Consider the following 144,179-nt stretch of genomic DNA (forward strand, 5'->3'; position numbering starts at 1 on the left):
TTGTGATGTCTTCCTGCCGCACCAGCAACACACTAAAATTGTATGAAGAGTCATGGAGATGATGTGGAAGGTACTCAACCCATTGATCACCTGAAGACGAAGGTACTCGAGTGCAGTATAGCCACGGAGCAGGCGCTCCATGTCACCGTTTGAGAGGTAGACGACGATGAGCTCGAGGTGCTTCAGTCATGGTATAATAAGGGTGGGCGTGTCATTAAGGGGGGGAATGGTAGTTCCTGAACTTGGCGACCCGCAGCGTGGGCACGAGGCGGAGTGCGGACATTAGCAGCGACCGCATATGCCCATCATCAAAAGTGAGCTCCTCGACCTGATCTAGGGCAAGGGATCGGAACCAGTCGTCAAGCTTGGCTCGGTCCTTGCCATTGGAACGGAACTCGCCCATTCTAAGGCCTCTAGTTGGGCCAAGGTGACTGCCGAGGATCTTGGAGAACGCATCCAAGCTTTTGCGATAGCCATGGAAGAACTCGTGGGTGTCGAAGAGGTCGAGAGGGCTGGACTTCCATAGGGGGTGCCACCGCCAGGAAAGGATGGTTGTCCGCGCCACATATTTGATTGGGAGGTGGGAGATGATGACTGTCAACATATCATCAGTGGAGGCTGCTGATGAAGTCTAGGCCTGCTGGAGTCGCTTGCGGTTCTAGCTCACCCCCGCCTCCGCTTGTTGGCAGCCCCGTTCTCCACCTTCGAAGTCTTCTTGTTAGCGGCGCTTTTTGATAGAAATGGGAGTACAGGGAATATTTAGTTAAAACATGGCAATAGAAAAGTGTATTGGTAACTAGAAGTTATTATGTAGGAATATAGTGAGAAAAGGGAATAAAAAATGGTTTCTTAAATACCACACAATTCATTTGACATTGCTGGGTAAGTCAACATGCTGATAGAAAGAAAACTTACTTTGAACAAAGTCTGGACGGATGATTTTGTTGGGGAAGTTAGCATATATCTCATGACCAGTCCCTTTTATGTGAAGTGCAATTTTAGTGCCAGCTTTCAGTACATAAAACTTAGAAATTTCTTTCCAAAAGCCAGTGCCCAAATAGGAGTCACCATGTCCATCAAGTCTTACAGTAGCAACAATTGTAAATCCTTGGTTTGTGTGCAATATGACATCCGTGCAGTCTTGATCTATGTAGAGGGTAAGATTGTGCACTACATAATCTGTTGCATAGCAAGGGATTCAGTGCAGAAAATGGTAGTATTATTAAAGAAAATATGGTAACATGCAAATATGGGCCCAAATTGAAAGAACTATACAGGAGTTGAAATCGAAGGACAAAAATCTATAATTCAACAAATAGGGTAAACATGATGTCATGGAAATATGAGAGTAATCGAAAGAACAATACATCAGTAATTTTCCTAATATAGAAAGAAGAGGGGGAACATCCCCTTTGACGTATATGGTGCATGTGGCACCTTTTATCCAAATGTAGCAATATTTAGAATATTTTCAGGAAAGTAGGCCATGCCAACTGATTTAGGGTGAGATGGAACATACCATGCGCATCCTCAAGTGATCTGGTACAGTGAGATGGACTCTCTGGCGGATGTCGCAAAGTCCTGATGTGTCGGCGCACTATACATTCTATGAATGAAAGAAAACCCTCAAATCAGCTCGAATAAAAATGTATTCATGGCGATTTCCACTGGGTGATTGAAGGAGGCAGATGATCTGGGATAACAATGAGATAATATCTCATGAAATTAGTTACCTTGTCGTCCATCAGAAAGAACCCTCAATATGGCAGATTCCACAACCGGGCGGAGTTGGGTCGACCGCGAGCAGCATCGAGAAATTCTACGGCGATATGCGGCGGCAAGCAGAAGTGGCAAAATGCAGTGGGCTTTGCCGGCAGCCTGGGGGCGGTGGCAGGCGTCAAGTTAAGTGTTTACTGTCGCGATAGGTGGTGCCATGGCATAGACGCGGAGGAGCTTGTGCAGGTGTGAATAGGGACTGGAGGGGGTGGTGGGAGGGGTGAGGGTTTTTGTGACGTGGGGATGGCGAGGGTTTTCTTTTTCTTTTTTGAATTGGGTGGCGAGGGTTTTCTGTCCCACAAAGAATTTTGGAGGCGACAGTTTGCTAGAGTGAACCATGTGTGATTGACGCAATAGGTAAAATGAAAGTCTGCACACGGTTCCAATATTGGGTAACATGTGTGATTGATGTACTACCTCCGTCCTTGTTAATTGGTCCCCCTTTTAATTTTTACCAAATTTTAACCAAATATTTAATTAAGAAATGTTTATGCATGTCACCAAAAATTATATCATTGAACACTATGCTCAAATACCCATACAACGATATAATTTTTGCTGACCTGCACTAACATTTTGTTAGTGAAACCTTTGGTCAAAACTTAACACAAATTACAAAGTGGACCAATAAACCAAGACGGAGGTAGATTCCATCAACTCAACTGGTTGCATCCATATCCCACAATTAGACATAAGTAAACATAGATTAAACATACTCAGAGATAGATAATAAGCGTACACGTACATAAGCATAGTTCAACCATAAGTATATAGTTCAACCGTCATTAAGAATACTCAAGCGTACATAGTTCGATCCATCCCACATCTCATCTCACATTTCGGCACGATCCTGAAGCTTCTCCAGGTACTCGGTGTATGCACCGTGCGCCACCCTGCGAGAATACTTCTACTTGAAGGAGCCAACGGCCCGTCCTCTTGCATGCGCTAAAACACTTAGATACGCGTCATGAAGCTTCTAGTTTCAAAATGGGCATCGATAGCCGTTGTTCCTGGTCCTAATACGCCTGTCATGCATTCCCGCATAAAGCTCCTCAGGATTTGCCTCTTGTACCTCCTCTGGCCATCTTGATCCTCGTTGTCCACATCGTCAAACAACACCTATACAAATAGAGACAAATTTGGCATCAAATCAATGATTACATGCCGTGAAGTAGGATTAGGAATTTATGGCTATTTATTTATACATATCCAGAGATTATGGTTTGATTTTTAAGCACAATCGTCTATGTACAGACCAATCCTAAAGAAAGTAATGGCACAAACATATGTAGGTCATTGAAAATCAATTCTCAAGTCCTGGCTAGCAATTATTAGCACGAACACTAACCCTAGTCGGATTACTAGCAGAAATCATTTGCACAGATGAAACAACTAATCACTTATCACTTGTACCATTCAACCAATCAACACAGAACACGGATCTAACAAAACTTTCTCAGATTTCATGGATTGGGAGAACATAAGCATATGATTTCAATTCCAAAAAGGGGGAGGCAGGAGTAACTAGAGAAACCTTATGATCTATTTGACACATAATGGTATAGATGACTAACCAGCTATCAGACATTGTCGGAGTCGTCGCCGGATTGGTCATCGGAGTCGTCGCCGGAGTGGTCATCGGAGTCGTCACCGGGGTCGTCACCAGAGTCGATGTGGAACTCCACCTACGGCTGTGGAAGCTCGACGCTGTCGACAACGTCAGGGTGCAGCGATAACTCGTCGGCGGTGACGACAACCTCTGTCTCCATCTCCACGCCGTGCTCTGGTGCTTTAGCAACCCCGACATTGCCACTCCCATCGATGGGGTGCTTCGGCGGTATCCTCATACACTGACAGCTTTGAGGACTGAGAGCGGCGTCGAGGATGCAAGCGGAGAGAGAGGATTGTGTGTGTATGGCGAGGATGGGGGGTGCGGCCGCTCGGGCGCACCATTAATATTGAGTAGTGGGATTTGTGGGAGAGAGGTGGGCAGCGGTCAAACCGATGGCTCTCCTCCTGGTGAGCCTGCACACCAAACTGTTGGCATGCCTACCAAAGTTTCACATAGTTACTTGCACGCCTCCCGATGACACTGCACAGCGAGCACGCCTTTGTAAATTCACACACCTGCACGCACGCCTCCCCGTCTGCCTGCGCGGCGGACTGCTCGCATGCATCCCGTCAACTCATGCCTGCTCCCACGGCACACGGGTCGTGCGGCGGCATGTATATTGTTTTTCTATTTGGATGATTAATTCTATCGGTTTATTGCTTAACGAAAGCATGTCACATATCCATTGTTGGTCTAACGCTCACGGTTCAAATAAATAATCCATTTGGGATATTAGTTCCCAATTATTAAAAATCTCCCATTTGTAATTAGATAAAGATTACATCAAAACTGGTCTCAAATTTGACAAAAGAAAGTACAATGCCACTTTGTATTGGTGTACATATGACACCACGATAAGCTTCATGAACTTCAAATAAGTTTTGCATGTACTTGAATTAAAAATCAATATTCTCAATGTTTGAAATTTGTTACACGGGGAGTAAACATGAACCTAGTGAGACACATGTGTTTTTGCAACCCATTTAGGTGCACTATCACATGTGCATGTAGCTCAAATTTGATTTTTGCACATTATACCCATAGAAAATCAATCAATTAATGTACTAAAGCGTCTTAATGATCTCTGTGATTGTTTCGAAATTAAAATGTCACTCCTTTGGTAACATATGTTCACCGCAGGATAATTAATTTAACATGCATCGTTGTTGCGGTGGATTTGCGGTGTGTGTGTGTGTGGGTGTGTGCGTCTGGGGGTGGCGGGTGGCTCGTAGTACACTACGAGTTGTCAGCCACCGTGTCGGTTGGCCATTTTGTTAGGAAGGCCGGTGCCACATCAGAGTCGTGAAATCCTTATTTAAAACATTATACAACCCTTTCATACATACATGTTTTGGCCACATGCAGTCAATGGTTGTCCTACACGACACTCGATACTCGCGTGTGACGCTTTCTATGGGCTCGCGAGGTTGTCATCCATCACTTTGACGAACAGTCGGTAGTGAGGTTAATTTGACTAGCAAGGTAGAATCTTTTTTGTTTGTGTTATGGTGGTATATAGTATGCGTCGAAGAGGTGGGAGGGGACTAGCATATATACTATATGTATGCGTCCGTGAACAAGTACACCTCACTCAGTGTTGGGACTTTTTGGTTTCCGAGGCACTTGCCACATCAAAATTGTGAAATTGGCTATTAAAACATCACACAACACCTCTTTGGACCACATGCATGCACGCGGTGGTTATCCTAGCTACGACACTCACGTGTGATGCTTCCATCTGTGGGCCCACGAGGTCATCGTCGATGCAAGCATGCATCACTTTGACCTACATCGGGAGAAGTTAATTAATTTCACCATATACGGCAGCAACATATAGTATGCGGTGAAGACGGGGGAAGGGGACCATCATATGTAGTACGCTTCATGAACATCGCTCTGTGTGGGTGCACGGTTTACGGTTTTTGAGGCATGTGGCACATCAAAGTTGTGCATTTTGGGTATTCAACATATATATGTTTGGCCCACATGCAAAGCGGTGGTGGTTGTCCTCTCGCACCCACTTAAGTGGTTATCAGCGATATGGATGCTTTCCATCTGTGGGCCCGCTTGGTCCATCACTACATTTTGCCTGACAACAAGAGAGGTTAATTTGACATAGGAGGGGATTATTGTTTTTTGCTTGTAATACGGTATATATATTGGTCATTCTCTGGGATGACATGCATGATACAGTTTGAGCACACACACATGCATGTGTATGCATGAATCCCTCCCATCGAGTCGAAGTGGCTAGTACAACGACACATCATGAACCGATCTCGCTCTGTGTGGGGAGCTAGTGTAAGATTTTTGATGCACGCACCACATCAATGTTGTGAAACGGTATTCAAACATGCATGCATGCATCACCTCCATACATATGCATGTAGTGCTTGCCTTCGAACGATACACTCCCTCGCGTGGTTATCGGCAACAAGCCTATATATTCATGGGCCCACGTGGATATCCATGATCACCTTAACCAACAACAAGATAGGTTACCATGGCGGATTCTTCATTTGGTTCGTGTTATCGTAGTATAGGTCATGGTGAGATTCATACCTTAAGTTTGAGCACAGATACTATGCACGCATGCATGCATGAATCCCCGTCACTGGCTTGAAGTGTGGTGTAACATACATATGCATCGTCAACCTAATTAACCCTCACTTGGTGTGGGGATTTCTAGTTCGAAATCACGGTGCCACATCAAAGTTGTTCCATTGTTCAAAAGCACACCTCTCCATACATATGTTCGGGCCACACGCATGCAGTGGTTATCTTCGGGGGCTAGCTACTTGCGAGATTATTGGTGAGCTAGCCCATCTCCAGGGTCGCATGGACGACCATCACTTTGACCAACAACAAGAGAGAGGTTGTACGACCAAGGTGGATTATTCTTGGTTCGTTTTACGATCCATCTTAGTGAGACATGCCTCTCTAACCCATCGACTAAAAGTGTGTGTGTGGGGGGGGGCTTCTACTTTGCACTTTGCTAGGTGAACCTCGGTTGGGGAGGGGCATGCATTCATAGCTTAGGATTCCTATCATGGCGACACGAGGGGGTCTGCTAGCTACTTCACACTTTGCTAGGTGAACCTCGGTTGGGGGGGCATGCATTCATAGCTTAGGATTCCCTTCGTGCCGACATGAGGGAGGGGGGTTGCTAGCTACTTTGCACTTTGCTAGGTGAACCTCGGTTGGGGGGCATGCATTCATAGCTTAGGATTCCCTTCGTGCCGACACAAGGGAGGGGTGCTGTAGCTACTTTACACTTTTCTAGGGTGAACCTCGGTTGGAGGGGGCATGCATTTATAACTTAGGATTCCCTTCATGCCGACATGAGGGGGGGCTGCTAGTTACTTCGCACTTTGCTAGGTGAACCTCGGTTGGGGGGGCATGCATGCATAGCTTAGGATTCCCTTCGTGCCGACACGAGGGAGGGAGGCTGCTAGCTACTTCGCACTTTGCTAGGGTGAACCTCGGTTGGGGGGGTCATGCATTCATATCTTAGGATTCCCTTCGTGCCCACACGAGGGAGGGGGGTTGCTAGCTACTTTGCAGTTTGCTAGGTGAACCTTGGTTGGTGGGCGATGCATTCATAGCTTAGGATTCCCTTTGTGTCGACACGAGGGAGGAGGGGGCTGCTAGCTATTTCTCACTTTGCTAGGTGAACCTCGGTTGGGGGGAGGGGTCATGCATTCATAGCTTAGGATTCCCTTCGTGCCGACACAAGGGGGGTGGGCAATACCGTGCACTTTGCGAGATAGGTGCCACATCGAAGTTGCATCTGGTATTTGAAAATCAAATCACTCTTTTGATACATAAATTTGGTCCACATGCAAGTGTGTTCGTGTTCTGACCCTCTCCCGCATCATTGTTTGCCAAATTTATGAACATTAGACAAGTGAGATGACGCAACAGACACGGTTCACTCAAACTAACCGTGTGCCACGACGGTGCCACTCTCATGCACACATCCGCACAGTACATTGGGCTCCACGAGGCTCCCCCTCTCAAAAATATCTTCCCGCCTTGAGGATTTTTCTGTTTCACAACACACGGTTGTTATCTCCAGACCGTGTGCGATGTTTCTTGTTCCCAATCCCGCCTGCATCCCTACAAAATATCTGCCCGCCTCGAGGGTTTTTCTATTTCATAACACACGGTTGTTATCTCAGGACTGTGTGTGATGCACGGTCATCAAAATTTTCAATAGCCCCAGCATTTCACTCCTGCGTTTGAATCCCACGTAGTAAACTTTTGAGTACCCGCGTCATTTCCTCCAACACGCCCGCCCCCTCCACACACACACACCAAAACCTCCTCGGGCACACACACACCCCCTCCCTCGCTTGAAACCCTAGCAAGGCCCCCCCACTGCTGCCGCTGCCGCAAGGCCTCCATTATCAACATCTGTCGGTTTCCCCGTGCAGCTTACCCACGGATCTCCATACCCAGGCCGCCCTAAGTTTCTTATATGATGCCTGCCAAATGCCCCATTTCCCATAGATCCCCATCCCCATCCCCCACTCCAAAGGATCGCAGCCTAAGCCCGGTTACGTTTCCCGTGGAGTGCGAGGAGCGACTGGCCCAAAAGAGGTGTATCGCGGTCTCTTCGCCCGACGTCGCCGAGGAAGCTGATGACCATTACTGGCGGCAGGCACTCAAGTAGCGGGCTAGAGTATGCGGGCATGTCTTGGCTACCGGCTACGACATCGAGGTCATCGACAGCGTCGGCCTGAGGTGGGCTATGTCGTAGGTTCAGTGGCCCACCCCCAACCCCTCGGGTTCAACCACTGTCGATCTCATCCATGGCCCCGCCGCTGATCTCCACTCGCTCGGTGTCAACAATTTGCCATCATACATCGCCATCGAGCCCCTTTTGTCATTACTGAAGGACACATTCTATGACGCTAGCTTGGGATCCACATCTTCCAAGTCATACCTCATCGACGGCAACCACAAGGATGGCACCCTTTCCGGCTCTTCCAAGGGGAAAGAGCCCATCTGCTCTTCCAAGGGGAAAGCACCCATCTGCGACATCAGAAAGGGCACCCTACTGTCATGCTCTTCCAAGGAGAAGGAGCCCATCTGCGACAACCTGGAGCGCATCCAGGGTCCGTGCTCTTCCCACAGGAACGAGCCCATCTATGACAAGTAAGGAAACCCATGATTTGTTTTGTCGTGCCTCTTCATAGGGGGAAACCCATGATTTGTTTTGTCGAGTCCCTTTTGTACTGTAGTGAGAATATGTCCAATTTTAATTGCTATATCTGGTTGTTTGCAGTATGCCTTGTTTATTTCAGTTGTTCACAATGTGATGCTCTATATGTTCAATCATTTACTGTCTAGTACATTTCATCAATCCAGTTTTAAACATACCGATAGGAATGCATATATTTGCTTGCTGTTAAGACCGTTATTGCTAGCATATACGTCTTTTAATGTTTTTGATTGTTCGGTTGTTTGTAGTTAGCATATGTCCAGTTTCAAATGTTGTATTTGGTTGTTCATAGTATGCCTTGTTTATTCCAGTTATTCACAACGTGATGTTCTATATGTGCAAGTATGAACTATGCAGTTCAATTTCATCAGTACTAGTTTCAACAATACCACTATGAATTACTACATTTGGTTGCTGCATCTTGTAGTTAATATGGCTTTCCATTTTTATTTAACAATAAATAGTGTACTTAGACTGGCACAGTACCAACTTGAATGACTATGTTTGCTTATTTTTAAATGTTAGGCCTGTTGTAGTTAACACACCTTTCCACTTGTTTTTGCTTTACTAGCGTGCTTAAACCCACACACTGAACCTATATTTTGGAGATTATTTTGTCTGCCATGGATAATTTTGGTTGATGTTTAGCCTGTTGTGCTTAACATGCTTCTCATGTACCTACATAGGACAATTTTGGGAACGACCATTGCTTTCCACTGAGGTTACTTTCATCCCATGGCTTATATCTGCTGACTGTTCAGGATATTGGTAGCTGGTACCATATAGGCCGAGGGCTGATAAGGGACTAATCGGTGAATCAGACTTTTAACTGAATATATCTGCAACCCATTTATCGTTAGGTTAACTAGGTCCATATTTAATATATCTGAGGCTACATAGCAACATGCACTGTACTTAATGTCTAAATATGCAATCCTAGTCTACATAGCAACAAGGAAGAGTGTTACATTAATGTTCTAATGATGTCTAGATATACATAGAAGAGCAGCAACAGCAGCAGCAACAACAACAACAACACAACCTTGTTTGGTTACTCAACTTAGCTGGAGGTTAGAGTTAGTTTCTAGCTCGTGACTAACCCTGAACTAACTCCATCCAAAGATTTGTTTGGATGGCAGGGTTAGATTGATAATAAATGCACTAGGAGAACTAGCTCCAATTAGCACCTCTTGGATTGTATAGCTTTTTTGGGCGGGTTATAGATGCAACTAGATCAAACTAGCCCTCATGTTTAGATATAATTTAGGGCTATTTGAGCCCGAGCTAGCTCAAACTAACTGTAACCCATGGATACAACAGCTGTTAATCAGCCGATAATTTGTAAGAATGCACTAAACTCCTTCTGGCCCATAATATAAGATGTTAATTCATCTAATATTTGAGTATATGGGATGTTATAAGATACTCCCTCTGTTTCTAAATATTTGTCTTTTTAGAGATTTCAAATGGACTACCACATATGGATGTATATAGACATATTTTAGAGTGTAGATTCACTCATTTTGCTCAGTATGTAGTCACTTGTTGAAATCGCTAGAAAGACAAATATTTAGGAAAAGAGGGAGTATTATAAAAGAGTGTCGTACTACATCATTGTGCAATTGTTGTTTAGCTTCTAATATTAACTTGGTGCTTTTAGGTACATATGTCATTGGTAATGATCCATGCTTCGACCCTTTCTGCGTATGGCACAAGGAGATATCGATGAACCAGCATCAAGTGAGGAAGCTGATAAAGATTGTTAGTAAAATGGGTCCAAAGATGGCAATTAAACTATTTGTTTACACTTTATCCAAGACAACAACGAGCTGCAACCTTCTTTTTACTGCCCATAATGAGTTCTATTAGATGACAATGTCTGAATCTTTTTCCAAAGTAGTTTACTGAAGATTACCTCTCAAACTACATGATTGGTGGGCATGCAAAGGTTAAAGTATTTCTACCAGAACACGATGATTATCTAGATGTTTTCATGAAGACCGTGAAGGATGGGCGGTCAGCCATCACAAGGGGTTGGACTAGAGTCGTGCGTGCCTTCTGCATGGAGGAGGGCACAATATGGGCATTTTGCTTCACCTTGTTCAACAACTAGAAAATATTTCGCCTCTTTATTTACCGTCTTTAATAGTACAAGTATACAACTGTGGTTCATCATTCTTTATTTGGTTCTTATGTAATTCTTGAACATATGTACCTATGAATCGAATAATGCACTGGTTGTTTGAACCTGATGGATATGAATAAAGCTGTAGCATACATTCAAATTCAAATTCAAATCTGGTACAATTTGAAATAGCATCAATTAAATTACTATGAAATTACACTCTCCAGGTTCTTCTGGTACACACAGTTGTTAAAACACAAACGTTTGCAATATACACCAGAATCCGAGATGGTTCACAGAGAGGAAACGTGTGCAAGAATGCACACAGTTGCCGTTTGCAAAGCATGTGCGATGTCAGACAATTTCACAAACGGTGCGGGCAAACTAAATGTTTGTGTTAGTTGCCTTATCGTACACGATTTGCAACCATGATCTTTTTTTGATGAAGTATGCATCGTAAATGTTGCACCATAGAATAGCATGTGCGATAGTTGTCGTGTACGATGATGTTACGACAGTCCAACGTTTCGTAATCATGTCCGACACTCGTACGACGATTAGCTAATCTTCTTAATAGTGAACCGTTTGTGATTGGCCACGCATCATACACGTTCTATAATAGTGAACCGTTTGTGATGGGCCATGCATCGTAAAGATAGCACCACAAAATACCGACTGTGATGGCAATGTGAGCAGAAACGAGTAGGAGTACTGTAGGGTCCCTATCTCCAATGGTTTCTAGTTCGTGTGGGAAGGAACCCCCTATCGCCATCACTCACTAGGCGACGGTTCCAAATGCCGTCACGGAAAGGGGTTAAAAACTGTTTTATAGCACCGACGCGTACCAGTGCTGGGCCGCACCGCGCTGTCGACAGAGCTACACCATGGACCGCAGGCAGGCAAGTCTAGGTAAGCTCGTTCCCAGGACGCCAACAATTTCATTCGAGATCATGTTTATAAAGGAGAGATCAATCTTAAGAATGTTCGAACCGATAAGCACTTGGCGGATATATTCACCAAACCGCTTGATGAGAAAGTATTTTGTCGTTTGAGAGGTTAATTGAACATTATTGATGCCTCAAACTTGGAGTAGAAGCTCCATTTGGATACATTATTGAGCCTTTTGACTAACCCTTGATATTTCTATTATAATGATGATCATATGTCTTGGATCCATACTTGTACCCTTGCATGTTATCTAACCCTTGTAGGGACTTGGATGAGCCCAAATCTGTGAGATTGCAAGTCACTCACATCTTGAGCAATCTTTACATCACCAAGTTTCTACTATATGGTTTTTGAATACAAGGAAGCATGAGTCCACTCAACATATCCTTTGACAATTTCTATATATCGAATTTCATTTGGTATTAAGTTTCATGATTGTCATTTTGGATACACAAGTGCTCCTACTTGCAACACTAACCAATGTAGGAAGATGAACTCAAACTAAGTGGTGCGCCCAACTCTTGATGAACTACATCAACCTTCAGCATCCAACACAAGTTTGACTACATGATCAAGATCAACACCACCACCCAAGGTATGTTATTCCATCTTAGAGAAGTTTTGATCCAAGTCATGAGTCAAAGCAACTCAACGAGATGAGAAAACATCAAAATGCTTAAACGAAAAATGGTAACCCCATTTTGAGCTTAAACGATGAGTATGACCTATGATCAAGTGTCACCACTTGACTACTCAGTCAATATAATCTAACATAGGTGACTTTGTTGCCGACCTCCTCTAGATGAAGTTCTCTAGTGTTTCTTTGTTTTCCTTCTTCGTGCTCTTCCATATGTTTCTTGCTTGTTTGTTCCCTTTTTTCAAAAAAAACTTCATCTAGATTTCTTTTCCTTTTGTATGTTTTTCTCTATATTTCCGCATCTCATTCATTGCAAATCCTTCAGTTAATTCCTTTCAAATCCTTGTGAGATTTCGATTGCCAAGTGAGCTGAGTTGACAAAAAATTTCCTCCACCTTGAACTCAGACTCACTGATTCATGCCTATTGATACGTTCATTTTGCATCATGTTTTTCTTACTATTATTTATAATGTTTTTATCCATAATGATGTTTTTTGGAGTAATTCTAATGCCTTTTCTCTCATAATTTGCAAGGAAAACACCAAGAGGGAGAATTCCGTCAGCTGGAAATCTGGACCTGTAAAAGCTACGTCAGGCCACCTATTCTGCGCAACTTCAAATGAGCTAAAACTTCATGGAGATTTTTATGGATTATTTAAGAAATACTGGAGCCAATAAACACCAGAGGGGGGCAACCAGGTAGGCACAACCCACCTAGGCATGCCAGGCCCCCCAGGCACGCCCTGGTGGGTTGTTGCCGCCTCGGCCCACCTTCGGTGCCCATCTTCTAGTATACAAGTCATTTTACCTAGAAAAAATAAGGGGGAGACTTTCGGGACGAAGCACCTCCGCCTCAAGGCGGAACTTGGGCAGGAGCACTTTTGCCCTTGGCCGGAGCGATTCCGCCGGGGGAACTTCCCTCCCGGAGGGGCAAACCATCGTCATAAACATCACCAACAACTATCCCATCTTGGGGAGGGCAATATCCATCAACATCACCATCATCTCTCAAACCCTAGTTCATCTCTTGTGATCAATCTTGTTACCGGAACTATAGATTGGTGCTTGTGGGTGACTAGTAGTGTTGATTATATCTTGTAGTTGATTACTATATGGTTTAGTTGGTGGAATATTATATGTTTAGATCCATTATGCTATTTAATACTCCTCTGATCATGAACATGTTTATCATTTGTGAGTAGTTACATTTGTTCTTGAGGTCACGGGAGAAATCATCTTGCAAGTAATCATGTGAACTTGATATGTATTCAATATTTTGATAGTATCTATGTTGTTATTCCCTTAGTGGTGTCATGTGAATGTTGACTACATGACATTTAACCATATTTGGGCCTAAGGGAATGCATTGTGTAGTAGCAATTATATGGTGGGTTGTGAGAGTGACAGAAGCTTAAACCCCAGTTTATGCGCTATTCAATAAGGGACCGATTGGATCCAAAAGTTTAATGCTATGGTTAGAATTTATTCTTAATACTTTTCTCGTAGTCGCAGAGGCTTGCGGGAGGGTTAATCATAACTAGGAGGATTGTTCAAGTAAGAACAACACCGAAGCACCGGTCCACCCACATATAAAATTATCAAAGTAGCGAACACAAATCAAACCAACATGATGAAAGTGACTAGATGAAATTCCCGTGTACTCTCAAGAACGATTTGCTTATCATAAGAAACCATTTTGGCCTGTCCTTTTGTTACTATTATGGTTACTTGCTTGTTACAAATTATCTTGCTATCAAACTACTCCGCTACTTACAATTTCAGCACTTGTAGACAATACCTTACCGAAAACTAATTATTAGTTCCTTCTGCTCCTTGTTGGGTTCGACACTCTTACTTATCGAAAAGAGCTACAATTGATCCCCTATACTTGTGGGCCATCAAGGATATTTTCTGGCACCGTTGCTGGGGAGTGAAGCGCCTTTGGGAAGTGGAATTTGGTAAGGAAACATTTATATAGTGTGCTGAAATTTATTGTCACTTGTTACCATGGAAAACAATCCTTTGAGGGTTTTGTTCGGGGTATCTTCACCTCGTCCGGAACCAAAATTAGCAACCCCTCAACCTACTGCACCTACTGAAAAATCGAATATGAAATCTCTTTGGGTATAATAGAACAACTGCTAGCTAATCCTTATGCAGGAGATGGAACCGAACATCCTGATATGCACTTGATATGCCTGGAACAAATTTGTGGATTGTTTAAGCTTGCAGGTTTACCCAGGGATGAAGTGATGAAAAAGTTTTTCCGTTTATTTTTAAGGGAAAAGCATTGGCATGATATAGGCTATGTGATGATATTGGATCATGGAATTGGAATCGTTTGAAATTGGAGTTCCACCAAAAAATTATCCTATCCATGTAGTTCATCGTGACCGGAATTATATATATAATTTTTTGCCTCGTGAAGGAGAAAGTATCGCTCTAGCTTGGGGGAGGCTTAAGTCAATGTTATATTCATGGCCCAATCATGAGCTCTGAAGAGAAATTATTATCCAGAATTTTTATGCTCGGTCAATGTTATATTCTCGTAACTATCAAACCATGTTTGATACTTCTTGTGTGGGTTCATTTATGAAGAAGACTATTGAATTCTGGTGGGATCTTTTGGCAAGAATTAAACGCAACTCTAAAGATTGGGAACTCGACGAAGGTAAAGATTCAGGTATTAAACTTAAGTATGATTGTGTTAAATCTTTTATGGATACCGACGTTGTTCAAAAGTTTAGCAATAAATATGGACTTGACTACTGTGATAGTAGCTTCCTTTTGTGAATCATTTGCTACTCATGTTGAACAAACTAAAGAGAAGTGGTTTAAATATCACCCACCTATTAAAGAAGAAATTAAAGAACCAATACCAGTTAAATAAGAAACTATACTTTATAATGTTGATCCAGTTGTTCCTTCTGCTTATATTGAGAAACCACCGTTCCCTGTTAGGATTGAGGAGCATGCTAAAGTTTAAACTGTGGTTAACAAAAGCTATATTAGAACACCTAAACCCGATGAACAAATTAAAGTTTAACCTAGTATTACTATGGTTAAAGATCTCCTGGAAGAAGATATTGATGGGCATGCTATTTAGTTCTATGAAGAAGCTGCTAGAACTGCTAAACCTAATAGAAAATATAAACATAGACCAGTTGTTGGCATGCTTGTTATTTAAGTTAAAATAGGAGATCACTGCTATCATGGTTTATGTGACATGGGTGCTAGTATGTGTGATATTACTTACACTTTATGTCAAGAAGTCATGAAAGACATAGCACCTGCTGAGATAGAAGACGTAGATGTTACTATGAAACTTGCTAATAGAGACACCATACCACCAATTGGGATTGTTAGAGATGTTGAAGTCCTATGTGGGAAAATAAAATACCCTAGTGATTTTCTTGTTCTTGGTTCCCCACAAGATGACTTTTGTCCCATTATGTTTGGTAGACCTTTCATGAATACATTTAATGCTAAGATAGATTGTAAGAAACAAACTATTGGTGTTAGCTTTGGTGATGAGTCTCATGAGTTTAACTTTTTCCATGTTTAGTAGAAATCATCATGAAAAAGAACTTCCTAGTAAGGATGAATTAATTGGTCTTGCTTCTATTGTTGTTCCACCTATTAATCCTTTAGAACAATATTTGCTAGACCGTGAAAATGATTTACATATGCATGAATGAAATGAAAAAGATAAGGTTTTCTTTGAACAATGTCCTCTGCTTAAACATAATCTACCTATTGAAACTCTAGGAGGTCCTTCTCCACCTAAAGGTGATCCTATGTTTGAATTAAAACAATTGCCAAACACTTTGAAATATGCTTATCTCGATGAAAAGAAGATATATCCTGATATTATTAGTGCTAAACTTTCAGAACATGATGAAAAAAGATTATTGGAAGTTCTAAGGAAGCACCGGGCTGCTATTGGATATACTCTTGATGATTTAAAGGGCATTAGTCCCACTCTATGTCAGCAAATAATTAATATGGAACCTGATGCTAAACCCGTTGTTGATCGCCAACGTCGGTTGAATCCAAAAATTAAGGAAGTGCCAAGAACGGAAATCTTAAAACTTCTAAAAGCAGGTATAATCTATCCTATAGCTGATAGTAGATGGGTAAGTCATGTTCATTGTGTCCCTAAGAAAGGAGGTATTACTGTTGTTCCTAATGATAAGAATGAACTTATTCCATAAAGAATTGTTATAGGCTATAGAATGGTAATTGATTACAGAAAATTGAACAAAGCAACTAGAAAAGATCATTACCCCTTCCCTTTTATTGATCAAATGCTTGAAAGATTATCTAAGCACACACACTTTTGCTTCCTAGATGGATACTTTGGCTTTTCACAAATTACTGTTTCTCAACCTGATCAAGAAAAGACTACTTTTACTTGTCCCTTTGGAACTTATGCTTATAAACATATGCCTTTTGGTTTATGTAATGCACCTGCTACCTTTCAAAGATGTATGACTGCTATATTCTCTGACTTTTGTGAAAAGATTGTTCAGGTTTTCATGGATGACTTTTTTATTTATGGGAAGTCTTTTGATGATTGTTTAAGCAATCTTGAGCGAGTTTTGCAGAGATGTGAACAAACAAATCTTGTCTTGAATTGGGAGAAGTGCCACTTTATGGTTAATGAAGGCATTGTCTTGGGTCATAAAATTTCTGAAAGCGGTATTGAAGTGGACCTAGCTAAGGTTGATGCAATTGAGAAAATGCCATGTCATAAGGACATCAAAGGTATTCGTAGTTTCCTAGGTCATGCTAGTTTCTATAGGAGATTTATCAAAGACTTCTCTAAAATTTCTAGGCCTCTTACTAACCTTTTGAAAAAGGATATTCCTTTTGTTTTTTATGATGATTGTTTAGAAGCCTTTGAAACCCTCAAGAAAGCCTTAATATCTGCACCTATTGTTCAACCACCTGATTGGAACTTGCCTTTTGAAATTATGTGTGATGCTAGTGATTATGTTGTTGGTGCTGTTCTAGGACAAAGAGTTCATAAGAAAAATAATGTTATTCATTATGCTAGTAAAACTCTAGAAAGCTCTCAAAGAAATTATGCTACTACTGAAAAAGAATTCTTAGCAGTGGTGTTTTCTTGTGATAAATTTAGATCTTATATTGATGATTCCAAAGTAACTGTTCACACAGACCATGATGCTATTAAATATCTTATGGAAAAGAAAGATGCTAAACCTAGACTAAATCGTTGGGTTCTCTTGTTACAAGAATTTGATTTACATATCATTGATAGAAAAGGAGCTGAGAACCCTGTAGCTGATAATTTGCCTAGGCTTGAAAATGTGCTTGATGACCCACTACCTATTGATGATAGTTTTCATGATGAGCAGTTAGCTTCAATAAATGTTTCTCCTAGTACTCCTTGGTATGCTGACTATGCTAATTATATTGTTGCTAAATATTTACCACCTAGCTTTACATACCAGCAAAAGAAAAAAATTCTTCTATGATTTAAGACATTACTTTTGGGATGACCCACATCTTTAGAAAGGAGTTGATGGTTATATTAGACATTGTGTACATGAGCATGAACTGGGAAAAATCCTACAGAAGTGCCACTCCGAGGCTTATGGAGGGCATCATGTTGGAGATAGAATTGCTCACAAGCTATTGCAATCTGGATTTTATTGGCCTACTGTCTTCGGGGATGCCTGTAAGTTTGTTTCTTCTTGTGATGAATGTCAAAGAATAGGCAATACCGGTAAGTGTCAAGAAATGCCTATGGATTATTCACTTGTTGTTGAACCATTTGATGTTTGGGGATTTGATTACATGGGACCTTTTCCTTCCTCTAATGGGTATACACATATTTTCGTCGCTTTTGATTATGTTACTAAATGGGTAGAAGCTATTCCAACTAGTAGTGTTGATCACAACACCTGTATTAAAATAATTAAGCAAGTTATTTTCCCAAGGTTTGGAGTCCCTAGATATTTAATGACTAATGGTTGTTCACACTTTATTCATGGTGCTTTCCGTAAGATGCTTGTTAAGTATGATGTTAACCATATAATTGCATCACCCTATCATCCTCACTCTAGTGGTCAAGTTGAACTTAGCAATAGAAAAATAAAATTAATTTTGCAAAAGACTGTTAATAGGTCTAGGAAGAATTGGTATAAGAAATTAGATGATGCACTTTGGGCTTATAGAACAACATATAAAAATCCTATGGGTATGTCTCCTTATAAAATGGTTTACGGAAAATCTTGTCATTTGCCTCTTGAGTTAGAAGATAAAGCATATTGGGCAGTTAAAGAACTCAACTATGATTTCAAACTTGCTGGTGAAAAGAGGTTATTTGATATAAGCTCCTCAGATGAATGGAGAACACAAGCTTACGAGAATGCAAAGTTATTCAAAGAAAAAGTTAAAAGATGGCATGACAAAATAATTCAAAAGTGTGAGTTTAAAGTTGGAGAATATGTTCTTTTGTACAACTCTCGTTTTAGATTTTTTGCAGGAAAGGTCCTCTCGAAATGAGAAGGCACATACATCATCGAGGAGGTTTACCGGTCAGGAGCCATCAAGATAAATAACTCCGAAGGTACTAACCTGAAGGTTGTCAATGGGAAACGAATAAAGCATTATATCTCAGGTACAGCTATCAATGTTGAAAGTAATATTATCCAAACTTTGACACCGGAAGAACACATAAAAGAGTCCTTCCGGAACACTCCAGAATCGTGAAAATAAAGAGGTATGTGAGAAGGTAAGTAAATGGACTCCGAAAAATCTATAAAAATATTTTTTATCAGTTTTGGAATATTTTAAAATTTTGGAAATAAAGAAACTTCCAGGAAGCGTCCCCTGGTAAGCACAAGAAAGTAGGGCGCGCCAGGCCTGGCGCGCCCAGGTGGGTTGTGCCCACCTGGGACACCTTCCGTACTCCATTTTTTACCATATACTTGTCCTCCAAGATAAAAAAATGTATATATACTTCCCAAACATGTTGATCACCGTATCGTGGAGAAATCCTCTGTTCTCTTTTTCCTTGTTGTTTTCTGTTAGATCACATCTACCATGGCCTCTTCAAGCTCCTCCAAGGACAAGTTCTTCAAGAACGTCATCAACCCATATTTGCGGGAGGTGGTGCAGTACCCTCAGGCCATCCAGATGCATTAGGGGGTGCTTCACCTCTGCGATGTGCCTTGTCCCAAGGGACGGGAACCATGGAGGCCAGACTTGTAGCTATGGAGCAAGACGTCTTCCGCTGCAAGGGTATGGTGGATTGTGGGCTCAACGCCAATCACCTCATGATCACGGACCTTTCCCGTGATCTCAAGGTGGATGGCAAGCCCATGAAGGACATCATCTTCACCCTCAACGAGCAAATCAGCTTTCTCCAAAGCCAGATCTATGATCTTCAAAACCAAGTCTTTGAATATGAGGCGAGGTTTGAAGGTATGAGTTTGGTTGCTGGTTGCAGGACTCATGAGACTCACTCCTCCTCTTATGATGGTGGGCCACTTCCGTGGAAATCCAAGGACAAGATCTCTCCCTCATCACCACCATCATCTTCTTCACCACCAAAATAAAATTGAGTATCGGGTATGGGCACTCCCCTTGGCTTCTTCCAAGCTTGGGGGAGGTGCCCCAGTATCGTATCATCCCACTATCCTTTTGCTTTTACTTATTTTAGTTCAATCCTTTAACTTTTAGATGAAATAAAAGTTTAGTTCGATCATTTCTTCTTTGAGAGTTTTCTTAGTGATCTATCCTTGTAATCGTGTGCAAGTTATATAATAAAGTTAGTTTGAGTTTTTGCTTTCTTTACTTTCATGTTGCAAATAAAGAAAAGAAATAAAGAAAGGAAAAGAGAAAGGAAATAAATGAAGAAAGGAAATAAATCAATAAGATTATATAATAATCATATGGTAGGTGATAGCACCACATAAGGAAAGGTATAAGTAGAAAATTTTATTAGAGATTGACAAACATAACATTAGTCAATGATGCAACTCATGAAAGAATTAATAAGGGAAGAGAAGATTCACATATAGATATACTATCCTTGAAATCATTTGTGATTGTGAGCCCTCATCAAAATACTATATGGCAAAATTGTTGACGTTGGACAAGGAAGACAACTTAATGGTTTATGTTTGTTTATATTCACATAGAAGTCATATTGTCTTAGATTGTCGGTGTACAAAAAGAGGGGTGCACTTTTGGTACTCCTATAACTGTGCACGGGCAGTCTGAGCCACAGGCACCACCACACTGAGCAAGGCAAGGGAGGTGAGCCAAGGTAAGGCCGAAGCTCAGGAGAAGCAGAACGACGCCAAGACCAAGACCACAAAGAGCAAAGGGGACGAAGCGGACCCCCCGGCAAGATCCTTGCCGGGAGGCGGTTTTGGCAAACCCGGCAAGACCCTTGCCCTGGCAGCTCGCCCCACACCTACGGAGTTAGTCACCCTTGAGTCCACTGCCACCATGGGGCAAGGATACGGGAGACATCCCCGTGGTGGCATGCAGATCTTTGTGAAGACATTCAAGATCAGATACACCCTTCAGAAGATGATGACCCTTGGCGGGATCCCAGCCAAGGAGGACCACAAGGCCCCCGGCAAGAGCCTTGCCGGGGATAACAGCAGGCGGCACGGCAAGACCCTTGCCAGGGCCCCGGCAAGGCCCTTGCCAAGAACACCCATTGGGCCACCATCATGCCCACGCCAGTCAAACCTCCACCACCGTTCGCATGCAGCTGCTGACCCAACCAGCTGGGCAGGCACCTGCGTGGCGGCATGCAGATCTGTGTGGAGACCCACCACTGCGCCACCTCAGCTGCCTGCCTGCCTACATGGCACCACGGGCACCGCTGGCCAGGGCGGGTGTCGATGCGAGAGGGAGCGGCGATGGACGAGACAGGGCTCTCCCCCGTCCCCGATAAAGCAAGGACACCTGGGCAAGACGGATTAAATGCGCCTTGTCATGTAATGCGAGGGATAACCTCGCATCACTACTCCCTTTCCACCTCCTGGTGCTACTGTGGCAACCCCTTTTCCTATAAAAGGAGGCCTGAGACAACTAGGAGGAGGATTCGGCTTTTTGGAGCTCCTCACGCCCCATAGCTAGCTCAAGAACATAGATATACAATCCACCAAAGCAGGAGTAGGGTTTTACGCATCCCCGCGGCCCGAACCTGGATAAACGAACCGTGTGCTATCTGTTTGATCCGCTCTTCTCACGACCCCGCGCCCCGCAACCGCAGTAGGGATTCTTGTGATCCCATAGGTGTCGTTCCCATCGACATCTTTGGCGCGCCAGGTAGGGGGCGCAATTGTGAGAATCGGCACTAGCAGTTAGGACGGAACTCCTTAATCTTGGTGACCCTTGAAGAAGAAATGAGGCCAGAAGATCGACGCTCGAGCGATCGCAAACAGAAGCTAAGTTGCACTGAACCCTTATTTGTGCTACCCTTCTTATTTGAGGTTATCCCCCCCCGGAGATATTTTCTTTGTATGAGAAACCTGCACGCCAGGGGGCTCTACCACGATCGGCAACGCCCCCGATTCTGACTTGAGTCAAGCTCGACAGTTAGAGAGGCCGCGTTCAGAACGGAAAGGTGGCTCGTCCGGCAGCATGCGTACCTGGCTGGCCATGGGGATCCGTCTCCAAAACGCCGCTAGGGGCTTCCGCGCCGGCAAGCCTTCCCGATCGACGTAGGGCACGCATACAAAGAGGAATCGTACAGGGAAATAACATGCATGAAAATTAAGAGTACTTCAAAGTTATATTACATCACATCATAGCTGCGGTTCTAAATAAAGATAAAATTTGTCTTCGTCGGGAACCCGCAGCGGCGAAGAAGAACAGGATGCCTAATCCCGGCGCTGGCCTTCCACCCACTTGATTTCGTCAATGCAGTCGGTGATGGGCTTGATGCACTCCTTGAGCATTGTGAGGTTAGCACCATCCGTCAAGCTCTTCATCGCGGCCACGAAATCAAGATCGGGATTCCAGTACGCCGTCTTGGTGAGGACCTTGGTCATGACCCTCCGACAGAGTCGCCGGGCCTCCTCGGCCAGCGTGGCCACCCTGTTGGAGTGAAGATACGCCAAGGCTCCGAGGAAGCCCTCGAAGAATAGGGTCAACCTCTCTCTCAAAGCATGTGGACATGTTTTTCGATTTCAGTTTTCGCCTGAGGACAAGCAAGGTCTAAGCTTGGGGGAGTTGATACGTCCATTATGTATCATGTTTTGTTAGTGTTATTTATTATGTTTTTATCCATAATAATGTTTTTTGGAGTAATTCTAATGCCTTTTCTCTCATAATTTGCAAGGAACACACCAAGAGGGAGAATTCAGGCAGCTGGAAATGTGGACCTCGAAAAGCTATGTCGGGCCACCTATTCTGCACAACTCCAAATGAGATGAAACTTCAAGAAGATTTTTTATGGATTATTTAATAAATACTGGAGCCAATAAACACTAGAGGGGGCCCACCAGGTGGGCAGAACCCACCTGGGCACGCCAGGCCCCCCAAGCGTGCTCTGGTAGGTTGTGGCCTCCTCGGCCCACCTCTTTGTGCCCATCTTCTGGTATATAAGTCATTTTGACCTAGAAAAAATAAGGGGGAGACTTTCGGGACAAAGCGCCGCCGCTTCGAGGCGGAACTTGGGCAGAAGCACTTTTGCCCTCCGGTGGAGTGATTCCGCCAGGGAAATTCCCTCCCGGAGGGGGAAATCATCGTCATCATCATCACCAACAACTATCCCATCTTGGGGAGGGCAATCTCCATCAACATCTTCAACAACACCATCTCCTCTCAAACCCGAGTCATCTCTTGCGATCAATCTTGTTACCGAAACTATAGATTGGTGCTTGTGGGTGACTAGTAGCTAGTGTTGATTACATCTTGTAGTTGATTACTATATGGTTTATTTGGTGGAAGATTATATGTTAAGATCCATTATGCTATTTAATACTCCTCTAGTCATGAACATGTTTATCATTTGTGAGTAGTTACTTTTGTTCTTGAGGTCACGAGAGAAATCATGTTGCAAGTAATCATGTGAACTTGATATGTGTTCGATATTTTGATAGTATGTATGTTGTTATTCCCTTAGTGGTGTCATGTGAACGTCAACTACATGACACTTCACCATATTTCAGCCTAAGGGAATGCATTGCAGAGTAGCAATTAGGTGGTGAGTTGCGAGAGTGACAGAAGCTTAAACCCCAGTTTATGCACTATTCCTTAAGGGACAGATTGGATACAAAAGTTTAATACTATCACCGGTACGCGTCGGTCCTAAACAAACCGTTTTTAACCACTTTCCGTGACGGCATTTGGAACCATCGCCAAGTGAGTGTGGGCGATAGGGGGCCCTTCCCACACAACCCAGAAACTATTGGGGATATGCCCTCCTGGCACACACGCTCGGCAAACTGAGGTCGTGTGCGACCGGCGAGCACTCAAGTACAGAAATACGTACAATAGTGCTAAAAAATACAATTATACAGGCGAAATCATTTCCGGTCATAAGTACATCCCACACAGTCAGTCACCAATAAACGTTTCCGTTCATATATACATCCCACACAGTCACTACAAGGAAAATGTTTGCGCAAGGTGGCGTAACTCAAACAGTCTTGAAGAGAATATCATGTGTGATTGTTCATTGATCCAACATGGTTTATTATTGATCCAACATGGTTTATTCCTAGAAACTATGTGCGTTGCCCGAGGTCATCGCCCATGGTGTTTTCTCATTAACCATTTGCAATAGGAAAACCCAATTAGCAAGCTAATTGGCCAATTAGTAGGCTAATTGCCCTATTATTAATAATCCATTTACTAATCTAATTGACAGTCATATTAAGCACATAATATATTCCATTTCCATATTAAGGAAGCAGGATTTCATAATTGAAATACATCGGAGTACAACATGATATAGCTTCAGCACTCAGCTACCCCATTACACAACTTCACCAGCAGCAAGTTTCACATGCAACATCTAGAACCTTTCAAAATTAGCATCATAGACGGTACATAGAGAGATGCATCTCCTCTGGAAAACTGTTGAAGTGGAAGGCGAATATTGAGCCTTCATTCATGTTGAAGGTCTTTGCAACTTTAGGCCAGTGCCTATGGATGATTGATCGTCCATCCTTCGATCTCTTCAGGAACACTTCAATATTGAATCGTGGGTGTTGTATGAAAACTTTCCTCGCGTCCTGACCATAGAGGTGGTTTGAGAGGTAATCATCAATGAACACTAAAAACAAGGATGTGCATAAATATCTTCTATATATTGGAAACAGGGCAAAGGAATAAAAACGGCAAGGTATAATAGTTAGTACCATCTTGTAAACCTCAATGCTTCCCATTGTTTCCCTGCAACACATATAAGGTAGTTAGTCATCAGGTTAAGTAAGGGTTCACATGCTATCAGTAAACTATGTTGATGAAAAATAAGCACATTGCAGACTCATCAGATTAATTCAAGCCACATGGAAAACCCATTTATCCAAACCAAGCATGATTAAGAACTAGCAAATATAGCACTTGTATATATTTCTCATGTATTAAGTGCAGCCAAATTCGATTTATTCCTGACATGGTATACAATAATAGAATGCAGCCACATCAATTGCACATCACATTGCAGAATTGAACCAAGCAGTTAACTAAACACCACAACAAATGAACCAAACGTTAACTGAGGACCACATTGCACAATATAACATACTCCTAATAGAAGATCAGACAGTTAACCAAACCAAGCATGCTTAACAACTTGGAAATATAGCACTTGTATTTGTTTCTCATGTATTTAGTACAGCCAAATTCGATTTATTCCTCACATGGTATACAATAATAGAATGCAGCCACATCAATTGAATATCGCATTGCAGAATTGAACCAAGCAGTTAACTAAAGACCACAACAAATGAACCAGATGTTAACTGAGCACCACATTTCACAATATAACATCCTCCTAATAGAAGATTAGACAGTTCACCAAACCAAGCATGCTTAAAAACTTGGAAATATTGCACCATGAAGAATTGAACATCACATTTGCAGAATTGAACCAAGCAGTTAACTGAACACCACATTGCATGACATATAGAACATATACACTATAGCAGAAGATTGCATGGTAGAAGTAGATAGCACAATTCACTAGAATTTATTAAGGAAGGGCACTAGCTAGCAAACTAATCATGGGTCCTTATAGTGAGCTAATAAGACAAGCTACTCCTCATTGACGGAGATATCGATGACGATTGGCTCCTTGGACATGGAAGAGGGTGAGGCCTCCGCATCGTGGGTGCCCTCGTTGTAGTGGTTAGTTGCTTGAGCCGCTCCGGGCACCAACTTGCTGGCTCTTGAGATGAGGTAAGCACGTGCACGCTGAGAGAACACCTCGTAGTCGTCATCAAAGGCACCGACGGTGGCCTCAAGAAAATGCCACGAACTGTCGTTTAAAGCAGCCAACCGCATCACGGCGTCGGCGCGCGGGGTGTCAATGGTGGCCTCGACGGCGAGGTGCTCCTCCAAGATCTGGGGGTCGTCACGAATGGCAGCCATCACGATGGCGAGGTGCTTCTTTGCTGCCAAATGCTCCTTGAGGTCCTGGCTTTACTGCGTGCACCATGGCTTAGGCAGGCGCTTATTTGGTGGAGCGTCGGTGATTTGGGTGGAAGGTGTCACGCTCGCTCCGGCGGTCGGGGCATGTGGGATGTGGAAGGAGGAGGAGGATGCGGGTCGAGTGTGGATTACCTGCCTGGATAGGCGAGGCCGAGCAGCATGAAGGAGGGTTGCCGACGAGGAGGCGGCAGCGCTGCAAGCAAGGAGTGAAGGTTTCAACTTGGAGATGAAGGCGGGAACAGGGGAAATGTGGATTTTGGTAAGGGGGAGGTGGCGGGGAGTTAGATATTTCCGCGGAAGCCAAAAATTAGGAATCGCTTCAGCCAAAAAACTGGCGTGCAAAGTGTCATCAGACACGGTCCGAAGATATTTTTTGCTGCATCTCACACGGTTAATTATAAGAAATTGTGTGGGGTCTACTTGATTTTTCGTCTTGATTTGAATTACTTAATGGGTTCATAGCGGCCATGGACGATGTTTGAATTGCTAGACCTTTTATCTACAGTGATCATAAAAGAACTAGAATTATTCAGGGTTCGTTTCGAAATCTTTATGCATTAAGTATGTTTTCAATGAATTTATGTGCATAATTCAAATTTGAACAACATGCACATGCTCCAGTGCATATAAATCGGTTGAAAAATCAAATTTGTGTCCTTGGGTGCATGCTTAGGTCCCATGCAATAAATGGGAAAGAATTTCAAACACCAGGGCACCGTTGATTGCCGGTGAAACATTGAGATGCCTACTTTTTAAATTCTAGTAAATCCAAAACTCATCTGAAATTCATGAAACTTGGCATGCTATCATGGAGCGGCATCACCATGCCGTGGTAATTTTTTTGTCCCATTTGGGGCAGGTTTGGGTATATGCTTCTCACAAACCAGAGCTTCTCACAACAAGCATGATGGTTTCGGTATGGAACGCCCCACCTTTGGGGACGAAATTATATCCATTGCCTCTTATTGCTTTCAAAAAAAATCCCGTGTCAACATAGAACAACAGGAGAGTTGTGTTATTTTTTGTGATTTTTCGGGATTCGTTTGGACATTTTTATGCATTAAGTGAGTTTTCAATGTATTTATCTACATAATTCAAATTTGAACTACATGCACATGCTCCAGTGCATATAAATTGGTTGAAAAATCAAATATGTGTCCTTGGGTGCATGCTTAGGTCCCATGCAAGAAATGGGAATGAATTTCAAACACCAGGGCACCCTTGATTTTCGGGAAAACATTGAGATGCATGGTTTTTATATTCTAGTAAATCGAAAACTCGTCTGAAAGTCATGAAACTTGTCATGCTATCATGGAGCGGCATCAACATGCCGTGGTAAATTTTTTGTCCCATTTGGGGCAGGTTTGGGTATATTCTTCTCACAAATCAGAGCTTCTCACAACAAGCATGATGGTTTTGGTAGGGAACGCCCGACATTTGGGGATGAAACGATATCCATAGCCTCTTATTGCTTTCAAAAAATTTCTCGTGTCAACATAGAACAATAGGAGTGTTGTGTTATTTTTTGTGATTTTTCGGGGTTCGTTTGGACATTTTTATGCATTAAGTGAGTTTTAAATGCATTTATGTGCATAATTCAAATGTGAACTATCACATGCTCCAGTGCATATAAATCGGTTGGAAAATCAAATCTGTTTCCTTTGGTGCATGCTTAGGTCCAATGCAAGAAATGGGAATCAATTTCAAACACCAGGGCACCGTTGATTGCCGGCAAACCATTGAGATGCCTGGTTTTTAAATTCTAGTAAATCCAAAACTCATCTAAAACTCATGAAACTTGGCATGCTATCACGGAGCGGCATCAACATGTCGTGGTAAATTTTTTGTCCCATTTGGGGCATGTTTCGGTATATGCTTCTCACAAACCAGAGCTTCTCACAACAAGCATGATGGTTTCGGTAGGGAACACCCCACCTTTGGGGACGAAACGATATCCATTGCCTCTTATTGCTTTCAATTTTTTTTCATGTCAACGTAGAAAAACAGGAGTGTTGTCTTAATTTTTCTTGTGATTTTCGGGGTTCGTTTGGACATTTTTATGCATTAAGTGAGTTTTCAATGCATTTATGCGCATAATTCGAATTTGAACTACATTCACATGCTCTAGTGCATATAAATCGGTTAAAAAATCAAATATGTGTCCTTGGGTGCACGCTTAGGTCCCATGCAAACAAATGGGAATGAATTTCAAACACGAGGGCATCGTTGATTGCCGACAAAACATTGACATGCCTGGTTTTTAAATTCTAGTAAATCCAAAACTCTTCTGAAATTCATGAAACTTAGCATGCTATCATGGAGCGGCATCAACATTTCATGGTAAATTTTTTGTCCCATGTGGGGCAGGTTTGGGTATATGCTTCTCACAAACCAGAGCTTCTCACAACAAGCATAATGGTTTTGGTAGAGAACACCCCACCTTTTGGGATGAAACGATATCCATTTCCTCTTATTGCTTTCAAAAAATTTCTCGTGTCAACATAGAACAACAAGAGTGTTGTGTTATTTTTTGTGATTTTTCGGGATTCGTTTGGACATTTTTGTGCATTAAGTGAGTTTTCAATGCATTTATCTACATAATTCAAATTTGGACTACATGTGAAATCAAATATGTGTCCTTGGGTGCATGCTTAGGTCCCATGAAAGAAATGGCAATGAATTTCAAACACCAGGGCACCGTTGATTGCTGGCAAAACATTGAGATGGCTAGTTTTTAAATTCTAGTAAATCCAAAACTCGTCTGAAATTCATGAAACTTGGCATGCTATCATGGAGCAGCATCAACATGTCATGGTAATTTTTTTGTCCCATTTGGGGCAGGTTTGGGCACATGCTTCTCACAAACTAGAGCCTCTCACAAAAGCATGATGGTTTCGCTAGGGAACACCCCACCTTTGGGGACGAAACGATATCCATTGCACCTTATTCCTTTCAAAAAATTTCTCATGTCAACATAGAACAACAGGAGTGTTGTGTTATGTTTTCTGATTTTTTGGGGTTCATTTGTACATTTTTATGCATTAAGTGAGTTTTCAATGCATTTACGTGCATAATTCAAATTTGAACTACATGCACATGCTCTACTACATAGAAATCAGTTGAAAAATCAAATATGTGTCCTTGGGTGCATGCTTAGGTCCCATGCAAGAAATGGGAACGAATTTCAAACACCAGGGCACTGTTGATTGCCAGCAAAACATTGAGACGACTGGTTTTTAAATTCTAGTAAATCCAAAACTCGTCTAAAATTCATGAAACTTGGCATGCTATCATGGAGCGGCATCACCATGCCGTGGTAAATTTTTTCTCCCATTTGGGGCAGGTTTGGGTATATGCTTCTCACAAACCATAGCTTCTGACAACAAGCATGATGGTTTCGGTAGGGAACGCCCCACCTTTGGGGACGAAACGATATCCATTGCCTCTTATTGCTTTCAAAAAATTTCTCGTGTCAACATAGAACAACAGGAGTGTTGTGTTTTTTGTGATTTTTTGGGGTTAGTTTGGACATTTATATGCATTAGGTGAGTTTTCAATGCATTTACATGCATAATTCAAATTTGAACTACATGCACATGCTCCAGTGCATATAAATTGGTTGAAAATCAAATATGTGTCCTTGGGTGCATGCTTAGGTCCCATGCAAGAAATGGGAATGAATTTCAAACACCAGGGCACCGTTGATTGCCGGAAAAACATTGAGATGCCTGGTCTTTAAATTTTAGTAAATCCAAAACTCATTGGAAATTCATGAAACTTGGCATGCTATCATGGAAGGGCACCCGACATGTTGTGGTATTTTTTGTGTCCATTTTGAGAGAAGGCGCACTCGAATAATGACAGCCAACAAAGGCATTTTGAAAAAAATAGCTTCCACTTTAATATCTCAAACATTCGTATAATTCAAACCGTGTGCGTTCGGTTAACCATTCATGTGACGCCACGTGTCTTGGTTTTAATGGCTATAGGAGGTGTTGTGTGGACAACTGCTTGACTGAACAGGAGGCATGCGAGCGCAGTCTGGTGTGCAGGATCACTGAGAAGCGTACAAGCTATTCAATGCAGGATCTGTGCATCTCTTCAACGCAAACGTTTTAGATTACGGTATTCAAATTAAGTCAAAATATGCAGCTAAAAATCAATAGCACTATCTATTTTTGCAACTGAAATTAAGTAATTAAGCATAGATTTCATTCATACTAGAGATTAAGCAGTCGTTCTCACCAGGAAGCGAGATAGCCTTGGACCGCCGCCCGCCTCACTCCCACTGGTCTATATTAATGGCTCTGCCGAGCGGCCGCACCCTCCATCCTCACCACACTCACAATTCCTCTCTCTCCGTCCGCATCCTCGACGCCGCTCTGAGTCCTCAAAGCCGTCAGTGTACGAGGATGCCGCCGAAGCGCCCCATCGGAGGGAGTGGCGACGCCGGGGCTGCTGAAGCACCAGAGCACGGCTTGAATATGGATACAGAGGTTTCCGTCCCCGCCGACGAGGTGGAGAACGAAGCTGCCAACAAGCGGAGGCGGGTCGAGAAAGAACCGCAAGCGACTCCAACAGGCCTAGACTTCATCAACAACCTCCCCGATGATATATTGATAGTCATCATATCCCTCCTCCAAATCAAATATCAGGTGAGGATAGCCCCGCTTTCCCGACAGTGGAGCACCCTATGGCTTCGCACCCTTGTCGACCTCCTCGACGCCCACAATCTCTTCCATGGCTATCGCCAAAGCTTGGATGCATTCTCCTAGATCATCGGAAGTCACGATGGCCCAATCAAAGGCCTTATCATGTGCAAGTTCCATTCCAATGGCAAGGAGCGAGCCAAGCTTGGCGATTGGTTCTGATCCCGTTCCATAGATCAGCTCGAGAAGCTAAGTTATAATGATGGGCATATGCGCTTGCTGCCAACGTCCGCACTCCGCTTCGCACCCACGCCACGCCTCGCCAAGTTCATGAACCGCTATTCCCCCATTAATGACGTGCCCACTCTTTTTCTACCATGACTGAAGCACCTCGAGCTCGGCGCCATCCGCATCCCAAAGGATGGCATGGAGCACCTGCTCCACGGCTGTACTTGTGACGCCCCGAGACCATTGTGCCAGGTGTCTTCCTATTATTCGCTCTTGATGCCATGTCATTTGCTTGCGTGTTGCATCTTATCTTGTCATCATGTGCATTGCATCATCATGTTTTAAAAACTTGCATCTATCCCGGTCTCCTCGTTTTGTCCATTGTCCGTTCTGAGCCCAACCACACTTGCACGCACCCGCGGCATGTCCGAAATAGTATTTTATAAGTGGCTGGGAAATGTTCTCGGAATGGGATTAAAGTTGGTGTGTGGTCTTATTATAGTGTAGATAGACTGCCTGTCAATTTTCATCGCATTCGGAGTTCGTTTGATAGCCCAACCGTTAAACCATAGCGACAATATAGCCGGTCTAACGTCGGACGTTTTCGGTCTCCGGAAAGAGTTGCCAGGCTGCACTTCTCTCCTCTCATATCAGCCCACCCTCTTTTCACAACCCACCTGCAGCCCATCTAAACCCCCCTCCGTGGCGGACCGTCAGATCGCGATCGGAGGCTCCGAAACGCTCCTAAAACCCCCCTAAACCCAAACCCTAGCCATCCCTGCCTATATATGGACAACCCCTTCCAAATTTGCCAGCCTAGCCCTTCCCCTACCTCCCTGCCGCCTCCCTCCTCAAATTCCGTGCCACCAGCCACCTTCCCCCTCCAAATCCGGCGCCAGCCACCTCACTAGCGCCACTTGGCAGCGTCCCAGTGGCTGCACCGCCACCCAGCCGCCGGATCGGCCTACCGCAGGCCGCCACCTGGCTCCCCGTCGCTCCAGCCGCGCCTCCCATCATGCGGGCCCGCTCGGCTCATTCGTGGCCCACTCGGCCCGGATCCCGGCGCCGCAGCCCGCAGCTCGTCCCCAAGCTCGTCGCTTGATCCCGAGCTCGTCGCCGTGCACCTCCCGTCTATCCTCGTCGCCCGAGGCCACCGGAATGTCGCCGTTCCTCGCGCCGGCCGTCGACCACGGGTGCTCCGCCGCTAGGCCAGTGCCCCAGCGCCCTGCTTTTTTCCTCTCTCCTCTCTTCCTCCATTCCTCACTCCCTCTGTCCCCTGCAGTTCCACCATGGGCGCCCGAAGACTGGAGCTCGCCGCCTTGGGTCGCCAAGCTCCGCATCCCATCAGATCTGGTCGTCCTTTGTCGGATCCATCCAGCCTCACGCTGATCTGCTTCGTTCCCGGCGGCCTCCCCCCTTATTGCCATCGTCTGCATCAAGTCCTGTTGGCGCCATGCCCAACCTCTGCGTAGGCTTCGTCCTAGAGACGAACGAACTTGTCTCGCTGCCGTTGACCGGGCCGGTTCGCCTCCAACCCATCCTGGACCGCCAAGACCCGGTTGAACCGGCCGTTTTTCCCGAGAACCAGCCCAGTCCAACCTCGCCCCGGTCCGCGTGAACCCTGCCCGGTTCGTCTCCTCCACCCAACCGGCCTCTGGGCCCAATGTGAGCGCTGTCACCTATCCCGCGCCACGTGCATATTTCTGCCATGCTTCGCCTTGCCCTGTGCAGCCCGTTAGTGCTCAGTTTTGGCCCATGTAGTGTTTTTTTTCATGTCTGCGATTTTATCTATTTATCCCGAATTGCCAGTTTTGCAGAAAAACCCTCAAACTTCATGCATATCATATATCTCAAACTGTGCATCATATGGAAAAACTTTATATATGAAAGTTGCTTAGAATTTTGTGTAGTTTCATAATATGTCATTTCCATCCATGTTTAAAATGCTTAAAATGATGTTTTCTTTAATTTGCTCCTATGCCATGCTCCGTTTCTAGTAATCTTTATATGTAAATGGGGTAGAAAAATGCCTAGTTTAACATGGTGTACTTGTTTTGCATGTTTAAAAACTCTAAAATTGTGTTTAGGGCAGACCAGCACCAAACCTAATATATGCAAATGGGGATTTACCGGAATTGTTGTTCGTTTCTTCCAGCCTCATTTAAACTTGACTAGATGGGTAGGTTTTACATATGCTTCACCTCTTTCCATGCTAACAACATTTAATATTGTTGAGTACATAAACAAGATCGAACTAAATAAGTCACGTGGTGTTTCTTCACTATGCAACGGAGTTCCATATTGAGCTCCACTTAATTTGTAGGATTGCTTGTGCACTTTGCCATGCCATGCTTCATTAAACCGGACATGCATCATACTTGGTTGTGCATCATGCCATGTTCAGGTGTTGGTTGTTTACTATGTTGTGTGCTTCTTTCCGGTGTTGCTTCTTGGGGTTGGTTCCGATAACGTCGCGTTTGTGAGGATCCGTTCGACTACCTCCGGTTGTCTTCTTCATGGACTCTTTCTTCTTCCTTGCGGGATTTCAGGCAAGATGACCATACCCTCGAAATCACTTCTATCTTTGCTTGCTAGTGGCTCGCTCTTTTGGTATGCCTATGTTGCATACCTACCACTTGCTTATCATGCATCTCATATTGTTGAGCCAAGCCTCTTACCCACCTTGTCCTAGCAAACCGTTGTTTGGCTATGTTACCTCTTTGCTCAGCCCCTCTTATAGCGTTGTTAGTTGTAGGTGAAGATTGAAGTTGGTTCCTTGTTGGAACATGGAGTTGTTGTTCCATGTTTGGAACATGGATATTTTGTTGGGATATCACAATATCTCTTATTTAATTAATGCATCTATATACTTGGTAAAGGGTGGAAGGCTCGGCCTTATGCCTGGTGTTTTGTTCCACTCTTGTCGCCCTAGTTTCTGTCATATCGGTGTTATGTTCCCGGATTTTGCGTTCCTTACGCGGTTGGGTTATAATGGGAACCCCTTGACAGTTCGCCTTGAATAAAACTCCTCCAGCAATGCCCAACATTGGTTTTACCATTCGTCACCTAGCCTGTTTTTCCCTTGGGAGTCGCGCTCCTGAGGGTCATCATTATTTTACCCCCCAGGCCAGTGCTCCTCTGAGTGTTGGTCCAAATTAGAGCCCCTTGCAGCGCCACCTCGGGGAAACTCGAGGGCTGGTTTTAGTTGTATGGATTGCTCATCTGAGTGTGCCCTAAGAACGAGATATGTGCAGCTCCTATCGGGATTTGTCGGCATATTCGGGCGGTGTTGCTTGTAACCTGGATGCCAAGTCTGATCGGAATGTCTTGGGAGAAGGAATATCCTTTGTTGACCGTGAGAGCTTGTGATGGGCTAAGTTGGGACACCCCTGTAGGGTTGAACTTTCGAAAGCCATGCGTGCGGTTATAGGCAAATGGGAATTTGTTAATGTCCGGTTGTAGAAAACCTGAAGTTGACCTTAATTAAAATACATCAACCGCGTGTGTAACCGTGATGGTCTCTTTCCGACGGAGTCCGGGAAGTGAACACGGTGTTGGAGTTATGTTTGACGTAGGTTGTTCTAGGATCACTTCTTGATCATAGTTTCTCGATCGTGCTTTGCCTTCTCTTCTCGCTCTCATTTGCGTATGTCGGCCACCATATTTGCTAGTCGCTTGCTGCAGCTCCACCTCATACTTTTACCTTACCCATAAGCTTAAATAATCTATATCGCGAGGGTGCGAGATTGCCGAGTCCTCGTGACTTACATATACTTCCAAAACCAGCTTGCAGGTGCCGTTGAACCGAGCAGGTGACGCATCCAAGCTCAAGGAGGAGCTCTATGAAGATCTTGTCCTTTGTGTTGTTTCGTTCTAGTTGATCAGTAGTGGAGCCCAGTTGGGGTCGATCGGGGATCTGTGTAGCATTTGGGGTAGTCTTCTTTTATTTTGGGTTCCGTAGTCGGACCTTGATTGTATCTGGTTGATGTAATGATTTATTCATGTATTTGTGTGAAGTGGCAATTGTAAGCCAACTATGTATCTCTTTCCCTTATGTATTACATGGGTTGTGTGAATATTACCTCACTTGCGATATTGCTTTCAATGCGGTTATGCCTCTAAGTCGTGCTTCGACACGTGGAAGATATAGCCGCATCGAGGGCATTACAAGTTGGTAATCAGAACCTTCCCCGACCTTAGGAGCCCCCACTGCTTGATCGTTATTAGCTGCCGTTGTTGAGTCTAGAAAAAAAAATTGAGTCATTTAGGAATTATATATCGGAGAGTTTAGGAATTCTTTTTACTCCCCAGTCCCTTCATCGCTCTGGTAAGGCATCCTGACGTAGAGGTTTGACTCTTCTCTGCTCAAATTTCATTAAAAAAAAATTTAAGGTCACGCGGGTATCTTGGAATCATTCCGATCGATTTGTGACAAGAACATTGTTCTTGGTGCCTCCTGTCATTTAGGGGTTGTGGCAGTGTCCCGGGGAGTTGAGCTCCGAGGTGTTGTCATCACAATTTTATCGTTGCAGTTCTGGAATACCTGAGTTTAGTTTCGCCGACATCGAAAATCTCTTTTATGCAGTTGTTGGTGAGATAACCTCGACGCCACCCTGTACTGGGGCGGGAGTTCAGGAGTATTGCCATAACTTGTATAACGGATGCTTTTCAAAGGTTGAGGTAGACGATTTCCGAAGGTTTCTGGGTTATGTGTTGAAGGATGGATATAGCTGGATGTAGGATTTGTTAGTTTTGGGTGAGATATTATGCTTCCCCTGTATTCCCAACACCTGATTGCATAACCGGAAAATTTTGGGAGTTTATAAGTGGGAATTCAAGTAGCTCTTAGGATATTTTTCCGACAGATGTTTGATTTGAAATTGTGGTTCGACGTCTAGTGGTCCGCCTATTCACGGTTGGTTTTACAGTGGCCTCGTCGTGTCTTAAAGAGTCCTTGGCTATGCCGACTCGGGAACGCTTCGTATGTCATGTGCACTACCTTGTACATGATGGTGCTGTACGATCGAGCCCGTGTAGGCCCCCCCACGAAAACTTCGGACGAAATCTCTATCATATGTTTTTTCCGGCTTATTCTGCAAGCCAATCTTTTGTTTTGCTTTGAGTTGTGGTATTCGAGTTGCTTCGAAGTCAAATGTTGATTCCATACCCTTTCCTAAGCGGTGTTCTCATATATCTATGTGAGTACTAATCCTTCTCGATCATCGAGTTGGTCATTCCAATTTCTTCTCAACCGGTGAGCTTCCCTTCAAGTGGATCCGATCATTTCAACATTTGCAAGATCCAATCTCAGTTCTTCTCAATGGTGTTCATTTCATTCGTCCCAAGTTGCCTTTGTTTTCCCTCCCTCCCACCCTTTTCTTCAAGTAACCAGATTTCTTATTCAAGTATCATTTTATTGTTGTGAAGCCTCTCCATTCCTTTTCCGTCAATGTTCTTATCCGGCTATTCTCATGAAGATTTTAACGGAGCTTCAAGTTCGTCACTCTTCACTCGTTTTCTTCTCCGGTGGATTCAGTTCAAGCTTTTGGTGTTGATCATATCATTTTCCTTGTTTCAGAAGTTTTATCATACTAGTGCACTTCATAAAAACTCACTTCTCGCTATTCATTTGTTCGGGAGTGCTGAAGATATCTCGAAAAGCTCGTCTTTCCATTCAAGATCCATTCAATCTATTTGGAGGTTATTATCGCATTCAAGCCATTTGTTTTCAACTGGTGCAACCTCTCTTTTAAATCATTTCAACGGAGTTTCTTTTGAGTGGGCCCTAACCCACAGTTTTTTTTCAGGATCTTACCTGACTCTTCTTATTTCTGTCGGAGTATTTTCAAATTCATCTCAAAGTTTGACGCAAGAATGAATTTTCATCAGTCAGATGTCTTTCTCCAAGACCTTTCAAATTCTTTCATCGTTGGTTCAACATTTCCAATTTTAACTCCGGAGTGCCTCAACAATTCTTGGTGGTGTTTTCCCGTCGTCATTCTTGGATTTTGAAGACCGAAGAAGATTTTCTATTAAATCTTGCTCCATTCTCTTCAAGATTCATGGTGCTAGCTGTATGCCATCCTATCATAATTTTTTTTGATTGTGACAATTCTTTTCACCTATCCGGAGCAAAATCAGGAGTATTTTTTAGTTTGATCATCCGGAGCCCATCATCTCGGATTTATTCATTCCAGCTTTCAATTATCATTCTCCAATCTTACCGGTGCATCGCTCAAATATCCTCTAATCAGCTCGTGATCGCTTCATTCTCATGTATCTAAATTCTCTCAAGCTTCTTCGTTCATTTGCTAATTCTTCCCGGTGTTGTCCTTATCTTTTCCTCGGTCATTTTAATTCTTACGGTGGTTCGTTCAAGACTTCTCTTCCTTCGTTATCATATCAATTTATTCGTTGTTTCAACCCTACCGGTGGTTCGTCGAAGACCTTCTCAAGTTTACGCTATATCTATCTTAATCCTTTCGACAAGAATAAGTAGTGTGCCAAATCTTTTGATTGTCATCAATTTAATTGGTGAAGGAGAAACATAATGTAATTCTTATTCTTGTTTCGTCGAGTAAATTCAATTATTTCGGAGGTTCATCAAATTCTCGGTTTCAATTGGTTCATCTTTTCTTTTTCCCGGAGTTCCAAGCTTTCATCATCATGAAGATCCATCTTATCATTGCAAGGCTTCAACCTTATTCTTTTCATCCTTCATTTTGTTTGATCATTCTTTTATTACCGGAGTTCTTCATGGAGGCTCGACATGGTGATTCATCAAGGATTTAATTCCTTCTCAAAGTGTTCATCCAGATTCTTTTCAGAAGATCTCAAGTATTTCTTCATCTTGCAATCCAGAGTGCATCTCTTTCTACCGTATCATTGGAGGTGGTTTTACATCATTCTTGATAATTTGAGTTCATGACTCATGATTCACATGTTGTGAAGAATGAGGTATTTTAAATCCATCAATCTCTTCTTTGGATTTATCTTGGGTTATATTTCACCTAAAGCTTTCCTCTAAGGATTGTCGCTATTTATGGTGCTTATAAATGATCCAAGCTCTTCATTTATACTCCCGGTGAATTAAGTTTCTCGTCTCCTTGTTCTTATCAATCCAATTCTTCTTCCCATGAGTGGCAGGTTGTCAACTCATAATTTTGAGATGTATTCCATAAGACCATATCAAGCATATTCTTTTTGTTGTTGTTTTTTTTCCAACAACTCCGTTCGACCCTTCTCCTAAAGATGCGTTTTCAAGCTCGTTTGTGGCAGAAGTTGGCATTTTCTTCTACATTATTTTGTCTCCATTATCTTTAGTCTATTCTTTCTCCCGGAGGTCTAGTGATGTTGCTCTTTTCACTCCTCATCTCAGTTTGTCAAGATCATGTTCAATTTCTTCCATTTATAGTCGAAGTGTTGTCCAAATTATATCATTCTTAATCCATTTCTATCTTGTTTCAACTTGAGTGGTTTCAATATTTATCTTGCCCTTCAATCTCAAGGTTCTAGTAATGTTCTTTGTTCCTCTTTTCTAACGGAGTGTTTTCAACTTTGTGCATCTCCATTGTATTCTTCTTTCCAATTGGTTAACCTCTCAAGGTTCATTGGTTTCACTCGTTTGTCAAAGAAGCAACTTAGTTTTACCTTTTCTCTTTCCCTTCCGTTTTCCCTCCGGTGCCATTCTAGATCTTGGGACAAGATCCTTTTGTAGTGGTGGAGTGTTGTGACGCCCCGAGACTGTTGTGCCAGGTGTCTTCTTGTTATTCGCTGTCGTTGCCATGTCATTTGCTTGCGTGTTGCATCTTATCTTGTCATCATGTGCATTGCATCTTTTTTTTTCACAACCTGCATCTATCCCGGTCTCCTCGTTCTGTCCGTTGTCCGTTCTCAGCCCAACCACACTTGCACGCGCTCGCGGCATGTCCGAAATAGTATTTTATAAGTGGCCGGAAAATGTTCTCGGAATGGGATGAAAGTTGGCGTGTGGTCTTATTATAGTGTAGATAGACTGCCTGTCAATTTTCGTCGCATTCGGAGTTCGTTTGATAGCCCAACCGTTAAACTATAGCGGCAATATAGCCCGTCTAACGTCGGACGTTTTCGGTCTCCGGAAACAGTTGCCGGGCTGCACTCCTCACCTCTCATCTCAGCCCAACCTCTTTTCACAACCCAACTGCAGCCCATCTAAACCCCCCCTCCGTGCCGGACCGTCAGATCACGATCGGAGGCTCCGAAACGCTCCTAAAACCTCCCTAAACCCAAACCCTAGCCATCCCTGCCTATATATGGACAACCCCTTCCAAATTTGGCAGGCTAGCCCTTCCCCTACCTCCCTGCCATCTCCCTCCTCAAATTCCGTCCCACCAGCCGCCTTCCCCCTCCAAATCTGGTGCCAGCCACCTCACCAGCGCCACTTGGTAGCATCCCAGTGGCTGCGCCGCCACCCAGCCGCCGGATCGGCCTACCGCAGGCCGCCACCCGGCTCCCCGTCGCTCCAGTCGCGCCTCCCAACGCGCGGGCCTGCTCGGCCCATCCGCGGCCCACTCGTCCCGGATCCCACTGCCGTAGCCCGCAGCTCGTCTCCAGGCTCGTCGCTCGATCCCGAGCTCATCGCCGTGCACCTCCCGTCTGTCTTCGTCGCCCGAGGCCACCGGAATGCCGCCGTTCCTCGAGCCGGCCGTCGACCACGGGCGCTTCGCCGCCAGGCCCGTGCCCCAGCGCCCTGCTTTTTTCCACTCTCCTTTCTTCCTCCCTTCCTCACTCCCTCTGTCCCCTGCAGTTCCGCCATGGGCGCCCGAAGAATGGAGCTCGCCGCCTTGGGTCGCCAAGCTCCGCATCCCATCAGATCTGGTCGTCCTTCGCTGGATCCATCCAGCCTCACGCTGATCTGCTTCGTTCCCGGCAGCCTCCCCCCTTCTTGCCATCGTCTGCATCAAGTCCTGCCGGCGCCATGCCCAACCTCTGCGTAGGCTTCGTCCTAGAGACGAACGAACTTGTCTCGCTGCCGTTGACCGGGTCGGTTCGCCTCCAACCCATCCTGGACCGCCAAGACCCGGTTGAACCGGCCGGTTTTCCCGAGAACCAGCCCGGTCCAACCTCGCCCCGGTCCGCATGAACCCTGCCCGGTTCGTCTCCTCCACCCAACCTGCCTCTGGGCCCAAAGTGAGCGCCGTCACCTATCCCGCGCCACGTGCATATTTCTGCCATGCTTCGCCTTGCCCTGTGCATCCCGTTAGTGCTCAGTTTTGGCCCATGTAATGTTTTTTTCATGTCTGCGATTTTATCTATTTATCTCGAATTACCAGTTTTGCAGAAAAACCCTCAAACTTCATATATATCATATATCTCAAACTGTGCATCATATGGAAAAACTTTATATATGAAAGTTGCTTAGAATTTTGTGTAGTTTCATAATATGTCATTTCCATCCATGTTTAAAATGCTTAAAATGATGTTTGATTTAATTTGCTCCCATGCCATGCTAAAATGTTTTATTTCATAACTAAATAACCGTAGCTCGGTTTCTAATAATCTTTATATGTAAATGGGGTAGAAAAATGCCTAGTTTAACATGGTGTACTTGTTTTGCATGTATAAAAACTCTAAAATTGTGTTTAGGGCAGACCAGCACCAAACCTAATATATGCATATGGGGATTTACCGGAATTGTTGTTCGTTGCTTCCGGCCTCATTTAAACTTGACTAGATGGGTAGTTTTTACTTATGCTTCACCTCTTGCCATGCTAACAACATTTAATATTGTTGAGTACATAAACAAGATCGAACTAAATAAGTCACGTGGTGTTTCGTCACTATGCACTTTGTAGGATTGCTTAATTTGTATATTGAGCTCCACTTAATTTGTAGGATTGCTTATGCACTTTGCCATGCCATGCTTCATTAAACCGGACATGCATCATACTTGGTTGTGCATCATGCCATGTTCAGGTGTTGGTTGTTTACTAGGTTGTGTGCTTCTTTCCGGTGTTGCTTCTTCGGGTTGGTTCCGATAACATCGCATTTGTGAGGATCCGTTCGACTACGTCCGGTTGTCTTCTTCATGGACTCGTTCTTCTTCCTTGCGGGATTTCAGGCAAGATGACCATACCCTCGAAATCACTTCTATCTTTGCTTGCTAGTTGCTCGCTCTTTTGCTATTCCTATGCTGCGTACCTACCACTTGCTTATCATGCCTCTCATATTGTTGAGCCAAGCCTCTTACCCACCTTGTCCTAGCAAACCGTTGTTTAGCTATGTTACCTCTTTGCTCAGCACCTCTTATAGCATTGTTAGTTGCAGGTGAAGATTGAAGTTGGTTCCTTGTTGGAACATGGAGTTGTTGTTCCATGTTTGGAACATGGATATTTTGTTGGGATATCACAATATCTCTTATTTAATTAATGCATCTATATACTTCGTAAAGGGTGGAAGGCTCGGCCTTATGCCTGGTGTTTTGTTCCACTCTTGCCGCCCTAGTTTCCATCATATCGGTGTTATGTTCCCAGATTTTGCGTTCCTTACGCGGTTGAGTTATAATGGGAACCCCTTGACAGTTCGCCTTGAATAAAACTCCTCCAGCAATGCCCAACATTGGTTTTACCATTCGTCACCTAGCCTCTTTTTCCCTTGGGAGTCGCACTCCTGAGGGTCATCATTATTTTACCCCCCCCCCCCGAGCCAGTGCTCCTCTGAGTGTTGGTCCAAATTAGAGCCCCTTGCAGCGCCACCTCGGGGAAACTCGAGGGCTGGTTTTAGTTGTACAGATTGCTCATCTGAGTGTGCCCTGAGAACGAGATATGTGAGCGGCTCCTATTGGGATTTGTTGGCATATTCGAGCGGTGTTGCTGGACTTGTTTTACCATTGTCGAAATGTCTTGTAACCTGGATGCCGAGTCTAATCGGAATGTCTTGGGAGAAGGAATATCCTTCATTGACCGTGAGAGCTTGTGATGGGCTAAGTTGGGACACCCCTGCAGGGATTGAACTTTCGAAAGCCGTGCCCGCGGTTATGGGCAGATGGGAATTTGTTAACGTCCGGTTGTAGAAAACCTGAAGTTGACCTTAATTAAAATACATTAACCGCGTGTGTAACCGTGATGTTCTCTTTCCGGTGGAGTCTGGGAAGTGAACACGGTGTAGGAGTTATGTTTGACGTAGGTTGTTCTAGGATCACTTCTTGATCATAGTTTCTCGATCGTGCTTTGCCTTCTCTTCTCGCTCTCATTTGCGTATGTTAGCCACCATATTTGCTAGTCGCTTGCTGCAGCTCCACCTCATACTTTTACCTTACCCATAAGCTTAAATAGTCTTGATCGCAAGGGTGCGAGATTGCCGAGTCCCCGTGACTCACAGATACTTCCAAAACCAGCTTGCAGGTGCCGTTGAGTCGAGCAGGTGACGCATCCAAGCTCAAGGAGGAGCTCGATGAAGATCTTGTCCTTTGTGTTGTTTCGTTCTAGTTGATCAGTAGTGGAGCCCAGTTGGGGTCGATCGGGGATCTGTGTAGTATTTGGGGTAGTCTTCTTTTATTTTGGGTTCCGTAGTCGGACCTTGATTGTATCTGGTTGATGTAATGATTTATTCATGTATTTGTGTGAAGTGGCGATTGTAAGCCAACTATGTATCTCTTTCCCTTATGTATTACATGGGTTGTGTGAAGATTACCTCACTTGCGACATTGCTTTCAATGCGGTTATGCCTCTAAGTTGTGCTTCGACACGTGGGAGATATAGGCGCATTGAGGGTGTTACAGTACTGCACTCGAGTTCCTTCACCTTAGGCGATGAATTGGTAGAGTACCTTACACATCACCTCCAGGAGTCTCCAGGCTATTTATGTGTGTTGCTGGTGCTACAACGAGAGATCACAAAAGGTGCACCACAATATGGTCATCCAGGACACACCTTCACTTGAGAGATTACTTCTAGTTGATGAACAAGGTCCAAAAATAATCAATGTCATTTCTTTGGTGAAATTTAAAGTGGTGGGCTACTCGTCTGTCAAATACTTCAACTTTTAGGTACAACAGTCACCTTATATACCACTCCTTCTTGATATCAATGTTATTTCTAGTTTTGAAGATGTATGTTTGTCTGTCATCTAGCGAAGCTTCACCTAGACTCTGGGCACAGTGAAGGTCATGGCACTAGAATCTGTAGGAACCAACCTGGACCAAGTTCTTAGTTGCCTGAGATGCTTGTTGTGTCTGAAGAAGTCGTATATCGAGGTGTTGTTCCTTTCCTATTAAATGTTAACCATAAGTGAGTTCAATTTTTTGCACCTTTTCCCAAGTTTACAATGACAATGTACTGCGATTTCTGAAGGACTTTTGGAGGATTTTAGGACATACACCCCACCCCATACTGGTTGCTTCATTCATATGGTTACAATCGTTCATAAGCATTTCTCCTTTGGATTCATCTGTACTAGTTTTCTTAGGTAATTTTTCATCCAATCCAACCTCTTGTGAAGAAGGCTGCATGTTTCTACTCCCTCCGTCCCATAATGTAAGGCATTTTTTAACACTAGTGTAGTGTCAAAAAATGTCTTACATTATGGGATGGAGGGAGTAGATTGTAATCAAATTCCCATGTTAATCATGCCAGATCCAAGATAACATGTTGGTGCATTTTACAAATCCTGCAAACCAAATAGGCGCGTAGCAGTGTTCAAAACTACATGTAGGCATTAACACGTTCTTTTCCTTTGTAGTGCATATTAAGCACGGAGGTGGATGATGTTTACAACAACAATCTCGAATGCCTAGATCTGCATCTCTCAAATATTACTTTGAACTCCTACCGAGGGACCCCACCAGAGATTACACTCGTCAGGTTCTTCTTGCCAGAGCAGAGGTGCTGAGGGTACTGAGGTTGAACATGCATTTATTTAGGAAAGATAAATGGTATGATTATCAGAGCCGGCTGGTACTGTGGAATGGAAGTGCCTCCAAAAATGCCAAACTTTGTTTTGGTATAGCATATGCCAAAGAAATTGGAAGTTATTGTGTCAAACCCATACATGACTTGTCAGCGAGTGATCCCTTTTCAGAAATAACGCAGCTTGCATTGTTTGAAATTGGGCGTTGTAATATTTGAATTTGAACCTTGCAATATTTATGGTATTTGTTATATTGAACCGTTTCATTTCCCTTGTCTCGATGCAAATAGTTCATTCGGGTGAACCGCATGTCGTACATCGCACACACCTTGATCTGGCTGATCATTTCTTTTGTGTTGCCTAATCACAAATAGTTCATCCGAGTGAACTATGTGATGTACATCGCACACACCTTGATCTAGCTGACCGTTTCTTTTGTGTTGCCTAATCACAAACATTTCATCTGAGTGAACCATATGTTGTACATCGCACACACCTTCATTTGGCTGCCCATTTCTTTTCTTCCTCCTCATCGAAAATGGTTAATTGAACTGAATTGTATGTCCGGAATCGCACACACAAATAAAATCTGAACCTTGTTTGATGCATCCGTCATCGCAAATGTTTTGCGCCTTTTTTGACAGTTTCTTGACACCACCATTTGCGATTATTGCATCCCACACAGTTTCGTCGAAGGGTCTCTGATCGTAGTGTCGTGTTAGCAGCATCCTGCAATAGTTTATGGTTAGAATTTATTCTTAATACTTTTCTCGTAGTTACGGATACTTGCGAGAGGGTTAATCATAAGTAGGAGGTTTGTTCAAGTAAGAACAGCACCTAAGCACCAGTCCACCCACATATCAAATTATCAAAGTAGCGATCACAAATCAAACCAACATGATGAAAGTGACTAGTTGAAATTCCCGTGTACCCTCAAGAACGCTTTGCTTTTCATAAGGGACCGTTTTGGCCTATCCTTTGCCTCGAAAGGATTGGGCTACCTTATTGCACTTTTGTTACTATTATCGTTACTTGATTGTTACAAATTATGTTGCTATCAAACTACTCCGCTACTTCCAATTTCAGCACTTGCAGACAATACCTTACCGTAAACTATTTGTCATGTCCTTCTGCTCCCCACTGGGTTCGACACTCTTACTTATCGAAAAGAGCTACAATTGATCCCCTATACTTGTGGGTCATCACCTATTGGCTAGACCGAACAACATGGATTACTGGTTGATATTTCATCGGTACAACCGACATGTACTAAACCGGTCTGTCCGAGATGCATCATCCCTGACATTGTAAACATGGTGTCATCGAAGAACACGGATCGGCATTACCGATTTCACTACTGAGAAAAATCTTTGCCATTACAAATTTCATTTCTTATCCAGCTCCACTCGATGATTCTTATCCTCTACTCGCATCTTAAACTACATGCCGCTTTGTAGTGTGTCTCAAGCACCAGACCTATTTGACTCATGCTCCAGAAGATCCCTTCTTGGAAATTGATGTCAAAGGGGCTGAGGGAGAGAGAGAGAGAGAAGATCAAAGCTTATCACATGGGAGAGATAACACATCTTGGCTTCTCTAGATGCTTATTAATAATAAAGGAGAGAAGTCACATGTCTTCAAGAGGGGGAAAACATGTTAATGTATGGTTGTTTGTACCATTTCTTGCTTTATTTTTCTCGCTTTGATTTTCTCTTACCCTACCTTCTCCCATTATCCAATATCAGATTTAGGGGGAGAAAGAGTTCATATCTAGGGCAAGAAAATCTTTGGAGTTCATTGCATATCTTTAATCTTTGGGGACATGTCCATATCCAACTAGAGTACTAAGTACTCACTCATTACATGTCTTCTCAGTCTTGGTAATCTTGCGGTCTCCTAAACTTGCTTTATTTAGAGTGTTCTTGTGTTATCTAACCTTTTTTTCTCAAGCTCCTCTCTTCTAAAGCCAGCTCAAGACCACAAGTAAGTGTATGCATCTCACTCATGTGCATGATGATCTCTTGCTGATGTACATATTGTTTGCAAGAAGGACTCATGAACATGAAGGTACACTTCCTGTATCTACATCATTTGCTATGATGCATATAGCCACGATACATGTAACTCATTGCTTGCTCGGACATGCTTATGCATTCACATGTTCTCATATTCCATCTATACATGACTTCATACATGTAGGGGGAGCCTATGCATCTTACATGTCTTTCTGAAGCTTTACTTGTTACTCTTCATATCTTTATCTAAAGCTTTGATGTATGTTGTCATCAATTAACAGGAAGGGGGAGATTGAAAGCACAAGTGCTCCCTGGGTGAATTTTGTAATTAATGACAACATATCTCTTGTTGGACTAATATGTTTATCTAGTATATTTCAGGAAGTTCAACAATGGCGTGGCATGGACAAGAGGATGTGAAACTCCTTCAAAATGCTAAGGAAAAAGATTGGCAAAAGGCTCAAGACTCTTCATTTTCATTTTAGTGATCCAAGACCACATTGAGTCCATAGGAAAGCCAATACTACTAAAAGTGGATGAGGTGTTGCTTAATGGTCTACTTGCTCAAAGTGCTTAGTGATATTGCTCCATAACCCTCAGCCACTTTCTTATTTCCAAATATGTCCAAAACCTAAAGTCAAACTCGGCCCTACCGATTTGATCTTTCCGGCACCATCGAGTTCTTTTGACATAGCCACTGCTAGAAACCCCAGATAATTCGGTCTCACCGATACGGATCTCGGTCCCACCGAGATGGCCTTGCAAACTCTCTATTTCCTATTGCAATTATTTCAGTCTCACCAAACTGTACAATCGGTCACACCGAGTTTTCGTGACCAGCTCTTTGTTTGCTTGTTGCTAAAATCGGCCTCACCGAATTCATGCAATCGGTCACACCTAGATGAGGTTTTTCCCAAGCCCTAGCACATCGGTCCCACCGAGTTGATCATGTCTGTCCCACCAAGATTCCTAAGGTTCACATTTTGAAATCAATCGGTCTCACCAAGTTCTTCTATTCGGTCTGACTGAGTTGGGTCAATTGTGTGTAATGGTTGGATTTTGTGTGGAGGCTATATATACCCCTCCACGCGCTTCTCTATTCAAGAGAGAGCCATCAGAATGTGCCTACACTTCCACTACTCATTTTCTGAGAGAGAACCACCTACTCATGTGTTGAGACCAAGACATTCCAATCCAACCATAAGAATCTTGATCTCTAGCCTTCCCCAAGAATTTTGCCAAATCTTTGAGAGAGAGTTGAGTGTTGGGGAGACTATCATTCGAAACACAAGAACAAGGAGTTCATCATCAACACACCATCCATTACCTTTTGGAGAGTGGTGTCTCCTAGATTGGTTAGGTGTCACTTGGGAGCCTCTGACAAGATTGTGGAGTTGAACCAAGGAGTTTGTAAGGGCAAGGATTTCGACTACTTTGTGAAGATCTACCCGAGTGAGGCAAGTCCTTCGTTGGCAATGGCCATGGTGGGATAGACAAGGTTGCTTCTTCGTGGACCCTTCGTGGGTGGAGCCCTCTGTGGACTTAGGCATCCGTTACCCTTGGTGGGTTGAAGTCTCCATCAACGTGGACGTACGATAGCACCACCTATAAGAACCACGCCAAAAATCTCCATGTCTTCATTACGTTTGCACACTCCAATCCCATCACTTTACTTTCTTGCAAATAGCATGCTTTAGTCTTTCTGCTGCCTATACTCTTGCCATGCTTGCTTGAAATGTATTGTGAATGCTTACTCTCGTGTTGAAACTCCACCTCAACTTGAAGAACTTAAAAACTGCAATCAAGTACAACCCCAACTACAACCCTGGATTTTACCCTGGCTAGTCATGGCCATAGACCCACTTAGGCCAAAACCTAAGCTTGGGGGAGTATGCATTTCTCGGTGACATTATATTCATGTTCACACATTCATTCCAGTTGTTGATGTTCATCCTTTTTCATTGTATTATCCATGTTAGTTTATTTTTCTTACCTTCTTCTTGTGTGTTTCAAAAACTTTGATAGAATCTAAAAATATTCCCGCTTCTTTTTAGTTTTTCTTTCTAGTTTATTTAGTAGTAGTATTAATAGAAAGCCCCAAAAGATTTATCATTCTTGTTTTGCTTGTTGGGAACTTTCCCGTGTAAATAGTTTTTATTATTTTTGTTTTTGCTTTCTTCAGAAAAAGAAATACTCCAAAAATATTTCAGTGTGTTTCTTTGAAATTCTTTTCTTTTTTTGGGTCACAAGGAGAAGACCACGATGATAATGTTGAGTGGCTCTTCTATGCATTAATTGTTGATCTAACAAAGAGCCCATATTCCCTTGTCTTCTCCTTTGAATAAATGTTTGCAGATTCTAGCTTAGTCCAATGCATGTGCACTCTTATTATTATTCACATCATTCTGCCGTGCAAGTGAAAGGCAATAATGACGATATATGATGAAATGATTGAGATGAGGAAAAGCTGGTATGAACTCGACCAATTTTGTTTTTGTATATATGATTAGCTCATCGTTCTTGATTCAGTCTATTATGAATGAAATATGTTCACAATGACAATTAGAGATTATAGTTACCCATTCCATGCTTAATTAGCTAGGAGTGGATAATGGTTTATCTTGTGTGCCAACATGCATTTAAAAAGGTAGGATGGTATCTTCTTCTCAATGATTCAAGTGGCTTGACTTCGTACATGTTCACACATGTAGTTGAAATCAAAGACAACATAGCCTCGATGATATTTATATTCATGGTGATTATATCTTACTCATGCTTGCACTCAATGTTGATTAACTTCAATGCATGTTTATGACCGTTGTCGCTCTCTAGTTGGTCGCTCCTCAATCTTTTGCTAGCCTTCACTTGTACTAAGCGGGAATATTACTTGTGCATCCACTTCCTTCAACCCAAAGTTGTTCCGTATGAGTCCACCATACCTACCTATATGCGGTATTTACCTGTTGTTCCAAGTAAATTTGCATGTGCCATACTATAAACCTTCAAATAATAATCTGTTTTGTACGCCCGAATCAGTCATGTAGTGATTGGGGGCTGTTAGTATCTTCCATGCTAGGTGGCTTATTCTCACGATGAGGGTTTATTCTCTTTTCATTCACGAGAAAGTGGCTAGTATTCGGGATGCCTAGTTCCATGCTCAAAATCAAATCAAAATATAATAATAAAACAAAACTCCCCCATGACTGTTGTTGGTATGGATGGTACCTCTGGATTCGGCTAGCCATAGAGTGTGATTGTTAGTGGAGGGGGAGTAAAAACTTTACCATGCTGTTTGGGGACTGCCTATAATGTATCTAGCGTGGAAGATATTGACATCTATTGCACTACAGGAATCAGGAACTTTGCCATCTACCATGGCGGATGGCAAAGGCATTGCTGGCGGACGGCAAAGGCATTTACCGTCCGCCAGCGGACGACCACAGGTCTGGCTGAACGAGCTACGAAAAAGGCATCTGTGTCGTCTGCTAGTGGACGACAAAGATGAAATGGTCTTTGCCGTCCGCCAGCAGACGGCAAAGGACCTGGATGGTAGACGTGTGAGCTACAGGCCGTTAGTGTGTTAACGGCGTGCTTTGCCGTCTGCTGTCGGACGACAAAGACCTATGCATATTTGTCGTCGACTGGCAGACGGCAAAGACCTTTGCATATTTGTCGTCCTCCAGTGAACGACATAATAGTCCACGTGGTAGTACCTGGCGTTGGCCTATTTGATTTCTTTGTCGTTCGCTGGCTGACGGCGAAGATGCAATGGTATTTGTCGTCTGCCAGCGGACGGCAAATCATCTAAATAGGCCAGCCTACTGGCCCGGGTTGTACAGGTAGCTGGCACGTGGCATATTTGCCGTCTCCTGGCTGATGGCAAAGCTCTTTGCCACCTGCCAACAGATGGCAAAGAGCTTGTATAGCCCCTGTTTTTCTGATTTTTCTTAAATTCATCCATTTTCACACACACACACATATATATACACACATAGGAAAATACTTTTGACAAGCATACCAACACATATACATACCAAATCATATCCCTACCATATGGATATGATCATCCAACACATATACATAGCAAATCAAAAGTCCATATTCAACATATATAGCTAGCCAACATATCCAACAAGAAGCATACAGTGGTTTCATCAATACATACATATATAGGTAGGAAATTTCACATTGTTCATCCTACAAAATCAAAACAAGAAGGAAGCATAAAGAGAAGCGTAGACTCCATCAATGCAAGCTTCCTCATCTAAAGCAAATCTGCAAATTGGGAAAGAAGAAAGTTAGAAGAAGAAGAAGAAGACTAGTTAGAAGAAGAAGAGGAAGAAGAAGAAGAACAAGATTTTTTTCTTCTCTTTCTTTTTCTCCTCTCCTCTTCTTTATATTATTCTTCTTCTAACTAAGGTAGGTAAAAATGCCATCTTTTTGCTAAGCTAGGTAAAAATGCTAATTGTAGGTCATTTTAGAGCTAAGCTAGGTAAATAGGTCATTTTGGAGCTTAGTAAGGTTATTATGTCATTTTTGAGGAAAATATGCTAAGTCTATATCATTTTGGAGGTAACATAGATTATCATGCCATTTTTGACCTAAGTATGCTAAGTATGTCATAAATGAACTGAAGAAGCTAAGCATAACTCATTTTTTATCTAACTTAGGTAATGATGCCATTTAGGAGGAAAATAAGGTAAGTATCCATTTGTAAAGCAAAATACTAGAGAAAACTTACCCTCATCACAACAAATGTGATGAAGATCACAACTAAGGTAACAATTATCCAACAGCATAATGATACCAAGCCTCATTATCAATGGCATATTTTCTAATCTTCTTAAGATTCAGGCGCATTGCATTCATCTTGTGATCATCGACGACATCGGCAACATACAACTCCTATGTCATCTTCTCTTCTTTGATTCTTTTAATTTTTTCTTTCAAATACTAATTTTCTTTTTCAACTAAATTTAACTTCTTAACAAGAGGTTCGGTTTCATATTCTGGTTCACATACCTCCTATATTAAAATATCTCTATGTCAATGATGGCCATAATTGTCATAAGTGTGAAATGCAACAAATAGGTATGAAAGAGAATTTACCACATCTGGATCATGAAGCGGGCGAGGGCCGATGGGGACGGACATCAGGACCATGGCACTATGTATAAGAAACAATCATACAAAGTAAGAAAATTATAAATACCAACTATATAAATCATACAATCATACAAATATATATATAAATCAAGTACAACATAAAAATTTGAATACCTAATAATAATCTGGATCATAGGGTTCAATAAATGCTCCAGGATCGATAAATGCATAATCATCATCACTGTCGGTAATGACATGCTCATCATCATCATTAATAAATGCATCATCATGTGGAAGGCCACCTTTACATAACCGTTCAAGCATTGACAAGTTATCCACAACAGTAACCTCTTCTAGTTCAGGCTATTCTTGTTCCGGCTCAGGGGTGAAGTCGGGTTCACTGTCGCTGTCTACTTCAATGTTCTGCGGTGAAGTATAGCGGTTCTTGAAATTTTTTTGGAAGGACATGTTTCTTGGAAGAATTCTCCTTCATATGTGTCCGGGTTAATGTGAGGTTCATAATCCTCTTGATTGGTGGGAGGTGGTCTAACATGTGGTGACACTTCATGAACGACATCCCAACCAATGAGATTTGGATCACTTTGATAGGCTCACTGTTGATAGAAAACTTGGGTTGCCTATTGATCCATAATATAGACATCGGGAACATCCAAATGGGTGCTTTGTTTGATTTCCGCTAGCCCTAAGTGTTCATGAGCCTTCTAGTCTCCTTCGGCTGGAACCAATAACATGTGAAGACTACGACGTTTGGTGGGTTTACACCATAGAATTGAAGTTCATAAATTGCTTCAACTCTTCCATAATACTCGGTATCTCCTTCGCTGATAGCAGAGCACAACAATTTGTAGAATTTTGGTCGGCCATAGATAGCTCTTGGCCATAGGTATGAAAGCGATACCCGTTGATGTCGTATTTGTCAAATGAACGGACCATAAAGTCAAAACCATTAGCGACTTGTCTCAATTCGGCGTCCATTAACTCTGAATTAGCCTACAAGTTTAATATGAAAGGGACTCTTGCATTAGCCACAAATTAGACGAAGAAATAAAATGGTCTAGTGGAAATTACCGTTTGTTTGAACCAAGATATTAAACTGGGATAGCCGCCTCCATGCTTTGCCAGAAGCTAATACTCTTCGATGGAATCCTTTTGAATCACCGCTCCAGACGAGAATTTGGCGACGTATCGACTGTATCCAATTTATCCGGGAATAAGAGCAATTCAAATGAATTAGAAGTTGCGAAAGAATGTACCAAGAACTTAGTCGATGTACGGCCACACTTCTGTTAGGTTGGTGAAGATATACAACGAAATGATCTGCCATTCATGGAAATCCAACGTTAAGGAATTAGAAGCACCGACTGGTGCGAGATCCCCTTTGAATAGGCTGAGGTTGGATCCAGCCTTTTTAGGTTTGTCAGCATTGTACCGAGGCTTCGGATTATTCAAATGACGATTTTTGGCTTTGTAGTGTGATGTCACGAAGTTTGCCGCCTCCTCAGTAATGAATGCCTCAGCCATCGATGCTTCAATTCTATGTTTATTTTCACATTTTTCTCGTAGCATCTTCTGCATCCTCTCAGTGGCGATGCACCAATGATTTTGCATGGGCCCCCCAATCTTTCCTCGGTTGGGAGATGCAAAATCAAGTGCTGCATTGGATTAAAGAAGCCCGACAGGAAGATCTTCTCTAACTTGCAGATCAACTCTGGCGCCAACTCTTCCATTTCTTCTAGCAAGCCAGACGATATTTCTCTGGCACAAAGAACACGGAAGAAATAGCTCAGCTCTACCAGTACTAGCCATTCATCCTTAGGGATGAAGCCAAAAAAGATCACCAGTATTACCGGCTCAATCCATATGTGCCAATCATGACTCTTGAGACCAAATATCTTCAACTTATCAAGACTTGCTTCCCTCTTTAGATTCGTCGCATACCCATCAGGGAACATCAACTGCTATTGCACCCACAAGATAATTTCCCTCATAGCTACCCTTCCAAGATCGAACCATGCCTTTGGCTTCGTCTAGTTCTGCTTTCCTTTCGGTTCTTTCATGTTTTGTGACAGCCTATCACATAGCACCTCCAAATCGACTCTAGCCTTAGTATTATCCTTTGACTTCCCCTCTAAGACGAACAATGTACCAAAAATTTCCTTGGTGATATTCTTCTCAGTGTGCATCACGTCGATATTGTGTGGGTAAAGCAGGTCTTTGAAGTAAGGCAGATCCCACAAGCATGTCTTGTGAGTCCAGGTGTGTATCAATTTATACCCCTTGAAATACGCTGGACGCTTTGGATCTTGCTCGAGAGCGTTTAACTGATCCAGGGTCTCTTGGCCTGTCAACGCAGGTGGTGCAGAGTTTTTGACAACTCTACCTCTGATGAAGTTCTTCTTGTCTTTCCTGAACTTATGGCGAGGATCCAGGAACTGTCTATGCATGTCGAAGCAAGAAAACTTGCGATGGGCCTGAAGCCAACGAAACTCAAGAGCTCCCTTGCATGTGGGGTACGGGAACCTTCCATGCATACACCAACCAACGAATAGTGCATACGCCAGCAAGTCATGTGTCGAGTACATGTACCAGACATGCATTATGAAATTCTATTTGCTAAAGGCGTCGTATGTCTTAAACCCATTATCGCGGGCTTCTTGCAATTCGTCCTTCAGCAGCTGCATGTACACATTCATATTCTTCCTCGAATAGTTGGGCCCCGGAATTATGAATGTCAGGAAAATGTTGTTTCTTTGCATAATCTATCTGGGGGAGATTGAGTGGAAAGAAAAATGTGGGCCAACAACTGTATTGGGTTGTCGTCAGACCAAACACACTGAACCCATCCATGTTGATGTCGACTCGAGGATGCCTCGGATCTGCCGCTTTGTCATCATGTAATGCATCGAAGCTCTTCCATGCTTCATCGTCCGATGTGTGCACCATCATCCGCTTCCCATCATCATCTAGTTGGGTTCCTTTGCCTGTTTTGTGCCATGTCATATGTTTGGTCGTCTCTTCGGCCATGAAAAGACGTTGAAGTCTTGGTACAATTGGCATATACCGAAAAACATTAACATGGATTTTGGTCTGCGTCTTCTCACCCATACCATTATCTACCAAAACATACGTGGATGACATGCAAATGGGACAATAGTTCAATTCCGCATACTGAAGCCTAAATAAGGCACATCCTTTCTCACAGGCATGTATCTTCTCATAGGGCATCTTAAGAGCATGGAGGATTTTGTCTGACTGGTATAGGTTTGCAGGTAGTACATGGCCTTTGGGTAGAAAACGTCCAAATAATGTCATCATTGCATCATGGCATTCTCTGCCCAAGTTGAATTGAGCCTTCAGAGCCATTATTTGTGAGATGGCATCCAGCTGACAAAGCTCGATGTGCTCGTGGAGAGGATGTTGTAGGATCGAAATTATGTCTAGAGGGGGGTGATTAGACTACTTGACCAAATAAAACTTATCCTTTTCCCAATTTTAGTTCTTGGCAGATTTTAGCAACTTTGGACAAGTCAAGCAATCTTAACACAATTCAAGCAAGCATGCAAAGAGTATATGAGCAGCGGAAAGTAAAGCATGCAACTTGCAAGAATGTAAAGGGTAGGGTTTGGAGGATTCAAACACAATAGGAGACACATATGTTTTTCTCGTGGTTCCGATAGGTGGTGCTATCGTACATCCATGTTGATGGAGACTTCAACCCACGAAGGGTAACGGCTGCGCGAGTCCATGGAGGGCTCCACCCACGAAGGGTCCACGAAGAACCAACCTTGTCTATCCCACCATGGCCGTCGCCCACGAAGGACTTGCCTCACTAGCGGTAGATCTTCACGAAGTAGGCGATCTCCTTGCCCTTACAAACTCCTTGGTTCAACTCCACAATCTTGTCGGAGGCTCCCAAGTGACACCTGGCCAATCTAGGAGACACCACTCTCCAAGAAGTAACAAATGGTGTGTTGATGATGAACTCCTTGCTCTTGTGCTTAAAATGATAGTCTCCCCAACACTCAACTCTCTCTCATAGGATATGGAATTGGTGGAAAGAAGATTTGAGTGGAAAGCAACTTGGGGAAGGCTAGAGATCAAGATTCATATGGTAGGAATGGAATATCTTGGCCTCAACACAAGTGTAGGTGGTTCTCTCCTAGAAAAGGTAAGTTGGAAGTCTAGGTTTGTTCTGATGGCTCTCTCCACGAATGAAGAGGAGGTGGAGGGATATATATAGCCTCCACAAAAAATCTAACCGTTACACACAACTTGCCAATCTCGGTGGGACCGAATTGATAAACTCGGTCGGACCGATTCAGCAAATCTAGTTACTGTTAGGATTTTCGGTGGGACCTACATGCTACTCGGTAGGACCGATATGGTTAGGGCATAGCGTAATCTCGGTGAGACCGATTACACAAACTCGGTGAGACCGATTTTGGTAATAAGCTAACCAGAGAGTTGGTCAGGTAAACTCGGTGGGACCGATTTGCTCATTTCGGTGAGACCGAAATGTTACGAAAGGGAACAGAGACTTTACATTTCAATCTCGGTGGGACTGAAACGTTACGAAGGTAAACAAAGAGATTACAATCCCATCTCGATGAGACCGAGATCCCAATCAGTGAGACCGATTTGCCTAGGGTTTGTGGGAGTGGCTATGACATCTGAACTCGGTGGCGCCGGATAGAAAGAATCGGTGCGGCCGAGTTTGACTTTTGGTTTAGGTCATATGTGGATGTGAGAAAGTAGTTGAGGGCTTTGGAGCATATCACTAAGCATCTTGAGCAAGAGCCTCATTAAGAAACACCTCATCCCTCCTTGATAGTATTGGCTTTTCCTATAGACTCAATGTGATCTTGGATCACTAAATAGAAAATGTAGAGTCTTGAGCTTTGAGCTTGAGCCAATCCTTTTGTCCTTAGCATTTTGAGGGGTCCACTTTTCTCATCCATGCCATGCCAATCATTGAGCTTTCCTGAAATATTTATCTTCAAACAGCATTAGCTCAATGAGCTATATGTTGTTAGGAATTACCAAAACCACCTAGGGATAGTTGCACTTTCAATCTCCCCCTTTTTGGTAATTGATGACAACATATAGATCAAAGCTTCGACAAATGATAATAAGAGTGAAAAACATTGTCGCTTTGAGAAGTATGTGAAAAGCAAGAGCTCCCCCTAAATTTGTGCATAGTTTAAGATTTGCTTTGGACTGCAAATGCACAATGAGTTAGGATCATGGGTTACTCTTCCATGTCACATACATCTTGGTGGAGCGCTCAAAATGATAATAATTAAATACATGCACTCATCACCAAGCAAAGTGAATGATCATATGGGGATATAAAAGGATAATGTCATCCAACAAGCATTAAGGTAGCATATGATCAAACACATGATCATCCAAGTATCACACAAAAGCATAAAGTATCTCAAACAAGCAAATAACAAAGTTCAACCACCAAACAACAAGAGAGAACAAAGAGCAACACTCTCTCTCGAAGCCTATGATCTATACATTTTCTCCCCCTTTGGCAACAAGTTACCAAAAAGTTCATAAAAATGCATAGTGCTAGATCGACTCTCAGGCTTGGTCTTCAGGTGGTGGTGTAGATAAAACTCCAAGGACGAAGGCATCAGTTGATGTAGATGGAGCTGGTGGAGTGGGTGCTGGAGCTGGTGGCACTGAAGCTGTAGCTGGTGCAGATGAAGTTGCTCTGGTGTCTGTAACTGGCACTGCAGCAGATCTCTGTCCTCTGGGCACTCTAGCAAAAGCATCAGTGGTAGACTTGCCCTTCTTCTCCTGCACTTCATCCTGAAGTTGCTCAACAACTGACTGTATCTCTGTGACCTTCACATCTAAATCATAGAACTTCTGCTCCATGATCCTCTCCAAGCTCTCCTGGTTTTGAGTCAGGGTGGCCAATCCCTTCTCAATCCTCAGAGTGGAGGCAATCAAGTAGCCAAGCTGATCTTGCTTGCTCTTCAGAAGATACTGAGATGCCTCATCAATGGTTGGCATCTTTGCAGCCTTTTCAGTCCTTGCCTTCTCCCTCTTTGCTTGTGCTTGCACAGAAGATGGTTCATTCTCATCCATTACCACAGTGTTGTCCTCAAAGTCTGGGTAGATGGGCATATGATCCTTGTCCAAGAGATATGTGCCAGTGCCCATCTTGGAGTTGATTAGCTCCTGGATCTGTGGGGCATACCCACAACTTCTCTTCTGATCTGCAGCTGTTCTCTTTATACTTTCCACAATTAGGCTCTTGACTTTGAACTTTTGAGGCACATCAAATATGTGAAGCTGGTTAATTGCATGGCCTCTGATTATCTTGTGATCACCTGACTTTGGCAATAGAGTGTGCCTGAGGATCCAGTTGATTGTTGGCAAACCTGACAGAAGGTAATGTACTGATCCAAATTTGTTTGTCTCAAGAGCAGCATCTGGGATCTCTCTGTACATATGTGCCATGGTGTTGTGATCCTTCTTCTTCTTGGTATAGACATCCAAGTCATCTTCATTCTCCTTAGGAGCATTGGTCAATTTTTCCCATTCTTCAACCGTTGACTGGTACCTAGTACCTTCAGACATCCAGACAATCCTTCCATCTGCGTAGAAATGAGCTGTGGAGTAGAACTGCATAATAAGCTCATCATTCCACTTTGTGAGCTTCTGCCCAACAAAGTCCTCTACTCCACAAGACTTGAGACTATCATAGACTCCAAGATAGTGTTCTTCATTTTCCCTGATGTAGTCCCAGTCCACCCATCTCATATCACAGACTATAGGCTTCTTGCCAAGCAACATTGTCTCATAGAAGTCCTGATGTTCCTTTGTATGGAACCTGTAGTCCACAACAGTTCTTCTCCTGACTGCATAGGGATCAGTCAATCTCCACTGTCTGAGTCCTGCATCCTTCCTGAGCTTCATGTCCTCAGCTACTGGATGAGCATCATTGTGATCTGGAATTTTGGGCTTCAACTTCCTCAAGACATGTGACTCATCATCTTCTTCTTCTATAGCAGCTTCAGGCACTGGGGCCTTGTTCTTCTCTGCAGCTGGAATATTCCTTGTACTCCTCTTGGGTGCAGATTTGGGTTTTGGAGCAGCTGCCTTGGGAGCTTCTTTGGGCATAGATGGAGCAGCCCCTGATCTTATAGCATCTCCCATAAGCTTTTGAGCTTTAGGTGCTGGTGCAGCAACCTCTTCCTCTTCATCTTCCATCATTGAGGGCTTCCCAATTACTCTGTCAATGGTCTTCATGACCCTTTCTTTCCTCTTCTTACCATCTCCAGTTTCCTTGGGTTCAAGAGTGAACCCCATTGTTTCTCTTGTGGCAACTTTCCTTGCTTTAGACATGGGCTGTCTTCTTGCTAGCATCTTAGTGTTCAGACCTGGCTTAGTTGCAGCAGGTGTGCCATATTCGTTTTTAAGAACTTTCCTCTTTGAGGTGGCCTCTTCCTCAACAGCCACATAGTCCTCATCCTTAGAATCTGAGGTTCTCTTCTTTCTGGCCCTGGTGGCTGCCTTAGGCAAGTTGTTGGGTGTACTCCTGCTTCCATCATCATAGCGGCTAGAGGGACTAGTGCCCTCACTCATGTGAACTTGCTCCTCAGACTTGTTTTGATTGTCACTCGGACCTGACATGATTCAAACACTGACAGCAGACCCTGTGAATAGATATAGATGAGATAGGTTGGATGAGCATCACAAAGTGCAGAGATTTTTGGAAAAGAATGAGTCAAAAAACTTAGTTTTAGTTTTCCACATAAAGCATTTCAGATCTTCTGATTTGAAAACTCAGTGATACCGAAGCAGCTTTTGGAACCTAAACTAGTGAACTCGGTGAGACCGGGTCACATTTCGGTGGCACCGAGACTGCTAGGGTTTCACAAAGAATTGAACTCGGTCACACCGATTTGCAATTCTCGGTCAAACCGAGAATCACATGTGCAATGGCCTTAGCCAAATTGGTGGAACCGATTTCCACAACTCGGTTGGTCCGAGATGATTTTGGCGGAAACCTAACCCTAAATTTTCAATCCACAACTAAACTATGGAGTGATTTCGCTGGATAGAGTGATCTCAATCGTGGCAAGATACATGGAAAACAATGTGCTAGGAATCGGAGTGAGATTAGCACAAGGATCAAGTCCATACCCTAAGTGCCATGATGGACCTGCTACGGCGGCAACGACGGAGACGATTTCCATTGACAGCGGCGGAGACCAGCGGCAGGAGGCAGCTAGCGATGAGGAGGACGACCCAGAGAACTAGGGAGGCAGAGCAGGCTTAGCGCGGGCGAAGGGGTTCGGAGAATTTTCCAAATTTTGGCCCGGGGATATATATAGCCTGACCCTGTCGATGTGATCGAGTGGAACAACTCAGTGGCACCGAGATGTATAACTACAAGCAGTTACTGCAACTCGGTGTGACCGAAAAGTTCAAATCGGTTGCACTAAGATTGAAAACCTAGATCGACTTAGTGATCTCGGTATGACCGAAATGGATGAATCGGTCAGACCGAAACACACAAAGAAGTTTTGAAAGTTTAAGTCTATGACAAATCGGGGACTTCGAGTGCTCCTCACACAGAGTGGTTCGAATCTGACTTGATCAAACTTTGTGATGTAGCATGAATAGAGTTTGAGACGAGAAAATCATAGATAGCTAGAGAAGGTTCTTAGGCATTCTTGTCCATCCACTTGGCAAAAGAAAAAGGAACCAAACAATCAAAACAACAAGTGGATGTCCTCGAATGAGTAAATTATGCAACCAACATGCTCACACAAAAATGGCAAATGAAATATGTGGCAAATCATGCACAACCAATTGTAGCATTTATCAAGCAATTGGCGATGACTAGGTCATCTATATATGAGTATATTGACTTAGGAGTCAAATGGGAACAATTGATCATAGGTCATACTCATCGTTTAAGCACAAGTGGGGTTACCACTTTTACATAAAGCATTGTTGTGTTCACACCATTAGAGTTTCTTTAGCTCAATTCTTAGAGTAAAGCTCCCCCTAGATGTGAGATCCCCCCTAAGAGGGATGAACTAACCTTGGGTTTTGTCGATGATGACTTCATGTAGGTGTTGAAGATGTGGATGCTCAATGTTGATGTAGATCATTTGGAGCAATCCTTTGGAGTGAGTTGTACTTTCAATACCTACACGAGTTAGTCCCGCAAGGAACAAACAAGGATATCCATAGACATAGAGTGATGCACACACAAGATGATGTCTATGAAAGCATTAGGTTACCTTGTCCCTTGTCTTACCAACAAGAGGGTTTGTGACTCCTTGAACTAGTGCAAGATGTGGAAGTTGATTGCACTTGTTCTTGCCAAAATGATAAGAGTGAAGTATGTTGGCGGAGTCACCCTCAGAACTCTCTAGTTCTTCTTCTTCGGGATCCACATCATCTTGATGGGAATCCTTGGAGTTGTAGTCGTACTTGATGAAGTAGAACTTGATGTAGTCTTGGGAACCCACTTGACCAAGGCCTTAGGAGCTTCTTCAAATGCATCAATCTCCTCTTGAAGCTTATCCTTGCCTTTTTGCTTGTGGTCTTGTGGTGGAAGATCATCTTGAGCTTGTGTCCCTTTGAAGGAAGTAGGATCATACTTCTTTGTTGAGGAACAAACTTCGTCTTGGGGTATTGATCTTCTTCCCACTCAACTCCATTGGCATTGAACTTTCGTTCAAAACCAACACCTTGGTTCTTCCGGTGCCTTCCTTGCTTGCGTACAATTTCCTCGAATTGCTTACTCCCGGCAAGGCTCTTGTAAACACCTTTCTCTATAATTCCCTTCAATAAGCTATTTTCTTGCTCAAGTGTAACTTGGCTAAGAGAATCATTAGTGGAATCAAGAGAACTACTAGAAGCAACAACATTGGATTTAGCATGATTATTGTTACTACTAGAGGAAGAATCTTTCTTGTTCTTGTTACTAGACTTGACTTGAGGCATGTAAGTGGATAAGAGTAAATGCTTGGCAATGTAATAAGAACTTTTCTTGCGAAGATCATCATTGATTGCCTTTAAGAACTCATGCTCTGCTCAAGGTTGAGCTTTTCAAAACGTAATTTCTCATGAGTCCTTAAAAGTTCTCGATGATCTCCTAAGATAGTTTCATGAGCTAACTTAAGAGTGTTTAGTTCTTTAGTTAGAAACTCAATCTTCTCCTTATCATTGTCATTCGTTTTATCTTGATTAGCATGATTAATTGACGTTTCATCATAGTATTCATCACTAGAGTTGTCAACAAGTAAATCATCATCACCTAACAAGTCATCTTCATCACTATTGAAATCAACATACTCGGGGTGTGATACCTTTGGGCCTTTAGCCATGAAGCATCTTCCAAGTCCTTCATTTGGTGAATCAAATATGTCATAGGAGTTGGTTGACACAAGTGCTAGGCCGACAACACCTTCATCTTGAGTATATTCGGAGTCGGAGTGATAGCTTCTCTCGGAGTGATTGTCGGAGTCGGAGCCGGATACCCATTCACCAACATGAGCTTGATGTCTTCGTTTTGTGTAGCTCCTTGATGACTTGTCCTTCCTTTCCGAATCTTTGCTTCTCCGGGATGTTCTTCGTTCATAACGATCATCTCTACTCCTTCTCTCTCTTGATGGTGATTCTTCTCTTCTACTTCTTCTTTTTGGAGAATCTTCTCTTCTCTTGTAGGGTGTTGTACACTCATTGGAATAGTGTCCAGGTCTTCCACAATTGTAGCAATTTCGATCTTGACTAGAAGATATTTTGTCATTGTAGGACCTTGACTTGGAACTTCTCTCTTTGCTTCTACTCTTGTAGAACTTGTTGAAGTTCTTCAACATTAGGCTCAATTCTTCATTGAAGGTTTGTTTCTCACTTGATGATGTGGGAGCTTCACATGAGGCTTTGTAAGCACCACTTGACATGTTATGGAGCTCCTCCTTATCCTTGAGTGACATCTCATGAGCAACAATTCTTCCAATGACTTCCGTTAGCTTGAGATCTTTGTAATTGGGCATCATTTGGATCAATGTGCATACGGTATCATATTTTCCGTCCAAAGCTCTTAGGATCTTCTTGATGATGAATTTGTCAGTCATCTCTTCACTTCCTAAGCCGGCAATCTCATTTGTGATAAGAGAAAGTCTAGAGTACATTTCAGCGACACCTTCACCATCCTTCATTTTGAACTTGTCAAGCTGACTTTGAAGCACATCCAACGTGGATTCCTTGACGGAGTCGGTACCTTCATGCATATCAATCAAAGTATCCCAAATTTCCTTTGCATTCTCAAGACGGCTAATTTTGTTGAATTCTTCGGGGCACAATCCGCTGAATAGGATATCACAAGCTTGAGCATTGTATTGAGGCATCTTCAACTCTTCCGCGGTAGCTTCACGGTTCGGTTCTCTCCCATCAAAGAATTCGCCTTGCAAGCCAATACACATAATAGCCCATACGGTGGGGTCATGTCCAAGAATATGCATTTTCATCTTATGATTCCAACTAGGAAAATTACTATCATCAAAGTAAGGACCTCTACAGTGGTAATTTCCCTCGCTAGACGCCATACTCTCCTAGGTTGTGAAACCAAGGCAATGACTACCAAAAGCTATGGAAATCAAAGCAAATGGAGACCCAAGCTCTGATACCACTTGCAGGATCAAAAGTATGTCTAGAGGGGGTGGTTAGACTACTTGACCAAACAAAAACTTATCCTTTTCCCAATTTTAGTTCTTGGCAGATTTTAGCAACTTTGGACAAGTCAAGCAATCTTAACACAATTCAAGCAAGCATGCAAAGAGTATATGAGCATCGGAAAGTAACGCATGCAACTTGCAAGAATGTAAAGGGAAGGGTTTGGAGGATTCAAACGCAATAGGAGACACGGATGTTTTTGTCGTGGTTCCGATAGGTGGTTCTATCATACATCCACGTTGATGGAGACTTCAACCCACGAAGGGTAACGGCTGCGCGAGTCCACGAAGGGCTCCACACACGAAGGGTCCACGAAGAAGCAACCGTATCTATCCCACCATGGCTGTCGCCCACGAAGGACTTGCCTCACTAGGGTAGATCTTCACGAAGTAGGTGATCTCCTTGCCCTTACAAACTCCTTGGTTCAATTCCACAATCTTGTCGGAGGCTCCCACCTAACACTTAGCCAATCTAGGAGACACCACTCTCCAAGAAGTAACAAATGGTGTGTTGATGATGAACTCCTTGCTCTTGTGCTTCAAATGATAGTCTCCCCAACATTCAACTCTCTCTCACGGGATATGGATTTGGTGGAAAGAAGATTTGAGTGGAAAGCAACTTGGGAAGGCTAGAGATCAAGATTCATATGGTAAGAATGGAATATCTTGGCCTCAACACAAGTGTAGGTGGTTCTCTCTCTAAAAAGGTAAGTTGGAAGTGTAGGTTCGTTCTGATGGATCTCTCCACAAATGAAGAGGAGGTGGAGGGGTACATATAGCCTCCACACAAAATTTAAGCGTTACACACAACTTGCCAATCTCGGTGGGACCGAATTGACAAACTCGGTCGGACCGATTCACCAAATCTAGTGACCGTTAGGATTTTCGGTGGGACCGACATGCAACTCGATAGGACTGATATGGTTAGGGTTTGGGCATAACGTAATCTCGGTGAGACCGATTACACAAACTCGGTGAGACCGATTTTGGTAATAAGCTAACCAGAGAGTTGGCCAGGTAAACTCGGTGGTACCGATTCGCTCATTTCGGTGAGACCAAAATGTTACAAAAGGGAAATAGAGAGTTTACATTGCAATCTCGGTGGGACCGATCGCTCATCTCGGTGGGACCGAAATGTTATGAAGGGAAACAGAGAGATTACAATCCCATCTCAGTGAGACCGAGATCCCAATCGGTGAGACCGATTTGCCTAGGGTTTGTGGCAGTGGCTATGACATCTGAACTCGGTGGCGCCGGATAGAAAGAATCGGTGGGGCCGAGTTTGACTTTTGGTTTAGGTCATATGTGGATGTGAGGAAGTAGTTGAGGGATTTGGAGCATATCACTAAGCATCTTGAGCAAGAGCCTTATTAAGCAATACCTCATCCCTCGTTGATAGTATTACCTTTTCCTATAGACTCAATGTGATCTTGGATCACTAAAATAGAAAATGGAGAGTCTTGTGCTTTGAGCTTGAGCCAATCCTTTTGTCCTTAGCATTTTTGGGGTCAACTTTTCTCATCCATGCCATGCCAATCATTGAGCTTTCCTGAAATATTAATCTTGAAATAGCATTAGCTCAACGAGCTATATGTTGTTAGGAATTACCAAAACCACCTAGGGATAGTTGCACTTTCAGATGTTTTGAAGAGTCCAACATTTCATTGAAGGCCTTTGCAGATTCCTCCATCTCATCTTCCGAGTCCCGAGCATCATCAATCTCTTGCACCAAGTCTTGCATCCCGGTACCATGCTCGTCGGTGCGATGACAAAGCACCTCAGCTCTGGCACGTTGGGCAGACTCGCCATGAAATGTCCACACCATATAATCTAGCGTAAAACACCAGTTCTACAGGTGTTTGCCCATTTCATCCTTTGTCCACTTGTGCCAATTGTTGCACCCGGCATAGGGGCACCATGTTGTCCTCTAGCCATTTGCAAATGCGGCTCTCAGAAATCCCTTTATTTTTGTTAACCATTCAATGGTCATGTCTTTCTGACTAGTGTGACCAGTGTACATCCACGCATGATCAGTCATCTTGCCTAGCTACTGGACACATAAGAAATATATATATATCAGCATGTATATATTCATCAGTTAATGGAGTTTGTCACTTTTATTATGTCCATGCAGCCTACACACTAATAGGTAAAGATAGGTCCTAATCCCACCCGAGTATGTGTAGTTTGGGTTCGTTTTCCCATGCTCTGCTCCGGATTTGACGCAAAATTCGGCAGCACCTCCCCGCTGTTCTCCTGATACACATCTCGGCAATAAGCAGAGAGGATGTGTACCCAGAGAACAACAGGGACGCACTGACGAAATTCTGCATCGGATCCGGAGCAAAGCATAGGGGAAAACGAACCCAATCTAAACATACTCTGTCTGTCCATGGATAACGTTGGACAATTCGAAAGAATCACAGTTATAATTATGCAAATGCATGCATATTTATAGATGTAACCCTTTCGAACGGGAGACGCATAGTGGTCACGCATACTGATGATTGAAGACACCTATAGCTAGCAAGGTTCATCATCACGAAGACTGGAACAGAGCAAATGAGGGGGGGGGGAGGAGATGTCATTTGTGCTCACCCAGGACCGCAGGGGCAGAGCTCGTCGAACACTAGACCCTCGTAGCGACGAAAACACTGCACATTTAAATCAAAAGATGAGTAACATAGCAATTTTGTTTTTTCTGTCGACCTAACTAAATAATTACAACATGACGAGCGGGTAGGGGGTTCCTTGGTGTCGATGTAACCCTAAATAGCAAGTATCATCGGTGCGAGATACATTTTGCGCTCGACGTTGAACACTAGATCCACATCCCACAAGTGAAGTCAGCGCCCGATGTCCCGCAACAATTTGTCTGGCAGCCTCTTCGATGAGGATTAAAGCCAATTTTTGAAATTTCAAACAACCAAACTGACTTGAGTCAGTTTGGGTGTTTCAAGTTTCAACACTTGCCTTTTAATCGTCATTGCAGAGGCTGCTAGACAAATTCACAATGGTGTTCGACCGCCATCGAAGCCGAGAACTGTTGTTCTGAGACGCCGGCGTCACTTGTGGGACGTGGATGTAGTGTCTGGAACCGAAGGCCACATGTATCTCGCATCGACAATACTTGCATTTTAGGGTTCAATCGACACCGAGGAACCCCATAACCCGCTCGACACAGTTTAGTCGGTGATGGACCCTTAATCTTCTTCTTCCTCCTTTTCTTCTTCTTCCTATTCTTCTTCTTCTTCTTCTTCTTCTTCTTCTTTTTTCATCTTTCTTCTTTTTTCTTAACCTAAACTAAATGTAATAAACTTAACATAAACTAAACTAAATCTAAACTAAAAAATAGAAACTAAACCTAAATTAAACCAAGCCTAAATAATACAAAACCTAATGAAAGTAAATCTAAAAACACAAAAGAGAGATGTCCCCTTCAGGCGTGGCAGGGGGTGCCGGGGTGGCCGGGGCAGGGCGGCGGGGCGGGGCGGCTTGAGGCGGCCGGGCGGTGGTGGCAGGCGGAGGAGGAGTGGTGTGGCAGCGAGGGGCGTCGATGCGAGGCGGCAGAGCAGCGGGGACGGCTCGGGCACGGGGCGGCGGCGCGGGAGAGAGAGATGGACGTGGGTCTGACAGCTTTTTAGTTTAGGTCACAACTCTTTGCCGTCCGCTAGCAGAAGACAAAGAGCCTAGCTAACGGACGTTAGTTGGCCAATTTATTTGTCGTCCGTTAGGAGGCCCTCGCTGGTACGCAAACCTCCCTTTTTGCGATCTGTTAGCGGACGGCAAAGCTTCTATGTGGTGTGCTAGCGGACGACAAAGAACTGGCTGACGGCAAACACCATCTTTGCTGCCAGCTTTCTGTATGCTCATGGCAAAGACCTGCTTTGCCGTCAGCTGACTGATGGCAAAGAACTGCCTGACGGCAAACACCATCTTTGCCATCTGCTCTTTCTTTGCCGTCAGTTTTCTGTATGCTCATGGCAAAGAGCTCCTTTGTCGTCAGCTGGCTGATGGCAAAGATCCTGATTCCAGTAGTGTTGGTTGTTATGTTGACATTGAAAGCATATCGCTCAAAATTATATTCATCTTTGTTTTAAAAGCTTTGAGATCTGGCACCTTTGCAAATCCAAGTTTCCCTATGCGATGGGCCTATCTATTTACTTTTATTGTTGAGTCATCATCTTCTCATTAAAAGCACCAGCTGGAGAACACGGTTGTCATTTATATGTTTTTAACTGATGTTGAGTATGAGTTTGACTGGACCTCTTTTGCCATGAATTATAATGTCTAGTTAGTCCTTGATCTTCAGGGGTGCTCTGCATTTATGTTTTGCAGTCTCAGAAAGGGCTAGCGAGATACCATTTTGTTGTATTATATCATGGTTGTTTTGAAAAAGTGTTGTCATCCGAGATTTATTATTATCGCTCGCTAGTTGATTATGCCATTGATATGAGTAAATGTGAAACTTAAATGTTATTGTGAATATGGTTAGTTCATAATCTTTGTTGAACACCTGAATATTGGCTAGGCATATTTGCAACAACAAGATTAAAAAGAGTTTGTAAAAGTTTCTCTTTGTCACTTTTACTTTGTCAACTGAATTGCTTAAGGACAAGCAATGTGTTAAGCTTGGGGGAGTTGATACGTCTCCATCGTATCTACTTTTCCAAACTCTTTCGCCCTTGTTTTGGACTCTAATTTGCATGACTTGGTGTAACTAACCCGGAATAACGTTGTTTTCAGAAGAATTGCGATGGTGTTATTTTTGTGCAGAAATCAAAGTTCTTGGATTGACCTAAATATTTACGGAATTTTTTTGTGGAATATATAAAAAATAATGGCGCAAGAAGTTACCAGAGGGGGGCCACCCAGAGGCCACAAGCCTTGGGGCCGCGCCCTCCAGTCTTGTGGGTCCCCTAGACCTCCTCCGACCCTAACTCCAACTCTATAAGTACCTATTCAAGGAGAAGGATTCATCATGTTTTACAATATGGAGCCGCTGCCGCCTCCTATTCTTCATCGGGAGGGCTGATGTGGAATCCGTTCAGGGCTCCGGGGAGGGGGATTCGTCGCCATCATCATCACCAACCTTCCTCCATCATAAATTTCATGATGCTCACCACCGTGCATGAGTAATTCCATTGTAGGCTTGCTGGATGGGTGATGAGTTGGATGAGATTTATCATGTAATCGAGTTAGTTTTGTTAGGGTTTGGTCCCTAGTATCCACTATGTTCTGAGATTGATGTTGCTATGACTTTGCTATACTTAATGCTTGTCACTAGAGCCCAAGTGCCATGATTTTAGATCTGAACCTATTAAGTTTTCATGAATATATTTGTGTTCTTGATCCTATATTGCAAGTTGTAGACACCTATTATGAGTTATGATCCGCATACCCCAAGGTGACAATAATCAGGATTCTTTCAGGTGATTACCGTAGTTTGAGGTGTTCATGTATTCACTAAGTGCTAATGCTTCAGTATGGTTCTCTATTAAAAGGAGGCCATAATATCTCTTTGTTTCCATTAGGACCCCGCTGCCACGGGAGGGTAGGACAAAAGTTGTCATGCAATTTCTTTTCCATAAGCACGTATGACTATATACGTAATACATGCCTACATTATATTGATGAATTGGAGCTAGTTCTGTGTCCCCCTAGGTTATGACTCCTACATGATGAATATTATCCAACACAACTATCATTGTCGAGCCAATGCCTACGAGCTTTTCACATATTGATCTTTGCTAAGTTACTTTCGTTGCTACTGCTGTTACAATCACTACATACTGCTACTGTTACTTTTGCCATCGTTACCATTACTTCCATACTACTTTGCTAATAAATACTTTGCTGCAAATATTAAGTCTTTTAGGTGTGGTTGAATTGACAACTCAACTGCTAATACTTGTCTTTGGCTCCCCTTGTGTCAAATCAATAAATTTGGGTTGAGTACTCTACCCTCGAAAACTGTTTCGATCCCCTATACTTGTGGGTTATAAGCTCCCCTAGGGTGCTCCCCTATGGCTTGTGGACTCCTCGTGAGTATTCTGATCCCTCCCCATGTCTTCGGGGTGTCTTCTGGTCCAAGAAAAATCATCGCGAAAGTTTTATTCCCTTTGGACTCCGTTTGATATTCCTTTTCTGTAATACTAAAAACAAGGCAAAACAGAAACTGGCACTCGGCTCTAGGTTAATAGGCTAGTCCCAAAACTAATATAAAATGGCATATTAATGCATATGAAATATCCAAAACAGATAATATAATAGCATGGAATAATCAAAAATTATATATACGTTGGAGACGTATCAGTGTCATATGGACACCAATAGACTGTGATATTATATATTTTTTCAAATATGAGACAAGTTTGATATAATCTTCTTATAGACAGGAAATTATCAATAACTATCAACCAATATCACAAACAGACTCTTTATTCGAACCGTGTGCGTTATACCAACAATGTACGTGTCGTGCTTCGGTTAAGCAATAAAGCGATAGAATTAATCATCAAAAAGGAAAAATCAATATAATACGTGCCGCCACGCATCCCATGTGGCATACGAGCATGCTTGACTTGACAAGACGCGAGCTAGAAGTTCGCCGTGCAGGCAGACTAGGAGGCCGAGGCATGCGCGTGTTTGCTATGCAGTCACCGTGGGGCGTGCTAGTAGCTTTGTGAAATGACGGTAGGCATGCCAGTAGTCCGCTAGGCTGGCTCACTAGGAGGCGAGCCTTCCCTTTGACCACTGCCCACCTCACTCCCACTGCTCCATATTAATGGCGCACCTGATCCAGTTGTCATAATAGGCGGCCTCACCTCCCATCCATTGTTGTCAATGCCGAATGGAGTGTATTAGGATTTTGCCGAAGTGCACCATCGGAGGGAGTGGTGATACTGGGGCTAGTGAAGCATCCGCGCAACACATGAAGCTGGGCATAGAGGTTGCTGTCACCGCCGATGAGGTCTCACGTGGGCAGCAACCCGTCCTTGAGTTCGTCGCTGTCGTCATGCCTCCCCAGCCGGAGCCGGAGGTCCATAGCTACTCCAGCAATGACTCTGACTCTGACGGAAAACCGGTTAGTCCCCCCTCTTTTGTTGGGAATAGAAATCATTGGTTATGTTCCCAGTCAATGAAATCATAGTAAGATTCATTAGATCTGTGTAGTTGTCATGGAAACCACGGCCAACTATGGGGCCATGAGCCCCTTGTGGTTCGGCAGGGGGGATGAGCACATTGCACAAAGAGTGGAGAATGTCGCGCAACACGGCAGAGATCATACGGGCAATTTTACACAGGTTTGGGCCGCCGTGAGGCATAAAACCCTACTCCTACTTTGGTGGATTGATGGTGGATTGTGGTGGAAACATAGTGCTCTAGCCCGGCAGGGTTGCCTCAGGACGAGAGCAGCTACACGCGCATGAGTGCAAAAGGGTCCAAATCCTTTCTATGGTTGCCACAAGCCTCCTTTTATAGAGCAAGGGGTCACCATAATGGAAAATCAATCATTACGCACTGATTAGATAGCAAACAGTGCTATCATACCAAACTCTGCAGACAGGACAGAGCACATTAAAATGTGCCGCTTAGTGTCACTTCAAGGCTTGCTCGGCAAGCCTTGTCGTGCCATTCGGCCACCTTCTCTCCTGTCTGCATGACACATCGCTAGACGTGTGTCATTTGGAGGTGATTTCTATAGGAAGTGGCAGCCATGTGGTGAAGAACAACCTCTTAGTCACTTGGAGCCTTGATACCGCACTGATTGATGACTTGTGTCGCTGTGAGGTGGTGTGGTGGTGTGGTGGAGCCTTGGAGGGGTAGTGCGCCCCCATAAGCCCCAGCCAGCCTATCGGGACAGTCTTGAGGCTTGCTTCCGGGGAAACCTTGATCTTGCCAAGCTCGCCTGCCCGGCAAGGGAGGTCTCCCCTTGGTGGTATCCTGCTTCTCTGGCTTGAATTGGTCTTCTTGATCTGCACTTTGATTCTTCAAAGAACTTATCTCTTTGTGCTTGGTGTGATCTTGATTATTGTAATCTCAATCTTGGGCCTGTGCATGGTCTGGGCAACAGACCCAGGGTTTGTTGCACCGATAGGAGCCCTCGGGCCTGGCCCGAGCGCACTACCGAGCATCGTCGGGGTAGGCCCTAACCAGTTCACATGTGAGAGGGGAGTAGCTGCCTGTCCTTTGAAATCTTATTTGCTTCTTCATTAACCTAAGCCCATGTCAGTTTCCGGTTCTCCCGTGCGTCGTATAACACCAACTACAATGGGGGATATAATAGGCCACGACCCGCGGAGTACCTATGTCCCATGTTCATGGGGAGGTAACAGCCACCCCACTACCCTTCCCACTCCGAGCGCTTCTTCGAGCCATTAATGGCGAGTAGGAGCCAGACTGGACGAGCGGGCGGCCACCTCTATGATGAGAAACTGGCCCCTACCCCGCCCACCTATAAAAGGGGGTGTGGTGTGAATTGCTCTCCCACATCTCCTTCCTTCTTCGTTCCTGCAGTAGTCCCCATCTGTCATGGTGAGAGGTCGAGGGGTCGGCTCTGCTCCAGTGGCGATGAGAACTTCTGCTGGACACCGCCTCCTTCCGAGGATGCGGGGGGAGCCCGCTGTGAGAGGAGGCGGGAGGGGGCAAGGTGGAGATCATCGTGGCGCACGGGGCCGAGGGGGTGAGGTGGTGCTCTGATCGCACCTCCACCAGCCGCTCCTCCCTCGATTGTAGGCCATGTCGGAGACCAACCTCTAGAGTTCATCATTAGGCTGTATAAGCCTCCGCGCGGCCGCCTCCGCCTCCCCACCCCATTTGCAATGGCGATGGAGCTCGAATAGCTGTGCGCGTTAAAAATGCACATGAGGGGCTGCGGGAATGGCAGCATACGGGTGGATGTGGATTTCCCTGCGCCCTCATGTGATGTATTTTCGTCATGGCTGGAAGACTTTTGCTCGCGCCCATAGCTTGTAGGAAGGGCGTGTCCTACATTTTAAGTTAATGGAGGATGATTCCTTTCCTTCAAGGCTTTTGGGAGCTCGGGTGCTCGCTTAGGGTGCTGCGCAGAGAGCTCGACCGACAACGAAAGCTCCTCCTCGAACGATAGTGACGAGGAGGACAGTGATGGCGATGACAACGACGTTAGCCGGCAGGGCGACGACTCTGACTCCGGCGGAGCACCAGCTGCACTGTCACCGTTAGGCGGCGGCACCACCATCTGCACCTGCATCTCCTATTAGGCAAGGTGATTTGCCGAGGAGTTGGTTGCAGGGGTGGGGATGGTGCCCCCGGGCTCCTCCAGCAGCCTTCCAGGTGGGCCCTGGTAGGCTTCCTCGCGGTCTGCAGCTTCGTTCGCCCTGCCACGTCCTGCTGGTCCTGGTGGTGGCGGTTGACGGGTCGCCTCCACCAGTCTCTTCACCATCACCTTCGCCCGCGCCTTCCTAGTCTTGTCCGACTACATTTCCTGGAGCCCGACAAATTCAGGCTGGGCCTCTGCCTAGGCGCCCCTTTTGCCCTCTTCACCTCCTACCGCATTGCCTAGGAGGAGAGGGACAAGAAAGCGCATCACATGGCACTTATATTTTTACAATATGAAATGTGTAGGCACTTGCCAAACTTTAGTTCACATTATGTAATCTCTTTTATCCATGTTTGTGTTTTGTAAGGTTTGTACTTGTTCATCAGCATAATAATGAAAAAGATAAACCTTGCCGGGCACTTGTGCATGAAACTTGTCCATGCAGAGGTAGAATACGTCTATACTTAAGCAAACAAGTTTTCCCCAGTAGGAAATCCTGCCGGTACCCTCGGTTTGCTGTCGAAGCATGAGGCTTGCCGGGCACAAGCCAAGGGGAAGGGACCAGCCCCCTACCTAATCTTCTCATCCAAGGCCACTACGACCACCCCTGACTGAAGCAACGTTCGAATCGAGGGACGGGAGCACCTTAGTTTCGAAAGTGGTGAGGTTTTCTTATGCAAAAGTTTTTGCTTACAGAACATGTATGGATAAGGAGAGAATTTATCTGTTTGGGCTTGCCGGAGATCGCAACGTAGGCTTGTTTTCTCTTCTCCTCTTCGGGATCGCATTTTACACAGGTTTCGGCCGCTGTGAGGCATAAAATCCTACTCCTGATATGGTGGATTGAAGGTGGATTTGTGGTGGAAACACGGTGCTCTAGCCCGGTAGGGTTGCCTCGGGACAAGAGCAGCCATGCATGTATGCGTGTACAAAGGTCTGAATCCTTTCTATGGTTGCCACAGGCCTACTTTTATAGATAAAGGGGTCACCAAAATGGAAAATATGTCATTATGCACTGATTAGATAGCAAACAGTGCTATCATACCTAACTCTGCAAACAGGGCTCAGTGCATTAAATGCGTCGCTTAGTGTCACATGAAGGCTTGCCCGGCAAGCCTTGCCAGGATGTTCGGCCACCTTCTCTCCTGTCTGCGTGACATGTCGCTGGACGGGTGTCATTTGGAGGTGATTTTGGTTGGAAGTGGCTGCCATGTGGTGAAGAACAGCCACTTAGTCACTTGGAGGCTTGACACCACACTGATTGATGACTTACGTCGTAGTGAGGTGGTGCGGTGTATCCTTGGTAGGGTAGTGCGCCCCCGTAAGCCCCGACATGCCTGCCGGGACAGTCTTGAGGCTTGCTTCAGGGGAAACCTTGATCTTGCCAAGCTCGCCTGCCCGGCAAGGCAGGTCTCCCCTTGGTGCTATCTTGCTTCTATGGCTTGACTTGGTCTTCTTGATCTGCACTCTTATTCTTCAAAGAACTGATCTCTTTGTGCATGGTCTGGTCTTGATTGTTGTAATCTTGATCTTGGGCCTGTGCATGGTCTGGGCTACAGACCTAGGGTTTGTTGCATCGATAGTAGTGTATTGATTGTTTGAATGGTATCTATTGTTAGCGATTAATTGTTTGTTTTGTACAAATGATTTTTGTGCTAATAATCCTACTAGGGTTAGCGTATATATCTGTGCCTTTTTGTGCTAATAAATCACAACCAGGTCTTGATAATTGATTTAGAATGTCCTACATATATGTTTGTGCCTTTTTTTCTTCCAGATCTTGAGAATTGATTTTGAATCCTACATGTATGTTTCTGCCTTTTTCCCAGATTGTTATGTGCAAAGATGAAGCTCCGGCTAGCGGCACCGCCGGCTGTAGATCCTGCACCTGGCAGCGCTTGCAGAAGCGGCCACGCCCCTGGATCCGAGGAACCCATAGAATATCGGGCGGACCGCATCAGCGATCTCTCGGATGCCATCCTTGGGGAGATATTCTTCCTTCTCCACGCCAAGGATGGATGCCGCACACATGTCCTCGCATCTCGGTGGCACACTCTATGACGCGCCGTTATATAATGTAATCTCGACTATCACCGGCTATTTGTCGTTCATGATATTGAACTCCACAAATCTATCATCTCATCCTACCAGGGCTCCATTCAACACCTATGTATCCCAGCATGTTGCCTGGTGCACGTACCCTGCACGGTGGATGCATGGCTGACATCTTGTCAATTCAAAAAACTCCAGCATCTTGGGTTCTACTATTACTATGCAAATAGCTTCCCACCAAGCGTTGTAGTTGTGCCCTCACCACCGATGTCCACCTCATGATTTTCCTTCTCACTCCACACTTCCACCTTAGCCCGGTGCCATCTAGCAGACAATCTGTTATAAATGCTTTGACTCCCACTACTTAAAAAATGGGCGCTTGTGGTGGTCGATCTGTCGGAGGCCTCACTGCACAGCATCATCCACTCCTGCTACCCTGCCCTGGAGTGCTTGCTGCTTGTTATTGGAAAAGAAATCCATATCCGTTGTCTCCAAATAAAGTCGCCTCACCTTGTAAGCATTGGAATTTTCTTTAAAGGAGAGGACCTCATCATCAAAGATACTCCTTCACTCCAAAGGTTGCTCCTTGATTATCGTTATGCACCTTCGCAAATAACTGTGGTCTCTACGCCTAAACTGGAGACCTTGGGTGTAATTCCTGATCCGCTTGAAGGTTACAAGATGGTGGTTGGCTCCACACTTATTCAGGTACTGTATATTACCATCAACACTTTTGTAATCATAAGCTGCATTTTTCATTTGTGTGCATAAGTTTTATATCATCTTGGAGTACACTTTTGGTACTAATATTATGTTCTATGATCAATCAAGAGTTTGTCCATGGATACCCTATCAATGGTGCTAGATTCTGTCAAGACCTTACATATCAGTATGTGGTGTTTTGATCTGGACATGATTATCGGCTTGCTGTGATGCTTTCCATGTCCAGAGAATTTGTATATACAGGTCATGATTTCAAGCCCATATATAATTTACCAGAATTAACTGTTCAGTTGTCGCTCTAGCGACATACTCATTTTTTAGACATTAACTATTTTCAGTCTTCACGTGGCAAAAGCACATGGACAAAAATGTATAACCAATCGTTGTCATAAGAAGCGTCGTGATTTTCTCAGTTATCATGACATTCATTTGAGGACAATAACGCTAGAAGGAATCCATCCAACCATGCAAACACTAGCTTTGTCACATTCTTCCTGTTGAATGCGAGGGTACTATTGTCCATGAGGATTAAGATTTTTAACAAAAACTTTCTCATGGTTGGACATGTTGAACAGCATAAAAAGAAGCTTCAGGTGGACAAAAGGGCTTCTGAACGTGCTCAACTTCTATTTACAACAACTTGTATTGATGTACCGGTAGATTTTCTCGCCTGGGATCTTGATTTTATGGATCAGACCGATCCATTTGATTGTGACTGCCGAAAACTTTGGTTGAGTTAGATGTTATTGTCTTGTTCAATCTGGATGTTGTGTAAACCTGATGAACAATTAATCATCATGCTTTTGTACCTTTTGAAAGCATGAGCTAGATATTGCTGCCCTTTTCAACTCGGCATTGACCCATATTTTCTTTCATACAAACTAGAGCTTCTATCAAGAAGCCTCATGGTTCTGAGAGGGAACTTGGTCACCTGATCTGTGTGCAAGATGACATACGCTATCTCTTCCTACCTTGATTTATCTTTTAGAGGCAACATGCAACTGTGCTAAAAATATGATATTATTTAGGGTTGATTTATTCTTTTTATACATTGATTTTCCTAGGCATTTCGAACAAATAACCACCATGTTATTATCGCAAACAGTCGTATTAGTCCAACCGTGGGCGTCAAACTAACCATTTACTACCGCGGGAAGCTGTTTGAATAGACGGGACGACTACGAGAGTCCGCCGCACATGCTCACAATATCGGGAAGCGAGCCGCGAGCGCTGCAATTTATTGTTGGTTTTGGACTTTTGTTTTGTCTGCCTCAGGTAGGTACGTAGAACAATCCTCCATTCTCATATACAAGCACCATCGCCGAGGATTGCTGCCTGCTGTGAGATAAAGGATGAGCCGACAAGTAGGGGCGGGTCGAGCCACAACCGCAAGAGCCTCCGGCGAACGTGGACTTCATCAGCAGCCTCCCCGACGAGAGGTTAGTAACCATCATATCCCACCTCGCCATCAAATCCGGCATGCGGACCACTATCCTCTCACCATGGGGGCGCCCTCTTTGTCATTCCACCCCCTGGACCTCATCATCGACGACGAGTTTTGCAGCCGGGAGTGGCAATGCTTGGACGCATTGTCCCATGTCCTCACCACGCACCCTGGGCCGGTCAGACGCCTTGCTATCGGCAGGCTCAGTCTCCACTACGAGGCCAAACCCAGGTTTTACTACTGGTTCCTATCCCCAGCCCTAGACCGACTCGAGGAGCTCAACTTTCATGCCGGACGTCCTTGCTTGTTGTCGTCGTTCGTGCTTCACCTCGTGCCCACACTGCGCCGTGCTACATTCACACAGTTCATTGTCCCCCAGGTTGATGTCGCGTGCACTCTTCATCTCCCTAAACTTAAGCACCTTGAGCTCATTGTCGTCCGCATATCGAAGGAGGATTTGGAGCACGTGCTCGTCAGCTGTGCAACGTTGAAGTACCTTCGTCTTCATGCGATGGATAGGTTTAGTAGCCTCCACATCACCTCGACGAATGCTTGTGCAATTTATGTGCATTACTGACACCGCCCAAGGCTGTCAGTTGAGGTGTTCCATGATATGGTCTTTGAGAATGTGCCTTTCCTCGAGAGATTGTATGTACTTGATAAATTAGGTCCAGCAAGAATCAGGGTCATTCACACACCAAAATTGACAGTGTTGGGCTATTCGTCTGCTGAATTCAATGAACTTGTTACTGGATAATTATCCATTCGGGTACAACTATCTTCTTGTTCTCCTTATTATATATCATTGGATGACACATTTTATCCAATATTTGTTGATCTATATGTTTGCATGTCATCCAAAAAATGATTCCCACAAGCATGACTCGGCCTCCGCGCATAGTGAAGATCTTGGCACTACAATCTATCGGCCCCGATCTGGATGAAGCTGCTAGATTCCTTAGATGCTTTCCTTGCACTGAGAAGCTATATATTGAGGTGATGCTCCTTTCCTGTTAATTGTTAACCACAACGGAGCTCATTTTGTTGTTACGTTTACCCATGATTGCAAAGACAAAAGTAGAATGATTTATAAAGGAAATATGGAGGATTTTAGTACATATATTTTTTGAGATGTTAATCATGAAAGATTGAAGGTGGCATTTCACTCTTTTCGTGTATTTTAGAAATCCTGCAAATCAAAGAGGGCCGAAGTGTTCAAATCTGTGGCAAGGCTCTAATATGTCATCTTCGTTTGCAGATACTAGCCGGCCCGAAAGTAGAAAATGTTGGGGAATATAACAATCCCATGGAATGCCTTGATCCTCATCTCATATAAATTACATTTAACGGGTAACGAGGCACCACACCATAAATTAAATTCACCAGATTCTTTGTTGAGAAAGCAAGTTTGCTCAAGGTAATGAGGTTTTCCCTATATTTACTGCGTAGAAGTGAATGTATTGCTAAGGAGCGCATGCATCTACAACTGAATGGAAAAGGCTCTGAAGAAGCTGAATTCTAGTTGGCCGGCTCATCCATATAACAGATTATTCAGAAGTGATTGTATCGAGCCTCTATATGACTTCTCGGTGGTTGATCCTTTCATAGAAATAATGCATGAAAAAGATTTTGAAGAAGATGAACTTTATTCGTCAAAATAGTTTGAACCTTGTAATCTTTGAATTTGGGCCTTGTAATGCTAGAATTTAAACCTTGCAATATTTATGGTATTTGTTATATAATGTAATTGGATGTTTAATTTGGTTTTGCAATCATGTCTTGTTATAAGTATGTTTATGGTATTTGTAATTGGAGTATGTTGTTCTTCTGTAGACAGAGCATATCACATCGCACGGGGACCACAGTAGGGAACCCGTCGGTGATGAATTCACAATAGCAGATGGTTGTGTACCAGCAAGCGTTTTCCCACAACACACATGGCTTATTCCATCGCAAACAGCTCAGATGGATCAACTGTATACCACGTATCGCACACACAACTCTAATCTGAATCGTGCTTGATGTCTCCGCCATTGCTTGCATAGTTCGTTTTATTTGCCACATATCACGGTGCTGGCCTCTCCTCGCCTCCCTCGGTGTGCTCTACCCACCGTTTGGCGCCGCGGTGCGCTCTGCTCGCATACTTACATGCGCTCGGCTTGTCGACAACTTTTCCTTGTGTGTTCAACTATTGTATGCATATATATGGTTGTTCTCCGTTGAGGCGGTTGTGGAGCGCTCTGCTCGCGCCCCTCCGCACGCGCTCTGCCAGCGGTTGGGGCCGGTAAATGATTACATTGGTAAACGATTACGTTGGGGGCCCATATGCACGCGGTTGTGTTGCGCGCGTCACCACTTGCCAGAATGCAGTTACAAGTGGCACGATGGAGTTACGCGCTGCAATTAGAACTGCCATTCGGGGCATGCCAATATTCCAGGCTGCTCGCTTCCCCATTAATTTGTGCGGCCATTATAACCTTAGTCCCTTCAACCTTTCGATCGCCCCGCGCAACACAACAAGCACACCCACGACGACACATACAGAGAGGATATCTAGCGGCGTTCTATTGGAGTTCGGCGAGCATAAAGTGGAGACCCATGCGAGGGAGACGGATCTCTTGGTGGTGTACACCATCGACCCGGCCATGGTGGAGGACTACATCAACACCGTGGAGCATTTGCTTGCTCGCGACAAGTAAAGGTGGTCGGCATTGACCTCCAGTACACCGGCGGTCATCCCGACATAGATCAGAAGGTTGCTGTCGCCTAGTTGTGTGTGCGCCATCATGTCCTCATCTACCACTAATGCAGGGCCACAAAGCCTTGCGACCATTTCGCCAGGTTTCTCAACAGCATCGACTATAAGTTTGCCATGGTGGTTACGGGCTTGGCCTGCATAATTAACAATGATGTAAAAGCACTCATGGTTACGGGCTCGGCCTGCAAGAACCTATTCAAAATCCATGACCACTACATGGTCTACGGCAGCACGAAGATGAACTGTCTAGTTGAACTCGCCTCGGCCATCGTCGACCCCTACTACAAAAAGATGAAGCAAGATGCCAACAGAACAAGTCCCTTATCCTGTCACGGGGCCTGGATGCGGCAACCAGATGAACCTCACCTCTAGTTCACATCCAAGAGCGTGTACACATGCTACGAGATGCATAGGCGGATTGTTGACATCGGGAAGTGCCTCGTTCCAGAAATCAACAAGGCCGGATCGAGCCACAAGCAGACAAGTAGGGGTAAGCGTCACAAGAAGTAGATGATGATCAGGCGATTGTTTATCCTAGTTAACTATGAATGTAATATATAGTTTACTTTGGTGTGCGGAAATGTCATGTGTGTAGTAGCCACCTATGTAATTATGCATGTAATAGTTTACTTTGGTGTGTGCAAATGCAATGTGTGTAATAGCCACCTATGTAATTGGATGTTTAATTTGGTTATGCAACCATGTCCTTATAAGTGTGTAATATATATGTTATTGTTCTATATGCAATCACATCGCACAACACACACGTCTTATTAGCAGCAATCGTCTGTGTTATTATCGGTCTTCACACACATTTCTGATTACAAACATGTTTGCCGCATGTCACACACTTCTTGTTAACTTGAACCATTTTTGTTCTCTTGGCTCAACGCAAGCAGTTCATCTGAGTAAATTGTTTGCTCTGTATCACACACATCTTGATTTGTCTAACCGTTTCTTTTGTTATGCCTAATCACAAACAGTTCATCCGAGTGAACTGTATACCATATATCGCACACACCTTCATCTGGCTGCCCGTTTTTGTCGTTCCGCCACATCACAAACAGTTCATCGGGGTGAACTGTATGCCATATATCGCACACACCTTGATCTGGTTACCTGTTTCTGTTTTTCTATCAACCATATGCCCCGCATCCCACACGTAATAAACTGTGAACCTTGTTTGATGTAGCCGCCATCGCAAATGTTTTGCATCTTTTTTGATAGTTTTTTTACATCCCGTTTGAGATTAATGCATCGCACACAGTTTCATCGAAGGGTCTCTGATTGTAGTGTCATGTTAGCTGCATCCTGCTATAGTGAGTGAATACTTTGAAGAGACTTGTGACGAAGGATATGACATGAAGATTTTCTCAAAACACAATTTGAATCCACACGAGATGTAAGTTTCCTACAAATTAGATGATTGAGTCTGAACAGAGTAAGATATACATGAGTATATTGCTTGGAGTGGATATGCTTTGGATGTGGTTTTCCTGCAACAAGGATGGTATGCGGGATATATGCAAGGAAAAACACTTTGTCAATCATATAGATAGCTTTCAAGTCTTAAGAAATTTGACTGAGGTTGACTTTCTTTTCCTGCATGGTCAGATAACAAAGCATAATAATCATAGCATATCCAACCATAACAAATATAGTTCATCTATGACTCAATGTACTTCTCCCCCTTTGTACTATCAATCGATGATTTCCAGTCCTCCTTGTAGAACTATTACTTTCCCTGCGTGATAGATAATAATCTAGGATAATCATTGCAAGGGAGAAAGCTTTCTATAGCACCTGCAAGCATATAGTTCAAAGAAAATAATATTGCAGGGGGGTTATTAACATTACATGGCGACCAAGTATTTCAACACCACACATGGTGCGTTAAGTTCATCAAGCAAATTATTCGAGGAAAGCCAAAACCTTCGACTGCAGAAAGAAAATGGCGAGTGAAAACACCCTGCAAATACCCCGTTCATCTATCACTCGATGTACTTCTCCCACTTTTTGTCAACAAGTGTCAAAAATAAAAGAGAAAACATATGAGGAACTACTCATCTGGAGTGTCCTCAGAATCAGAATTGGCACTGCTTGAGGAATCAAAATTCGCAGAGTGAGGAATGGTTAAGGCCAAAGTAGGTGTTGCAGCATGGGCTTGAGAGGAAATGGTGCGATGAACATCTAGCTTGTAGATAAGTGTTCCAGCTGTGTCTTCAATTTAATCACCTAGTCCGACAAACAGCAGTTCAGTTGATGCAGAGCACTGAGGGAGCATAGGGGTTTGCCTTCGGATGCGAGGAACAACAAATACTTCCCTGCGAGAATAATGCTGCCTCAGAAGAGTCCAAGAGCTCTTCTTTGCCTCCTTCTCATGCAGAAGGGTTTGGCGAGCATAATTATGAAGTGAATTTAACTCAGTCATCAACTCCAGCTTTTCTTTTCGATCGAGCTTGATGTGACTTTCTAGTGCTTGTTGTGTGTGAATAAAAATCTCATACAGAGATGGATTCTCTTCACTTGGGATTTCAACCTTGGCCTTCTTAACTTTCGGAGTAGACTCAGATGTAGAATAAGCGCCAACAACATCAACAGGTACCTTCCGTTTGCCAATATCCTTCACCATACGGAGAGTGTCACACACTGGTGGCACGAAACCTTTCAGAACATGCTGGCAGAAAAAAATCATCGATGAGCTGCTCAATTGCATACATGACCCATGGGGCATATCGCTTCAATGACTGGGGGCTATCAGCAGCACAAGGCAAGTTGCGAATGAATAGATCTGGAACATCAAACCGAATTCATTGAGAGATGGCCAGAAGAGCATTTCCCATGATGCCATTAATAGTATCTGGTCTATTCGTTGGCACGAGAGAATTGCTAAAACATCACTTTGTTTTCATAGGCCAACTTCTTAGGATCTATTTCAATGCATTCATCTCCAACTAGCTTGGGGTCCATCAGCATGTGAATTTGTGCTTCGGATACTTCCCAGTAGTACAACATGTGTTCTCGATCTTTATCAAACTCACACCGAGGAAGATTTAACATTGCTAAAAACTGATTTTCCGAGCATTGGATCTTTTCCCTTCCGGTCATCCACTTGTGGATCCATGTTGAGCTATCTCCAAGTTTTCCTGAGATGTACAAAGTGGCATAGAACTGATGGATTACTTCACGATTCCAGCCATGATTGAATCAAAGAAAACCCTTTAGGAATGCATGTTCAATAAGCTCTATGGCATGGTGGAAGCAGGGTAGTTCTTCAAGCTCAACAAAGTTAAATATCCGGTGATTAAAAATCTGATTCTTGCCGAATAAAATCTGAGCATAATACACAGCATGTTCTTCTGTCCAAAATCTCGGTGACACAGAAGTCCTCTTTCCTTCATACAGGCTTGTCCCAAAGAATGATAGCTTCGAAAGATGAAGCTGCTCATTGAATGCAGGACAATTTGGGCCATATTCAGCAGGGAACAGGGGACATGTTTCCTAGAGATTTTTCATACCTTCTTCATCGCTTAGTGCCATGGACCGAGAATCTTGGCATATCTTCATAAATGGGCTTGAGTGGAGCAAGGGTTCTTTTCAACTTCTGTGGAGCATATGGCATTGAATCACTGGTCTGACCATCATTTTTCTTCACTATAACTCCTTCAGCGGCTTTCTGACTTTCAGGCACAAGGACCTTTTCTTTTGGAGTATTTTCTTCTGTGGGAAGCACAATGACCTCTTCGGACGCCTAGGTCACAAGAGCTTTTTTCTCGGTTTCTTGATGTACATTGCATGAACCAACTCTTTCGTGAGCCATGGGCTCTTCAGATTTCTTTTCTTCCTCTTCTACCTGTGAAACAACAGAAGAAGGAGTAGGATCAACATCAATCTGGGTAGGGGCACCAACTGATGTGACCGGGGTGGTATTCTCACGGGAAGCATTTAGCTCCCTAATACGTCCATTTTGCATCATGTTTACCTACTATTATTTACTATGTTTTATTGCATAATAATGTTTTTTGGAGTAATTCTAATGCCTTTTCTCTCATAATATGCAAGGTCTACACAAAGAGGGAAAATGCCGATAGCTCGAATTCTGACCTGGAAAAGGTACGTCATAGTTACCTATTCTTCACATCTCGAGATGAGCTGAAAATTTATGGAAAATTGTTTTGGAATATATGAGGAATATTGGAGCAAATAACCACCAGAGGAGGCCCACCAGGTTGGCACAACCCACCTGGGCGCGCCAGGGAGCCCAGGTGCGCCGTGGTGGGGTGCCCTCCTCGGCCCACCTCTAGTGCCCCTCTTCTAGTATATAAGTCATTTTGACCTAGAAAAAAATAAGGACAGGACTTTCGGGATAAAGCGCCACCGTCTCGAGGCGGAACTTGGGAAGGAGCACTTTTTCCCTTGGGCGGAGCGATTCCGCTGGGGGAACTTCCCTCCCACGGGGGGAATCATCGTCATCATCATCACCAACGACTCTCCCATCTTGTGGAGGGAAATCTTCATCAACATCTTCAACATCACCATCTCCTCTCAAGCCCTAGTTCATCTCTTATGTTCAATCTTTGCACCGGAACCTTAGATTGGTGCTTGTGGGTGACTAGTAGTGCTGAATACATCTTGTAGGTGATTACTATATGGTTTATTTGGTGGTACATTATATGTTCAGATCCATTATGCTATTCAATACCCCTCTGATCTTGAGTGTGATTATCATTTGTGAGTAGTTACTTTTGTTCTTGAGGTCACTGGAGAAATCTTGTTGCAAGTAATCATGTGAACTTGATATGTGTTTGATTTTTTGATGGTATGTATGTTGTGATTCCCTGAGTGGTGTCATGTGAACATCGACTACATGACACTTCACCATATTTGGGCCTAAGGGAATGCATTGTGGAGTAGTGATTAGATGATTGGTTGCTAGAGTGGTAGAAGCTTAAACCCTAGTTTATACGCTATTCCGTAACGGGCCGATTTGGATCCAAAAGTTTAATGCTATGGTTAGATTTTATCTTAATACTTTTCTCATAGTTGTGGATGCTTGTGACGGGGTTAATCATCAGTAGAAGGTTTGTTCAAGTAAGAATAGTACCTAAGCACCGGTCCACCTAGATATCAAATTATCAAAGTAGCGAACATAAATCGAACCAACATGATGAAAGTGACTACATGAAATTCCCATGTACCGTCAAGAACGCTTTGCCTGTTATAAGAGACCGTTTTGGCCTGTCCTTTGCCACAAAAGTATTGGGCTAACTTGCTTCACTTTATTTACCGTTACTGTTACTTTCTCGTTACAAAATTTCTTGTTATCAAACTATTTGTTACCAACAATTTCAGTGCTTGCAGAAAACTACCTTGCTGAAAACCACTTGTCATTTCCTTCTGCTCCTCGTTGGGTCCGACATTCTTACTTATTGAAAGGACTATGCTTGATGTTCTACACTTGTGGGTCATTAATACTCTTTCTGGTGCCATTGCTGGGGAGTGAAGCACTCTTGGTAAGTTGAAATCGGTAAGGAAAAATTATTACTATGCACTAAATTTTTTGTCACTTGTTACTATGGAGAACAATCCTTTGAGGGGTTTGTTCGGGGTATCTTCGCCTCCAACGGAGCCAAAATTAGTACCTACTGAAAATATTGGTTCTGAAATTCCTTTGGGTATGATAGAACAACTGCTAGCTAATCCTTATGCAGGAGATGGAACCGAACATCCTGATATGCACTTGATATATGTAGACGAAATTTGTGGATTATTTAAGCTTGCAGGCTTACCTGGAGATGAAGCTAAGAAGAAGTTTTTCCCTTTATCTTTGAATAGAAAAGCATCAGCATGGTATAGGCTATGCGATTATATTGGATCTTGGAATTGAAATTGATTGAAATTGGAATTTCAGCAAAAAAATTATCATATGTGTCTAGTTCGTCGTGATCGGAGTTATATATATATATATATATATATTGGCTCATGAAGGAGAAAGTATCACTCTAGCTTGGGGAGGCTTAAGTCAATGTTATATTCATGCCCCAATCATGATCTCTCAAGAGAAATTATCATTCGGAATTTTTATGCTCGGCTTTCTCGTGATCATCAATCCATGCTCGATACTTCTTGTACTGGTATTTTTATGAAGAAGACTATTGAATTCATGTGGGATCTTTTAGAAAGAATTGAATGCAAATCGGAAGATTGGGAACTCGACGAAGGTAAAGAGTCAGGTATTAAGCTTGAGTTTGATTGTGTTAAATCTTTTATGAATACTGATGCTTTTCACATGTTTAGCACTAAATATGGACTTGACTCTGAGATAGTACACTACAGGAATCAGACACTTTGCTGTTTGCCATGGCTGATGGCAAAGGCATGCCTGGCGGACGGCAAAGGACTTTGTCGCCAGCCAGTAGACGGCAACATGTCTGGCTGAACAAGCTATGGTAAAGGCCTCTTTGCCATCTGCTGGCGGACGACAAAGATGAAATGGTCTTTGCCATCCGCCAATGGACGACAAAGTGCCTGGACGGCACACATGGAAGGTTAGGTCCATTAGGGGATTAACGGCATGCTTTGTCGTCTACTGGCGGATGACAAAGACCTTTGCATCTTTGATGTCTGCCAGTGGACGGCAAAGAGCCCATGTAGGCCAGGCTAGGTAGCTGACACGTCGCATTCTATGCCATCAGTTGGCCGACGATAAAGATGCAAAGGTCTTTGTCATCCTCCAGCGGACGGCAAAGCAACCATATAGGCCAGCCCAGTGCCCCCAAGTTGCACAGGTAGCTAACACGTGGCAGCTTTGCCATCTGCTGACTAAGGGTAAAGATCTTTGCCGTCCGCCAGCAGAAGGAAAAGAGCCTGTACAAACCCTGTTTTTTCTTTTTTTCTTAAATTCATTCAATTTGACAAAATTTCAAAGATAATTTCAACAAGCATAACAACACATATTGTAACGCCCACGATGCGGTTATATCCCCTACGTGTCGGAGCACGACTTAGAGGCATAACCGCATTGTAAGCAATGTCGCAAGAGGGGTAATCTTTACACATCCCATGTACTGAATAAGGAAATGAGGTACATAGTTGGCTTACAATCGCCACGTCACACAATACATAAATATAGCATTACAATCATCTAGATATAATCAAGGTCCGACTACGGAACCAAAATAAAGACAACCCCAAATGCATAATGTCCCCGATCGACCTAACTGGGCTCCACTACTGATCGTCTAGAAAGGAAACGTAATATCGTCCTGAGTCCTCATCCATCTCCCACTTGAGCTCAGTCGTATCTCCTGGAACAGTATCACCGGTCCCTACATCTGGTTTTGGAAGTAATCTGTGAGTCACGGGGACTCAGCTATCTCACACCCTCGCGATCAAGACTATTTAAGATTATAGGTAGGGAAAAGGTATGAGGTGGAGTTGTAGCAAGCACTAGCATATATGGTGGCTAACACACGCAAATGGGAGAAAGAAGAGAAGGCAAGGCACGATCGAGAAACTATGATCAAGAAGTGATCCTAGAACAACCTACGTTCAAGCATAACTCGAGACCGTGTTCTCTTCCCGGACTCCGTCGAAAAGAGACCATCACGGCCACACATGCCGTTGATTCATTTTAATTAAGATTTAGTTTCAAGTTTTCTACAACCGGACATTAACAAATTCCCATCTGCCCATAACCGCGGGCACGTCTTTCGAAAGTTCAAAATCCCTGCATGGGTGTCCCAACTTAGCCCATCACAATCTCTCACGGTGAACGAAGGATATTCCTTCTCCCATGACAACCCGATCAGACTCGGAATCCCGGTTACAAGACATCTTGACAATGGTAAAACTAAACCAGCAAAACCACCCGCTGTGCCAACAAATCCCGATAGGATCTGCACATATCTCGTTCTCATGGCACACCTGATAAGCTAAGCGTACGGGAGCCAACGTAACCCAAGTTGCCAAGGGACGGCCCCACACGGTGCTCTAGGATGGACCAACACTCAGAGGAGCACCGGCCCGGGGGTTTAAAATAAAGATGACCCTTGAGTCCGCGAAACCCAAGGGCAAAAATAGGCTAGGTGGCAAATGGTAAAACCAATGCTGGGCCTTACTGGAGGAGTTTTATTCAAGGCGAACTGTCAAGGGGATCCCATTATAACCGTGTAAGGAACGCAAAATCAAGGAACATAACACCGGTATGACGGAAACTAGGGCAACAAGAGTGGAACAAAACACCAGGCATAAGGCTGAGCCTTCCCACCTTTACCAAGTGTATAGATGCATTAAAGTAGACAAGATATAATAGTGATATCCCAACGATAACCATGTTCCAACAAGGAACAAACTCAAATCTTCACCTGCAACTAGCAACACAATAAGAGGGGCTGAGCAAAGCGGTAACATAGCCAAACAACAGTTTGATAGGACAAGGTGGGTTAGAGGCTTGACATGGCAATTTGGGAGGCATGATAAGAAAGTGGTAGGTATCGTAGCATAGGCATAGCAATAGAGCGAGCATCTAGCAAGCAAAGATAGAAGTGATTTCAAGGGTATGGTCATCTTGCCTGCAAAGTTCTCCGAGTTGACATTAGCTTGATCCTCGTAAGCGTACTCAATGGGTTCCTGAATCACGTACTCGTCTCCCGGCTCTACCCAAATCAAGAACACAATCAAAGGGAGACAAAATCAACCACGGTGCAATGCGCAAGCAATATGATGCAACACATGGCATGATATGCGGGATGTGATATGCAATGCATAAGCATGCTTCAGAAAGGAAAGAATGAACCTGGACTCCACTTGGAAAACCAAGAGTGCCACTGGAAAGATGAGTTGATTTCGGTCCAAATCGATATAAAGATCACCGGAATCGGATGCACGGTTTGCAAATGACAAGCAAAATGAATATGGCACCGATCTGCGATTATCAGCACGAGGCCATCTAAATGCATCAAGAACAACAAGCTACTGCAATCTAACATATAAACAAATCACATGGCAGTGATCCACTCAAGATGATTGACAAAAGATGAACACTGAGCTACGGCTAAATCACTCAATAGAAGATTCAAACAAGCATGGCTAAAGTGCAAAAGATAACAGGTTCACAAAATAACAACATGTCAGGATTTAACATCAGGAAGCAATGTTTAGAGCAAGATAACAACATGCTACAGGAACATATCATGGAACATCAAGGCATGGAATGAAACTACTCAAAGAATACAACAAAAGTCCCTTACTGACCATAAGCCAAAAGGGATCAGAAAATACAATGGCAACCATGTGAACATAGCAAGTTTCGTTAACAGATTCAGACTTAGTAGAAAACTGGAACATGGCAAAACAGATTGACGTAGGCATGTTTACGAGCTCGATGCACTCACCACAAGGCATTGCATGACAAACTAAGCATACACCCAGCAAGTAGGCATGATGAATAAGCTAACCATGGCAAGAACATTCTCATAGCAGGCATGGATCAACTACAACAACCTCAGCAAAATTGCTTAACACGTAAACAATCTGCCAGGAATATTTATAGCAAAAGTAGAGCAAGATTGAGTCATGCTAGGTTGCTCCATAATTGCAAACAAAGACATGGATGGATAGAGCATAACAATATCTCTAAAACATCCTTACTGAACATGCTCAAAAGAGGCATGGATCACTCTGTAGCAACAAGAATACATGGCATAAAAATATTAACAGGGAAATGACTTAGAAGAATTCTAAGTCCCTGAAATCAGCAACATTACGAGAGCTACTTTGCATGCTTGTGATAGTAACCCCAAAGATCACAAAAATACATGGCATACACCCTGTAATATGGCATGGCTACTTCAAAACACATGTAGGGCTTCAAGTTCATAGGAGGCACATATAAATCATGGCAAAAATGACAAATGACCAAATCCTGATAAGAATCTGAAACTAGCATTACCTAGCACTCTTGCAACAGCATTTAGGGTATCAAGATGAACTCAAATGAACATGGTGCAATGGAATGAAATGAAGTACACATTGAGAAGAACAATTTGATATGCTACACGCCCAAAACGGAGCCACGGATGCAAAGTTATTGCATGATGAAATATGCTAAAAATATTAGAAACTAGGGAAAAGGTCAACCCTAGGGTTCGTCCAGATCTAGATCCGGCGGCATGCAAGACGAGGTTGACTGGATCCTCGCCGGAGAAGACAAACGCGGTGGCCAGAGTCGGTGGGAGCTGCCCGCCGGCGACGAGGAGGATGCGGTGGGAGGCCGGTGTCGGTGGAGATGGCCCGGGCGGCAGCGGCGACGGTGCCCCGCGGTTGCGGCGACTGGCGATGGCGGGGCGGCGAGGCGGCGATCGAGGAGGCGGCGCTCGCCGGCAAGGGTAGCAGGCGGCGGCGCGGCGAGCGAAGGCGGCGGGGTCGAGGCGCGGGCGAGCGAAGGCGGCGGCGGGCGTGCGGGCCATGGAGGGCCCAACGTAGGCTCGGCGGGCCGGTGATGTGGGGCTCGAGCGGCGGCGAATGGGGAGGTGCCACATGGCGGCGGCAGCGCGCGTCGGACACGTCCGGCCGGCTGATTTTCGTTCGGTGGCGCGAGGAGAGTGAGAGGTTAGGGTTTCATCCGGAATTTGGAATGGGGAGGACCTATTTATACATAAAAGGAGCTAGGAGGCTCCAAATTGAGCATGGTTTTCAGCCACACGCTCATGATCGAACGACTGTGATGATGGAGGGGGCTTAGGTGGGTTTTGGGCCACTTTGGAGAGGTGTTAGGCTGCAACACACATGAGGCCTTTACGGTCCCTCGGTTAACCGTTGGAGTATCAAACAAAGTCCAAATGGCATGAAACTTGACAGGCGGTCTACCGGTAGTAAACCAAGGCCGCTTGGCAAGTCTCGGTCCAATCTGAGAACGTTTAACACCCGCACATGAAAAGAGGCAATAGAGGACACCGGAGGACATAGGAGCGCCGGAATGCAAAACAGACAACGGGGAAAATGCTCGGATGCATGAGACGAACACGTATGCAAATGTGATGCACATGATGACATGATATGAGATGCATGACAAAGACAAAAGCAACACGGAGACAAAACCGAACAACAAGGAAATATCATAACTTAGTGCCGGAAATGGAAAGAGTTGGAATACAAATATGGCAGGTTACATATGGGGCGTTACAACACTCCACCACTACGAAAGGATCTCGTCCCGAGATCTAGGACTGGAAAAAACTCTGGGTACTCAGAACGGAGGTGGTCCTCGCGTTCCCAGGTGACTTCATGGTCGGAATGATGTGACCACTTCACTTTCAGGAATTTGATAGACTTGTTGCGAGTCTTGCACTAAGTTTCTTCAAGAATAGCAACGGGGTGCTCATGATAAGACAGGTCTTCTTGGAGATCAATTTTTTCAAAGTTGATGGTGCGGTCAGGAGTCTTGAAACACTTGCGAAGCTGAGACACATGAAACACATCGTGCACGATTGCAATGTTGGATGGAAGCTCAAGTTGATAGGCGAGATCGCCTCTTTTGCCAATGATATTGAAAGGACCCACGTATCTAGGGGCAAGCTTCCCTTTGATACCGAAGCGACGAGTACATTTATTTGGAGAGACGCGGAGGTAGACATGGTCCGATCTCGAAAGCCAAGTCACAATGCTTGCTATCATAGTAACTCTTCTGGCGCGATTGCGCGACTTTGAGATTTTCACGAATGACTTTGCACATTTCTTCAGCCTGTGTGATCAAGTCATTTTCAAGAAGTTGGCATTCACCAGTCTCTGACCAGTTAAGAGGAATACGACACTTTCTGCCATAGAGAATCTCGAATGGGGCCTTGCCCGAACTCGCTTGGAAGCTATTGTTGTAGGAGAACTCGGCATATAAGACAATCTTCCCACTTCATGCCGAAAGAGATGACACATGCCCTGAGCATATCTTCAAGAATTTCATTGACTCACTCGACTTGGCCACTGGTTTGAGGATGAAAGGTTGTGCTGAAGCGAATGTTGGTGCCCATGGCCTTCTGGAAAGAATCCCAGAACTTAGAGGTGGAGATGCTTCCATGATCTGAAGATATCAACTATGGAATGCCGTGCAGAGAGACAATCCTGGAGGTATATAGCTCTGCTAATTGAGCTGCTGTGATAGATTCTTTGATAGGAAGAAAATGAGCCACTTTGGTAAGCTTGTCGATGACAACAAAGATAGCATCATTGCCACGCTTGGACTTGGGAAACCCAGTCACGAGGTCCATCTCAATATGGTCAAATTTGCATTCTAGAATGGCAAGAGGTTGGAGGAGACCAGCTGGTCGTTGGTGTTCTGCTTTCACTTTTTTGTAGACATCACATTCATTCACGAACTGAGCAATCTCGCGCTTCATTCGAGTCCACCAATACGACTGCTTGAGGTCATGGTACATCTTTGTACTTCCAGGGTGAATAGAGAGGAGTGAATTGTGAGCCTCGTTCATAATGACTTTACGAAGGTCACCCTTAGGAACAACAATGTGATCCTCGAAGAATAGAGTATCCTTGTCATCAAGACGATAGCACTTGTACTTGGGTTGACTCTTGGCAATCCCAATCTTCACCTTCTTCACCATAGCATCAAGAAGTTGAGCCTCACGAATCTGATCTTCCAAAGTAGGAGAGACTTGGAGGTTGGCAAGGAATCATTGAGGAACAACTTGGAGATTAAGTTTACGGAAAGCTTCACAAAGCTCTGCTTGATAGGGCTTGAGAATCAAACTGTTGCAGTAAGCCTTCCTTCTCAATGCGTCAGCAATTACATTGGCCTTGCCTGGAGTATATTCAATATTCAGATTATACTCTTGAATCATTTTGACCCAACGAGTCTGCCTGAGGTTGAGGTTTGGCTGAGTGAAGATGTACTTGAGACTCTTATGATTAGTGAATATGTCCACCTTTCTTCCCAACAAGAGATGTCTCCATGTTAAAAGAGCATGGACAACTGCCGCCAACTCGAGGTCATGAGTGGGGTAGTTCTTTTCGTTGGGCTTCAACTGGCGAGAGGTATAGGCCACAACTTTCTTCTCTTGCATCAACACTGCACCGAGACCTTGAAGGGAAGCATCACAGAAGACCTCAAACGGTTTGTATTCATCAGGAGGAGTCAGAACTAGAGCTGTGACTAACTTCTCTTTGAGGGTGTTGAAAGCGATGTCACATTCAGGCGACCAATCATACTTCACATGCTTCTGGAGGAGGTTGGAAAGAGGCTTCGCGATCTTTGAGAAGTTCTCAACGAACCTTCGACAATAGCTTGCAAGCCCAAGGAAGCTGCGGAGTTGCTTCACATTCTGATGTGGTTCCCAATTCACAATTGCAGACACCTTCTCAGGATTAACAGCTATGCACTTGGCGGAGATGATATGCCCAAGGTAGAGAACCTCATCGAGCCAAAACTCGCACTTTGAAAACTTCGCATAGAACTGATGTTCTCTGAGTTTGTCCAGCACCAATCTCAAGTGCTTGGCATGATCCTCCTTGTTCTTGGAAAAGACCAAAATGTCATCGAGATAGACCAAGACGAAGTCATTTGTGTAGGCGTTGAAAATGAAGTTCATCATGCGAGAGAATGTTGGAGGAGCGTTGACAAGGCCGAAAGACATGGCAGTGTATTCATATGAACCATAGCTTGTTCTGAATGCTGTCTTTGGGATATCTTCTTCACGAATGCGAATCTGATGATAGCCCATACAGAGGTCAAGCTTGGAGAATACTGGAGCACCTTTGAGTTGTTCGAAAAGCTCATTGATGTTGGGAAGTGGGTACTTGTTCTTTATGGTCTTCTTGTTCAATGGCTGGTAGTCGACACAAAGTCGGTCTGTTCCATCATTCTTCTTGACAAATAGAACACCACAACCCCATGGAGAAGAACTTGGTCGGATGAGTCCCATACGCTCTTGAATATCGAGTTGTTTCTTCAGCTCCTTCAACTCTTCGGGTCCAAGCTTGTAAGGACCTTTGCAAATAGGTTCCGTGCCAGGCTCAAGATCGATGACGAATTCAACTGGCTAGTGAGGAGGCATTCCTGGAAGCTCTTCTGGAAAGACGTCTTGATATTCACACATGACTGGAATCTGAGAGATGGCATCCAGCTCGCCCTTCTCATTGAGAGAAAACAGTCGAATGGTATCATCACGAGCGGCAAAGACGATTACATCCTCAAACGAATGTGTCAATTGAATCTGCCTGGCAGCACAATCAAGCTGAGCCTTGTGCTTAGAAAGCCAGTCCATTCCGGGAATAAGAGCAATATCCGAGTCACCAAGGACCATTGGAGAAGACAAAAACGTATAGTCGCCCATCGTGATAGTAACATCCGGGACCATCGTGGTAGCCCTCATAGACTTGGCTGGAGAAACCACTCCCATAGGTTTACCCAACATTTCCGAAACGAAGTCATGCTTTGAAACAAATGATCTTGACATGAAAGAATGCGATGCACCAGTATCAAAAAGGACTTTTGCAAGAGTAGAGTTAACTGGAAAGTTACCCATGATCACTTTTGGAGAGTCCTCTGCCTGAGCTGCGTTCACCATGTTGACCTTTGCAAACTTGGGATTATACTTGACTACTGCAGCGCTAGCAGATCTCACAGGAGGAGGAGGAAGACTCCTCTGGTTGAAGAATTTGTTGCCATAGTGACCCTTCTGCTGACACTTTTTTCACGTGACCTCCGAGAGCGGACGGTGATACGGAGCACTTGATCTTGGAGCATGAGATGAAGTCTTGTTCTGAAAGCCTGGGTTGGGTGGGTGGGAAGATCCACTGCCACCTTTGCTCTTCTGCTGATAAGGCTGACGGAACGGAGGAGGAGGAGGAAACCAATACTTTTGCTTCTTAGCTGCCACTTGAGTTGAGGAAGAAGGAGTTGCATCCCTCACTCGTTTCCTGGAAGAATCGCACTTGAGCAGAGCAGTCTCTTGTTTCAGTGCCATGTTGTAGAACTCATCGTACTTCCTCGGCTCAAAAAGCACGAGAGATAGTTGGAGATCTTCTCTGAGGCCACCTCTGAACTGATAAATCATGCTATTCTCGTCAAGGACGTCTTGCTTAGTGAAACGAGCGAGCTTCTGGAACATGATGTTGTACTGGTAAACAGACAAGCTGCCTTGCTTCAGATTGCGGAACTCCTCACGCTTTCTCTCAACAACACTCTGAGGAATGTGGTGAGCTTTGAAGTCTTGGCGGAATTCATCCCAGGTAATCACACGACCTCATCTGGAATCTTTGTATTGATGATACCACTCTGCAGCTTGGTCTTTGAGTTGGAACGAGGCAAACTTGACAAAGTCCTCAGGCCTGACTTTGCTGCACTCGAAATGCTTGCAGATATCCACGAGCCAATCATCAGCGTCTGTTGCCTCGACACAGTTACTGAAGGTCTTTGGCTGGTTTGCGAGGAACTGGTTGAGTGTAGCAAACTGATTTGGATTGTTGCCATGGCCTTGATTTCCTTGTTTGCGCTCTTGCAAGAGTTGCATAAGCATCCGCGTGTTGACGTTGGTAGCGGCCATCACAGCTTGCCATGCCTCCGGAGGTGGAGGTGCTGGTGGCCGTTTAGGATTCTGACGTGTTGGAGGAGACATCCTGAAGAGGGTGACATCCGTTAGCACCTTGACAAACATATATTCAAGCTGAATCAAATGGATCGAAATTGCAACATATAGCCTTAACATTCGAACAAAATGAACGAATGAATTCCGAATTAAATGGTCACACTTCCATAAATTGAGAAGCCACTTAGATAGAGGTAGAATAAAACAATAAGGTATGGACAAGAACAAATACCTGGTGAGGGATTGCCAATCACAAACCAAATATCCGTGGAAGAAATACTAGAGCTACATGAATTCCCACCTACGAAACTCCCAAAAAATTCCCGGTTATGCAATCAGGTGTTGGGGATACAGGGGAAGCATAATATCTCACCCAAAGCTAGCAAATCCTACATCCAGCTGTATCCATCCTTCAACACATAACCAAGAAACCTTCAGAAATCATTTACCTCAACCTTCGAAAAGCATCCGTCATATGAGTTATGGCAATACAACTGAACTCCCACCCAAGTACTAGCTGGCGTCGAGGTTATCTCACCAACAACTGCATAAAAGAGATTTTCGATGTCGGCGAAACTCAAGTATTCCAGAACTGCAACGATAAAATTGTGATGACAACACCTTAGAGCTCAACTCCCCGGGACACTGCCACAACCCCTAAATGTCAGGAGGCACCAAGAACAATGTTCTCATCACAAAACCACCGAAACGATTCCAAGATACCCGGGTGATCCTAAATTTTTTTAGTGAAATTTGAGAAGAGAAGAGTCAAAACTCTACGTTAGGATGCCTCAACAGAGCGACGAAGGGACCGAGGAGTAAAAAGAATCCTACTCTCCGATATATATAATTCTAAAAGACTCAAAACATTTTTCTACACTCAATAACGCCAGCCATTCGATCAAGCAGGGGGCTCCTAAGTCAGGGAAGGCTCTGATTACCAACTTGTAACGCCCACGATGCGGTTATATCTCCCATGTGTCGGAGCACGACTTAGAGGCATAACCGCATTGTAAGCAATGTCACAAGAGGGGTAATATTTACACATCCCATGTACTGAATAAGGAAAGGAGGTACATAGTTGGCTTACAATCGTCACGTCACACAATACATAAATATAGCATTACAATCATCCAAATAGAATCAAGGTCCGACTATGGAACCAAAATAAAGACAACCCCAAATGCATAATGTCCCCGATCAACCCAACTGGGCTCCACTACTGATCGTCTGGAAAGGAAACGTAATATCGTCTTGAGTCCTCATCGAACTCCCACTTGAGCTAAGTCGTATCACCTGGAACGGTATCATCGGTCCCTGCATCTGGTTTTGGAAGTAATCTGTGAGTCACGGGGACTCAGCAATCTCACACCCTCGCGATCAAGACTATTTAAGCTTATAGGTAGGGAAAAGGTATGAGGTGGAGCTGCAGCAAGCACTAGCATATATGGTGGCTAACATACGCAAATGAGAGGGAGAAGAGAAGGCAAGGCACGATCAAGAAACTATGATCAAGAAGTGATCCTAGAACAACCTACGTTCAAGCATAACTCGAGACCGTGTTCTCTTCCCAGACTCCGTCGAAAAGAGACCATCACGGCCACACACGCTGTTGATTCATTTTAATTAAGATTTAGTTTCAAGTTTTCTACAAGCGGACATTAACAAATTCCCATCTGCCCATAACCACGGGCACGACTTTCGAAAGTTCAAAATCCCTGCAGGGGTGTCCCAACTTAGCCCATTACAAGCTCTCACGGTCAATGAAGGATATTCCTTCTCCCAAGACAACCCGATCAGACTCGGAATCCCAGTTACAAGACATCTCGACAATGGTAAAACTAAACCAGCAAAACCACCCGCTGTGCCAACAAATCCCGATAGGAGCTGCACATATCTTGTTCTCAGGGCACTTCGGATAAGCTAAGCGTACGGGAGCCAACGTAACCCAAGTTGCCAAGGGACGGCCCCGCACGGTGCTCTAGGTTGGACCAACACTAAGAGGAGCACTGGCTCGGGGGTTTAAAATAAAGATGACCCTTGAGTCCGCGAAACCCAAGGGCAAAAAAGGCTAGGTGGGAAATGGTAAAACCAATGTTGGGCCTTGCTGGAGGAGTTTTATTTAAGGCGAACTGTCAAGGGGTTCCCATTATAACCAAACCGTGTAAGGAACGCAAAATCAAGGACATAACACCGGTATGAGGAAACTAGGGCGGCAAGAGTGGAACAAAACACCAGGCATAAGGCCGAGCCTTCCACCCTTTACCAAGTGTATAGATGCATTGAAGTAGACAAGATATACTAGTGATATCCCAACAATAACGATGTTCCAACAAGGAACAAACTCCAATCTTCACCTGCAACTAGCAACACTATTAGAGGGGCTGAGCAAAGTGGTAACATAGCCAAACAACGGTTTGCTAGGGCAAGGTGGGTTAGAGGCTTGACATGGCAATTTGGGAGGCATGATAAGCAAGTGGTAGGTATCGTAGCATAGGCATAGCAATAGAGTGAGCATCTAGCAAGCAAAGATAGAAGTGATTTCGAGGGTATAGTCATCTTGCGTGCAAAGTTCTCCGAGTTGACGTTAGCTTGATCCTCGTAAGCGTACTCAACGGGTTCCTCGATCATGTACTCGTCTCTCGGCTCTAGCCAAAGCAAGAACACAAACAAAGGGAGACACAATCAACCACGGTGCAATGCGCAAGCAACATGATGCAAAACATGGCATGATATGCGGGATGTGATATGCAATGCATATGCATGCTTCGGAAAGGAAAGATTGAACCTGGACTCAACTTGGAAAACCAAGAGTGCTGCTGAAAAGATGAGTTGATTTCGGTCGAAATAGATATAAAGATCACCGGAAGCGGATGCAAGGTTTGCAAATGACAAGCAAAACAAATATGGCACCAATCTGCGATTATCAGCACGAGGCCATCTAAATGCATCAAGAACAACAAGCTACTACAATCTAACATATCAACAAATCACATGGCAGTGATAGACTCAATATGCTTGACAAAAGATGAACACTGAGCTAAGGCTAAATCACTCAATCGCAGGTTCAAACAAGCATGGCTAAAGTGCAAAAGATAACATGTTCACACACTTGGTGAAAATAACATGTCAGGATTTAACATCAGGAAGCAATGTTTAGAGCAAGATAACAACATGCTACATGAACATATCATGGCAAAGCAAGGCATGGCATGAAACTATTCAAATGATACAACAAAAGTCCCTTACTGACCATAAGCCAAAAGGGATCAGAAAATACAGTGGCAACCATGTGAACATAGCAAGTTTCGTTAACAGATTCAGACTTGGTAGAAAACTGGAACATGGCAAAACAGATTGACGTAGGCATGTTTACGAGCTTGATGCACTCACCACAAGGCATTTCATGACAAACTAAGCATACACCCAGCAAGTAGGCATGATGAATAAGCTAACCATGGCAAGAACACTCTCATAGCATGCATGGATCAACTACAACAACCTCGGCAAAATTGCTTAACACGTAAACAATCTGCCAAGAACATTTTATATCAAAAGTAGGGAAAGATTGAGTCATGCTAGGGTGCTCCATAATTGCAAACAAAGACATGGATGGATAGAGCATAACAATATCTCCAAAACATCCTTATTGAACATGCTCAAAAGAGGCATAGATCACTCTGTAGCAACAAGAATACATGGCATAAAAATATTAACAGGGAAATGACTTGGAAGAATTCTAAGTCCCTGAAATCAGCAACATCACGAGAGCTACTTTGCATTCTTGTGCTAGTCATCCCAAAGATCACAACAATGCATGTCATACACCCCTGTAAAGATGGTATGGCATACTTCAAAACACATGTAGGGCCCAAGTTCATAGGAGGCACACATAAATCATGGAAAAAATGACAAATGACCAAATCCTGATAAGAATCTGAAACTAACATTACATAGTACTCTTGCAACAGCATTTAGGGCATCAATATGAACTCAAATGAACATGGTGCAATGGAATGAAATGAAATACACATCGAGACGAACAATTTGACATGCTACACGCCCAAAACGGAGCCACGGATGCAAAGTTATGGCATGATGAAATATGCTAAAAATATTAGAAACTAGGGCAAAAGTCAACCCTAGGGTTCGTCCAGATCTGGATCCGGCGGCACGCAAAACGAGGTTGACCCGATCCTTGCCGGAGAAGACGAACGAGGTGGCCGGATTCGGTGGGAGCTGCACGCCGGCGATGAGGAGGAGGCGGTGGGAGGCCGGAGTCGTTGGAGATGGCCGGGGCGGCGGCAGCGGTGCCCCGCGGTGGCGGCGACTAGCGATGGCGGGGCGGCGAGGCAGCAGCCGAAGAGGCGGCGCTCGCCGGCGAGGGTGGCAGGCGGCGGCGCGGCGAGCGAAGGCGGCGGGGTCGAGGCGCGGGCGGGCGAAGGCGGTGGCGGGCACGCGGGCCAGGGAGGGCCTGACGCGGGCTCGGCGGGCCGACGATGTGTGGCGCGAGCGGTGGAGAATGGGGAGGTGCCACGTGGCGGCGGCGGCGCGGGTCGGACGGATGAGCGAGGGAGTAGCGGTGTGGCCGTCTTGCCACACGGACAGATGCTGAGACGACGCTTGCCGCTCGTCCCCCGCCAGGCCGGTGGCGGCATTGATGGCAGGTGACGGGGAACGGCGAGGACGCCCGCCGACAGGAGCCATCTCGGCGACGCGGGAAGCGAGAGCAGCCAGGCGCTCGGCGCGGGCCCGACGAGCGTCGGACATGGACGCGATGGTCGGATGAGAACGGGGTGGTGGAAGACAAATTCCGGCGCACCCCTACCTGGCGCGCCAAATGTCGGATTTCGGGTTCCCGCAGACCCTTGAGGTTCAAACACTGGGGTGCGCGCAGAGATTTCGCCTTCTACCTACCTGCACCCCTCCGCCTCGCTAAGATATAAGCTATGGAAAGAACAGCACAAGAGACACAAGGTTTATACTGGTTCGGGCCACTATTGTGGTGTAATACCCTACTCCAGTGTGTGGTGTGGTGGATTGCCTCTTGGGCTGATGATGATGAGTAATACAAGGAAGAACAGCCTCGCGAGGGTCTGTTCTTGGCTGGGGCGACGAACTGCTAGGAGGAGTTCAGTCACCCTTCTCTCTCTCTCTTCTCGATTCTTTCTCCGATTTCTCTCCCCGCTACCCTAGGGGTGGCTAGTCCTATTTATAGGCAAAGGCCATGGGCCTCTTCCCAAATATTGAGCGGGAAGGGCGCCAACAATTGGCCATTTTGAAGGGGGACATCTGGTACACTTATCCTAACTAAAGTTGGTCCTCGCCTGCCAAAGGCTCTGGTGGTGACGATGGCTTGGGCTCCACAATGACTTCCTCCCTGCCGTTGGGCTGGTCTTGGTCTCGTTGCACCGAAACAGGTGCCTTTGCTTGATGCTCTCGCCTGCGCTTGCTCCCTTTGCACCAAAGAGGAAAGGAGGACACTGCGTGGGCTGACGCCCGCCTGGCACCCTTGGTCGTCATGGCTTGCGTCACGGGCACATCGTGAGGTACCCCGCCTTGATATCTCCGCCTCCTCGCGAGCCAGCTTGATGAGGCCGTGCCTGAGGAAGCTCCGTGTCGTCCGCCCCGCGAGGCTTGGCCCCTCGCGAGGGTCTTGGGTCTGTGTTGATGAAGATGGGCCGTGCTGGGCCCCCCCTCAAGCCACGCCACAGGCCGTAGGCAGGCAAGTCTGGGGACCCCCGTTCCCAGAACGCCGACAACGGTAAGCATGAGAGTTTGTAGCATAACCAACAAATATGCCCTCATAAGCTCTAGCCTCAAATTTAGACAACCAAACACCTTTCTTGAGAATGAAACACTTACACCCGAACACCCGGAAGTACTTGAGGTTGGGCTTGTTACCGGTGAGTATCTCATATAGAGTCTTGTTCAAGCCCTTGTGAAGGTAGAGCCGATTGGGTGCATGACACGCGGTGTTGATGGCTTCGGCCCAAAAGTTGTACGGAGACTTGAGCTCCGCCATCATGGTCCTTGCCGCATCCATCAACGTCCGGTTCTTCCTCTCCGCAACACTGTTTTGTTGAGGGGTTTAAGGTGCGGAATATTGATGCTTGATCCCCTCATCACTAAGAAACTCATCCAAGGTGTAGTTCTTGAACTCGGTGCCATTGTCACTTCTTATTGTCAAGATCTTTGCGTTGTGTTGACGTTGTGCTTCATTTGCAAAGTCAATGACGGTTTGTTGGGTCTCACTCTTCCTCTTGAAGAAATACACCCAAGTGTATCTTGAGTAGTCATCCACAATCACCAAGCAATACTTCCTACCCCTAAGACTATCGAAGGATGGAGGCCCAAAGAGATCCATGTGAAGGAGCTCCAAAGGCCTCTTTGAGTAAATGATAGTCGTGGGTGGGTGAGCCTTCTCATGTAGCTTTCCTTCGATACAAGCACTACAAGCACGATCTTTAGCAAAACTAACATTCGTTAGTCCACAGACATGGTCCCCCTTGAGGAAACTTTGCAAAGATCTCATATTGACATGGGCTAGACGGCGATGCCAAAGCCATCCCACATCAACTTTAGCCATTAGGCATGCCACGGTCTTAGTGGGTCGCTCCAAAAAGTTAATCACATATAGACCGTTCTCGACATGCCCAACAAAGGCTACTTTAAGAGTCTTGCTCCACAAGAGGGCCACGGTATCGATATCAAAGAAAGTGTCAAAGCCCATGATTGCAAGTTGACGAACAGAAAGTAAATTGTATGCAAGGGACTCAACAAGCATGACCTTCTCGATGATGAGATCATGAGAGATGACCACCTTGCCAAGTCCCAATACCTTGGAGGATGAGGCGTCACCCCACTCGACATTGGTGGGCATAGATGGAATCTTGTGCACGTCCACCACCAAGTCCTTGCTTCCGGTCATATGATTTGTAGCTCCGCTATCGAGCAACCATGATCCCCCACCGGAAGCAAACACCTACAAGAGATTAATGCTTGGTTTTAGGTACCCATTTTGTAATGGGTCCTTTGATGTTAGTAACAAGGGTCTTTGGAACCCAAATAGACCATTCAATGTATTCATGAGGGGAACCAACGAATTTGGCATAGACATGCCCATCACTAACACGGCATAACACATAAGAAGGAGTAAAGTCGTCGGCTTTGATGCGAGGAGTGACATTTCCCTTTTTGACAACGCCACCCTTCGCATTGTTCTTCTTCTTCTCCTCGGAGGCACTTTCTCCCTCCTTCACAAAGGTTTGCATGAGAGGAGGAGGTCGTTTGATCTTGTCATTCTTCTTCTTGTTCTTGGAGTCGGGCATGTACCCAACCCCTTACTTGGCCACAACTCCCTTTTGGTTGATCAAGAGATCGTTGAGGTTCTTCTTGTCTTGTATGCAAGTCGCAAGACCTCTCTCAAGTTGCCCCTTTAGCTTAGCGTTCTCCTCAACGAGATGCACATGCTCACAACATGGGTTAGTAGCATTTGCATTATCAATTAACATCATACGAGGAAAAGTGGCTTTTTCCTTGGTTAGCTTTACTTGAAGTTGATCATGAGACTCTTTGAGGCTAGCATGAGCACCCTTCAAGACCTTGTGAGCCTTGTCAAGTAGATCAAACTCCTCTTTGAGTCTAGCAAGATTAACCTCAAGTTCGGCCTTCTCGGAGTTTAGCACATGAGAAACAATGAGGACATGATCATAATCTTTCTTTAACTTAGCATGATCAACGTTGTGTGACTCCTCAAGAGCCAAACAAAGACCACGCTCTCCCTCAAGAGCATTGGAAAGATCCGAAATCTCATCGGCATAGTCACGACTATGCCCTTCCATCTTAGTGATGGTGTCTTCGTGAGCCTCGATCAATGTCATTGGCTTCACCAAGTTGTTCCAAGAGAGCAACAAAGTGCTTCTTGGATTTTCCCTTGAGTTTGCCCATAAAGGCCTCAAACTCATTTGCCTCCACATTAGCTCCCTCAAGTTTATTAATGCTATCCGTCGGAGAAGGATGATTAATGATGGTAGTTTTGATGTTGGGGGTTACCTTGTTGGTGGCTTTAGCCATGAGGCACTTGGCAGTGATGCTCTCATTGGGTGAGTCGAAGAGAGACACCCAAGGAGTCATCGCAATGGAAATGGAGGCCATGGCAACCGACTCATCACCTTCATCATCGTCATCTTCCTCATTGTACTCTTCTTGTACCACCAATGCCTTGGGAGGAGTCTTCTTGGTGAAGTTGCTCTTGTTGGGGAACGACTTGGCCTTGTCCTTTCGGATGAGCTTGCCACCATTGTCTTCCCTCTTCTCATACGGGCACTACGCAACAAAATGACTCACGTTGCCACAATTGTAGCAAGTCCTTACACGTTGCTTGCTCTTCGTGCCACTTGAGTTGTTTTTGCTAATGTTTGGCCTCGAGTTTTTCTTGCTCCAAAATTGCCTTGAAGCGAGTGTCGTGTGTTCATGATACGCATACTTTGTATCTTCGGGGTTGCTCTCTTCTTCTTCCTCTTGTTATTCTTCAACGGTGAGCTTGGGCTTCAATGCAAGGATAGGCTTCTTTGCCCTTTGTGAACGAAGCACCGCATTGTCGGTGGTCTTGTCCAAAATGTTCATGGCCACAAACTCATCCAACACTTCGCTTGAGGTCAAAGTGTGGAAGTCCGGTATTTGTCGAATGACGGAGGACATGGCCTTGTGGTAGGGCATCATTGCCTTGAGGAATTTGCGTTTGATCCAATTGTCATCCATGTCCTTGCTCCCGTGATCTCGTAGTGAGACCGCGAGTTTGGTTACTCTCCGATAAAGCTCAAGAGGTTATTCATCTTCTTTCACTGCAAACTCATCGGCCTCATCTTGCACCACTTCATAGTTGGAGCGTTGAATGCTTGCGCTTCCCCGGTATAGAGAGACAACACAATGCCATGCGTCTTTGGCCAAGGCGAAGGGACGAAGATGAGGTAGGTATTCGGGTGGAATTGCATCTTGAATGATGAAGAGAGCATTCTCATTGAATTGCTTATCCGCGTCTTCTCGAGGACTGAAGTTGCTTGCATCATGCGGATAGAAACCTTCTTCAATGGTTCTCCAAAGGTTAGTGTTCACATGATTTAAATGGCATTTAAAGCGGTAAACCCAAGAATCAAAGTCCTCATTTTTCACAATCTTAGGGGGAGGACCAGCATGATTCAAATGAGTGGAAGGAACCGGTCCACCATAAACATGTGGTGGTTCCACATGAGCAAAGATGCCAGTGCCATTTTTACCACTAGAAGAAGGAGCCTTTTCACTACTAGCTTCCCCCTTATCGGAGATAGCATCCGTCACCTTGTCGGTGGGATCACCCACTTTCAACGGTGCGGTGGATAGATTAAGCCCCTCAAGGAATTTAGTAAACATGCTTTCAACCTTGGTCGTCATGGAGGTTTTCAATGTCTCCAAGGCCACATTGAACTCCTCACGAGAGACCGAGGTTCCCCCATCTCCCGTAGACGAGGTCGGATTCGCACCGGAGTGTTGCTCCACACCATCTATGGTATCAACCATACTCTTTGGACAGTGAAGTCCTTAATAAAGATACGAGGCTCTGATACCAATTGAAGGGATCGATATGGTTGACTAGAGGGGGGGGGGTGTGAATAGGCAACTAACAATTTTTAGCTTTTATTTAACAATTTAAACTTTGCATCATAGTAGGTTGTCTAGATATGCAACTAGGTGAGCAACCAATATGATGCAACAAGGATAGGAACACAAGAAAGCAAATAATATGAAACAAATAAGCTTGCACAAGTAAAGGCACGAGATAACCAAGAGTGGAGACGGTGGATACGAGGATGTGTTGCCGAAGTTCCTTCCCTTTGAGAGGAAGTACGTCTCCGTTGGAGCGGTGTGGAGGCACAATACTCCCCAAGAAGCCACTAGCGCCACCGTAGTCTCCTCACGCCCACACACAATGCGAGATGCCGTGATTCCACTATTGGTGCCCTTGGAGGCGGCGACTGAACCTTTACAAACAAGGTTGGGGCAATCTCCACAACTAAATTGGAGGCTCCCAATGACACCACGAAGCTTCACCACAATGGACTATGGCTTCGCGGTGACCTCAACCGTCTAGGATGCTCAAACACCCAAGAGTAACAAGAACCGCAAGGGATTAGTGGGGGAAATCAAATTTCTCTTGGTGGAAGTGTGGATCGAGGCCTTCTCAACCACTCCCGAACAAATCAACAAGTTTAATTGGCTAGGGAGTGAGATCGGGCGAAAATGGAGCTTAGAGCAATAATGGAGCTTGGGGTTGGAAGAGGTAAGTCAACGAGGAAGAAGGGGACCCCTTATATAGTGTAGGACAAAGATCCAACCATTACCCACCAACCAACCCGCGGCCAGCGGTACTACCGCGCAAGGCCAAGGTACTACATAGGGCCGCGCGGTACTACTGCTTGCTACCAAGCGGTACTACCGTGCAGCTATGCGGTACTACCGTACAGGTCTGTGGTACTGCCGCAACCCCAGCAATAGTAAGGACAAAATTGACGCGCAGGAACTGAGGGCGGTACTTCCGCAAGCGCGGTACTACCGCAACTCCATGCGGTACTACCGCAAGACAGAAATCCCCTAGCCAGGAGGGAGGGAACAACCGTGCCTACTTCCGTAAAGAAATGGAAGTAGCAAAAACCCGACACAGTAGTACAGCCGAGGGGCGGTACTACTGCCTGACTGCATAGCACGGTACTACCGCGGAGCGAAAGCGGTACTACCGCAATAGGTTCGGATGTAAAAAATTACATCCGCCCCTACTACCGTGAAGGGGCGGTACTAGCCTGGTGGGCAGCGGTAGTGTGGCTCCAGGGGAGCGGTACTACCGTGGGCACCTGCAGTACTACCGCGCCACCGCACGGTACTACTGCTGATGCCTACGGTACTACCGCTTTCTTGGGAGCAGTACTACCGCGACCAAACACAGCAGCCAGAACTAGGGAGGCAAGAAAACGAAGGAAGCTCCAAGGGAAAAGGAGGGGACAAGAAGGAGACGTGTACGTGATGATTCCACCCAAACCTTTCCAACGCGGACCCCTTCTTAATAGTACGGCTTTCCTACGACTCAAATCCACCAAAAAGAAACGTAGAAAAGACGCCGTCTTCAACAGTCTTTGAGGGGCACCCAACCATCTTCTCCCTAGCGATGAAATGTCTGGGATACTCAAGGCACACGATTAGTCCGCAACCGCGTTGTCATCAATCACCAAAACACCTTAGCAATAAATATGTCCTTACACCCTGGTTTTTCGAAAGCGTCATTTAATGCCTTCAATTCGACCGATGCGTATATTTGAGGTGCTCGGGATGGGCTTGTCAGAGCCACATACCAGCATCTAAAAGATATGCAGGTAAGCGTAGATTTAATAAGCATACACTAGTATCCCCCGAGACTTAAAGTAGTTGATACAACTGATTTAAGGATCAATGTATAACCAGGTGCTTACAGAGAAGAACACCCTATTAGCTCAGGAACTAGAAAAGTGTCAAAGCCAGCTAACTGCTGCCAATGCCGAACTAGAGAAATCCAAGAAGGCATCCCCTGGTAATGTTTCCCTCCATCGAGAAAACATAATGGTACGCTAATAATGCTAACCTAGTTACTTACCCTTTTATCGGATCATTAGACCAACTGCAAGAACAGCTGGACGCCGCTCGAAGCGGAGAACATGGAGCCAAAAAACTGCTAGCAGCAGGCAAGCGTGTGCTAACAAAAGTCATTCAGGAGAAAAACAAGCTCCAGGATGCGAGCACCCAAATGCGCGAAGAACTGAAAGATGTACGTGCCTAGCTGGCAGACTCTGTGAAGGAGAACAAGAAGCTACGAGGCGGCATATTCAGTATGTGGCCAAATTTATCTGTTGACAGTTTGGGGGTAAAATTAGCTCATATAGCTATGATTGCAGGTATGTTGACAGGCCGTCCCGAAGAGGAGGTGTCCGGATCAGCAAGTGATCTTCTGCAAGGGCTGTCGCAGTTGCACGAGCAAGCTTAGCAGGCAATGCGGAGTGTAGCCAAGGCCTTATGGCCATCCGCCTCCCCTCCAGGTAGTATGGAGAAGCTTGTAGAGCTGTTCAAGGGGGCGCGACAGCGTATCCGACTGTGGAAGATATCGACTTGTCGAGAGGGTGCGTGAGAGGCCTGGGCCATGGTAAAAATGCGGTATACCAAGCTGGATCCGAATCACATGTCCCGGGTTGGACCGCTAGGGTCAAATGGGGAAGAAATTCCTGTTAGTTTAGTATATGACCAAGTGGAGGTGGCCACTAGATATTCCCATCATGATTTTAAGTTAGACCGCCTATTGGACGATATAGAGGAGGAAGTCTTTAAGTCCTAAGTGACTATGTACATTCCTTCATAGAGGAGGAAGATATTCCAAACAGGGTTTCCGAATACCCTAACGGTAGAATATACCGGGGTATGCATGGAAACCAGGCGTAGGGGTCAAAGTTGCTTGAACAAACAATGTGTATCCGGCTAGTTATGTTATATTACATTATGTAAGAAACATCTTCCATAGAGAATAATTCCGTTAAGGGTTCCTTTCCCTGAGTGTGCATGCATTTAATGTGCATGTCCGAGCTGTGATTGAAAAAAAATTGTAGAGTACGTAACTTCTAGGGTTTCGCAATGGAGTGAATGCGGAAACGTCTTTAATTCACAGACCGAATATTCCCTTAAGAATGCTAGCTTTCAGCTTCACCTAGTCTGAGGTACACATCCGGATGACCCGGCAGTAACAATCGCAGATGTTCTCCCTTTATGCCCTACCGAACTAACGGGAACGTGGGGCATAAGCACAGGAGCCAGGCAACCCAGCTTAGCCAAAACTTAAGTCATATCGATGCATATAATTGCGAAGAAAAGGTACATATGGAAACACTCATATGTGGTGAGCTTGATGCTCGAAGAATAATAGCTAGCTTCTGTATGAGACGCCACCAGGTATAATGAACGTACATATGTGGAGATGTACGCATTAGGGGAGGACGATCTAGCCGTACTAAAGCTGTAGGGCTAAAGAGCAAAACTAAAAAAGATAAAAATGAAAAGAGAGAAAAAATAATGTTAATAATAGGAGGAATGAGACGAACACAGTGTTCGGCGCTAGGCATAAAATCGTCGGAGTCTGGCCGCATTCTAGGGGTTCAGCTCCAGGTGATTGTCTGACGCATCACGCAGGCGGTACGCTCCTCCGGTGAGAACTTTGTCAATGATGAAGGGACCCTCCTACTTGGGCTTGAGTTTGTCCTTTTTCTTCTCTGGCAGGCGTAGAACGACTTCACCAACGTTATAAGTCTTGGCCCGTACTTCTCTGCTTTGGTACCTGCGAGCCTGCTGTTGATAAAATGCGGAACGGGCTTTTGCGACATTGCGCTCCTCCTCCAGGGCATCTAAGCTGTTCTGCCGATCAAGCTCAGCTTCTCTCTCTCTCCATACATGCGCACTCGAGGTGAGACATGAATAATATCACAGGGTAACACTGCTTCTGCTCCGTACACCATGAAGAAAGGTGTATATCCAGTAGTGCGGTTGGGCGTGGTCCGCAGCCCCCAAAGTACGGAGTCAAGTTCCTCCACCCAGTGCTTGTCTGATTCTTTCAAAGACCGCACTAGTCTAGGTTTGATGCCGCTCATAATAAGACCATTAGCCCGTTTGACTTGACCGTTTGTCTGCGGGTGATAGACAGAGGCGTAATCGAGCTTAATGCCCAGATTACCACACCAGGTTTTCACTTCATCGGCTGTGAAATTAGAACCATTATTGGTGATTATGCTATGTGGGACACCATAACGGTGTACCACACCGGATATGAAATCTTTTACCGGCCCCGCTTCGGCCGTTTTGACTGGTTTGGCCTCTATCCACTTAGTGAATTTATCCACCATGACCAGCAGATACATTCTCTTATGGGTTCCTCCTTTAAGGGGTCCGACCATGTCGAGTCCCCAGACCGCAAAAGGCCAAGTGATGGGGATTGTTTGTAAAGCAGTGGGGGCATATGGCTTTGGTTGGCAAAGAGTTGGCATCCGACGCAACATTGGACAAGGTCCTGTGCATCTGCTTGGGCCGTCGGCCAATAAAACCCTCTACGGAAGGCCTTGCTAACAAGGGCCTGAGCTGCGGCATGGTGACCGCCGAGTCTAGCGTGAATTTCAGCCAAGAGCTGCCGCCCCTCTTCCTCGGAGATACATCGTTGAAGAACTCCGGTAGCGCTTTTCTTATAGAGCTCTCCATCATGAACCTTGTAGGCCTTCGAACGCCGGACAATGCAGTGGGCCTCATTCTGATCCTCGGGAAGCTCCTTCTTATTAAGGTAGGCCATGAAGGGTTCGGTCCATGGGGCAATGACTGTCATGATGGTATGCGCCCACGGTGTTATTTCGGTGGCTGAGCCTCAGATGATGTCCATGTTTTCGGAATCTGGGGTTATGTTCTGATCCGGACTAATGTTGCCGTTTTCCTCCTGCCACACTACGGATGGCCTAAAAAGCCTTTCCAGAAAGATATTAGGTGGGACGGGGTCGCGCTTAGTGCCAATACGAGCAAGAACGTCCGCCGCTTGATTACTCTCTCGAGCCACATGACACTACAAAAAAATACACTTCTGTGATGATACGTGTTTGTCACAGTAGGTCGCTTTTTTGTCATGCATGTACATCCATGACAAATTTATGACATAATCAAGATAGTCATACCTGTGGTTAGAAGTGTTCCATGACATTACCAAAGTTATCATCACGGAAGTGTCCACTTCCATGACAATAAATCGCGCATCACAGAAGTGCTTTCGTCAAGGGTGACTGACACGTGGCATCCACCGTAACCGAATGCCGTTAAGCTATCGGGTCGGGTTTTGGATCCGATAACCCGTTAACAGCACCAACCAATGGGGATTTTCCACGTGTAAAATCATCATTGGCTAGAGGAAACACGTGACGGCTCATCGTTGGGACAGATATCATCCACTCACTGGATAGAAGGCGCCTATGATACGTCGACACGTGCCACGGCCCAACAATGGCCCATTCCTGTGAAAAGACCGGCCCATTTAACTTGGTCAAAAGCTAGCGAGCCGGCCCATGGAAAGCCTGTTAACGGCTTGATCGCATATAGCCCATTTACAGCCAGCTAACCCAAGGCCCGTTACGCCCTATCCGAATTAGGCCCAGTAGCGTCATCTGGGCTGCCCAATATGATTCCAGCCCGTTTTCACTTCTGGCCCATGTATAGCCCATGACGTCTTTCGGCCCATATGAGGCCCTTTGTAACTCTTGGCCCATTAGCAGCCCGTGCTGAAACTGGCCCGTAATAAACAGTGTATCACTTTACACCCATTAACGGCCCGTGGTGAAACTGGCCCGTAATGAACAGTGTATCACTTTATACCCATTAACGGCCCGTTATTCCGTTGGGCCGTCTCCAGCCCATGTTATCTTTCGTCCTTCTCAGAGCACATTTATTCTTGGGCTCATTTCCAGCATTCGTTTACTTACGGCCTGTTACTGTCATTTTCTGCTTGTTGGCCAAATTCAGCCCGTGGTTACAGTCGGCCCGTTTGTGGTCCGTTAATACGTTGGGCCATTTTCATAGCGTCATCAAATACGGCCTATTAATGATGGCCCGTTATGGTCGGCCCATGAATGGACGATTCCAACTCTAGCCCGTTTACGGCCAGAATGCGGTATGTTTGGCCCATGTTTGGCCAATCGATCATACGGCCCGTACAAGGCCCATTGATGATACGGCCCGTAGAAGGCACATTGATGATATGGCCTGTAGAAGGCCCATTGTTTCTATGGCCCGTAGAAGGCCCACTGTTTCTACGGCCCGTAGAAGGCCCACTGTTTCTACGGCCCGTAGGAGGCCCAGTGTCACTACAGTAAATATTAGCCCATGGTTATTGTGGCCTAGTTTTAAAAAATAGGTTATTGCAGCCACTAGCAAACCACAGAAAAAGAAATGCACTGACTAGAAGCAAGCAAATAAACAAGACAACAAGGAAATAAATAAGCAAGCAACTTACACTAGGCTATCACGGCTATTACACATATTACATCCACTAGGCATCAAAGTTTGCCACCAGTGCAAATATAGGGAACACAACAGCATATAAACGCCGCAGCAAAACAAGTCCAGAACTGAAACCACTTCAGAAGAGCTCAAGAAACAATATCCTGGGTACCCATAATGCTGGCAAGATGCTTAGCAAGCTTATTAAGTTTCTCTTGTTTGGCGCTTAAGTCCTCCAACGCTTGCTGTTGCACCAGAAAGTATGCATCTGAATTCTGCAGGGACTTCCTCAGTCCTCCGGCTTCCTATCGCATAACATCTGATCGATGTCTTTCAACTTGAAGTTGAGACTCAAGAAGCCGAACTAATTCAGGCAATGAGTTTGAAGAGCTAGTGCCAGCAATGGTAGCCAGTAACTCAAACACTACATCAAGACAGGACTTTGGAGTTGTCTCAGTGTCTTCAATATAGTTTTTATTAGCTTTCTTGGAGAACAATAGGGATGTCTCACTATCTTGAACCTTATCTGCATTACTTCCTTTACCATTGCATAACAGGGTACTCTTCTCCAATATTTTATCAGCGTTCTAAAAGAGAAACAAACAAACACATCTCAGTTTTACAATGTAGTATATGAAACTCATTTTGGTAAACCAGTTCAGTAGTAAGGTGGACATGATAACAGCATGAAACAAACATATATCTATGTAGTAGGGTCACTGTATGGTCTATATCATTCTAGTTTATGTTTCCAAATCAAGATAGATACAGTTCGAATCATATCTATTTAAGACAACGCAGCATAGACAGAATATAAGTGTGGGAAACTACACAGCAATAACAATACTTGTAATGTGCATGGCATGAGAACATAACTGTTTATTCAATTGAAACTGAAATCAACATAGAGCTAGTTACAACAGCAAACAGCCAAACATGTTGAAGAAACAGGTTTAAACATACCTGTTGCGCCATTGGAGTTTCAATTGCATCCTTCAAACTTGAAATTAATTGGTATTAGTAAATACAGTGTTGCGCCATTGGAGTTTAAATTGCATCCTTCAATTGCATCCTTCCTCGTGATTTGGGCACTAGAGTTGCCTTACTAACTGCTCGTGTTTGGGTGCTCTGTGGTGGAGACGGTGCTGTGTTAATGGGAACTGGGTGTCTATCTGCTGGGGTTGGGGTTAGAAGGGTGTAGCTAGTTTTCTGTCCAACTGGGTAGGGGTGCAATCTGCATGAGTGTGGGTTATGTGTGGTGGGGCTGGTTCTTGGGCAAGTACAACTGTGGTTCTATCCGCATTGACAAGTAGCACGATCTTTTCTGAAGACCGTGTTTTTACTCCCACAGATACTGCCATCACTCCCTCCAATTGAAATGGCTGATAAACAACAAAAGTAATTGAATGTACAGACATTGTAAGATAGACAGGTGCAATGAATAGTAGGGAAGAAAAGTGGGCATGAAATAATTCACATTTATGTTGTCTAAGCAAACAGAATAGCAGGACATAATTTCACATATATGATGGCTAATTAAACAGGATAGCATGACACAAGTTCACATGTATGATGGCTAACTAAACAGGATAGAATGACATACTTCAAAATATGATGACTATGTAAATAGGATGACATGATATAACTATACGATGTGTCTATTAAAGTGGTTGGCATGCCATAATTCAGATACATGATGTGTATGTAAACATCATGGCATGACATAATTCAAATATATGATTTATATACTAAGGAAGTGAGCAGAGGGCAATCGCATATATGATGTGTCAACTAAGGAGATGGCATTCAATATTGTGTATATGATGTAAAAACTAAGCATTGCAATAAAACATATGCATTCTATGAGTAATATAACCCTGGCAAGTTTGAGCATACACCTCAGGGGGATGATAGGACTGGTCATCTGCCTCTGAATCCTCCTCTGAAGAGCTATCTGTAACCAGCAAGATATCTGCTTCAGCAGGTAGCATTGTCTGCTCTAAAGACCTTGTTTTCACTCCACATTTCTCCATCGCCAATTCAAATGGCTGATGCACAGGAAGAGCAGTTGAATATACAAACATTGTCGACAAAAGCAATGAGAAATACAAAAAAAGGACGGCATGATATAATTCACATATATGACGCTTGCCTAAACAGCATGGCATTGCATAATTCACATACATAATGCCTTGCAACAAGATAACATTGCATAATTCACATATAATGTCTTGCAACGAGATGACATTGCATAATTCACATATGTGGTAATTAGACACTAAACAGGTGGCATTCACACAAAGCATGTCTAAACTAAGCAAATGACATAGCAATGCAAGATACCATACGCACAATATGAGCAACATAACCCTGCCAAGTTAGGGCATGCACCTCAGGGGGAAATATGACTGGTCATCTGTCTCTGAATCCTCCTCTGAGGAGCTATCGGTAACCAGCAAGACATGCACTTCGTGAGATAGCATTGTCTGCTCTGAAGACCTTATTTCCACTCCAGATTTTTCCATGACCGTGCCAAATGGCTGATGCATAGGAAGAGTAATTGAATGTACTAAAATTGTTGACAAATTTAACACATAATAAAAAAATGATGGCATGATATAATTCACATATAAGATGACTGGCTAACCAGGGTGGCATTGCAAAATTCACATATATGATGCCTGGCTAGACAAGATGGCATTGCATGATTCACATATACGATAAAGAAACTAAATAGATGGCATTGACACAAAGCATGTCTAAACTAAGCATATGACATCTTTAATCTATACAATAAGCAATGCAAGGCACCATATGCATGATATTACCAACATCAGCATGCCAAGTTAGAGCGAAGACCTCATGGGGTAAATAGGAGTGGTATTCTCCTTTTGAATCCCCCTCATAACAGTTATCTTCCTCTTGATTACGATCCAAAATGGGTGGAGGGAGGCTGCCTTTGCGCCCACCATGGAACAACGTCTGCATGAAATTTTATTGCCATGCAAGGCTCGTCTCTTTTGCTCTACATGATCAGTTCCAGTGTGTACAATAACTGGCGTGCATAGGAATAAAACATAGTGAGACTATGTAAGGAGTGCATGCACAAATCCAGAGTGATGGTAGCAAACTGTGAGTAGACCCAAAACCAATGATAGCAGGCAGATAATAGCTTTATTTAAAAAATACAGATAATGGCTCCTTTAATGTTTGTTTGCACCCAACATGAAACTCATAGTAGACACCGGAGATTAACCAGATAGTACTGATTGCTGCCCCAATATCTACCCCACAACCATTTAAAAACTCAAGTTTCAGCATTAGTTTGGACCTGACTCAGAGTCTAATAGGTGAACACGATGATAATGTAGCATGTCATCATATTAAGCAACACATAACGTCAGCAGACACGGAAGAATGCGACCTCTCTTGCGGACCCATGTACTCCTCAAGGTCATCTGCTTAGTTGATGATGGTAATGCAGTTGCCGTGGCTGCGGCGGCGGGGAAGAAGATCTGAGGCAGCGAAAGACAGTCTGGAGAGTGGATCCCTGCTGTGGTGAACCCTTCCGTCATTGGAGCAGCTGAGCTGGGGTCGAACACAACGTCGCAGGAGCAGGACAAGCCACACAAGGTTTTCTTTGACACATATCTGTAATAGAAGTAATTGAGTAAGGGTTTGTTTGAATTTGAGGATTCTAGCAATGCAGGGATAGGAAATAGACAGGAATAGGATAGGAATGCATGTGCAAAACAGAGAATTTAAAAACACAGGATTTCTACCAATCTGGGTGTTTGATTCACAACAATTGGAAGATCACAGGATGCAAAAAAAGCATGGTGAGATTAAGTCAAACCACAAGAAAATGTACGGTTATAATGCTATTATGCTACTATCTCTTAGTCTTGTGCTCGATTAATAGGAATATGAAAAGGAGGAGAAGTGGAAATTAGAATTCCTATGATTTTTCTTTCAAGGAGAAACTAAAGGAACAAATCCTACAGTTTTCCTTTGCTCCATTCCTTTGCACCAAATTCATGAAAAGTAGTACCATAGGAAACTTTCCAATTCCGATGTTTTTCATTCACTTTTTCTTTCAAGCACTGGCGATTCTAGTAGGCAGGCTTGAGAAAGCAAAATCCTACACTAAAACAATGTTTTTGTGCTACTTCTATTACTTTGGACCCAGGCCACTGCCATACTAGCTCAACTCCCAGGCCCATCGAAAAATGCACAGCTCAAACGCGCAGAGATAAATAATGATGGCGTTCAAGAGAGTCCATCATGGATAGCTAAGTTGCCTGGTACCTCACTGCTTGTCATGTAGTAGGATGAAATAATCGTATTTCCCGTTACTACGAGTGCTCAGTGGATAATATATATAACATGTAGAGTAAAAAAGAGATGCAACAAGTGTACAACCTCTTTGGCGAAGCCATGTCGATCTCAGCGTGATTGGGTTGGCCGGTGAGGATGCTCCGGTTGACTTGGCTGTCGAAGGAGGGGAAGAAGATCTTAGGCATCTGGGGATGGACCCCGAGGTACTGCTCCGCTATGATGGAGGGTTTCGTCGTTGGAGCAGCTCCGGTGAGTTGTATGACACCGAGGCTGAAGCAGGACAAGAGAGACAATGAACAATGTTAACCTGAGTGGAATTCTAATAGCATCTCCAATACATGACGTAAAATACATCAACACAAAGTGCTATATGTAAAATACATCAGCCGCTCATCTCTGAACTTAACTGTCGAAACTGAATTTAACTGTCGAAACTGAACTTAACTGTCGAAACTGAACTTTACTGTTGAAACTGATTTTTTCTGTCAAAACTGAATTTTGCTGTCGAAACTGAATGCACTAGCAAGGTGAGGCTACACGTCGGTCGACTAACATTTTCATCTCTGGTCAGTCGATTTTGCAGCCATTGGATACGAAATCAAGGGCCTGTGGTTCATCTTCAACCTCCACCCCCTAAGCTGGCCAAACAGCAGCCCCCCGCCGCCCGCGGCCGGCGGCGCGCCCGCCCGGAACACACTCCCCACCGCCGGTCCGCTGCCGCCCCAGCCATCCCTCTAGGCCCCCCCGTGCCGAGCTTTTTCTCCGACGATCCCCACGCCACCGCCTCACCAACGCCCCGCCACCGCCGGCGACCACCGCCCCCATCCTGAACCCTAAGATAGATAGTGGGGTATCTCTCAGGCGAGCCCCCTCCCCGCTGCGGCTGGTTCTTCCTTCACCCCAGCGGCATCGGAGTGAAGTGTAGCTAAATCGGAGCAGCATCGCAAGCAAGAGCAAGAGCGAGAGCAAGAGCAATAGCAAGAGCAAACCAGGCAGGGGACTGAGAGCAAGAGCAGAGCAGCAGGGCGAGCGAGAGCTAAAGCAGCAGCAGGTCCTACTGATGTGGACGTCACCGCCGAGGGAGCGACGCCATGGAGGAAGTGGCCGGCGACGCCGCCGTGGATGGAGCCGTGCCGTGTCGCCTCGGGACCGAGCGCCGGCAACACCGTGAGATGGAATCAAGAAGAAAATGCGGCGATTAGTGTACAACCTCTTTTGTGGCACCGATTAGGCCGTAGCTTCATCCAAGGAAACAGTGATGATGATGTTCTTCCGGTGGTGCAGGTGAACACCGCGGTGTGGGAATGGAGGTGGCACGAAAGACGAGGGGAACATCAGGGCAGCTCCTTGGAGGTGGAGGACGGTGTGGCTGAACCGGCAGGACGATGAGATCAACGACGGATCCTCATCTGGTACAGTGGATGAGGGACGTCGAGGTGTTGCTGTGGACGAGTCGTCGGGGAAGAGCCTCTGGCTGGGTTGCGGACGGAGTAGGGTGTGGGGTTTCGTCACGGGTTTTCGCGGCCTCGGTGTACGAATGGGTGGACGGATGGGATGCCAGTGGGGAACCATGTCTTAGAGACGCGCTTGTCTGAAATGTGGGGTAAGTTACGGAAGTACCCCCACCGATTTGAGGCCGTTCTTTCGGTTCAGGGGTACCATGGGGATTTTGTGTGTCGGGATTTCACAGGAGGTGGGAGTTTTCGCGCGCGTTGTAATTTCAGAATAGCAAGGCACGGGTTGAGATGGAGGGAGTTGTCGGAGCACAACGAGACAAAGATATATCTTAAATATTTCGGGCTAACAAGGCGCGGGTTGAAGAGGCGGGAGTTTCGCAGCACGATAGACAGATACGCTAGCTTGAATTTTCGGCATAACAAGGCGCGGCTTGAAATTGCGGAAGAACAAGCTTAACGTGTACCGAAAAAAAGACAATTTGCACCTCAACACGCACAACACACACACAAACACCATTTAGACTAGAGTAAGGTACACGTGCATTGCACGCATGAGATTTGGCAACCAAATTATGAATAAATACCACATTATAGCATCTAAGATTTGAGTCATATATGCATGATGTAGATGTTCGTTTAATTCTTATAGTTCATTTCATTCAAAATCATCTAGTTTTTATAAGAAAGCTAATCTATTTTAAGATTCATGGAATTGTGTGTCGTAAGACATAAAGTAAAAACAAATAATGGCAAATCATGTAGAAAAACATTTGGGCAATTCTCATACGGAAGATTCTAGAACAAATAAGAAGTGCTTGTGTTTTGATGTTTGTGCATTATGCTTAAGTTCAACCATGGAGTCTTCTAGATTATACATGTGGCGAAATCTGGTGGAATCTAGATGATATCCAACGGCTAGTAGTGCTCAAATTTGCCATCTTTGGACCATCGGATTCGCCTCATCCAACGACCATCTTTCAAAGTTAAAGTTACCCGCACACAATATAAAAAAATATATAAAATATAATATATATAGGGGTATAGATATAGATATGTGATGCAAAAGCCGCCCATCATCTCCAGTTAGAATAGTGTGTCCATGCACAGATGCGACGTGGCCAAATGATGTCTGCCATCGGTATCTCAAATTCAAATCAGTCTGACCTTGTTCAATGTGTATACATTACAACATGCTCGTTTCCAAACCACACCACGCAGATCTCCGTTATATTCATGCATGCATGGGTTTCAAACATCAGGATCTCTTATTCAAATATTTGAATTCAACTTTACATTGATTGTGACCTCACCTATTTAGCTATTATTTTACACCCACACAGTAGTCTTCTCTTTGTAATTGTACCACTAACTTTCTCTCATGCATGCGTGCACACACACTAACAGTCAGCATTATCCATCGCACGCATGCAATCTTTTTCTTTAGGTCGGTCTCCCATGAAGGCACACACCAACACACATCCCCCTCTCCATCATATTGGGCATTCTTTATCTCTCATGCGTGCATGCGCAACGATCGATGTTCCTCTATGTATGTGTGTATATAGCTAGGTCTTTCATAGTTTTGCACACAAACCGATCAATCGATATATCCAGTGAGGTCTCACCCTCTTTCCCACGTCCACATCGATCAATCTATACCTCTCTATATAGGATTAACATATATAGATAATACACCCACATTAATTATGTATCCAACGTCCCCCTCTCATCATCCATGTTTCCGCTTCATCTCTCAGACGCGTGCACAATGGCGAAGACAGGGGGCAGTAAGGGCCTTGCCCCCTCCCCCCTAACATCACTATATATCAAGGCTAATACGAATGTGATCATTAGACAATTGATGCTAAAAATGATTTAAGTTCATGAATTGACTCTCCTCGTAAAGGATTAGCAATGCTTGGCCCCCTAGCTCATTTATTTTTCATGGCTCCACCACTGCGCGCATCAGCGCACGTGTTCGCCCTCTCTGTGTAAATATCGATCTCGCACTTGTGCATTCCTTCATAGTCTCCCTCCACTCGACCCCTCGCACCATCTTCTAGCCCCCCACCGGATTTTGCCACATGTACAATCTAGCAGACTCCATGGTTGAACTTAAGCATAATGCACAAACCTCAAAACAACAGTGGTTCTCTTTTGTTCTACAATCTTCCGTATCATAACTGCCAAACTTTTTCTAGTTGAATTGCCTTTATTTGTTTTTACTTTATGCTTTACAACGCACAATTCCATGAATCATAAAATAGATTAAGGGCTTCTTTGATTCAAAGGATTCTCAAAGGAATTTTGGAGGATTCTAATCATTAGGAATTTTTCCTATCTTGGTTGTTTGATTCGTAGGATTGTAAACCATAGGAATTTTTCCATATGATTCATTTGCACTAGATTTCATAGGAAACATCCCATCCACTCAAACCTCTTTGAAAGAATTCTGTGTTTTTTCTATCCACAATCAAACACTTGTACAATCCTGTAGGATTCAAGATGACATTCCACTATAATCCCATGTTTTTCCTATTCCCGCGTTCTTAGCTTTTTTATAAAAACTAATTGATTTTGAATGAGATGAACTATAAGAATTAAACGAAGGGCTACATCAGGCATATATGACTCAGAGCTTACATGCTATAATGTGGTATTTATTCATAATTTGGTTGCAAAATCTGATGCGTGCAATGCATGTGTACCTTACTAGTACTTCGAGTATGTGCAAAACACGTAAATTAGAATACCAATGGCGCGCTACACAGTGTCTCTCTTACAGTTCATGAAGGCACATGGCACATGTGTAGGCGTTGTCGCGACCTCCTTGCGTGGATTGATCACAGTGACGTGCTGCTGGTTCCAGAAGAATGACTCGTCCTCCCTGAGCCATACTAGCGGTACATGCACGAATCGAAGATGTGCACGCACGCCATGCACGCACTCATTCCTCGCATGCACAAGCGGGTACACGGGCGGACGCAATTTTGTACCAAGATCCACCCCATGTGATAATTTGACGCGTGTAAAGTCGTTCACTTCATTGATGGTCAATTAATACAAAGCATGCAAATTGAGTGGATGTGAGCGTGGAAGAAAGACATTATTACTCCACTGCGCGCATGCGAGTAGTTAAATCGTGGGTTTCTAGTAGTACTTCCATTGATCTCCTTCGTATTTTGTGCCAATTTTTGACAGTAACATAGTATTTACGCATTTGAGCAGTGTAGTAGTACTTGAAATTTATGTTCCGCTAAACTCATTGGGAGCCGTTTCAGGCCTTGTAACCAAAACCATCAATTAATCTTTACCTTGTTCCCATCACATTCGAAAGCCTGCTCACACCTACTAGTAGTACGTACCAAACCTAAACGTGTTCCCACTATGCAGGTATTAGTACTAGTGCTAGTACTTAGGTTATAAAAAGGGGAACTACCTAACCGAAAATCACTCTACCTTTCCTCCTCATAAGTGCTTCTTCTTCGTCCGTCGTTGCCATGGCCGGTGAGCAGAGCTCTAGGTCGAGAACTACTCGTAACAAGGGAGTGGCAACCAAGGCTGTGGAAAAAAAGAGAGGGCTCGCCGCCACGCAGAGACCTCGAAATATGTCTCACGGGCTGGCGATGGCTCCCTGGAGCGCCCTAGCCGCGGAGGCGAACATGCCGAGCCGGCAGAGATGGAGTCGTTATCCCTCGACGGCATGCCGGATCAGCTCAATAAGCAGAAGGAGTTCATCCAAGGCTTGATGGAGTTGCTGAAGGAGAGCCTCGACGACATGCCCGCTAAGCTCAATCAGCAGGGGGTGTTGACCGCCAGCTTGGTGATGCTGCTGAAGAAGAGCATTGCCTCGGAGAAGAAGGCGACCGGCGAAATCCTGCGACTTCGGGAGGACAATGTGAAGCTCTGCCACAAGATCGACCTGTTGAAGGAGAAGAACGCTGACTGGAAGAAGCTGCATGAGAATAGTAGTTCCTCGATGAAGATGCTGCAGGCCCTCGCCATGGAACAGAAGGAAGAGTTGGCGAAGCTCCGCATAGAGCACCCGGCTGTTGTCAAGGTACATAATATGGTCGTGGAATAGATGATGAAGGCTCACGTCGAGAAATGCCGCGTCATGGACACAATGATGAAGATGGCGGAGGAGACGCGCAAGGAGATGGAGGTCGTGGAGGCGATGAAGAAGAAGTTACGACTCCATGGCGAATTAGATCATTTGGGGTGATAATCTTCCTTCTTCTTTTGCTCGTGTGTTTCATCTTTTGCTTCGGGTGTTTCGCCGCACGTGTCACGTTCTCTGCGAGGCATGAATAGAACAATGTTTTTTTGAGGGAATGAATAGAACAATGCTAACAATGAGATGACTAGCAAATTAGATCATTTTTTATCGCCATATAGCACTGGGTTGCCGTGTTTCGTGCTCCTCTGTCGCAGTACTATTCCAGTGGAAAACTTGAGTATACCGCATGGTTCTTTGCTCCTCCTCGATCAGGTCGTCGGCGCATTTATACGAGCAGTCAAATAACAAGGCCCGACCTTCCAGCAGTAATGAGCCATCAAATCACAAAAGCCCTCGCCTCTCATGAAACCGACCAAGCTAGACTGCCCCGCCCTCTAGCCTTTTAAAAATGTATACTATTGTACAGCAGTAGTATCGATGGATTGCGCCATGGAGCAAAACTTGAAATTAAAAAAAGGTGGTGCATATAGAGAGCGCTCGTCGCCAAATTATGCATATAGTACTATTAGAAAAGCTAGTCACAATAATGGTGTCCAGCACAACCCACCCCTCAAAAAAAACTAAGAGGGTGCTTGGATACATTTTAGTCCCATGCCTAAAAGTAGTGGGACTAAAACATGCTAGCCTCACCCATGCTTGGATCCAAATACTAAAAAGGCTAAAATCAAGTTAATGAGCATTTATTATCCTCCAAACCCTCCAATCCAGAACTTGCTTATGTTAAAGGAGAGGAGTTAAATGAGTAGAGAGAGGACTAATCTACATTTTAGTAGGGGTACCTGAGGGAGTCCTGGATTAGGGGGTCTCCGGACAGCCAGACTATCTCCATTGGTCGGACTGTTAGACTATGAAGATACAAGATTGAATACTTCGTCTCGTGTCCGGATGGGACTCTACTTGGCGTGGAAGGCAAGCTAGGCAATACGGATATGGATATCTCCTCCTTTGTAACCGACCTTGTGTAACCCTAACCCTCTCCGTTGTCTATATCAATCGAAGGGTTTTAGTCCGTAGGACAACAACCACAACATATAATCATACCATAGGCTAGCCTGTAGGGTTTAGCCTCTCTGATCTCGTGGTAGATCTACTCTTGTACTACCCATATCATCAATATCAATCAAGCAGGACGTAGGGTTTTACCTCCATCAAGATGGTCCGAACCTGGGTAAATCATCGTGTCCCCTGCCTCCTGTTACCATCTGGCCTAGACGCACAGTTCGAGACCCCCTACCCGAGATCCGCAGGTTTTGACACCGATAGTACCCCTGACTAAAAAAATTTAGTCTCAAGACTAGTTTTAGCCCCCCTTTAGTCATGGGTGCTTGGAACTTTAGCCTCTTAAAGAGACTATTTTTAGTCGGACTAAAATAAGTCCATTGGATCCAAGCACCCTCTAAGCATCCTAGAAGTTTTTGAAAAAACTAAGCACCCTGAAATTCTTTGACAACTAAACTGCTGGCTATATGATGTTGGCCATATATATTGTACGTATATAATGTGAAGAAACGAGTGGTAGTACTATACCAACTAAAATATGAAATGTAAGAAATACTAGTATGTACGTACTGAAGAGTTAAAGTAACGAGAAGAAACATAACATAGTTCTGCTGGGGGCTCAACACAACACACCCCTCAAATTAAATTAAGCACACCTGAAATTACACTTTGCAACTATTCCAGTAGACACTGCATTAGAACCACCATGAGCAACGACACTGCCACCTTACTCGGAGTCCTCGTCCACGTCCTCGACTTCGTCCTTGTCCCTGTTCCTCTTGGCCGATACTTCTTTGCTTCAACCGCACACTTGGCTGTTGCTCTTCATCCAACCCTTGTAGATATTGAAGCAAAGGTAGCCATCCATTGCAGCATAGTGGATGTGGTCTATATCTAGTAAATTCTGCTGCCATGCATGATGATGAAACGTGTAATGAGGTTTCTCCAGTTTACCGTACGAAGGATGAACCATGGCTCCTGCCAGGGTCAGCATTGAAGGCTAACGAGAGGACACCAGCCGATTCTTCTGGAGGTCGAAGGTGTTGCCTACAACGAGGCCTATCCGATGCAGGACTTCTTTGTCATTACCAAAGTCTACAGTAACGAATTTGACTAGGTTGCTCTCGAGAAGTCCTTAAAATCCTCGCACTCAACGTCGGCATGGCATATGTGGTAGACCAAGCATAAGTCATGCATGCAAACCTGGATCACGGCGGGCTTCTTCCTCTCTTCGTCCTTTAGATCCTTCTCTCGTCCCAGGACTGTGGTGTACTCAACATCTAGCCCAGCGACCCACTCATCATCTGAGTCTTCGAACATGCGTCTGAAGCGAGAAAGGCATCCTTTCACCGTCGCGGAAGAACGGGTGTAGATGACATCGAACTCATCGCCGGTGATGGTTCTAACCTTGTACTCACCGCCGATCATGGAGATTTGGGACGCCTTGGATTTGGGAGGAGGGTTAGGGTTAGTGGAACTGCTGTATGTGAATGGACGGGACGACTAGGAGCGAACCGCCGTAGTATTAAAGGACGTGCGGGGACAAGTAGGAGCGAACTACTAGCGTGCGAAGGCAAGGTAGTGGCTTTCCATTCTCCCATGATACGGGCTTCCGAGAGCCCTTGGATCTAAGATCGAACGGTTGCATCGCGTGATTCTAGACCTATGGGTGAATATCCTATCCTAGAGGGTTATTCTGCAAATTTTCAGCAACTTAGCATGCGGCCGTTTGATCTCAGATCCAAGGGCTGCCAGCAGCCCGTATCATGGTCGCGCCTACCACGACCGTCGCGTCACTCGCGCGGTTGCGCCCTTGGAGATTTAACACGGTGCGTTAGGCCATCTGATGTTGGCATGTCATACATAGTCATCACTTAGTCACTCATACTACAACAAGGTTGGCTATAAGTGTATTTTTTACTCCTCTCTATCTCTTTCTTCGTACTCAAGGAAGAAACGGTGCTAAGCGCGTGTATTTATTGCATTTGCCAAGGAGTGACCTCTTCCAATGAAATAGTGTTGCTAAGTTTGCTTCATTTAATTAGCTATTGACTCAAAATTGTCTTTTCACCTAGGTACACGCGCTTAGCACCGTTTCTTCCTTGGGTCACCAAACTAGTCTCTCTCTTCTTGATTAACTTGCCACATCAGACTTTATGCTTATGTGGCAAGCTGAAGCACCTGTAGGAGCAAGTAAAAGTAAGTACAATAGTGCGCTTTACATGGCGTTTTTGCATATATGGAGGAGAGAGAGGCAAGGAAAAAGTGGAGAAGTGGGCTCTCATGCAAGAGCCAGCCTCTACTACATGGTGGAGCATTGGGAGAGGCACTTGTATGGAGGTGGTCAGGAATCTGGGAGACTCACGCCGGTCGTAGTGCTGGAGTTAAAATGATAATGGCAAGTCAAATCACGGGGCCCCACCTGTCCAGCAGTAACTCGCTGTCAAATCACATAGCAATACGTTTGCAGCAGCCTACTCCCTCGTCTTCTCGCATCTCTGTCGAACCGACTAGGTGGAACTGCCCCGCCGCCTACCGCACAGGAAAAGCCCCTCCCTCGACTTTTAAATAGTATACATTATATACTAATTTTGTATCCATGGATTGCGCCCGCGCCATGGAGCAAAGCGTCTAGAAATAGAGAAGAGGGAGAGGCGAGACGGTGGTTTTGGAATGGAGATGATGGAGAGGAGAGGTGGTGGTTTTGCAATGGAGAAGAGGGACGGGAGCGTGCGTCAGCGATTTAGGATTGGACGAGAGGGCCGGCGCGCTCTGACTGGATCAAAATCAAAATCAATTTGGTGACATGCGTTCACATTTTGCTTGTCAAATACAGTACGTGGTCAAACTTTGACCCAAAATGCGCGAAACAACAAAAAAATACTTCCAAGACCAGCGCCGCTCTTCCGCTCTTCTCCTCTTAAACCACCGCTGCTCCTCTCCTATTCCAATCTAAATGCAGCGCCGCTCCTCTCCTCTTCCATTTCAAAACCACCGCCCCTCCTCTCATATTCCAGTCCAAAACCAGCGTCGCTCCTCTGCCGTTCTAATCCAAAACCAGCACTGCTCCTCTCCTCTTCCATTCAAAAACCACCGCCGGTGAGTGAAGGTGTTGTGGAGAAGTAGATCAATAGAGGAGTACAACCGATATGTGAGGATCGCAGACGGCGACCCTGTGAAGCTAGCTAGGATGTTGGAGATATAGTCTTGGTTTGACAATAAGGACCACCTAGCGGCGACGGCGACATCCATGGCCAAATATCTGCGATAGAGCGAAAAGGCGGCGATACTCCCGAAGGGAATCGCGTTGGAGTACATAGAGGTGCTCATCTAAGCCATGGAGCAAACAGATTCACCGAATCCGATCGTGACAGAGCGGTGGTGGGAGTATCGATCCCAGATGGAGCATCCACCAGAGATTGAAGGATCGAGCATCTACAGGGTGCCGTTTGTGAGGGTGTCTTGCCAGAGCGAGCCGGTGGAGTCTTCGTCAATCGAACCCAACTGCAAGAGGAGAAAAGCAGTTGGCCCGACGACGCTTCCCCTCCATCGTCTCCCTCGCCGTTAACATCGTCTCACGGGGCGGCTCTCTGCCGCCGAGGAATAGGAGGGGGCTGCCCCCCAGCCCAATAGTCGGGCAGGTTGTGAATTGTCAGGAGGAGCTTAGGATTGTCAGTATTTGCAGGTTGTGAATTGTGTTTTGTGTTGTGTATTTTGAGTGTACTTTCAGATATGAATGTCTTTTGAATTTCAGATTTGCAGTATTGAGCATATGAAGTATTTTATGAATTCTAGATATCTATTTTTAGCACTTAAAAAATGTAGTTTCATAGGAGTATAAAAGTGCAGACAATGTGATTCTCAGAGAAGAAACTGCAAGTTTCAGTTTCAGATAAGAAACTGCAAGTTCAGTTTCACATAAGAAACTGCAACTTTCAGAGGCAGAGCATTTATATTAACATGGCCTTTTCAAACAGGGTTAACATCATGTTGGAAGTTTTATTCATGGTCGAAAATGGAACTACCAGCCAGTTAACATCATGCTGATCAACATTCATGCATAGCACATCTTCATATGATGCACAGTCAAAATGCCGACACAATGTCGAGTGTGCGAAACACAGAGAAAACGAGGGACGAAGTTTTGGCAAGTGTTGGACGTGGTTTTGGGCTGCCCCGTCTAGGCTTGCATTTTTAACATGCGCAGCCCACGTCCTCCGTTGGGAGGTCCATAGGCCTGTTTGCATTTTCTTAGGTCCATCATGTATCAAGCGGCCTATGGACCTCCCATCCGAGGTTTTATTTTTGGCAGCCCAATTTATGTATTTTTCTGAAGAAAACACAGAGGTCTGTTCTATTTTTCAATATAAGAATAGGAACGCCAGGTCCAACTTTTGTTTCCCTTCTAACTATATTATATATATTTAAATTATTTCATATGTTGACTGTTTAGTTCACATAATTGGCAAATAGATGACCGCTCTCGCGATCCCCTTCGCCCCCGCCACCATCTCCACCGTCGCGGCAGCCCCCGCCACTACCTCCACCCTCGCCGCTGCCATAGATCTCGCCGCCACCCCCCGCCTCCTGACTCTGGGCGCGCCTGCCCCCCTCAGCAAGTCCGCTCGCGCGCCCCATGGAGTCGCCGGCCATATCCACGGGGGAATGGCTGGAAGACAGGTAGATGTACAAGATGCATCTCCCACATGTCTACAAAGCCTTCCCCCAGATGCTCCAGCCGCTCGACTCCGTCGCACCGGCGGTGCTGCGGGAGACTCGAGGGAGGAGATGGAGGGAGCGGGCGATGCGGATCCGCGACGACACTCTCTCCTGGACCCAATGCACGCACGAATGGAGGGAAGCAGAGGAGGAAGATGCGAGGGAGGAAGCCAAGGAGGGACGGAATCCGTTCTCTCACTCGCGCAGGTATGCTCAGATGTGCAAGGATCATGTGGATTGGGAGCTGCTGAATCTAGCCCTGCGGATCTACTTCGGAGGAGATTTCTCGGAGAAGCACAGGATGCCCCACCCTAGTGAGCCGCCGATTGCGTTCGTTCGATGGGCGAAAGGAGAAGTGAATTCAGGAGATCCACGCCGTGCTGCGAGATGGAAATGCTTGACTTGACTCCTGCCCACCAGCACGCCACCAGAGCCGGAGCAGGTGGATCCCCTACCTTACCTCTCCCCCAAACCTGCAGAAGATTGAAATTAGGCTTGCAATCTGCTTCAATTGAGCTGTCTGGTGGTTATTTCTGCTTCCTGAGAGACAACATCTGGCTGGAGGATGAGAAGGAACCAGGAACTCCAATGAATTTCCCCTATCACAATGGGGGGGAGTGCCGGTTGGGCTGTGGTATGGCCCACCTCCGTCCCAAATGGGGGCACAATCTGGGCAGGCTCCTGTAATTTCCCAAGATCAATCTGCTGGTGGTTCTGACTCTTAGATCAGTGGGAAATCTCAAGGCAAGAATCAGCAAAAGAAGAGATAGGACATGCAGAAAACTGCTCCTGCCCCTGCTTCGGGCCTTATGGCATACTCTGAGGTGATCTGCTACAACTATGGGGAACCAGGGCATCATTTGGATAAATGTGTCAAGCCCAAGAGTTGTTTTATCTGCAAAATGGTTACCCATAAAGTTGAGAATTGCCCTGTCAGAAGGAAAACCCACAGTTCTGCTAGATATGTTGGAAGTGCTGCTCCAGGATTATGTCCACCATTGACAAAAAAATTTGTGACACAGAATTAGATAGTTTTTCCCCTTTCTAGTTGTAGAGCTCTGCCCAGATGTGATAGTGACCACACTCCTTTGCTCTGGGACTATGGTCTTAACCAAACTCCAAAGAGCAATAGTTTTAAATTTGAAAAGTGGTGGTCGCTTAGAGAAGATTTTACTGAGCTAGTCAGGAAAATCTGGAATGAGCCTACTGGGAGCAGCTACCCCCTAGAAAATTGGCAGATCAAAATCAGGAGATTTAGAAGAACTACCAAAGGGTGGAACTCCAATGAGGAAGCTAATCTTAGAAGATACAAAAGGCTTCTCCTCCTTGAGTTTGATTCTCTAGATATTAAGGCAGAAACCACTGACCTCTGAGGCTGAGACTAATAGATTAAACTTTGTCCATGGAGAGCTCAAGAAAATTTGGCTTCAAGAAGAAATCAAAGCCAAACAAAGGTCTAGAGATAGGAACATTAAGGAGGGTGATAGAAATACTGCTTATTTCCATACAGTAGCTAACCAGAGGAGGAGGAAAACCCTCATTCACTCCCTTGATGGCCCTAATGGCCCTATTACTGAGGTAGATGAGATGCTAAAACTGACTAGTGACTTCTACAAAGACCTGTTTAAGAAAGAAAAACCCTTCTGGGTTCTCTCTACAAAACAATTTTTTCTCTGCTTCTGAAAAAGTCTCTCCTACTGAAAATGAGCTGCTAGAAGCCCCTTTTTCAGAGACAGAGGTGAAGGAAGCCATTTTTAGCTCTTATCCTGATGGGGCTCCTGGTCTTGATGGGATTCCCTTCTTGTTTTACCAGCATTTTTGGGACTTGGTGAAAAATGATCTCTTAGATCTTTTCCAAGCCTTTCATAGAGGAGAGTTGGATCTAGCAACTTACTCATGGGGGTCTGTTGGGGTCAAGTTAAATAACTGTGAAAGTGATTTTTTCCTTGCTGGTAAAGGCCTTAGGCAAGGTGACCCCATCTCCCCGCTTTTGTTTAATTTAGTAGTGCACGTGCTTACTAAAATGCTGAGCAAAGCTGCTGATCATAGTCTTATTGCAGGGCTCTGTCCTGAGGTCTGCCCTAGTGGCATCATCTGCCTTCAATATGCAGATGATACCATCCTTTTCTTAGACAATGACTCCACACATGCTAGCAATTTGACAACTGTTCTAACCTGGTTTGAACAAGTCTCAAGCATGAGAATCAACTACTCTAAAAGTGAACTCATCCCTATCAACATGGATGATCAGGAGTTAGCTGACTTCCTCTCTATTCTAGTCTATAATAAAGGTAACTTCCCCATTAAGTACCTAGGTATCCCTCTCCACTATGATAAACTAAGGAGAGAGGATATCCAACCCCTTCTGGATAAAATCATTAAAAGGATTGCTGGGTGGAGGGGCAAACTTCTCTCTTACAGACGTAGATTGATCCTCATACAAGCTTGTTTGTCTAGCATTCCAGTGTATCTGCTCTCCTTCTTCAAGTTCCCTAAATGGGAAGTGAACCTCATCAATTCTTAGATGTCTCATTGCTTGTGGAATGATTTTGAGGGAAATAGGAAGCTACACCTTGCTAATTGGGCCCTAGTCTCTATGAAAAAAGATTTTGGAGGCCTAGGCATACCTAACCTCCAAGAAATTAACATCTGTCTTCTAGGGTCTTGGATTAAAAGATTCTATGAGGAAGACCTGAAACCCTGGAAGCTTGTTATTGCCCATAAATACTTAGGAAATAAACCTAATATTTTTGACCCTTCCTCCAACCCTAAGACCTCTAGATTCTTGAAAGGATTGAAATCTATTATGCATGCTGTGAAATTTGGCTATAGATGGAACATAGGGGATGGGAGCGGAACCAGGTTCTGGGAAGATACTTGGTTTGGCACATCCCCCCCTACCAGTCCAATTTTGGCCTATTTACTCTGTCCGCAATGAGCTTAACAAAAGTGTCAATGAAGTTTGGGATGGTCAATTCCTAAAACTCTCTTTTAGAAGGAACTTTAGTGATAGTCTCATGGAACAATGGTTCCAGTTGAAGGAAATTGCCAACAACAATACCTTTACTGCCGAGCCGAATGCCCTGATTTGGCAGCTGGACAATAAGGGGAAGTATTCCTCTAGCTCCTTCTATCATGTTATCAACTTTAGAGGGGTTCAACCCGTGTTTATCCCTGCTGTCTGGAAATTGAGAGTTCCCCCTAAATTTCATGTATTTCTCTGGCTTCTCTCCAAAAACAAATTGATGACTAGGGATAACCTTAGGAAGAGACACATCATCAAACCCTTGATTGTGTTTACTGCTTGGAACAAGAGTCTTGTTCTCACCTATTTTTTTGAATGTATAGTTGCTAAACATCTTTGGGCCCACATTAAGGAATAATTCTCTAGTCAGATTGGCTCATCCTTCGAATCCGTCGCCAGATTCAGGATTGCTACCAAAAAGTGCTCAGGTTTAAACACTGTTAGCTCAGCTACCCTTTGGTGCCTCTGGAAATATAGAAATGCTATGAATTTCAGTAACACCTCCTGGATTTCCATTTTGCAGGTCTTGAGGTTGATCAGGAACATGGTGAGGAACTAGGCGATTCTCTCCTCCGGATCGGACAAGGACAAGTTGATGAGCTTCGTGGAAACCCTAACAAGATCCCTCCAGAAACCGTTGGCGATCACTTGTGGCTGAACAAGGCTCGACCTGCTTTGGGGCTGGACCCGTGGGCTCATGTCAAGATCTCTGATGAAGATGATGGGCACCTGGCGCCGAAAAAGAGGGACATCCACCATTCTACGGCTTCCAGCTCGGTGTCTCCGCTTGCTTACTGGTCGCCGCAGGCTAACACGGCCCCTCGGATGAAAACCATGAAGGCTTCACTGGACCCTCCTTGTGTCATTTGAGTGCTCCATCCGCTCTGCCTTTGGCACCGCTCGGGTGATTTGTGTTATTCAGAGAACTTGTTCATCCACCCCCCTAGTTTGTAGCTTTTCTACCTTTGCTTTCGAACTGCTCTTTGAGCTGTTGTATCAGAATATGTTGTGGTTTCGTTCTCAGCAATGGAACCGGGGACATGCTCCCTGTTTTTCTAAAAAAATATTTTATATGTTATTATATAAAGCTTGGTAAGACTGTAAATTTAAGGACAAATGTAATAATATCACTTATTATTTGAATATATTTATAACAAAATGCGCAGCCCCTTTTTATTTTTTGATAACATTGCTGGCCCAACCCAACATTATAATTAGAATCAGCCCAGCAAAATTGTGTATTTCGAGAAAGTGCAAATGGGCTGTAATTTTTTAGGAAATAAAATAAACGGGTCGCATGGACGCTACATTATTTGTTGACCCAGCCCAGCTAATGGCTGTAATTCAAAAAAAGATCAAATTGACTGTAAATTGTATCGCGCAAAAAAAGACTGTAAATTCTGAAAAAATGGGTTGAATACGTGCCGCATTTTTGGAGGCTGAAATGTGGGCCAATAGGTCGAAGCCAATGCAAGTCGTTGTCAATTTAGTCAACAAATGATTCTGACATGTTAGCCGTTGGATTTATATCCAACGACCGGCATCCATCCTCAATCTCTCGTCTTCTTCCTCCAGCGCCGCCAGGACCACCTCCCGCCTCCTGCAGCTAGCAGCTCGGCTTAGCACGCTACGCTATGAAGCGCTACTCCACCGTTGGCCAGGCCATCCCTCCACCCCTCCACACCTCCTATTCTTCTCCACCGACTGCCGAACCACACCGCACTAGAACCAGTTAACCCTCGTACACCTCTCTGTCTGCGACTCTACTCCCGCGTCTTCCCATCTCCGGCTTGTTGCTTTCCGGGGCCTCACCGTCGTCCACCACCTTGGATGCGCTCGGCGTGGCGTGGTCAACGCGGTCAACGAACGACACCATCGGAAGTAGACTGTGCGTGGAGAGGCTGACAGCTGGGTCCACGGCCGCACACAAGGAAATGCCTCCTTATTTCGCGCAAAATAATGATTCCTCCACCTGACATCTGGGACCCACCGCTAGGGCCTCTGTATTTCGCGAAATAAAGTGCCCCCCACTGACATGTCAGACCCACCAGCTATCTTCACACGCAAGGAAGTGCCTCCTTATTACGCACAAAAAATGAATATTCCCCCTGCCAGCTGGAACCCAGCATAGTGGGAGGGCTGACTTGTGGGCCTACCAAGTTGACGGGGATGGAGGGCTTTGTCAACTTAGTCAATATGAACGATTGTAGCTCCTGTTACCATATGATATTCATCCAATAGCCGTAGTGCTTCTTCAACCTCTGGTCTGCTTGCTCCAGCCGCCCAAACCAGCGCCGGTCATGCCGCGTGCTCCTGCCTCCCGTGGCCGGCTGTGATGCCGCGGAGGCCTCAACGCCCCCTACTACTCCCACCGCTGGCCAGGCCATCCCTCTACTCACCCACACCCACTGTTATTCTGCGGCGACAGCAGCCTCACACCGCAGCCGAACTAGTGAACCCTCCTACTCCTCTTCGCGTGGGCATCCACTGCTGCGTCTTCCCCGGCTCCGTGTCGTCCCCTTCCTAGTCCTCGCCGTCGTCCACCGCCCTAGTGCTCTCGGCGCGGCGTGGTCAACGTGGTCAACGACCGACTTCCATCGGAAGAGTACTGTACATGGAGAGGCTGACAGCTGGGTCCACGGCAGCCGCAAGGAAGTGCCTCCTTATTACGCGGAAAATAATTATTCCTCCACCTGACAGCGGGGACCCACCGGATGGGCCACCAGTATTTTGCGAAAAAATCATTTCCCCCTGACTGTTGGGACCCACCGGATAGGCCACCGTATTTCGCGAAAAAAACGTTCCCCCCGCTGTCAGCTTGGACCCACCGGAAGTGCCTCCTTATTACGCACAAAAAAAGTGAATACTCCCCCGGCTAGCTGGGACCCACCTTGCTGGGAGGCTGACTTGTGGGCCTACTAAGTTGACGGGGACGAAGGGCTTTGTCAACTTAGTCAATATGAACGATTCTAGCTCAAGTGACCATATGATGTCCATCCAACGGCCGTAGTGCTTCTTCAACCTCTGGTCTTCTTACTCTAGCCGCCCAAAGCAACGCCGGTCGTGCCGCATGCTCCTGCCTCCCGTGGCCGGCTGTGCTGCCGCAGAGGCCTCACCACCCCCTACTATTCCCACCGCTGGCCAGGCCCTGCGGTGACGGCAGCCTCACACCGCAGCCGAACCAGTGAACCCTCGTAGTCCTCTCCGTGCGGGCTTCCACTGCCATGTTGTCCCCTTCCTAGGCCTCGCCGTCATCCACCGCCGTGGTGCTCTCCGCACGGCGTGGTCAACATGGTCAATGAATGACTTCCATCGGAGGAGTACTGTACGTGGAGAGGCTGACAGTTGGGTCCACGGCCACATCCCAGTTTTTTTGTGATTTGCCAAGTAAGTCGCTTTGCCAGGCCTGTTGGGCTGCAAATCTTTCAAGACGAGGAGAGCTTTCATTCGGCTGGCCGAGAAAATGGCCCATCAGTAATGAGCAATGGGTTGTACATTTTTAAAACACATCAAACCGGCAATTAGTTTCAAATATGTTTTTTTTTCATTACAAGATTTTAAATTACATTAATTTTTATGCGTGGAGAATTTGTTGGATTTTATATTGATATACATTTATTTTCAAAATCAGTTTGAATGTGAGTCAAAATTTCGGGATTAAAAACAGTTCGGACCGCACCGAAATATGCAAAATTTCGTATAATTTTTTAACCGTTGCCACAATATGGGTTGTAATGCTAACAAAAAGAATATGGGCTCCAAAAAAACCTTAAGAATTAGCAAATGGGCTGTAAATTATTAGAAATAATGGCAGATGGGTTGTATGCTGTTTTCCACAGATTTGAGGCTTTCCTAAAAAAAAGGTTGATGCACAAGCACTGACTGTTGGATGTCCATCCAACGGCCGTCGTGCTTCTTCAATCTCTGGTCTTCCTGCTCCAGCCGCTCAAACAAGCGCCGGCGGGACTGCCTGCTCCCTCCTCCTCGCGGCCGGCTATGCTTCCGCGTAGGCCTCACCGCCCGACCGTACTCCCATCGCTGGCCTAGCCATCCCTCTACTCACCCACACCTACTGTTATTCTCCGATGACGGCAGACGAACCAGTAAACCCTCGTACAGTCATACTCCCCTCTGCGTGGGAAACAACTGCCGAGTCTTCCCGGCTTCCGTGTCGTCCCCTTCTTAGGCCTCGCCATCGTCCACCGCCCTGGTGCTCTCGGCATGGCGTGGTCAACGTGGTCAAGGAACGGCTTCCATCGGACGTGGACTGTACATGGAGAGGCTGACAGCTGGGTCCACGGCCGCTGCAAGGAAGTGCCTCCTTATTACGTGGAAAATAATGATTCCTCCACTGACAGCTAGGACCCACCGGACGGGCCATTGTATTTCACGAAAAAACGTTTTCCCCTGACTGCTGGGACCCACCAGCTACATCTTCGCACGCAAGGAAGTGCGTCCAGGCAAAAAACAAAACGATTCACCCCCTGATTGCTGGGACCGACCAGCTACATCTTCGGAGGCAAGGAAGGGCCTGACAGTCGGGACCCACCTGGTCGAAGCGTACGTAGCGTTGTCATTCTGGTCGCGAATGTGTACGTACATACTGGTCGATGTAGAGGCACGCACGTGTCATAGTAGAGGCGCGCATGTGTCGTAGTAGATGCGCGCACGTAGCATTTACATGTATGTACAGCGGCCAGGGTGCAAGAAAGAAAATACGGCCACATATGTGTATATACGGGCGGGGGCTCGAACGCCTACTTGTGTACATGGCTGGGTCGGAAGGGAGAAACAACGTCGTCGTCGTGTTCATGGGGAGGCAACATAATGCGTCGTGTTCATGGGGATGCAACAGAATGCGTCTTCAACGGGAGGGCTTAGACGGAACAGGCGATGGAAACGAGGCCTGGCGTACCACAGAACGGAGGAAACGGCCTTGTGTTCGACCGGCCACATTCGAAACGGGATCATGTTCATCGGGAGGGGTCTGGCGTACCGCAAAACGGAGGAAACAGACCTCCTACGGTCGAAACGGGGGTCCTATTGATCGGGAGGGGTGTGGCGTACCGCAAAACGGAGGAAACAGACTTCTATTGGAGCGCTATGGTTGAAACAGGGGTCCTGTTGATCGGGAGGGGTGTGGCGTACCGCAAAACGGAGGAAACGGACTTCTGTTGGAGCGCTACGGTCGAAACGGGGGTCCTATTCATCGGGAGGGGTGTGGCGTAGCGCAAAACGGGACTCCACAGGATATTGTTCATCTCCACCATCGACCTCCTCCAGCCTCCACGGGCTCCTGTTCATCTAGCCTCCACGGGCTCCTGTTCATCCAGCCTCCACCGCGCGCTACTCCACCGTCTACTGTTCAACCACCCCTCCATTGTCTACTGTTCATCCAGCCCTCCACACCACGGGGTCCTGTTCAACCACCCTCCACGGGCACCCCTCCATCATCTACTATTCATCCAGCCCTCCACACCACAGGGTCCTGTTCAACCACCCCTCCACCGTCTACTGTTCATCCAGCCCTCCACACCACAGGGTCCTGTTCATCCACCCCTCCACGGGCACCCCTCCACCGTCTACTGTTCATCCAGCCCTCCACCACACCACGGGGTCCTGTTCATCCAGAGGCAACGCCACGGCTCACTGTTCATCCCCCCCCCCCCCCCCCCGCAACGCTCACTGTTCATCCCATTGATCGGCTTCAGTTAGCAATAGTAGCGAAGGAATCGCTCGATCAGGTTCAGTTAACAGCCATCGATCGATCGCTCGGGTTTAGTAACGCGTAGCCTGCAGTGCAATCGCTCGGGTTCAGTTAGAGCCCAACACCTCACTCAGGTTCAGTTAGAGCCGACGCCTCACACACACACGCGTACGTGTACGAGAGAAACGTGCATGGCTCGGCCCCCAACCTCCGGCCGTAACCGGGAACTCCCCGAAAGTTTCCTCCCCCTCACTTCTACAACGGTTTTTTCGTCATGGACGGCCCAAAGAATGTCATGCAGCTGCGTCTCCGGCCCGCCCAGGACGAAAAGCCCGGCCCGCCCAGGACGAAAAGCCCATTTTCTATCATGATTTTTTGTCATAGAAGTAGGAGCCCACCACATCTATGATGATACCGGGTTTTGTCACAATTATCGTCATAGAAGTGTCATATGTATGACAGAAAAAAAATTCATTCGGCCCAAAATGTCACGGATGTGTCTTTTTTTTGTAGTGTGATGGAACTCGAGCCCCTCGAACCGGGCCAACATTTTTATGACGGCATTACGATAAGCTGCCATCTTCGGATCTTTGGCGTCGAAGTCTCCATTTATTTGAGATATTGCAAGGTTTGAGTCCCCGCGCACTTCTAGGCGTTGTATGTCCATGGAGACAGCCATCCGGAGACCATGCAATAAGGCCTCGTATTCGGCTGCATTGTTGGAGTCTGTGTATAGTATTTGGAGTACGTACTGAACGACGTCTCCAGTAGGTGACGTTAAAACGACGCCCGCCCCTAGCCCTGCCAGCATTTTGGAGCCATCGAAATACATAACCCAATTAGAATATGTGTCGTACTCTTTAGGGAGTTCGGGCTCTGTCCATTCGGCGACGAAGTCAGCCAATACTTTGGATTTAATAGCTCGACTTGGTTTGTATGTAATATCAAATGGAAGAGCTCAATGGCCCATTTGGCAATCTGGCCCGTGGCATCGCAGTTGCTTATAATGTCATTGAGCGGTACTTCGGAAGCCACCAACATCGAACACTCCCGGAAGTAGTGATGGAGCTTTCAGGATGCCATGAAGACCGCGTATGCTATCTTTTGATAATGGGGGCACCAGGATTTGCAAGGTGTAAGGACAGTGGATACATAGTATATTGGCTTCTGAAGCGGGAATTTGTGTCCATCTTGTTCTCATTCAACGACGAGCACGGCGCTCACCACCTGATGTGTTGCCGATATGTATAATAACATCGGTTCACGGACGTTTGGCGCGGCCAGGATTGGGTTGCTCGCAAGAAGGGTTTTTATTTCCTCCAGTCCGGCTGTTGCCGTGTCCGTCCACTCGAAGTCATCGGTTCGCCATAGAAGGCGATAGTGTGGCAGTTCACTTTCTCCCAATTTGGAGATAAAGCGGCTTAGAGCTGCCACACAACCCGTGAGCTTTTGGACTTGTTTAAGGTCTGTTGGCGTAGCCAATTGTGACAAATCTTGGATTTTCGCTGGATTTGCTTCAATTCCTCTGTTAGAAAAGATGAAGCCCAGCAGATTTCCAGCGGGGATGCCAAAAACGCACTTTTATGGATTGAGCTTAATGTCATACGCGCGGAGGTTATCAAATGTGAGATGTAAATCATCTATTAGTGTTTCAACGTGCCTAGTTTTGATGACGACGTCGTCCACATAAGCTTCAACTGTCTTGCCAATCTGTTTCTCCAGGCATGTTTGAATCATGCATTGGTATGTGGCGCCGGCGTTCTTGAGCCCGAAGGGCATGGTGTTGAAGCAGAATAGCCCATATGGGGTAATGAATGTTGTTGCAGCTTGATCGGACTCCTTCGTTTTGATTTGATGGTATCCAGAATATGCATGAAGGAAGCATAGTGAGTCGTGTCCTGCGGTAGCTTCGACGATTTGATCAATGCGGGCGAGGCAGAAGGGATCCTTAGGGCAAGCCTTATTGAGGTCTTTAAAATCGACGCACAACCGCCAGGATTTGTCCTTCTTTGGTACCATCACCAGGTTTGCTAGCCAGTCCGGATGTTTTATTTCTCTGATGAATCCGGCCTCAATTAGCTTGGCCAGCTCCTCCCCCATAGCTTGGCATTTGGGCTCGGAAAAGCGCCGCAGTGCTTGTTTAATTGGTTTGTATCCCTTTAAGATATTAAGGCTATGTTCGGCCAGCTCACGTGGGATTCCAGGCATGTCAGAAGGGTGTGAGGCAAATATATCCAGTTTTTGCGAAGTAAATCCCTTAGTGCGGTGTCGACCGTTGGGTCTTGTTGTGCTCCAATAGATGCTGTCTTCTTGGGGTCCGTTGGGTGGACCTGGAATTTGACTATTTCTTCTGCCGGTTTGAAGGAGGTGGATTTCGGTCGTTTGCCTAAGATCACATCGTCCCTATACACCATGGACCGTAGTGCAGTTAATTCTTCGGACGCGAGGGCTTCAGATAATGCCTCAAGGGCCAGGGATGTGGGTTTTTTTCGGCGCGGAGTGCTATGTCCGGATCACTGACAAGACTGATAATGTCGTTTGGTCTGGGCATTTGAGCTTCATATACCCATAATGAGGTATAGCTTGGAAGTGTGTAAAAGCATCCCGCCCCAACAGGGCGTGGTATCCGCTGCTGAAAGGTGCCACTTGGAAGGTGATTTCTTCAGACCGATAATTCTCCTGCATGCCGAATACCACGTCAAGTGTGATTTTTCCCACACATCGCGCCTCCCGACTGGGAACGATTCCTCGGAAGGTCGTGCTGCTTTGCTTGATGCGGCTCCGGTCTATTTCCATTTTGTGGAGTGTATCCTCATAAATGAGGTTTAGTCTGCTGCCAACGTCCATGAGGACCTTGGTGAGTCAAAAGCCGTCCACGATGGGACTGAGGCCTAAAGCGGCTGGTGCTCGGACTGTCCTATATTTTGGTTCGTCGCCGGCATTAAAGGTTATAGCCGTGTCGTTCTAAGGGTTACTGTGGCGATTTGACAAACTTCGGCGAGACCGCGAATTGCCCTTTTGCGCTTGTTGTTTGAAGCGAATGTCTCAAAGACCGTTAGTATTCTAGGGTTGTCGTCTTCTGGAGGGTGTTGCTCTGGGGTGTTTTTGGTAAGGATGTCCTCGCCGCTTTTTGCTACCTGCCGGAGTATCCAACATGCTCTAAGGTTGTGGGTTGGTATGGTATCCGTTGTTGTGTGTATTTTGCATGGGCCATCGAGCCATCCCTCCAGAACGGTTCTGCACCACGTAATGGGTTTGTATTTCTTGGCTATTGGACTGGGCGCGTCGGGGTGCGCCCTTTTTGCCTGGACCAGAGATTGCGTTGGGACCGATGGCTCCCAACAAGCTGCCTGATCCCTCCAGGCGCTTTCCATTGCGCTGTATTTCTGTATGATAGTTACCAAGTTAGCGAAGTGTAGTATGCGGCGGCGATTAATGGCATTGAGGATTCCTTCGTTCGTGCAACTGTTGCGGAACGCTGATATCGCGTCCTTGTCACGACAATCTTTCACCTTGTCCTTGACAAGGAGGAATCTGGCCCAGAAGTGGTGGACTGTTTCCTGAGACTGCTGTTGTATGCTCAAGAGAGCGCTTATGTCTGGGTGGGTGGGTGGAATTGGATCTGGACCCTGACCCAGTAGATGATCCGGAGTGTGAAGTTTTTCCAGACTTAATAGTCCGGGCTTCGGAGTATCTTCTGGTTGCCTTTGCCCGCCATCCGATTTATGTTCGGAAGGTTGGTCGCCTCCTTTTGTCGGCGGGTATCCGGCTTTGTAAGGTCGGTGGTCCGGATGTAGTCCGTCTTCGGTATAGGGGAAGAGTTGCCGTCTTGCTCCTCGATTACCGCTATCTGGTGGGTGATCGATGGAGATTTGATTTCTCTTTGGTTGGGTCTGAGCCCGACCCGATCGTAATCTGTAGCGATTCCCAAGGAGGCAATACGATCAAGGAGTTCATTTAAAGCCGAGAACTCCGCCGGATCCATCGTCTTGGAGTGTTTGGGGTTGATACGAAGAAAATTTACGATGGCCCGAGAGGTCATCTTCGGCTTAAGGGTTGAACGGGCGGCCATGGTAAAGCTGCCCAACCGGAGGGTTTGGCCTGGGGCCAGTTCTCCTCCGGTAGTGATATTGTCTGTAAAGATGAGGCGAGTCATCAATCCTGTTGTCGATGGCACAGTGGAACTCTCAATGAAAGCACCAATGTCAGTGTGAAAACCGGCAGATCTCGGGTAGGGGGTCCCGAACTGTGCGTCTAAGGTCGATGGTAACAGGAAACATGGGACACAATGTTTACCCAGGTTCGGGCCATCTTTATGGAGGTAATAACCTACGTCATGCTTGATTGATATTGATGAATATGAGTATTACAAGAATTTATCTACCTCGAGATCGTAATGGCTAAACCCTAGAGGTCTAGCTTGTATGGCTATGGTAATGAGTATCTCTCCCTCTCCGGACTATGTCCTCCGGTTTATATAGACACCGGGAAGATCTAGGGTTACACAAAGTCGGTTACAAAGAAAGGAATCTACATATTCGGTCGCTAAGCTTGCCTTCCACGCCAAGGAGAGTCCTATCCGGACACGGGTGCAATCTTCGGTCTTTGTATCTTCACAGCCCATCAGTCCGGCCCATGGCTAACAGGCCGGATGCCCGAGGACCCCTTAGTCCAGGACTCCCTCACTTAGGTTATTATGCCATTAGGAGGAAAATAAGCTTAGTATGCATTTGTTAAGCAAAACACTAGAGAAAACTTAGCCACATCACAACAAATGCGATGAAGATCGCAACAAAGGTAACAATGGATCCAATGGCATAATGATACCAAGCCTCATTATCAATGGCATATTTCTAATCTTCTTAAGCTTTAGGCGCATTGCATCCATCTTCAAGCGCATTGCATTCATCTTCATCTTGCGATCATCGACGACATCGGCAACATGGAACTCCAATGTCATCTTCTATTCTTCAATTCTTTTGATTTTTTCTTTCAAATACTCATTTTCTTATTCAACTAAATTTAAGTTCTTCACAAGAGGGTCGGTTTCAAATTCTGGTTCACATACCTCCAAGATTATAAAATCTCTATGTCAACTTGATGGCCATAATTGTCATAAATGAGAAATGCAACAAATATTTATAAAAGAGAATTTACCACATCCGAATCATAAAGTGGGCGAGGGCTGACGGGGATGGAAACCAAGACCATGGCACTATATATAAGAAACGATCATACAAAGTAAGAAAATTACACAATTAACTATATAAATTATACAATCATACAAGTAACTATACAAATCAAGTACAACATAAAAAATTGAATACCTAATAAGAATCTGGATCATTGGGTTCAATAAATGCTCCGAGATCAATAAATGCATCATCATCATCACTATCAGTAATGACATGCTCTTCATCATCATTAATAAATGCATCATCATGTGGAAGGCCAACATTACATAATCGATCAAGCATTGACAGGTCATCCGCAGCAGTAACTTCTTATAGTTCAGGCTCTTCTTGTTCCGGCTTAGGGGTGAAGTCGGGTTCACTACCGCTGTCTACTTCAATGTTCTGAGGTGAAGTAGAGCGGTTTTTGAAACATTTTTTGACAAGACATGTTTCTTGGAAGAATTCTTCTTCAGATGTGTCTGGGTTAATGTGAGGTTCATAATCCTCTTCATTTGGGGGAGGTGGTATGACATGTGGCGGCACTTCATAAATGACATCCCAACCATTGAGATTTGGATCACTTTGACAGGCCCACGGTAGATAGAAAACTTGGGTTGCCTGTTGAGCCATAATATAGACATCAGGAACATCCAAATGGGTGCTTTGTTTGATTTCCACTAGCCCTAAGTGTTCATGAGTCCTTCTAGTCTCCTTCCGCTGGAACCAATAACATTTGAAGACTACGACGTTTGGTGGGTTTGCACCATAGAATTGAAATTCAAAAATTCCTTCAACCCATCCATAATACTCGGTATGTCCTTCACCGATAGCAGAGACAAAACAATTTGTAGACTTTCGGTCGGCCAAGATAACTCTTTTCCATTGGTACGAAAGTGATACCCGTTGATGTCGTATTTGTCAAATGAATGGACCTTAAAGTCAAAACCATTAGTGACTTGTCTCAATTCGACATCCATTTACTCTGAATTAGCCTACAAGTTTAATACGAAAGGGATTGTTGCATGAGCCACAAATTAGACGAAGAAATGAAATGGTCTAATGGAAATTACCATTTGTTTGAACAAAGAGATGAAACCGGGATAGCTGCCTCCATGCTTTGCCCGAAGCTCATACTTTTGTACTGAATCCTTTTGGATCACCGCTCCATACGACAATTTGGTGACGTATCGACTGTATCGAATTTATTCTGGAATAAGAGCAGTTCAAAGGAATTAGAAGTTGTGACATAATGTACCTGGAACTTACTTGTTGTACGGCCGCACTTCTGTTAGGTTGGTGAAGATATACAATGAAATGATCTGCCATTCTTCGAAATCCAACATTAAGGAATTAGAAGAACCGGCTAGTGAGAGCTCCCCTTTGAATAGGCTGAGGTTGGATCCACCCTTTTTAGGGTTGTCATAATTGTACCGAGGCTTCGGATTATGAAATGATGATTTTTGGCTTCGTAGTGTGCTGTCATGAAGTTTGTTGCCTCCTCAGTAATGAATCCCTCGGCCATCGATGCTTCAATTCTACATTTATTTTTACATTTTTCTCGTAGCATCTTCTGCATCCTCTCAGTTGCATAGCACCAACAATTTTGCACAACCCCCCAATCTTGCCTCGGTTGGGAGATGCAAAATCAAGTGCTGCATAGGATTAAAGAAGCCCGGCGGAAATATCTTCTCTAACTTGCAAATCAACTCTGGTGCCAACTGTTCCATTTCTTCTAGCAGGCCAAGCGATAGTTCTTTCGCACAAAGAACATGGAAGAAATAGCTCAGCTCTGCTAGTACTAGCCATTCATCCTCAGGGATGAAGCCACACAACATCACTGGCATTACCCGCTCAATCCATATGTGCCAATCATTACTCTTGAGACCAAATATCTTCAATTTATCAATACTCTCTCCCCTCTTTACATTCGCTGCATACCCATCAGGGAACATCAACTGCTGTTGCACCCACAAGATAATTTCCCTCATAGATGGCCTTCCAAGATTGAACCATGCCTTTGGCTTCGTCCAGTTCTACTTTCCTTTCGGTTCTTTCATGTTTTGTAATGGCCTATCACATAGCGCCTCCAGATTGACTCTAGCCTTAGTATTTATGCTTTGACTTCCCATCTATGCCGAACAATGTACCAACAAGTGCCTCGGCGATATTCTTCTTAGTGTGCATCATGTCGATGTTGTGTGGGCAAAGGAGGTCTTTGAAGTAAGGCAGATCCCACAAGCATGTCTTGTGATTCCAGACGTGTTTCAAATTATACCTCTTGAAATACCCTGGACTCTCTGGATCTGGCTCAAGAGCGTTTAACTGATCCAGGGTGTCTTGGCCTGTCAACGCAGGTGGTGGAGAGTTTTTGACAACTCTACCTCTGATGAAGTTCTTCTTGTCTTTCCTGAACTTATGGCGAGTGTCCAGGAACTGTCTATGCATGTCGAAGCAAGAAAACTTGTGGCCGGCCTGAAGCCAAGAAAACTCAAGAGCCCCCTTGCATGTGGGGCACGGAAACCTTCCATGCACACACCAGCCAACAAATAGCATATACGCTGGCAAGTTATGCGTCGATTACATGTACCAGACACGCATTATGAAGTTTCATTTGCTAAAGGCTTCCTACAATTCGTCCTTCAGCGGCTGCATGTACACATTCATATTCTTCCCCGGATAGTTGGGCCATGAAATTATCAACATCAGGAAAATGTTCTTTCTTTGCATAATCTGTTTGGGGGAAGATTTACCAAACACACTTAACCCATCCGTGTTGATGCCGACTCGAGGATGCCTCGGATCTGCAGCTTTGTCATCATGTAATGCATTGAAGCTCTTCCATGCTTCACCATCCTATGTGTGCACCATCATCAGCTTCCCATCTGCATCTAGTTGGGTTCTATTACCCGTTCTTTTCCATGTCATCTGCCTGGCCGTCTCTTTGACCATGAAAACACGTTGAAGTCTTAGTACGATTGGCATATACCGAAGAACATTAATGGGGATTTTGGTCTGCGTCTTCTCACCCATACTATTGTCTACCACAACATACCTGGATGACTGGCAAATGGGACAATAGTTCAAGTCCGCATACTGAAGCCTAAATAAGGCACATCCTTTCTCACAGGCATGTGTCTTCTCATAGGGGATCTTAAGAGCATGGAGGATTTTGTCTAACTGGTACAGGTTTGCAAGTAGTACATGGACTTCGGGTAGAAAACGTCCAAATACTGCCATCATTGCGTCATAGCATTCTCTGCCCAAGTTGAATTGAGCCTTCAAATCCATTATTTGTGTGATGGCATCCAGCTGACAAAGCTTAGTGTGCTTGTGGAGAGGATGTTTTGAAGACTCCAACATTTCATTGAAGGCCTTTGCAGATTCCTCCATCTCATCGTCTGAGTCCCGAGCATCATCAAAGTCTTGCACCATAGCTTGCATACCGGTACCATGCTTGTTGGTGCGACGATGAAGCACCTCAGCTCTGGCACATTGGCCAGACTCGCCATGAAATGTCCACACCATATAATCTGGCGTAAAATCCCTCTTCTGTAGGTGTTTGCCCATTTCATCCTCTATTCTCTTGTGCCAATTGTTGCACCCGGCACAGGGGCACCATGTTGTCCTCTGGCCATTTACGAATGCGGCTCTCAGAAACCCCTTGGTTTTTGTTAACCATTCAATGGTCATGTCTTTCTGACTAGTGTGACCGGTGTACATCCACACACGATCATTCATATTTCCTAGCTACTAAACACATAGGAAATATATATATCAGCATGTATATATTCATTAGTTAATGGAGTTTGTCACTTTTATTATGTCCATGCAACCTAGACGCTAATAGGTAAAGATAGGTCCTAATCCCACTCGAGTATGTGTAGATTGGGTTCGTTTTCCCATGCTCTTCTTTGGATCCGGCGCAAAATTTCGGCAGCACCTCCCTGCTGTTCTCCTGATACACGTCTCAGCAAT

Source organism: Triticum aestivum, chromosome 7A, assembly GCF_018294505.1.
Source record: "Triticum aestivum cultivar Chinese Spring chromosome 7A, IWGSC CS RefSeq v2.1, whole genome shotgun sequence".
Classification (NCBI taxonomy): Eukaryota; Viridiplantae; Streptophyta; class Magnoliopsida; order Poales; family Poaceae; genus Triticum; species Triticum aestivum.